This window comes from Crassostrea angulata, chromosome 5 (assembly GCF_025612915.1).
Source record: "Crassostrea angulata isolate pt1a10 chromosome 5, ASM2561291v2, whole genome shotgun sequence".
In the NCBI taxonomy this organism is placed as follows: Eukaryota; Metazoa; Mollusca; class Bivalvia; order Ostreida; family Ostreidae; genus Magallana; species Magallana angulata.
The window spans coordinates 57,272,628-57,394,523 of NC_069115.1; the positions used below are offsets into that span (position 1 = coordinate 57,272,628).

Sequence of the window (121,896 nt, forward strand, 5' to 3'; positions counted from 1 at the left end):
AAAAGGATGCATTGCTAAGCTGAAAATGTTTACGAAATAAAAATTTTAACATTAATATATAGTTACACAAATCTATATAAAAAGACATAATAAAAAAGGAAGAACGATAATTCTTTTATTTTATATCTTTTTAAAGGGGCATGATCTCGATTTTGGTCAAAATTTATTTTCCCGTTTTTAATGTTTACAATGTTTCAGTAAGGCATCTCTAATAATTACAATTTGAATTTCCCAGCTAAGACCAAAAATAGATGTAAAAAACGTCAGGGGGTGTTAATTTTTGTTCCAGACGAATCACCAGATAGAAAAATTAGCAATAACTTTAACTGGTATATTGAACCAATCTAAACAAAAACAAGACACGAGCCTTGTTTACATAACAAAGAACTTTAAGCTCGGTACCTTGCTTATAACTTTACGACTGACACCCAAATTTTGGTCGATCATTAGAAATGCATTACTCAAACATCGTAAACAATAAAATCGTGACCATGCCCTTATATAGGGATGTTAAATAATGTGTAATGGGTTGCGTATTATCAGTCTAAAAGTAGTGTAAATTTTAAGTACTGTATATAAGTGGTATGTGGTTGTAACGTCATCCCAAAAGCTATCATGTGGCTACTTATCTGCAGCTTTGTCAGACTTGATACCATAGTGTCAACTCTTTACATCAATGAGAATAATCAATCTCATGTGATTTCTGATTTTTTCATTAATTAATAAGAAATATTAATTTTTTTTTCAATTGCACACAAAAATGTCAATTATTTTGATAATCAAAAATACAATCAGCTGCCATGTGTAGTGTGAATTTGTTAAAAATTTTGTCAATTGACGAATAACAGAACTTTTAAATATCCATAGCAATTTTTTATCACAATTGTTTATTAAATATATACTTAGACCCTTATTAAGAATTGAATTTAGACAATTGTTAAAGGATTTGATGAATACAAAAATATTACTTTAAACGTGTTTTTACAATATGGACCCAAAGATGTCAAAATAGTGCTTTAAATGGACGTTTTCGGATGGGTGAACACTTGCTAAATATTAGACGATAGTTTAAAAAATATCTAAATAAGTGCAAAATAGAACTAATTAATATTTTGTAATATTATTAAACTTTATGCCAAAAATGTATATATATGTAGAAGAAAATAATCAAACCGTTGTATGTCACTACGTTGTCTGCAAGTGATTCGGGTGTTCTCACATTGATCGTAATGGAATCATACAAGATCGCATCTTTCACAGTGTACTGTGTATCATACACATGGGTCCGAGCATCTGTTATTCTGTCTCTGGTTATGAACACATAGTAATTTGAAGAATTGGATGACGGAGTCCATCTAAATACCACATTGCCAGACATGAACAAGGTTGATATATACAAGATTTGACCTGAAAAACCAAACATTGCATTAAAGTAATCTGAAAATGATCATAAGAGATAGTTTGACGAATGCATGTCTATTATAAATACAAAACGAAATGTGTCTTAAGTAAATTAACAAATAATCAATAAATTCCATTCATGATTCAGGTTGCCATTTTTACAGTTTTCACGATTTTGGTCTTGTCATTTGCAACTTATTTACTGCATGGTGATAGTTTGTTGTGTTTCACTCTAGCTGTGTTTTAGGCACATGTTACTTTTAGGAATTCGGATTGGTATGCTCTTATGTTAAAAGTTTATCACTCACCTTGAACAAAACACAGGATTCCACAATGTATGGTATACAGAGCGATGAACAGCTGCATACTCAAAATTATTTACATGCAATACTGAAAAATGTAGCAAAACTATTACAAACGTTTTCGTCAATGTTGAAATATGATTAGTGCTCTGACTAATAAATTAGAACTTCCTGGTATTTTTCCAGACCGTCTGCTACATACCCCCTTGCAAAATTCAAATTTCTCCAAAACATTATAAAATTACCAAACATTTGCCTCAGACCCCCCCCCCCCTCTCTCAGCAATCGTGCTCTCCCTTCTGTAAAAATTTTCTGGTTCCGCGCATGAAGTTGCTTTAAAAAACACAATAGGTCAAATCGCGATCGAGTTCATTAACTTTTCTAAAGACGATGGTGTTTGTGGTTTGCATAATCACATCATTTTTGTTTTCTCAGACAATAATATGACTGAAAGTTTCTTACACTAGTCAATGTACTTTTGCACAAGATACTCCGGGCCTTTTTGGACAGTAATATGACGATGGTTTGCAGTGTTGTACTTTCTCAATAAAACAAAATAATCAGTTTTAATTTTCAAGTAACAAGCTTCGATGGTTTAATTCAAGTTTAGTTGCTTACTTCGATTTTTTGGAGAAAAAAATATTTAGATTACTTTTTAGATCAGCAGCTCAGACAATACCAGCATAACAATAATGACAGGTTGTGCAGCTGCTGTTTTATAAGTCCCCTACCGGTTTGACTGAAAGGAACAATAGCTTTTCTCTGCGTCCGTCAGTCCGTCTGTCCGTCCGTCCGTCCGTCTGTCTGTCCCATTTTAGTTTTCCACACTTTTTTTCTTTATGCGTTTGAGGAATAATATGAAATTTGCTGAACAGCATCGAAATGTCAAACTAGAGATCAAGTTTAGACTTTTGTAGCGTTTTTTTTTTTCTAACAAACAAATAATTTGTGTAAGATAGTGTCAAGCATTGTGTTGTAAATTTAATCGACAGGGTTTTTTGTATTATTACAATCGGGTTCGTTATCGGGTTGGTCTGTTGATTCGGGGTCCAGGGGCCCGTTTCTCAAAAAGGCCTACGTCCAGGCGTAAGCTTAGTCCGGACTAAATCAGGGACTAAACCTCAAAACCAGACTAAGCTGCGTTTCACAAAAAGGCGGAAACTTAGTCGGGACTAAATTTGGGTTTAAATCTACGCCTGCTAATGGGTGGGCGTAAGTCCTTAGTCTGTGCACAAAAATGGCGAATGTTTTGTTTCTAAGGCAAAATATACAGAGAATTATATTTTTTGGTTTGTTGTATGTGTTATTAAAGAAAACATTCACATTCATTTAAATATTTGTACATGTACGTATAACTTAGAAAAAACCTATTGTTCGATAACTGTTTCTATTTCCAAATAAATTAAGATTAAATCAATTTGATAAAAAATGGGCTCACCTTATTCAACGTATGTAATATACATTACTACTCGTAATGAAATTTACCTAAAGTGTGAAGAATTGGTATACCCCGATAAATGATATAAACACAATAATTAAAGAGATGCTTTATTTTTGAATTAAATATGTATTCCCCAACAAGATAGATGTACATGTATATAAGTACGAATAGATTATTGATTTTTTAATCAATACTCAGTAAGCATGAACTAGAATTTAATGTTTCTAATCAAATTTGAACCTGTGAAACGAAACTGATTTCAAAATTATGAATAGGAGCAACTCAAAACGTTTACATTTGTAATTTCTCCTTGTGTGTGGTTGTTTGTTCTTTACCTATACATGTATTACTGAAAACTTTACAACACGTATGCATTCTCATTTTCATTTTTTTACCCCTAGTATCTTTACAAAACCGTATGAAAGCTACATGTATTTTGGAATGTTTATGAACTCGCATTTAGATACAATCAATTTTTGTTTGTTAAAAGATTACTTAAAAATATGTTTTAGAAGCGTGCAGAGTGTGCATCAATTTTAGATCTGTTGACAAGCGTTTGTCAAGGTTATCGATTATTATAAAATTTCACATGCACACCTTGAATTTTTGGAAATCAAATTCATTAATCTTATTAATTCTAGGAAGAAGTAATCAATTGCGTTCATATTTAACAACATTTGTGGCCGGGGTAATTCTTTTAAAATAGGTATGGGGCACATGTACTATCGATGATCTTCGTGCATATTCATATGCATTGTTTATTTGTACTCATTTAACTGAATTGATCTTTAATTACTTGAATTTATGATAGTTTTGTTTCATCATATTTAAGATGTACGTATATCAAGGGATTTTTGTTTATTTCGAAGTTGTCAGCTTGCAATACAAAAGCGTTGTTTTAGCAGTTTTACAACAGTGTGCATTATTTACAAAGTTAACTAACCTGCATTTGTCATACTTATTATATAAACAATTGTATACATCCCCTCCCATATAACCCAAAGCAAATAAGGAAAAAGTAAAACTCACATGCGCTTGTTAAAACTGCAAAGATGCAAAATGTCTTATCCGGAAGGGGATAGGGGATTTTTGTATGCCTTTTTAAGGGTGTTCTTAGATAACTGCTTTTATATCTTTATTTTAATCAAGATACTGTATACAGGGTTATTTTGGTCCCGTGTAATTTCCGTCCTTCTACGCTGCAAACAGTTTCACTCTGTCGTGACTTCGCCCAGTCACAGCTGTTACTTAAGTTACTTATTATTAGATATTGAAAATCAACATAAACTCGCCCGCTGACAACGAGGGTGAAATGATTGAAAATTAAAGAGAGCGATTTATTCCCTGTTTATGGTGTATATTACTTTCACCCCCCCCCCCCCCCCCCCAAAACCCCCCAAAACAGCAATCGATCGATTAAACCAAAAACAGGAAAGGGAGTTTGGGGAGACCCCGGCCTCAAATGTTGATAATTCCTGTTTTGTTAACTGTTGACTATTAATATTTCTCAAAACTATTTTCATCTGAATCGCAGAAAATCAAGAATAGTTTCCATGTCATTGTCTACTTTCTTTTAATATTGGAACAGAGGATGGAATGTTATTTATACAGTAGATATTTTCGATTTCAGTTGGTTGCTGTTATATTCAAGGTCATATTATTTTCTATAAATAATATAGTGAATTGGTAAAAAAGAATCAAGCCTTATCCCAGCATCTGAAAATGTCTAAAAATCTACGGTGTCTATGAAGCATACTTCTCATTCTGCAGACGTATTGGGGCATATCCACTGTACCTTGTCCCTGTATTCTATAAATATTTGAAGTTTACACGAACATTGAAGTTAATGTCTATGTTTTGTTTCGTTCAATTAATATGTAAGATTGTGCCTCAATATCATCTACAATGCATTTAATTGTCAAATATTTGGTTTCTGAAACCATTTATATATGCCGCTTTCAAATCAACTGTTTTTCTCTAAAATTTCATTATGTTAAGAAAAGTATCTATAGACATTTGTTCTACTTTTATTAATATAAAATGTCATGAACAGCTTGAACTATGCACATTCAGTGGTAAAGTATAACATGCGTACTTTCGGGTACTACATGTACTATGAATTGGAAAATTGATCCACCACATATAATCATAGCCTCAAAGCAAAACAAAATACGATATGCGCATGCTTAGTACTCAGCGGAGATGTCTAAGTCTTTCGACATTTAAACCCTAACTTACGCCTCTTTCAGAAACGCAACATAGACCCGACTAAATATTGGCGTAACTTTGTTAGTCGGACTAACTTAGGCCCAGATTTACGCCTTTTTGAGAAACGGGCCCCAGAAGACGTAGCGTTTTCAGTAGACGCCATTTATTCAAAGGACGATAACTCTAACAAACAGTACAATAGTGCAAAATCGGCCATCTTGACCACATCGGATGACTACGTCAGGTACTATTTGACTTTTTTTTTCATTTTTAGAAAGGATTTGATAATGACATTAATGTATTAATGAGCTCTGATAAGGAGATGAACGCTGTGGATTTTATACACATATTTCGCAGTAGTTTTTTCGTGTTTACAAAAAGAACGTAACTAATATATACACTGCAATGTTATATTTATTTTTTGTGAAGTTTAACATTTAGGGTACGCATTGGTTTCATCGATTTTCATTTAGTATTATATGTTATTCACAATCTGTAAAAATTCCATCTTTTTTGATTTGTTGATTTCTGTTGCTGAATTTTACAAAATTATGTAGCAAAGGATTACAAACCTAAAAAGTTGAAAGTCTCTTATTACATTAAAGATACAAGCTATTTTAAGTGAATTTTAGTATTATCTTTTTAATTTAATAATTATTCATAAGAATGTATTCAGTATTGAACACATCTATGCATGTTTCACATTTTTATTATAACACTGAAGTGGTAAAATTTGATAGACAGTTGTGGAATTTGAGTTATCTCCCTTTTCTCATAGTCTGTTTCAAATTGTTATTTCAGATTGTTGATATTGAATTTGTTCACTATTGTAACATAGTACAACATTGGATTTGATCATAGTATTTACGGTAATTTATCAATGTCATATCTGTAAACTTTAATTAACATTTGAAATAACGCTGTTACTTGTTTAAATTAACTTATGTCTGCCGGTTAACTGCATTAACTGGTCATTGTCTGATAGTCAAAATATTGAGTCTTAATACCTCAAATTGATTTGTTTATAAACATCATTTTCAGATACAGTTGTTTATCCTGTGGACTTTTTTGATGTTCATGTGCATGTGAACATATCTACATTTGTACAACTATATTAAGGTAAGTACATGTACTATTTAGATGAACTTTATCATGTGTCTTCATATGTTATGTGTATGTGTTATGTCTATGTTTTGGGCTGTGTGTGTCTTGTCTTATTGTCTCACTAACATGTGTTCAATCAAAAATTCTGTCAAATCAGCCAGCATTAACTTGGTAAATATAGTTTCATTATATTGTTAAAATGTTAACACACAAGTTGGTTTTTGAAGTTTTTGAGAAGAGAGGAGGAAATATGACATTCACAGCGACATATATCATATCCTGAAAATGAACAAGAAATTAGTGAATAAAAACGCCTTGTATATTAAGATCAAAAGAGTTTTATCAAAATTAAGAAAATTGAAAAAAAAAAACAAAAAACGAGCGAATATAAAGAATTTGAAAAATCATAATTCAAAATTCCTATGGAAGAAAAACCCAATTTAAAAATAGAGCCATCAACAGTGCATTCAACAATGGACTCAGACATTACAATCACAAACCTACAAAAGAAAATACTTTCATTAAAAGAACAGCTTAGAGCTATAAAAAAAAAACCCAGAGACTTAATGAGAAAATAAAAAAAAAGGAGGATATCATTAGAAACTTAAGAAATAAGTGAATATTAATGAAAAGAAACAGAGGAAGGAGACAAGGAAGGAGGAGAAGATTAAAAATCAACGAAATGTATTTTTAGATAAAAGTGTACAGTGTAATACTTTTAAAAATGTATTGAAAGATTTGGAGAAAGAGTTAGATGTTTTATATTGTGAGAAAGAGGTTGGAGAGAAAGAAAAAGAGGGTGTGAAAGTTTTGAATTTTAGAGTGAGTACTAGAGGGTAATCTTATGATTTTAATTTAAAAGAAGTTGTTTACACTTAAAGGCCAATTAATGTGGGAATTAATCACATTTTACCTGTTATTAAAGCTGTTTTATCTCTTGACAATTTTAAAATTTTAGATATTCCTTGTAAAAGTACAAATTCTGTTTTAACAACAGAAATGGGTGTTTTAGGTCATAATCAATTAAAAGAACCGTTATTGAATTCTGAAAATATTACCATGTTGCGTGATGCCACAATAAACAAGTGGCCCATGGGCCACATCGCTTCCTGATGAACAATGGGTATGATAAAATCAGCTTAATGGAGTCATAATACAAACTATCTGGACAATGTACAATAATACATGTAGATCCTGTATAAATAAAATCCATTTTTCCACTGGATATTCTTATGTTTATATTCATTAGTCCCTTTTCTAACAGGATGATTTCATAGTCATATCATATGTTGAGTATTGCAGTTCTCAAAAAGATCCTTAACAATAGTTTATATATGGGATATAAACCTACATCAAACTCTGAACCTTCTTGTGAGGCCAAAGAATTGTCCTGCGGCATAAGTCTTAACAATTATAAAGAATCATCTGGCTGATTAGTTTCTAAGAAGAAGATTTTAAAAGATTTGCCCTATATATCCATTTGTTAAACTTTGACCCCCCATTGTGGCCCCACCCTACCACTGGGGATCATGATTTTCACAACTTTGAATCTACACTACCTGAGGATGCTTTCACACAAGTTTCAGCTTTGCTGGCTCATTAGTTTCTGAGAAGAAGATTTTTAAAGATTTACTCTATATCTTCCTATGTTAAACTTTAACCCCCCATTGTGGCCCCACCCTATTCCCGGGGGTCATATTTTTCACAACTTTGAATCTACACTACCTGAGGATGCTTTCTTACAAGTTTCAGCTTTGCTTGCTGATTAGTTTCTGTCCCACCCTATCCGCGGGGGTCATGATTTTCACAATTTTGTATCTACACTACTTGAGAATGCTTTCACACAAGTTTCAGCTTTCCTGGTCTTATGGTTCATGAGAAGAAAATTTTTGAAATTTTCTCGAAAATGTTCATAAATTCCTATTTATCTCCCTTTGCAAATGAGGTAGGTCATCAATTTTCACAACTTTGAATCCCCTTAGGCTAAGGATGCTTTGTGCCAAGTTTGGTTGAAATTGGCCCAGTGGTTCCTGAGAAGATGTTGAAAATGTGAAAAGTTTACAGACAGACGGACGGACAGACAGACAACGACAGACAAAATGTGATCAGAATAGCTCACTTGAGCTTTCAGCTCAGGTGAGATAAAAAGGGGCAGACATTTTTATGGTGTAAAATTTTGTACAGATGCCAATATTTCTACTGCTGGATAAGAGAAGTGGGTGACGGCAAGGCAGATACATATGTTTCTATGACAAAAGAGATTCTTAATGAAATAAGTGATGGACATTCTAGTGAAATTTTAAATAATGTATCTTGTTTCATGACAGACAGAATTTTCACAGAAGAAAAAGTTAACAAAGTTTTAATGAATGAATGTACTGATTTTAATTGTAACAAAGATTTTTATTCTTTTAAGTGTTCTGTACACCCACTTTTATAGTTTTCAGATGAATGTCTTAAAGTAATTTTTAAAACTTGAAAAAGATTTTAATATCAATTTTCATAACTTGTTTTGTAAAGAATCCTATTCTTTTTATCTTTTTGAATGTGTGTCGAAATTATTTTTTAAAGATTGAACAGGTGACCCTCTTTTAACAGCAAATTTTATTAAAATCCAGGGTATTGGAAACACCCATCATCAATGTAAGAGGGTATCGTATTAATGTCCTGTTTTACAATGCTGCAGGTATTTATTTTTTAAGGAAGCATAATATATTTTATCTGTCTTCATCAAAAAATACTTTGAATGTTTCTCAGAACTTAATTTTATGTTCCCTTCAAAACAATTTTATTTTATGTATTTTAAAAGCTCTAGGTATTTTATGTAAAGCTTTTACAGAACCTTACTGGAGAAAAACAGATGAGGTTGAAAATGCTGCAACAATGGGTTCTGTGTCTAGAAGAATAGACAGATTTTTTAGATTCTTGTTCAGGAAATCCATATTTACTTTTAAAGAGAGAAATTTCATTGTTTTAAGGTCCATCCTTACAATGTTCTGATGTAGGGGACATTTTGTATGAAAGTTTTAATGATGATATCTCCTGTTCCATCATAAAGAAGTTTTGTTATGTTTCAAAATTTAAATACTTTTTAGTTCTTTTTTACAACCATCAGGCAAGTTTTTTTTTAATCCAAATGTTGTTTTAGAAAAATGTGGATCTTGTCCTACTGATGGGTCAGTTAGACAAGAAAATAAATGATGTACCAACTTACGATGTTTGTAAACTACAAAGTACTTTTTTATTTAATGACAACAAAACTGATGAATGGCTGAAAAGTAAATTATTGCAACAGAAAGAAAAAATTAATAATGTTAGAAAAAAAAAACCCCAAAAGATATTATTTCTGTGAACAAGACCAGGAAAACAGAATTGTTACAACAGCATTTAAAGATAGTTAAGGACAAAGAAGATTTTGTGAAGAAAACCAAAGAAAAACAACTGAACAAAATCAATGATGCCGTTGATATTTTGCACAACGATGGTATGTGGACAACAAGGGAGATATTGGACCTGGAAGTGGGGGAAATAAAGAAAAAAAAACAGAAAAATGAGGAAAATTAAAAAACAAATTACATTATATAAGAATGTGTTCGCACTTGATAAAACTCTTTAAAGTAAATCCACCCTCCTGTGACGTCATACATTTTTCATAAACCATGAATTCATTAAAATTCTTGCAAGTAGATTTGTAATTTCTATGTTATTATAGGTGCACATCAAAAACTCAAATCATTGTTTACTTAGAGATATTTAATAAGCGTTTTTTATCCTTATATTCTACGTAATTCAATAATGACAAAGGGAAATAACTCTTTTCTATTTTTCTCTAAGTGATATATCTAAATGCTATAATTTTTCTAATGTAAACAATTTTTTTCTTTTTTTATTAATTATTCTAGTTTTCTGGCATAGTAAGCAATAAAATTTAAATAGACAAACAAGTATCCAGCCACTTATATTTAATTTTTTAAACAAAAAAGTGTGATTTTCAGATGATATTTTCAGCCTTTGGTTTTTATTACGGTAACCTTATATCTTAAATAGTATGGATACATATATATTTTATTTATTTTTTGATGAAATTCAAGTCCAATAAGTTAAAAAAAAGTTAAGTTTTTTAACTTTGAACCCATAATTTTATAGGTACAGAGTTACCTTAAAAATTCACAAAATTCAGTGAAAAGGGACATCAGTTTAGTATAGACAAACTTTTAGACAATTTGAAATTTCTCATTGAAAACGTGAAGCAGGGCAAATCAGAGGATGAAAACTCTTTCAATCCCCAAAAATTGGTGTCCAAACTATTCTGCCATGTCTGGACCAACGACGAAGGGGAAAACATTGAGTGGAATGGGCAAATAATTGAGTACAAGAATGGGATATTTGAAGTAATTTATTGTTAAACTTCAAATGAATAATTATTTTAACTAAAACTAATATAAGATAAAAAAAAAAAAGGTATGGTACAAAGTTGCAGGGTATGGTACAAAACTTATATGTTTATAAACTACTTATTATCTAAAAAGCATTATATATGAAAACCATATTTGATATATTAAGGATTTATGCATCATAAAAACTTTATAATAATAACACATAATTATGATTGTAAAAAATTTACATCATTATAATATTTCGTTTTATAGTTACAATTATTAAGCAAATAATAACCAATATTGAATCATCCAAAAAATAACCTCTTTCGAAGTGTTTTGTGTTGTGTTGTCTGTGTTGATTTGTGTGTTTCGTTCTAACTATTATAAATGAGTATTTTTTTAAATTTCTTTTTACAAGAGAATGTACTACATTGATGATAATAATGACTTATTATTACAGGTCCAGTATTGGCAAGACGATTGTGAAAGAGACGAATATTTGTATGAATTGACAGAGCAAGAATTCAAATCAGACTTAAGAGAAGGGAATTTCTTCATAATAAGTAAGTGAAACAAACCAATAATGAACTGAATAAGTTTTTATTTGCAACTTTTCGAAATTGCTTCTATATATAAAATATTGTAATGTAATTCATATTTCTAAAATAATTTTAGATAACACATAACAAGACCACTGCTACGGCAAACCTTGATATAGACTATAAAGGTAGAGTGATCTTTTCCATAAATTGAGTTGTCCTTCCTTTTAACCAAAAGTTTCATATTTCTCTTTTGATTACTTCCGTTTGTGAAGAACTATTATTTATTACACTTATATAATAAAATTAATTTCTTATCATTTTATTTATGAAAATATTGTTTTTAACAAGTTTTTGCCTAATTATTGTTAAAAAAACCAGAGAAATATTTTTTATCTTCATATTTTTAAATTATAGATGGAATTGCTAGAAGACGGTAAGAAATGATATTTTGCATAACAGTGCATTGTTTTCACAAATTTCTACCAGCAAATACTGACTTGACTTGGCAGAATTACATGAGATAAAATAGAAAGTATCATTTTACCCATTGTTTATTTAATTTCTATATCAACTATGTAGTTTGAATTTCCTCTCTTTTTTTTTTTTTTATCTCTGATGAAAGCTTAACATCTCGTTTATAATAGTTTTGACATAGATGTATGCTTCGAAGCTTTCATAGAATAATACAAACTGGTAGGGGGCGTGTATTGCTTATGCAATACTCTCAGAATGCTTGTTAATTCAAGCATTAGAAGAAGGAACTTAGGCCTATCATTTTTAAAGATCTGGGGCCCGTTTCTGAAAAAGGCGTAAATCTGGGCTGAAGTTAGTCCGACAAACAAAGTTACGCCAATATTTAGTCGGGTCTAAGTTGCGTTTCTGAAAAAGGCGTAAGTTAGGGTTTAATTGTCGAAAAACTTAGACATCTCCGCTGAGTACTAAGCATGCGCATATCGTATTTTGTTTTGCTTTGAGGCTATGATTATATATGGTGGATCAATTTTCCAATTCATAATACATGTAGTACCCGAAAGTACGCATGTTATACTTTACCACTGAATGTGCATAGTTCAAGCTGTTCATGACATTTTATATTAATAAAAGTAGAACAAATGCCTATACACTTCTTAACATAATGAAATTTTAGAGAAAAACAGTTGATATGAAAGCGGCATATATAAGAGGTGTCAGAAACCAAATATGTGACGATTAAATGCATTGTAGATGATATTGAGGCACAATCTTACATATTGATTGAACGAAACAATACATAGAAATTAACTTTAATGTTCGTGTAAACTTCAAATATTTATAGAATACATGGACAAGGTACAGTGGATATGCCCCAATACGTCTGCAGAATGAGAGTATGCTTCATAGACACTGTAGATCTTTAGACATTTTCAGATGCTGGGATAAGGCTTGATTCTTTTTTATCAATTCACTATATTATTTATAGAAAATAATATGACCATGAGTATAACAGCAACCAACTGAAATCGAAAATATCTACTGTATAAATAATATTACATGAACCTTGTCCATCTTCTGTTCCAATATTGAAAGAATGTAGACAATGACATGGAAACGATTTTTGATTTTCTGCGATTCAAATGATAATAGTTTTGAAAGATATTAATATCAACAATTAACAAGACAGGAATTATCAACATTTGAGGCCGGGGTCTCCCCAACTCCCTTTCCTGTTTTTGGTTTAAATCGATCGATTGTTTTGTTTTTTTCGGGGGGGGGGGGTTGAAAGTAATATACACCATCCATATCTAATATTAAGTAACTTAGGTAACAGCTGTGACTTGGCGAAGTCACGACCGAGTGAAACTGTAAGTGTAGAAGGACGGAAATATAACCCTGTATACAGTATCTTGATTAAAATAAAGATATAGAAGCAGTAATCTAAGAACACCCTTCCTATTTAAAGAAAGGTTTATAAATAAAAGGTTTTTACAAGTTTAATGGAAAAGGCATCTAAAAATTCCCCTATCCCCTTCCGGATAAGACATTTTGCATCTTTGTGATTTTAACAAGTGCATGTAAGTTTTACTTTCTTCCTTTTTAAAGAAAGTTTTATACATAAAAAGTTTTTACAAGTTTAATGGAAAATGCAAAATGTCTTATCCGGAAGGGGATAGGGGATTTTTTAGATGCCTTATCTAAAAAGAATCCCCTATCCCCTTTCGGATAAGACATTTTGCATCTTTGCGGTTTGAATAAGTGCATGTGAGTTTTACTTTTTTCCCTATCTGCTTTGGGTTATTGTGATGGGGGTGTATACAATTGTTTATATAATAAGTATGACAAATGCAAGCTAGTTAAATTTGTAAATAATGCACACTGTTGTAAAACTGCTAAAACAACGCTTTTGTATTGCAAGTCGACAACTTCGGAATAAAGAAAAATCCCTTGATATACGTACATCTTAAATGTGATGAAACAAAACTATCATGAATTCAAGTAATTAACGATCAATTCAATTAAATGAGTACAAATAAACAATGCATATGAGTATGCACGGAGATCATTGATAGTTCATGTGTCCCATACCTATTTTAAAAGAATTACCATCGATGTTAAATATGAACGCAATTGATCACTTCATCCTAGAATTAATAAGATTAATGAATTTGATTTCCAAAAATTCAAGGTGTGCATGTGAAATTTTATAATATTCGATAACCTTGACAAACGCTTGTCAACAGATCTAAAATTGATGCACACTCTGCACGCTTCTTAAACATATTTTTAAGTAATATTTTAACAAACAAAAATTGGTTGTATCTAAATGCGAGTTCATAAACATTCCGAAATACATGTAGCTTTCATACGGTTTTGTAAAGATACTAGGAGCAAAAAAAAAAATGAAAATGATAATGCATACGTGTTGTAAAGTTTTCAGTAATGCATGTATATGTAAAGAACAAACAACCACACACAAGGACAAATTACAAATGTAAACGTTTTGAGTTGCTCCTATTCATAATTTTGAAATCAGTTTCGTTTCACGGGTTCAAATTTGATTAGAAACATTACATTCTAGTTCATGCTTACTGAGAATTGATAAAAAAAAATCAATAATCTATTCGTACTTATATACATCTATCTTCTTGGGGAATAAATGTTTAATTTAGAAATAAAGCATTTTTTTAATAATTGTGTTTATATCATTTATTGGGGTATACCCATTCTTCACACTTTAGGTAAATTTCATTACGAGTAGTAATGTATATTACATACGTTTAATAAGGTGAGCCCATTATTTATCAAATTGATTTAATTTTAATTTATTTAGAAATAGAGACAGTTATCGAACAATAGGTATTTTATAAAGTTATACGTACATGTACAAATAACACATAAAACAAACCAAAAAATAAAATTATCTGTATATTTTGCCTTAGAAACAAAACACTCGCCATTTTTGTGCACAGACTAAGGACTTACGCCTACCCATTAGCAGGCGTAGATTTAACCCCAAATTTAGTCCCGACTAAGTTTACGCCTTTTTGTGAAACGCAACTTAGTCTGGTTTTGAGGTTTAGTCCCTGATTTAGTCCGGACTAAGCTTACGCCTGGACGTAGGCCTTTTTGAGAAACGGGCCCCTGATGATTAATTTTTTGACCGCCTAGCATCCTTTAAATCAAACCAACGATTTCAAAAATATTCTGTTTTAATTAATTCATAAACAAAGCAAAAGAATATACTGAAATTGAGAACGTGAAAGTACAAAAACCCAAGATGTCAATCAAAGATGTGATAAATGACACTTTAAATATGAGTTACATTATATGCACCATTTTGTAGAACCGTAATTACTATACCCATATAAAAAGATGCCTGTTGTATGACTTACATTGTATATAAGAATAGACTAGAAAAGGAAAAAAAGATAGCGCACGCCTCTTTGTTTTTTGCCTGCTCCTGTTTTGTATTTATCCTTTGAACTTTTGATTTTGAACATTTTTGGTAATCGCCACATGTTATCTTGCTTATTTACAGTAATTATGGAACAAAACTACACTGGATTGGTAAGTATAGAATAATTTCAAACAAATCAGATTCAGATATATTTTTGTGACATTTAAAAATATCTTTATCAATTGGATGTACCAATTCGTATTTCATTTATCGCTCCAATAAGTTGACCGATTTAGATTTAGTAAATTTAAGATTTGTTAGAGCTGAGTAGTCTCTGACTAGTCGACACGAATAATGCTCCCTCCATAATATTCTCTTGAGATATAAGAAGGTGTTACGTTTTCACAGTAATGTTTAATGATCATCCGCAATGATCGATGTAGTCCTCGCTCATCAGTAAATCCTTATTTAAAGGTAATGGACTCTACTCAGACGATGGCTTCTCAGACAGATTACAATGTATAACATTTATTTGTAGAGCTACATTGTATTTTGTCATATATAATTAAAATGGACAGAAGTCTAATTTTCAAGAACTTCTTTATACATAGATATAAACAGTTAAAAACATGATTTTTCATTCAATGATCTTTGTCCTTTAATTATTTAGATATTTCAATCTAGAAATTTTTACGACTGATTGAAATAAACCGCTTGATGATGTATCTGTCCACAAAATATAGATCAGCGATGAGGTAGGGTGGTACTTTGATGGTTTTGTCACTTAAATACCACTTTCCTGTGTTTATTATTGTGCAACTATTGACACTTGCATTGGTTTTTTCATTTGAAGTGAACTAATTTTATTGTAATATTAGTACAATGGAATTAAACACTAGTTCTATGTGGTTTCCCTTTTCCTACAGTTATCTTTTTTAATTTAAAAGATCATGTTACAGATAATGTTACAAAGATCATCCTGTCTAACATTAAACATATTATGTCGCTTTGTAAGGAAGATAGTTAAACAAACCTAAGCATATCTTGATGTATACTATAGTGTTCAATTTTATTGTAGAACACTTGACTCATTCAGTCAAATAGTATACGTAATATGATTATACATATGCAGCTTTAGCTTACTAAACCCGGCAAAGATGGAGGTGGTGCTTTATGCGAGTGAATTTCACAAAAGGTTGGAAAGGTTAAATTGTAAAGCTTCTAAAAATTTTGAATGAAAGCATTCAAGCTTTACTTAATGTATTCGTGTTTTCTTTAGACTTAAATGAGTTCTTTTAATTCTTGTTATTTATTAATATTATAAAAAAAAATAAGTAAGTGATCTTATTTCACGTAATTAATAACATCATCAAAGTTTACTTTTCGTAATGCCATTGCAAATTTTCTAGAATTATTTGACAAACTTTTACTGTTTAACATTTTTAATCAAGGGACTTTGTTTTTCTACAGTTTAAAGCGGCAAAGGATTTTGTATTTAATGCCAAGTTAATGAGCATCAATAAGTTTATATATAAAGAAATTTGTCATTAATATTTGGCCGTTCCTCTCGTTCATTTTTATACATTCATAACATTCTTAAAGTGGTTTATACAACTTTATTTCCTATGCTTTGTTTAATGAGTTGAGAAAAAAATTATCATGGGTCAGTCATGTTTCTTTACAACAATATACAACACATACCCCTTCCTGTTTTGAAGGTGTATATTATTGAATATGTTCAAAGTCCTTTAGTAAAGTTTATTGCATGTTGTTAATTTCCTTTTGACAATGTTAAATTTATTATGGAATAATTTAGTAATCAAATTTTACAAATTTCCTTTAATGGAAACTAGCACATAGTTACTTGAAGTAGATTATTTCCGTCCTTGTGAATGTATCCCGCCTACTTTAATCCCATATGTATCTGAAAGATATTCTAACATTGCATTTTTAACTTCTTTAAAACTTTTGAACCAAATCTTCGCTAGATCTAGTTTCCTTCTGTCTGTGTCTCTGTCTGTTTATATCTCTGTATCTTGAAAGTTCAACTTCTTTAGAGTTACTGAACCTTTTTAAACTCACTGGGCCCAAAGCATCTTTTACAGAAGCCCTGGGAGGCTATTGACTTACTTCTTAATTGTTATGAGCCCTGGAAGAAGATATTGAATTACTTGTTAATTGTTTGACTTATTTATTATGACTTAATTATCATTTGATAAGACTATAATGAATAAATATAACACGTGGCGGTGGCGTACCGTTCGACATGGGCACTGACAATATTAGTTTTTAGCGTAGAAGATTGGTTTTTATAAATATCAAGAATATTATTTTTTGCACCCGAGATCGAATTTATTATATAGGGGACATATATTGGTTTTGAATATTGAACTTGTAATCCTGTCACTGCCATGTGCCAACAAACTTTCTTTTAGAATAACTATACAGTAAAATTTTGTATGAAAACTGAAATATTTTTACACCGGTCTTTATTCTTGCCCATTTTGAGGGAAAAAATATTCTCTACATGAATTTTAATGGATAAGATTACAAAAAAATTTTCATGTGTTAATCTCAAGATTGATATTCAAGTACATATGTGAATTTATCGTGTTGAAAACAAATTCATTTATAATTCTTTTAAATTTTTAAAAATCTAGGTTTGCTAACTTTCTCAGAATAAAAAAAGCAGTAACTATTGTGCTATATATCATGACAATTTCATTTACCTGTACATGTATGTATTTTCAAATCTGGAATAGTAATTTACACTGACTAACAGTTATTCATTTGAATATTTTGGAAAGTACTTAAACAAGGAAGAACAATATTAGAAGGGCAAAAGTTTATATAGTTATCATATATAAATCTTTTTTTTCCATTATTTCAGCACTTTGCATGCATGTATCTAGAGGGTTGTAGGTCCAGAAAACATTTTAAAATTATAAGCTCCCTTCCCTTTTGGAGAATTTATTTAAAAATATCAAATTCGCATAGTTTAACTGAGAAAAGACATTTGACCCCACGCCAGCCTCCAGAAAAAAAAATTCTTCCAAGCATAATTTTGGGTAAAATTGTAATAGGCTGTACTTTAGAAAATATATATATATATATATATATATTTTACTATGCTTACATGCACAAGTTGGCTTGTACAGGAGAGAGAGTTTTTTTCTGTATCCAAATGAGATGTATTGAAATGAAGAAGTCATAACAATTAAGAAGTATGTCAATATGTCCTTCCAGGGCTCATAACAATTAAAAAGTAAGTCAATGTCCTCCCAGGGCTTCCGTAATCTTTAGCAAATGGCATTAAATTTGGTTAAATAAAAACAATTATATAAGCTTTCTGATATCATCTAAGTAACAAACCAGGACAACCAAAGTTCCAAAAGAGAGTTATAAACAGGGTACAAAGGTACTCATTAAAATGAAAAAGGAAAACAAGTTTTTTCTAATAATACTAGTATCAGTGTAAATTTGTTTAAAGGTTTTGAATTATTAAACTGTTCGAAAATTAGCAAAATATTCATGCACACTCCCACATATGCGCACAATTGTTTGCACGCAAGAACACACGTGTTGTGTCCACAGAAAATGAAAATTTAGCTTATTTGATATTTTTTTAAGAAAAGGCACTAGAAGCCGAATATCCACCTTTATTGTTATCAATTTTAGTTTTAAGTGGAAGTCGAGCTAAAATATGACGAAATAATGCATATAATAAAAAAAATTATAAATCTACTGAATGGGTATCTTACATTGGAATTTATTGAATACTTAAGATATTATAAAGCAAAATTAAGATTTTGACATTTTTTTAAAGTAAAGCCAAAAGAAGCAGTCTAAAAACCATATAAGAAGACACATCACCTAATACTAGTATGGGTTTGTATATTTTTATAAGCAATTCAACGATCAGTTTCTAATGAACGATAAGCATTCGACGAGAAAAAATAGTCACTCTTTCCGGGAAACCATAGTCATGTTTAAATTTAGACTTTGATAAACAAACTTGACCACCGGCCTTCAGTCCATATCCTTGTGTGAAGTAAGTACATCCTTTCAATAAATAGATTTGAAGGTATGACGAGCGAAAATTCATATATAAAGGAAATAAATAATTCATAATGATCTAGATTTTAAGTTGGGCTAATAATTCGATATCAAGGAATTCAGTTGAAACGAATAGAAAATGTGAAACGTACTTTGATATAAAGGGCAATTGGAAACTTTGCACATCAGTGACACAAAATTACAGTAATAATTACAGTATATTGATACTTTCTATAATTTTTTCGTATGCATTTTGATCTATTTACCAAGAATGGTTTAACTGAAAACATTTTTGTCGTATGGATTTGCTTGTATAAAACAACTTTATAGACTGTATCAACCACTTTGATTTATACTTTGATTTTTAATTTGGTAATTCCCAGTCAAAGACTGTTCCTCCTGATCACTGGTAAACCTTTGATGATCACAAGAAAGAGTCACACCTGTTATTAGTCAATTTGCTTTCAAAATTTTAATAACTCATATAAAACAAATTAAAGGGAACTAAAATGTCATCGTATATCTCTAGCCGTGCCATGTAAAATGCGTGTCTGGGTGGGGTGGGGGCAACTATTCAGTGCAATTGGAAATGTCATATTTTGTATGTATTAGTTTTAGTACTTAAAATGATATATCTTACTTTGGTACACGGATGTTTATGAAATTTTCAGAGACCATTGTTTTAATTCAATCTTATAGAAAACAAAATGTGCAAATTAGTTCAGGTATTGCCAAATCTAAAACATATATTACAGAAACTTATTTTTATTTCAAAACCTATTTTATCCATAGAGTGATTAAAATTTAATCTGTAATGGTGTGAAATATATGTCCATTTAGTAAGTATACGCATGTTAAAGAAAACTACCAAGATTTGATTTAATACGGGTTAAATGTTAATGTTTAAAAATTTTACACGTGATTAGTGTTTTTGTCACTTAAAGAAATGTCGTCTTTTGTTATTATTAATTGATTAATGTTTTTTGTCACTTACAGAAATGTCGTCATTTTGTTATTTATAATTGAATTCAATTAACGAAACGATACTGCGTAGCTTTTAAATTTCTTATAACAATTGAATACATATCTTTTGATAAATGCACTTTTGTAAATGGGTCAAACTATTCAACAAAAAGTGCTCAATAAAATTTAGAAACATTAATCGTTTTTTCAAGACAAATTAATCAGAAAACTTCAAACACAGTCTTTCCCTGTATTTGGCTAACCTGTTTCACACATTCCTCGATCCTTTATTGCAATGCAAATTTTAAAACATGATATTTCCCTAAATTATTCAATATACTCGGGAATACCACGTAATTGAGGAACACAATGCCCCAAAACAGAAAAGCAGGTATGTTGTTAGACAGTTACATGATCTAACAAATTAAATTTAATTATCATAACTAGATATGGCGAAGCGTCATATTCATTGTAATTCAAGACTCTAACGTCCTTTTAAAAAATGATCACTTGGATATTTAAGGAAACAACATTTTAACATTTAACCAAAAATTGTCGAGATGAACAAAAATTCCCTACATATGGGCATCTAATGAGCAAATTAGGTACATTTGTATATGGAAATAATTAAAAAGGGGCGCTTCTTTAAAATTGAATTTAAAAAATCCCCTAGATAAAGAGTTATGATTTTAACCTGATCATTAAATTGCTTGTCTTTTTTTTTTTTTATAAATTACATATTGTCTTTAGTATTGTTCAAACCATTTTATTTAAGCGTCATTTAAAGGTATGTGAAGTGACTTGAGGTTATCATAACAACCCTTGTCTCTTGTGAAGCTAATCGAGTACATATTTAAAGACACAGAGATCTTCTTTTCATGGAAATCAATATAGTCTAAATATACCCACGACCATCAAGTCCTCCTAAAATTAATACTAATGCAAACACTTGTGATTTTTTAGGTGCAAATATTATTTTTGTAATGTTTAAAGTCAAAGTGTGAATAAATCATCCTGATCTGTTTCATCTTTATCATACACACGCTTTGGGTACGACCAATAAAGAGTCTCTTGTTAAGCTAATCGAGTACATGCTTACAGACACAAGTTTTGAAGGAGAAGTCATAAGGAACTATTTATTACACCCAAAATCATTAAAAGGAGGTGTTTCCGTGCCCGATATAGTCATTTACTCAACAGAGACAGACGACAGGTAATGATTTTTAATTCAAATAAAACTTAGAATTTGAATTTTCCGAAGAGTTACTGATTACATGTAATCCTAGATAAAACATATAAGAGATGTAGAGATTTAGATGAGTTCTTTTAATTCTTGTTAATCATTTACATTATAAAACAAAATAAGAAAGTGATCGATTTTCACGTAACTATAAAATAACATCATCAATGTTAATTTTCTTAATGTCCTTGCAATTTTTTTATAGCATTATTTGACAAACTTTTACTGTTTAACAGTTTAAACCAATCAAATTAAATTTGTTTTTCCACAGTTTAATGTGGCTCATGATTTTGTATTTAATGCAAATAAACGATATTTGGCCGTTTCTCTCGCGTCCATTCATATACATTTATAGCATTCTCGAAGTGGTATTTACAACTTACTTTCGTGTGTCTTGTTCAAAGTAATGAAGAAAATAATTATCATTGCTCACAGTCATATTTGCTTTGCAAATATTCACAACACATGTTTCTTCTTTTTTTAAGGTGTTTGTTGTTGAATATGTTCAAATTCTTTTAATAAAGTTTACTACATGATTAGGGAAAACCTAAATCCTTGAGGTATGTAAATTGTTGTTAATTTCCTTTTGACAATGTTAAATTTATTATTGCTGAAATTACCAAAATCCTCTCAAAATCTTGCAAAGCTAAGAAATGAGGACATTTCTTCAGATACAAGAAACAGTTGTAACTTGCACTCATTTGGATGAATGCTCACATGTGTTTTATTCACTATAATTACGATAATGTCCTGGAACGAACAAATATCATCGCCTTTTTTTAAAGGGTTTGGGTGGGTGGGTGGCAGCCTAATCCAAAAAATATTTCTTTACAAGCAAAACAAAAATTTCATGCAAATTCTAATCCTTCAGATTTTTAGCAGTTCAATGATTTCTTTATTTTCACTTCCATTTATTTATTACATGCTCCAAATCCCAAAGGGGGCGGGCAACTCCATGTATTTTCAATATTTTTAAGCGTAAATTTTAAAAAAAAAATACATTTTGTTTTAAAAAGTGGAGAATTGTGTAAATTGAAAAAAAAAATTTAACATGGAGGGATGGACGTTACAGTCACTTTAAAAGAGGAGATACGGTGCAATGAACATTTATGTTAAAATCTTTATTATTCAACAATATTGTATCTGAGATTAAACTAGATAAATTATAACAAATCTTATCAACTATGAATAATGAAAATTTACTGAAAAATTGGTATGTTTTAATCAAATTCATTTACATTGTTTATTTTATTTTTATTGATTTATCACAATTCATGGTTTGATCCCATGCTGGCTCGCCCAAACAGTTGCACCGTAAAACATATTATTATCTTAAGAAAATGCACTAGAAGCCAAATATGCACCTTTATTGTTATGACTTTTAATTTTAGGTGAATTTCAAGCTAAAATATGAAGAAATAATACATATAATGATAAGAATTATAAACCTACTAAATTGGTATCTCACATTGGCATTTATCGAAAACTTATGTTAATATAAAGCAAAAATTAGATTTAGATTTTTTTTAAAGTAAAGCCAAAAGAAACTGTCTAGTAACCATATAAAAAGACACATAACCTAATACTTGTGTAAGGTTGTATATTTTTATAAGCAATTCAACAATTAGTTTCTAATGAACGATAAGCATTCGACGAGAAAATATAGGCGCTCTTTTCGGGAAACCATAGTCATGTTTAAAGTTAGACTTTGATAAACAAACTTGACCACTGGCCTTAAGTTCATATCCGTGTGAGAAGTAAGTACATCCTTTCAATAAATAGATCTGTAGGCGTGACGAGCGAAAAATCATATATTAAGGAAACAAATAATATTTAATGATCCACATTTTCGCTATTCTAATGATTTGACATTAAAAACATTTATTGAAAAGAATACAAAATATTTTGAAACGCACTTTTATACAAAGGGCTACTGGAAACTTTGCACATCAGAGACACAAAATTACAGTAATTATAAATAATTACAGTATTTTGATACTTTCTCTAATGTGTTCGTATGAATTTTAATCTATTTTCCCAGTATGGTTTAACTGAAAACAGATTTGTCATATGGATATGCTTGTATAAAACAACTTAACAGACTGTATCAACCAGGTATCCACTTTGATTTAAACTTTGACTTTCAATTTGGTAAATCCCAGTCAAAGACTGTTCGTCCTGACCACTGGTGAACCCTTGATTATCACACGAAAGAGTCACAACTGCTATAAGTCAATTTGCTTTCAAAATGTTTCGTTCAAAAGCAATTTTAATAACTCATATACAACAAATTAAAGGGAACTAAAATGTCATCGTATATTTCTAGTCGTGCCATGTAAAATGCGTGTTTGGGTGGGGTTGTGGCAACCATTCAGTGCAATTGGAAATGTCATATTTTGTATGTATTAGTTTTAGTACTTAAAATGATATATCTTACTTTGGTACACGGATGTTTATGAAATTTTCAGAGAACATTTTTTGAATTCAATCTAATAGAAAACAGAATCTTCAAATTAGTTCAGGTATTTAAGAAATGAAGATAATAATTTTTCTATTGATCGACGTATCAAAGAAAAAATTGACCGGAAAACTTTTTCATCAATGCGCTACGCGCATTGATGAAGTTTTCCGGTCAATTTTTTCTTTGATACGTCGATCAATAGAAAAATTATTATCTTCATTTCTTATTATTTAATAAAACATTTTCAAATAAAAAAATGTGAAGTGTTATTGATCAAAAATGTAAATAATGTAAATGAAGCGGCGCGTATGAATACAAAACAACAACAGCAACAATATTCAAAATGGATACGCCTTCAGCTGATGCAGAGCTACTGGGCTGAATTTAATGGATTAAACACAAATAGTGAGTTAAAATCTCAACCGGCTGAATTGAAAACGAAAGGAAAATACATGCGATAGCTTGTGATATCATTCACTGGGCAGAAAAACTCGTATTAAACTAGTTTTCATGTGAGATCGCTGGAATATGCAACTGGACATAACCATCCAAGGAAAAGCGATCGTGGACGAAAATAGCTGATATGTCGACAAAGAATAGTATGTATAAGCGACTTTTGTAAACTTTGTGGTAACTAGATAGCCAGTGATGTACTTAAATGGCATATATCTGCCGCTTGGAATTCACCGAAGGAGTTGATGCATTACTCATAGCCTTTCTTTACGACGCTTATTTTGATGACCGATCATCTACGTGTGTAAATTTAAAAATTATCGTTACCAAATTTGAACAGCAGTGTTACCGTGAAAGTTTATATGCCTATATGTTTGTTATAATATTGAAATCCTTAAAAGGAACAGCCAGCCTCGCTGTAAATGTTGATTGATCTCAAGCAGACGAAATCGTGAGAAGACGCTTAATTTTCTATTTCGTGAATCAAACAAAGTGTTTTGTTTATTTTTGAAGGTTAAACTTTCAAGTTTTTATATTCACAAGTTTTCATTTTGTTTGCCGACAATAAAACAGACACAACTTTACATTTTGTTGACAGTGTTTATCTTGGAAATTAACGTTCCATAAATAGTGTTAGATCAGAGCAGTTGAGAAAAGTAGATCCGGCGAAAATTTTATTGATGCAGGTATCAAAGAAATTTTTCAACCAATCAGAAGCGCCGATATCTCATCAAACGAATAAATATTAAATGATTGCCAAATCTAAACCAAAAATCATAGAAAATTATTTTTTACTTCAAAACCTATTTTATACATTTAATCTGTAATGGTGTGAAATATATGTCCATTTAGTAAGTATAAGCATGTTATAGAAAACAACCAAGATTTGATTTAATATTGGTTAAATGTTAATGTTTCAAAATTTTACATGTGATTTTTGTCACTTACAGAAATGTCGTCATTTTGTTATTTATAATTGAAATCAATTTACGAAACGACACTGCGTAGCTCATAATCTACTTATAATCGATTGAATACATATCCATTGATAAATGGATATTTGTAAATGGGTCAACCTATTTAACAAAATGTGCTCTATAAAATTTAGAAACATTAAATAAGAAAACTTCAAGCACAGTCTTTCCCTGTATTTGGCTAACTTGTTTCACACATTCCTCGATCCTTTATTGCAATGCAAATTTTTAAACATGATATTTCCCTAAATTAATTAATATACTCGGGAATACCACGTAATTGAGGAACACAATGCCCCAAAACAGAAAAGCAGGTGTGTTTTCAGATAGCTACATGATCTAACAAATTAAATTATCATAAATAGATATGGCGAAGCGTCATATTCATTGTAATTGAAGACTCTAACGTCCTTTAAAAAATGACCACTTGGATATTTAAGGAAACAACTTTTGAACATTTAACAAAAAATTGTCGAGATAAACAAATCTTCCCTACAAATGGGCATCTAATAAGCAAATTAGGTACATTTATATATGGAAATAATAAAAAAAGGGTGCTTCTTCAAAATTGATTTAAAAAAATCCCCTAATAGAGTTTTAATTTTAACCTGATCATTAAATTGCTTGTCTTTTTTTCATAAATTACATATTGTCTTTAGTATTGTTTAAACGATTTTATTTAAGCGTCATTTAAAGGTATGATAAGTGACTTAAGGTTATCATAACAACCCTTGTCTCTTGTGAAGCTAATCGAGCACATGCTTAAAGACACAGAGATCTTCTTCTCATGGAAAATAGTATACCCACGACCATCGAGTCCTCTTAAAATTAATACTAATACAAACATTTGTGATTTTTTAGGTGCAAATATTATTTTTGTAATGTTCAAAGTCAAAGTGTGAATAATCTTCCTGATCTGTTTCATCTTTATCATACACACGCTTTGGGTACGACCAATAAAGAGTCTCTTGTTAAGCTAATCGAGTTCATGCTTACAGACACACGTTTTTGAAGGAGAAATCATAATTAAGGAACTATTTATTACACCCAAAATCATTAAAAGGAGGTATTTCCTTGCCCGATATAGTCATTTACTCAACAGAGACAGACGACAGGTAATGATTTTTAATTCAAATAAAAATTAGAATTTGAATTTTCCGAAGAGTTACTGATTACATGTAATCCTAGATAAAACATATAAGGTAAGACACATTTTACAATTTCAACTTAATCTTAATTCTAAAAACCAAACAAAAGTTGAAAATTGAAAATGTCCTGATTTGATATGAAATAATTGATTAAATGATTGATTATATTTTACGCTAGTATTTTCGTAAATTTTAGAACAATCTTGCTCTGTATATGTAACTGTGTTTCAAGATGACGATTTATGAAAAACTGCATTAAAAAGATTCTTCATGCTGTATTTTTAAAACCATCAGTTTATTTGGACGATTTATGGGAAAAGTTTTAGCAATTATTTGTCAAAATTAATTTGATTATTTTATATTTGGCAATAAAAGACACTTAACTGTAAGTGTGACAGTTGAGTTTGAGAGTGAAGTATATTGGTATATCGGGTTTAATATTCTGCTTCCTCCTTTTCCCGTGATACAAATGGAGAGAGAGATTGGGTACTGATTGCATATTAATTGACTCAGTTTTTCAAAAATTGCAAGGAAATGTTAAAAACCAATATTTGCTGGTGACTTTATTCCGGTTTAAGTTTGCATCATATCTTTATAGGACTCGGACTAGAAGATGAACGTTTTGTGGATCGTGAGTGTACTAGCTGTAGCGAGGGGAGCCACCGTACAGACGGGAAACGTCCAGTGGTTTGATTTGGAGGCCGCACAGAAACACCCAGAGCAGTTACATATCCTGAAGGCCAAGGCAGGGATCAACTACCAGCCATACGAACAAGCATGGAAGGAATTCAGAATATTATTTAGTACTGTGTTATTGGATTTCAGTTTCTATCTTCGAATTATTTTTTTATTAGGAAATTTATTTGTTAGCTATTTCTTATTTTTTTCTTAAGAAACAGAGAGAAAACCTGATGAATATCAGATTTAAAAAAATGTCGGACTCATTGAATCAATTTAGAACAAACTATGTTTAAAAGGTCAGTACTGTGATAATTTTGCTCAGGTTTTTTAACAAAAGTGTTTCGCCGTATTCTTTAGATAAAACCTACAAAACTTTGGAGGAAGAGAGTTGGCGCTTTGAGATTTTCAGAGAGAACGTTCAGAAGATTGAGGAACACAACAAACTGTACCATCTAGGCAAGAAATCATACTTCCTGGGAGTAAACCAATTCTCTGATCTGGTAAAGGACACATTCTTTCTGATTTAAACGAGTTCAGGCATTTCTCAACATCTTCCTATGTGTGAAATACTATGAGTTTTTATTCATTAATTTTTGTTAATTGTAGACTCTTTAATTTTTTTTATTTTGGTTACTACATGTAAAATTAATTATAAATTTAGTATATAATATTCTCATAACTTATATCTATTATAGTCATGGAAAAAATTTGAATTTTAACATGTACGGTATAATGATAAGCAACTTTACCTTCTTCACCGAGATTCAAAGCTTTTTGTTTTATGTTAATATTTATGGTTTATTTTCCACATATGTAGCGTATTAAAGATTATAGTCTGATTTGAAATAATTAAAAAAAAAATCTTTCACTTTTATTATCTACTTTTCAACTCAAAAGTTTGTTAAGATTCATAGTTGAAGTGAACAATTTTCAGTGCATTATGCATTTCCTTGTAACGTTGAATATTTCTTTGTGTTTCCTCATTCGTTAATTCGTTTAACATTTAACCTAAACGTACTTTTCATAGCCTTGTCATATTTAAGATCAGCAATTTCATTGCTAAAACTTGGAGTTTTTTTCATCCTTTGAAGCCTTTATAAATTTATGGGCATTTATGTAATTTAGAGCTAAAATCTGTTTGTTTGTAGAAACACGAAGAGTTCTTGAAATTCAATGGTCTGAAAAAGACCTCTTTCAAAAATGAGGGATGCTCAAGTTACCTTTCTGCCCACAACTTGGTGGTACCTGACTCTGTAGACTGGAGAACAAAGGGATACGTTACAGATGTCAAAGATCAAGTAATAATTGTGGTGCATTCAATAAATACCGCCAATTTCTAAACCTTTACGGATATTAAAACTTAATCAGTTGTTATGATTATATTGTAGAAAATGTCTACCCTCGCTATGACTAATTATTAGCTTTGTTTTTTTTTAATTTTATGTTGAATACTGAAATCTGATTGGGTTAGACGCAGTTTATTATCCGCTCTATTACCATCAGCGTAAGCAACACACTTGTAACGGGTAACAATTGTTACATGCGTGTAAATCATGCGCATACGGTTCTCTTTAGAATCCACGTCAATCCTAAAGAAGTTAGTTATGCGTTTTGAAATAAAGGGAATAAATAATAAGAATAAAAGCTGTAAAGTTCTTTTTAATTAAGACATTCAGTGTAATAAAATAAATTGTGCCTGTTTGGGAGGATAACAGTTGAAATTGACAACCCTCGAAAACCATTGTCAACCTCTGCTTCGCGTTGGTTAACAATGGTTTTTCTGGGATGTCAATTTCATTAACAGAATATTGGAGGATGAAAGCATCATTACTGTAAAAGTTTTTTCGTGTAAGGTTTACAAACATACTGTACAAGACAGAAAAACCTTGCCTTTTTCTTAAAACACATATCACTTATAAATGGATTTACAATTAACAGTGGCATTTTCTTTGTTTTCATTAGGGTCAGTGTGGTTCCTGTTGGTCCTTTAGTACGGTAAGTATATTCCATATCTCAACTGTGTCATTTTTAAATGATTGTTTTCCTCCACGTTGACATGTATTTCTTTTTTAACTCAAATATCTTCTCGTTTGGTGGTAGACTGGTTCTCTTGAGGGACAACATTATCGTAAAACTGGGAATCTAGTTTCCTTCAGCGAATCACAACTCGTGGATTGTTCCGGATCATTTGGCAATGAAGGTTGTAATGGAGGACTCGTGGACAGTGCATTCAAATACATCAAGTCTGTGGGAGGTATTGAGAGTGAAGACGACTACCCGTACAAGCCAAAGGTATTATAGAATTTATGCTTTATAAGCTGCAGAATAGATTTGTAAGTCCGGGTGACACCCATCATCAGAGGTCTATTCACAGTATTACAGTAAAACACGGTTATAGCGAACACGCTTATAATGAATTGACGCTTACAGCGAAGTGAATTTCATTCCCCAAGTCTCTATTTCATGTTGTAAACTTGAAGGATATAACGAATTACTTTTATAACGAAGTTAAATTGCCCGTCCCTGGGACTTCGTTATAAGCGTGTTTTACTGTATACCATTTATTTAATTTAAATTAATCAAAGATATATTTAAGGGTTGAATGATAACAGAACCATCGTGTATTGCAGGAAAGAACCTGTCAATTTGACGATACCAAAGTTGCTACCACAGTCAGTGGATGTGTGGATGTAGAGAGCGGAAGTGAGTCGTCCCTGAAGAAGGCCGTGTCAGAAGTCGGCCCTATATCCGTGGCGATCGATGCCAGCCACTCCTCATTCCAATCCTACTCCGGAGGTACTTTAGCCCATCGTTTGATAGATAAATCATATCTCATAGGTTCCGATGATATAAACTTTTGACCCAGCTGATTGGTTACCGGTATTTTATTGTCCAACATTAACGAGGGACAATGAAAAATAATTTACTAAACAAGTTGGATGAAAAGTATGTATCATCAAAATTAATGATAAATTTTCTACCTTTGTTTTAAACTCCTATGCATGTAAATTCCAACTAAATATTGAGATGCAAAAGAATATAACATCATTTAGATAAGATCCAGTGTGTCGTCATCGTTGAGTAATATCAAAAAATTACTGTGTAGGGGATATTCATCGCATTTTGAGGCAAACATGCGATTGAACTCAACCATCAGATTGATTTATATAGAATTGAATCAGCGTCAAATTTACCTTTGTGTTGGTTTGGTTTTAGGTGTGTATGATGAACCTGATTGCAGCTCAAGGCAGCTGGACCATGCCGTGCTGTGTGTTGGGTATGATACTGATGATGAGGGGCAAGATTATTGGATTGTCAAAAACAGGTCTGATTCTCCTTGATACATTGCATTTATTTCATTAAGGTTATCACTTCTTTATAAGTTTAGTAGCATATGTTGTGTATTCTTTGATTAAGGCGAGTCTAGGCTAAATGCCAACAAGTATTCTGCAGTATTACGTAAGATTCTTTCTCTGTTGTAGCTGGGGTGTCGAGTGGGGAGACGAGGGTTATATCAAAATGTCCAGGAACAAGGACAATCAGTGTGGAATCGCATCAGAGGCCAGCTACCCTCTAATGTAGGGAAAGAAGTCATTCACATACTTGTTCTCTCACAGATTATCAAGTGAAAGGAAATCAGGCAGGTTATGATGGATACACGTCCGTAATTTATTACGATGCTGAATTATTAACGAACAATTATCAAACAATTCTGAAATATCGTTATTAGAAAAAACTCCTATGTATACTGTGTGCCACTGTTCCTGAAAATCTCTAAAGATTGTTATTTTTACTGTGTATCATTGTATTGTTACAAAGGTGTATTGTTTAATAATTGTCCGATAAAATACTATTACTAGATTTTATATACGATAGTTTCATTTATTTGTTTGCTGATTGAATATAATTATCATATAACCATTAAAGATAAAGGAATGATATGGTTAAGCATGATGACCAGGCTTAATGTAAAGGAAATGACTGAAATTAAAAAGAAAAAAAATCAATTATACAATGGCTTCCATTGTAGAATTTATTTTTAATCTTTTTAATTTCTGTCATTTCCTTCACAAATTAATTGCTATATACTACGAGCTTAACCAACTTTCGTGCGTGCAAATTGGTGAATTGTAAAAAGTCAATTCTTCAGGTTATATCATGGTAGAAAGATATAATTTTGTAGTTTTCAAAACTCGTTTACCAAGCATAGCTGCCGATTTTCTATATAATTCATTATTTGTTAGGCTAGGTTTAAAGACAATTAAGGTTGCTATTGGAACTGGTTGCACTGTTAACAGAATCAAAAGAATGAAATGCCAATTTTACGCTAGTTTGAAGAAAACTGACAATTTGAGCAATACAGAATAAAATAATCATGTGTATTTTTAAACTATAGAAAAAGCGTCCATGGGCTTATGAATAGATTAAAAGAACATCCAACCAAAAAGCACTTTAAAAATAACATTTCTTTTCAGTTTATTCAAACACACATAAATTGTATTGGAAAACTATTAGTGTGTTAAAATGGATTGGCGATAAGAAAATATATACTGAAATTAAATCCATTGGTTAAAAAGGCTAAATAATGAAAATCAGCGATTTTGAGGCTCTTTTGAAGAAATTTTATTCATAAACTACCTGCTTCATGATACTTAAAAAATTGACCGAAATGACTAAAACATACCCCCCCCCCCCCTTACGTCTTGTATCAATTGAAGCCGTATTTTAGCTAAATGAATGGCTGCTGCTATGACTTTTTAACAAGTAAGAGTTTCTGATTGATTTCAAAAGTCCACATCATTCTCAATCAACGACAGTTGTATGTTGCTGAAAAATACATTTGATTTATATATCCAGCCTGTTTTCCACAAATATTTTTCAAAATTGGGTTTAAAACAAGTATTTTGCTTTTCAGAATCAATCAGCTTAGTTTGGTTAAATAAAAACTTTTGAATTATGTTAAAAAAAAAATACGAAAAATCATGTTTTGAAATTTATCATCGGTTTCCATTGCATCGTTCATTAGATTTTGATTTGCCAACCGATGTTTTTCTTTATATGACCATTGACTGTATAGTTAATTAAAGATTCTATATCTCATAATTTTTAAAAGCCTTAATTACTTTCTATTCTGATTTACTTTTACTTTAAAGTTGCTAAGATAATCTTTGTATCATGAGGAAAATTAGTCACAATGCGTACCGAAACCCTATGTAAAATTTTGGTTTTTACATATAATTGATCTTTAAACTTTGTTCAGTTTCTCTCTGCAATCCTCTTGAATTTTCCGACATAAAATTACTACATCGTCTTTATGTAGGAACATTTTGGATAATTAAAATAAAGTACATCATTTCCCTGTTACAAGGCCTTTCCAAATTCAGTATAAGGAGATGCACTTTGGATTATAAAATTTCACATGCATGAATAATTGTCTAAACTTTACATTTTAGACAAATCTCTGTTTAAATTGAACGCAAAAATATCATTTATGCATTGTATTACTCTTAACAAATTATAGAAAATAAAACTCAGAAACATTCATATTGGTGGTGTTTATTGTTATCTTCAAGCAATATGAGCTGCATTTTTCATGTTGAATTTTTTTTTACTAAAATGTTTTTTTTCTACGAAAATGACAAAATATCATGGTTTTTAAATTTCTGTTTGCCATATTTTTGTGGAAAAGGCCGTTAAGAAGCCTTATTAGGAGCAAAATTGAATTATTGTCGTCCTGTACCAAAATTGATTTGCTATATGTTCCTTAGTAGAAAAATCTTTCCTCTGACAAAAATTAATGATTTTTTCAAACCTTATTCATCATAAAAGTTTAAGTTATATGCAGACTTATCATACTAGCACATTTTTGCAGCAAAATAAAATTATAAAAAATACAGCTCATATTGCTTTAAAAAAAATCTTATAATACGTTTTTTTCCACACCAAAAAATCATTTCAAATAATAATAAAAAAAACACCTTATTAGGGTTAATATTCCTTAAAAACAGCTATATATGTATAAACATTATATGCATCTTATTACTGCATGCATAATAAAAATTACGCTATATAAAAAAGCTAAGCTGATTCATAACGTAAAATTGACAATAACAAAATTGTTTTTATATCTCTTCAACAATGATAAGAAATAGAGACCTCATTATCTATCTATCTATCTATCTATCTATCTATCTATCTATCTATCTACCTATCTATCTATCTATCTATATATCTATCTTTCTATCTATCTCAATTGCACTTAAACTAAGGAATTAGATTTCTTTTTTATAAAAGGAAAATAAAAAAGGTCAAAATTCTGTCAAATGTCGCAAATATCCGTAGGTGTGAATATAGTCGTGCTAAATAAATACTTGTAGGAAACCAAATTACATGAACAATATATATAGGTTATTTATGTGAAACTTCAAAAGGAATATAGAGTTTAAAACTAATTGAACTGTATTTTAAGTCAAACCGCTTTAGACCTTTCTGATTCATTCTTCTTTTTTTGTTTCAAAAACCTGCAAAAGTGAAAAAATAAATTAAAACTAAAACAAATAATAATACAATCAAAATGTATAATGTATCTCTTTAAAGATTCCCGTTTATCGATGGAAAACGATTAATGTTCTCTGAATTTTAATAATTGTAAATGAAATCAAGTCTACGATCAAAAAAAAAAAAAAGAAATGGTGTGGAAGTATTGAAATCTAGCCTGTCTCTATCTTATCTTAATTTGTTTAAGTGCATGAACATACTCGCGTGAATGTTTTAGGGCACCAGAGGGTAGCTGGCCTGTGAGGCGATACCACACTGGTTGTTCTTGTTTCTGGACATTTTAATATATCCTTCTACTCCCCACCGAACACCCCAACTACAACAGAATTATAAAACCTGGTATTTAAAAACAAATTACGATATCAAAATGAGATTGCAATTTCAAAGAAGTCAGTTATCCTAAATACAGTTTAGAAATTACAAATTCTTCAATTTTAAAGATCTTTGTGATCTTTATCAATAAACTTGCCTGTTTTTAACAATCCAGTAATCCTTTCCCTGCAAACTAGTTCCATAACCCACACACAAAACACCATGATTCAACCTGCTTGTGCTGCAGAGTGGTTCATCATACACACCTAAAAACCAAAAACATACACATCACCAACGACTTGTTAATTCAGTGTATACGTATCATATCCTACTGATTCGCCTAGAAGAAAGATACATTAAATGATGAAAGCCAGGCGAACCTCCAGCGTATAATTGGAACGACGAGTGGCCGGCATCGATCGCCACGGATACAGGACCAACCTCGGACACGACCTCCTTCAGAGACGATTCACTTCCGCTCTCTACATCCACACACCCACTCACAGTGGCAACAACTTTGGTTTTGTCAAATGCACAGGTTCGTTGCTGCAATAAAATAATGCTCTGATCTCGATTTGCCACGAATCATCTCATTTCATTGAATTCATATAAACCATGACCCCCCCCCCCCCCTAAAGAAAAATGTACAAAAATGTATCGTATAATGGTCACGTTTGTGATCACCTTCACATTGCAACTATTTCAAAACGCAAAAAAAATAAATATGCTATTATTGTCATCACAGAAAGACTGATATACGGTATTTCTGTTAATCATTAAATAAATCATGTATGAAATAGTCCAAATATTGATAATATATAGAAACTCTTCAGTTTTAAGAGCTAAATTCACATACCCTTGCTTTGTATGGATAATCACTTTCACTCTCAATGCCTCCAACCGACTTGACATATTTGAATGCATTCTCCATAAACCCTCCATTACAACCCTCATTGCCAAATGATCCAGAGCAGTCTACAAGTTGTGACTCACTGAGAGGAACTAGTTTTCCATTTTTTCGAAAGTATTGACCCTCAAGAGAACCAGTCTACAAACATAGATAATTGTTTATCAAACATATTGAGAAAGAAATGAATATGGATGACAAATTAGATATATAGAATGTCAAGGTTTATATTGAGACTTTTTTATATACTTACCGCGCTGAAGGCCCAACATGACCCGCATGCACCCTGCATAAAAGGATATATAAAATAAAAAAAAAATATATAACCGATTAATAATTAAAGTTTAATGAATTAGTTTAACTCATGTTTTAATCAATATTATGCCCCCCCCCCCCCAAAAAAAAAAAAATAAAAAAAAAAAAATAAGAACAAAAGAAAACAAAACAAAACCAAATAAAAAAGCAACACAGAAGCCAATATACATTTTTTTTAAATTGCTATTTTTAGCTGCCATTATTTGGTCTTTGATATTCCAAGTAGGGAAATCTAGCCTCTGGCTTCATTTAGACTCGATCCTAATCATACACTGTCCACCTGATTTTATCATTATCAGAAGGTACCAATAGTGATTTGGGTTCTTTATAGCATGACAATTACCTGGTCTTTTACTTTTGTGACGTATCCCTTTGATCTCCAGTCCACAGAGTCAGGAACAACTATGTTGTTGGCTGAAAGGTGGCTTGAACACTTAGTATTGTTAAGATTAGTCATTTTCAGACCATTGAAATTTTCAAACTCCGCATATTTCTATAAAAAAAATTACAAAAGTCATAAATAAAATTATAATAAGAATCAAAACACATGTTATACTAAAGATGATGACATACTTGACATACTTGATAATTTTCTCAACGATTTATATCAAATAATAATGTCTGGATTATACACCTGCAAAAATGCCTCAAAAATTTTTATTTTCCTCAATTTAAGCGTGTTACCACAGCAACGGTTGCAATTGTCAATTTTCGTTTTTAAGTTCTTTATTGCACAATTATATTTATGTGTAAAAAAAAAATTCACAATTTTTGAATTTAAATTAAAAGAAGGAAATCATATTTGAAAATTATGTTTAGTTACCATGGAAACACTTAAAAGTTTACGTTTTTCATAAATGTTTGCCTTTCTCATGATTTTTACGCATTAAATATATTGATTATTACAATGAAACATTGACGATCCATATTTGTTTAGGCATCCAACCATTTCAGTATACAATGGATTGATAGACATATACAAATGTAACAATATATTCAATATCATGTGCAGCATTCATTGTATCCATATCTATACCCCATTGAATTGCCTATAGTTACCATGTTACCATAAAACACACTAATTGTATGTACCAAGAATTGAAAAGCTTGCATTAAATATCACACGTTATGACAGAATTAGCAAAATAATAACCGAAACACGTTTCAATATTAATGAAAATATTTCTTTATTCTATATTGATCAGCATATTGTTTTCAAAAATGAAAAAAGTGAGATATTTCTTTGTGGTCAGTAGCCTAAAGACAAATAAAGATATTTAAACAATTGCAAAGATAAATGTTCGCGTCCGAGCTAACATTGAATTGTGAACAGAAGTGAAATTCTTATAATAAGTACATGAGCTAAGATAATCATGTGATGCTCATTTGTCTGATAAACTTTTATTTTTATTTAAATCAAATTAAAAATATCAACGTAGTCCCTTTCCATCTACCATACCTTAAAGCTATATCCAACAAAAAAACCCTTCTACGATACAAAACAAGAGATGATCGTTGTGAAAGAAGCGTGAACCCCTTAAATCTGGAGCTGTGTTTCTTACCAGATCAGTGAATTGGTTCACTCCCAGGTAGTAGGATTTCTTGCCCAAGTGGAACAGTTTGTTGTGTTTCTCAATCCTCAGGACGTTCTCTCTGAAAATTTCAAAGCGACGACTTTCCTCTTCATGATCCTCATAACTTTTATCTTTGAAGTAAGTGAAAAAATAATATTGAATGTGGAGACAATAACAAGATTTCTCTTTTTATTGACAGTTTTTCCTTTTATATTGTCACTATATCAAGCTGATTCTAAATTGTAGATTGACAGCTCAGAAGCAAAGGAGCCCATGAGCTACATTGCAATGTCAAACTTTACTAAAAACTAACTTAGATCCTTTTCAGTTGAAAAATCGTATTGACAAACATCTTGCTAGTTTGCTTTGATATTAAGTGTTGCTCACATTTTACAAAACTTTTGATAGGTTTAATATCTAGTGGTGTTTTAATGTGTTAATCACGATTACGTCTTTTTCCTAATATGTCATAATTGAAACTGACTACAATTTCTTTACACGGGTTTTCAAGTATACAGGTTTTTCGAGTTATTTCTATATTGGTTTCTAACTGACTTTCAGATGTAATTGTACAACAATATGTAACGTTTTTGGCTGGCTCTGTATAGGATAACCATCCAATGGGTGGTCCAGGCATGGCCTCTTGATTCATCTAGACCATATTTTAAAGGGAAAAAAACCCAAATATGTTCTTGTTAAAGAATGTAATATTACTGACTATTGTGTTTTGGGAAGGTGGAAATAAAAGACCAAACATATTTATTTTATTTCCTCTACCTGTTATCCAAATTAACCCTTAAGTTACTTAGGTGTTAAATTTCCTTTTCAAAACACTTGAAATTCAATTTCCTTACGGAAGCTTTTCGTCAAATTTAGCTTACATTAAAGTTTGCAATTTTTGATACAAAGAATAAAAATGTAAAAAAAAAAAAATAATGTTTCAAAGAATCAACTGATGTTTCTTTTGAAATAATCTTCTTAAGATTCTATCAAAATATAAAGTCTTCAATTGATAAATCATTTGATTTGTGGGATCAACAAATCATGTTCATCAGGTTTTAATGTGTATGCCAATACCATTTTTAACTGCCCCTACATTTAAATGATACAATGATGAGAAAAGATATAAATGGCAGATGACAGACACCGAAGGTCATATTAAAGGACAACTTTGGCTAACAAAGTGGTGTAATAAAATCGAATTAAAAATTACAGTTTTAACATTAATATACCTTAAATTGATTAAAACAATATATGTTACAGCTGGTTTAAAATATCAGACACTGCTTATTACGTTGAGCTGTTTTACCAAAAATATAATTATTATAACTATAAATGTGTTAAACGGAGTTGTAATCTTATATAAAACGTTATCTTTCTTCCATGTCAGGCAGAATTTCTTAGATGAAAATCATTTTTACTTTATGCACACACCAAAGTGATAGATTATACAGGTCCTTTAAAAATCCCTCTAAAATGTATGCAATTAATAAGTAATAGTGATTAAAAAAGCTTTTCATTATAAAATAGAATGCTTGTAAGCATGTCCTTTGAATCATAAACACAAAAATATCTAAATAAACAGTATTAAACGTTATGAATTAGTCGGTTTACTCCGTATATTTCGAGTGATCAGAAAGCGTAGGATGTATTTGGTTTTCTTCGAATGAAATTAAGGCAAACATGTAAATAGGACAAGAAAGTACCAAGAAAAAATGGAATTTCTTTTCAGGTTTGTTTATAAATCAAACATGTGTTAAAGATTACAGAGTACCAAACAAAAATTTGAATTCCACCCAGGTTTGTTTATGAGGCAAACAGCTAAATAAGATAAATACCATGAAGTATTTTGAATTCCTTCCAGGCTTGTTCATATGGCTGGTAGTTGATCCCTGCCTTGGCCTTCAGGATATGTAACTGCTCTGGGTGTTTCTGTGCGGACTCCAGATCAAACCACTGGACGTTTTCATTCTGTACGTTGGCGCCACTCACAACAGCTAGTACACTCACTATCCATAAAACGTTCATCTTATAGCTAAGTCCTAGAACCTGTAAATATGAGACGTAAAATGAAAATGGAGGGAAAACAATTTCAATAACCTAAAGGCATTTTCAAAGTTAATTTTATATTCCTATACTGCTGCAAAAAGCATTTTTGAGGGCAGTGAATGATAGAGTAAAATCTTTCCTTATGAATGTTTTAGATATGTAATTTCAGGGTACATTTTTGTAGAGGAGTTGTCATCAGAACATTTTTTTCTTAAAATTCATTTGATGTTTTATCTTACTCTTTTATTCAGAAATGACAATCTTTTTAAATTTTAGCAGACTGAGACAAACATGTTCATTTTCCAACGTTAACAGAGAGTGTGACTTTTCGGGACAAACTTAATTTTAACTCTTGGTTTATTGTTTGGAACATTTAACTCTTTTGATTTACACGTAATGTTTGTAAATGTTTCTTAAGACTTGTTAAGATAGTTTCCTGGGGTAAAATAGGCAATTAAATACAAAAATGAAACAAAGTCGTAACCTTACTCTACAATTACGAACCTCACATAATCATACATTTGTTTAAAAAAAATTCTAAATGTAAGATAGAGAGAAATATAAATTCAACGATCCATTTTTGTGTTTGAACATTTTACGTTCTTACCTTAGTCTCCTCTTTGTGAATGAATAAGTTATTCAGGGAAACATTCATCTGGAAATCCTATTTTTTTCTTTACATTTTCCTTATGACCCATCATGTGATTCCAATTATGATTTGTCATTTATCGTTGTTTATATAATACGGCTAATAGAGAAAACATAACCCTTGGAATTCTTATCATGGCTCTCTTCAAAAGTTTGAAAAAAATAACTGATAAACAGTAGGCAAACATACCAAGGATCGGTTTGATTCAAGAGTCATACTTAAAAAAGGATTCATATTCTATAATTCTAGATATTCTAATATATCTAAGTAAACATCATTCACTCTGTGTGTAATTGTCTTTAGAGAAGAGGTTCATGTGATTCATTTTGCTTTGAGATTTACCTTTTAACCTTTACATTTGTATAAGTTGCATTACATTAATTTCTAGCCACCCTAGTATAGGATGTTTTAATGCTAGAGTCAGTAAACTTGCATGTGTTACCTTGTTCAACAATCTCTGATTTCATATCATAAGTCATAATAAAAAAACCGCCCCAAGATTTAGTCAGTTTATCAAAAAATCTTTGTATGTAAAAATCATAGCTCTATCATAAGCAATTTTCGTCTGCAAGTCAATTATGAACTTCAAGGTAAATACTTTCTGATGTTTTTGCTTTAAACTAGAATGACGCTCTGTCTTTGAAGATACGAGTCTTGAAATTGCCGTCTACATTTTTGTAGACTACGAGTAACAGAATATAGACGGCAACATAGTACATATATGCATATACAAAAGTTTTTTTTTCCTACAAATAAAATACTAATTAGGTTTGTTACTCTTAACGAAAATCTTTCGGGGTCACAAACCCATCAACAATGTATGATATATTTCACCTTGATATATGAAATTTATGAATTTTCGTTTTAATTTAGAAATCATCAGTTTGTTAAAAATTACATCAAACTGATTGACATACTTTTATATATACATATATAATAAAGAATTGAGAGCTATCCTGTTTCTAGCATTTTATATCGTGACAACTTAATTTTGTTGGCCAGCGTGTTCAACAAACTACAACAATCGTTTCATTCTCAAGAAAGAATGTGGACAGAAAAGTTAATACCAACTTTTTTTTTATCTCATTCGAAAATTCAGAAACATTTCGGCGTCAACATTCGATAATTTTCAGCTTCTTCTGTTAAACTACTATAATCACCTACCGCCGGGGATAGAATTTTGAAGTAAAAATTGTAACAAAAAAAATTGATGTTAACTTTAAAAATCGTATTATTTTCTACTGGACTTTCAGCATATCTTGACAAACTAAGCACATAGAACCATTTTAACAAGAGCTTGGACTTTGCGTAGTTGTGTTAAACAGCAATGTGACGTGGGCCTGTCTATTTTATTGTCAGCCACTCAGCCAAGGCCCTCTGAAATCAACAAGATGTGTCTGACTTTTGAGCTAAGTCTACGCAATCTGTGCAGATTTCGGTTTAAACAGCGTCATTTTTAACTTGTTTTGACGCTAGAAATAGATAGTTCGTCCGCCTGAAAGTCCAAGGTCTTGTTAAAATTGTTCTAACTATGATGAGCAACGAGGCATATACCAAAATTGTGAACTTATGGCTACAAGGTCAGAAATCAGCTGTTCAAGAATGGCTCTTGAGTATTATAGTAAATATATATATGCATTATTTCGCCTGTATTAATGAACATTTAGCAGATAAAATAAGCACCCCAGGTTAAGGGGAACTGGAGATGGGGCAGTGTATTGCATTGTTTGGATAAGCAATGAGACGTCTACCAGAATTAATATTCATGGCACCGCCGGTTCCGGTCACGTTATGGAGTAGTACACGGTAGAATAAGCTCCGCAATATTTTTTGAATTATGTTCTAATTCTGACGTTTAAGCTGGTTTTGGTGATATTTGCAAATTGTGTGTAACCTTTGCCTTGCATTAGGTCTGTTTATTGTGATCAATTGTTGTTCTACGAGGATTTTCGTAATTTTTGGATTCAAGTTTGGTTACCTGTTCGTGAGTACTCGTTCAAATGGCGGACAAACAAAAGACCGATAAAAGGACTGAGAAAAAACAACCAGAAAATCCCAAGAAAACGCCAGATAAGAAACTTGTGCAATTAAGTCTTCATAAGGTTCCGGACTCTATTAGAAATGCGTTAGTTTCAGATAAAACAGCACCGAAAAAACAGAAGAGAGTGGACAGCTCGGACAACGATTCCCCGTCGGGGGCCTCGCCAGGTGTGTCAGGTATTTCTGTCGACTTGAAATCTATTCACGATAGTCTGTCTGATATCAGTGAAAACATGGTCAAAAAGTCAGAAATGAAAGTTATGATTACTTCGATCTTAGAAGAAATGAAAAATGATATTAAAGAAGAAATTATAACGGACGTTAAAAAATCATTGCTTCAAGAAATCAAAGAAAAAACTACATTAGAGATCAAAACAGCCGTTAAAGAAGAATTTGAACAAAAAATTGAAACCAAAACAAACGAATATGAAAGCCATGTCAAAGATATTTCCGACGGTTTCAATCTCGACTTCGAAACTCTTAGGGAAAAGTTCAGCAACCAGGCACGAGAGCTGAGAAGCATGATGGACAATCTGAAATACATTCAACATACATCAGAAAATGCACTAACTTTAGCTAACCAAAATCAACAATACTCACAAAAAAATAATATCAAATTTCTGAAATGGGAAGAAAAGCAGACCGAAAACCTGCGAGATGACTTATGTCACATACTGAAATCAACCATCAACATAGATCTCGCACCTGCCGACGTCATTGCGATTCATAGGGTCCCAGGAGGTGCCAGGGACGGTCCAAGGCCAGTGATAGCGAAATTCCGCGACACGGAAACAAAGGTCAAGGTGATAAAGAACCGTTCGCAGGACAAGCTCAAAAAACATTTTATAATGTTTGATCATTTAACCCCGATGAACGCTAAGCTTATGCGCGACCTCAAAGACGACCCCAGGATCCACTCAGCATGGCACTTCAATGGTAAAGTGTTCGCTCTCGATAATGACGGCAAGAGACATAAATTCGACATCCTAGATAATGTCAGTGAGAAACTTAAGCACCGGCGCTAACCATGCTAACTTTTCAGTTTTGAACGCGGAGTAACTGTAAGGTTTTGACCTCGGGATCGGGATTCAACGATTGACATTCGGGTTCAATGTTTTGTGTTGTTTGTTTACATGCGTGGAAGTTATGTGAGTGAGAGAGAGAGTGTTCGTCCTTTACAATTAAATTACGTGTTTTTTGGATGCATCTAGTATTGGTAAGTGGCTGCGTAGATTGTTTTCAATATTTTGATCATTGCACTTTAGTTTATATTTTTCTGTTCACCTTTGATAATGGTTGACTCAATTAAAATAGCTACCGTTAACTGTCAAGGGATGGCTACAGTATCAAAACGCCAAGATGTTCTAAATTTCTATAAATCAAAAGGTTATTCTATTATATGTTTTCAAGATACACACTTTATTCCCGAAATTGAAGCACTTGTTGAAGCAGTGTGGGGTTACAGATGTTTTTTTTAATTCATATAGATCAAATGCAAGAGGTGTCTCTATTTTTTTTAACAACAACTTTGAATATAAAGTTCATGAAATAAAAAGAGATGAAGGGGGAAACTTAATTGCATTGGATCTAACTATAGAAGACAATAGGGTTACTCTTATGAACATTTATGGTCCGAACACGGATAGTCCTGAGTTTTATGAGTATGTACGTGAAACATTTTTAGAATTAGATAACGATTATTATATACTTGCGGGAGATTTTAATCTTGCACTGAATCCTGTTATGGATACAATGAATTACAAGTCAGTTAATAACCCAAAAGCAAGGGAAAAAATATTAGAAGTTATGGATGACTTACATCTGCTGGATTATTTTAGAATTTTAAACCCTGATAAAAGGGCATATACTTGGCGTAAAAAAAACCCCTTAAAACAAGGGCGTTTAGACTATATTTTGATATCTGAAAGTCTATCAAATTCTGTGGAATCTTACTCAATTAAACCTGGTTATAGATCAGACCACTCCATTGTTACTACAGAATTGAAATTCAATACCTTTAAAAGGGGGCGTGGATTGTGGAAATTTAACAACAGTCTACTTTCAGACATGAATTATGTACAAAAGGTAAAAGAAACAATACAAGACATTTGCAAACAATATCTGGTAAGAGACACAGAGGATATAGATGATAGTTCATTTCTAGATGTTCTACTCATGGAAATTAGAGGTATTACTATTTCATATTCCACTTTTAAGAAAAAGGAAAGAGAAAATAAAGAAAAGTCATTACTCGAAGAAATAGATAAATTAGAGTCTGAGGAAAATATTAATTTACATGCAGTTGAAGAAAAGAGATTATTACTAGAAAACATTAGGAAAGAAAAGATGATAGGGCATATGATCAGAGGTAAAGCTAGATGGGTTGAGGAAGGAGAAAAGCCTACCAGATATTTTTGTAACTTGGAAAATCGTAATTATATTAATAAAACTATCAAAAAATTAGAATTAGAAGGAAGTGGTATGATCTATGACCAGGCAGAAATTCTTAATGAAGTTAAAACTTTTTACAAAAATCTCTATGCAAAAAGAGATTCTGAACTATTGGACCTAGACCTCGAAGATATTATTCAAATTCATATTCCAAAATTAGATACATGTCTCTCAGAATCATTGGACAGAAATATATCTGAAAACGAAATTTATGAAGTCTTAAAAAACATGAAAAACAATAAATCCCCAGGTAGCGATGGATATACTGTCGAGTTTTTTAAATTCTTTTGGGTTGACCTAAAGGAATTTATTCTGAAGTCAATAAATTGTATTTTCTCCAAAAAGGAACTTCCTATTTCTCAACGTTTGGGAATTATATCATGTTTGCCGAAGGGAGATAAACCTAGACAATTTTTAAAAAACTGGCGACCGATTACACTTTTGAATGTTATATATAAACTTATTTCAGGTTGTCTTAGTTCGAGAATTAAATCTACTTTAGATTATCTTATTTCTGACACTCAGTCAGGCTTTATCAAAGGAAGATACATTGGAGAAAATACCAGATTTATATATGACTTAATGCATTTTACTGAAGTTAAGAAAATACCAGGACTATTAGTGTTAATAGATTTTGAAAAAGCCTTCGATTCGATTTCTTGGTCTTTTATTTACAAAGTCTTAAAGTTTTTCGGATTTGGTGAATACATTATACAATGGGTTAAGATTCTTAACACTAATTTCAAGGCAGCTGTTTTACAAAGTGGTTTTTTATCAGACCAACTTTGTGTTGAGAGAGGATGTAGGCAAGGAGACCCTGTTGCACCTTATTTATTTCTTCTTTGTGCTGAGATTCTATCAGCCTTGATAAAGGAAAATAATGATATTAAGGGCATTCTGATACATGGTAAGGAACACAAAATAAGTCAATATGCTGATGATACATCTTTAATTCTTGATGGCTCACCAAATTCACTATTTACAGCTTTTGATACTTTAGAATTTTTTTCAAAACTATCTGGGTTGAAAGTAAATAGCTCTAAAACAAAAATAATTTGGATAGGATCAAAAAAATTTTCAAATCAGGTGTTTCATCACTCTAGATGGAAACTTGATTGGGGTTCAACAACATTTAACTTATTGGGTATCTGTTTTTCTGTTGATTTAGAACAAATTACTGACCTAAACTACTCTTTGCAGATTCCTAAAATAAAAAGTATGATACAACATTGGAATAGAAGAATTCTAACTCCAATTGGTCGTGTGACTGTAGTAAAGTCCTTAATCATTCCAAAAATCAACCACTTATTTATATCATTGCCGACACCCAGAAGGGAGACAATTTTATCTCTCAATAAAGACATTTTTGAATTTGTTTGGAATGCAAAGTGTGACAAAATAAAGCGTTCAGTTATAACTCAAGACTATCAACAAGGAGGGTTAAAAATGTTAGAAATGAACAAATTTATTATGTCATTGAAATGCTCATGGTTGAAAAGATTGATTAAAGGTAAAAAATCATGGATAGATATTTTTGAAGCTATTAATGGTGTACAAATTGTTAACAAATTACTTGATTTTGGTGATGCATTCATATCAGAATGTGTAATTCCAAAAAATAATGTTTTTTGGCAAGACGTTTTCAATTCTTTTCTCTGTGTTATAAAATCTTTTAATGGGAGTTTCGTCAAAGAAAACCTCCCTAGTATTCCTGTTTGGTATAACACAAACATTAAAGTGGGTATGAAAACACTATTTATAAAAAGCTGGTATGAAAAGGGTGTCAAAATAATCAGTGATTTTCTTGATGTGGATGGAAATCTTTTACCACATGATATTTTTCAACATAGATTCAATATGAATGTCTGCATTATGCAGTATAACAGTGTAGTAAGTGCCATATCAAGATATCTTAAATCTTTTCTTACAAAAAATTCATACCAAGGGTTTATTACTCCATACATTCCAATATATTATAAATCTTTGTTGTTGTATAATAAATGTACTAATGTAGTGTATAGACAATTAAACTCTTGTAATGTAATTCCTACTTCCATATCCAAGTGGGAATCAGAGTTAGTTCAATATGGAGCCAAAATATGTGTTAATGATGCTTTTAATGTATGCTTTAAAACAACCAAAGACACTCAGCTACAATGGTTACAATTTAGATTACTTCATAGAATTCTACCTGTGAATCATTACTTAAAAAAAATTAAGGTGGTGTCCTCTGACTGTTGCTCATTTTGTAAACATGAAGTTGAGACAATTCAGCATGTCTTCATAAACTGTGAAATAGTATCCACAATATGGAGCAACCTAAGCTTGCATATTTACCATGCAACTTCCTTAAGACTTGGTTTTAATGTAGTTAATATTTTGTTTGGTGAACTTCCAATGTCTAAAAACAACAAAGTTATTAATTTAATTATTCTATGTTCGAAACAATATTTGTTTACTTGTTTAAAAAAAGGCAAACTGCCATGCCTTTCTGGACTTTTATCTTATTTATTTAACAAATACAAGGTTGAAAAATATATAGCTTGTAAAAATTTTGAAATGCAAAAATTTGTCAATACCTGGCAACCCTGGTATTCTATCTTTGACACTATGATTCAATCTTAGTCATGTTATTTGGCTTAACTAACACTTTGTTCATTAATTACCAATTTATGTGCTTTCATCCGTTCTAATATTCTTACTCTTTATATTTACCATATGATTTTTTTGTTTTTGTTTTTGTTTTTTTTTTTTGGTTTAATTCTTTTGGTATTTTTTCAATTTAAGCAGCCTCTACCAATTAGATTGAGTGTGAGAGAGTGAGCATGCGTGAAAGAATATTTAAAAAACTGTATTGAATTTATTTATTATGTTTCTTGAGAGTAAAATAAAAAAAAAAAAAAAAAAAAAAAAAAAAAAAAAAAAAATATTCATGGCACCATTTTCAGAGGAACTGGTGTAAGGATGGAGGTCTATTGGTCGCATAGAGAACAAAGAACAGCTCTTTTAAATTTTTGTTCGCAAACTAAACATTATCATATGTGCCTTAGATGAATTTAACAAAGAAGAATCTTGTAGATTTTTAAAGTTAATTTTGCTGAGTTGGGAGGAAAGGTAATCGATCGATCATAGTGAATGTTTATTCTTTAAAAAATCGTCTTGCCTAAATAGACATCAAACAGAAAAACTAAGTGCATCATAATCATAACCAACAAGACCTTAATGAAATAATAGTGAAATCATCGGCATCACTACTGGGTTTGTGGCTCAGATGTTTGGAAGGATCTATTGGTTTTATTGTGAATACGAAGTTTATTGAAAATTAGTTTGCATAAGAAACTGAATAAATGTTTAGGCAAAGCGAGGGGATCAACTAAATTCTGAAATTCATAACGCGTTGATAAAAGGTTTCGGTTTTAGGGAGTGGCTTTACTGGTTATAAATGTAAGGGAAATCTTGTCAATTCATATGTTTTCTAGGACAATTTGATTAATATTTAAAAACTGATTTAAAAAGCTTCTTTAAATTTACTTTATGAAATTACCAAAAATATGTCTCAGACCCCCCCCCCCCCCCCTGGAATTTTTTTATGGAGCCCCGCATGATATTTAGCAAGAAAATGCATAGTTCTAAACTGTAAATGGCGTAAAATACAGACGTTTCATTGTGTTCTCTGTTCTCGATCAAATTCAGTCAGGTGATGTTTGTCTCAGAATCACCTGACTGAATCACGTTTTGTGTTAATGAATTCTACACCATTGTATTCTGCATCGTACGATTCGTTTATTGCACAGTAGATGTAATGGGACAGGTTTCTCGGTTAACAGTTTTATATAATTATGAAAAAGTCTCGCGTTTCTTCATTTATTTTTAACATTTGATAAAAAAAAAGTTGTTCCGTATTTGTTAGATCGCATTTTTTTGGCGATACATTAACCTTAAGGATATGGCTTTTTTCTTATCAGTTTGGATTTAAATCCTCAACGCTACATGGAAATGCATGTGTATCCATTTTTATGTCTATCTTGTTGTTAACTCATTGATATGATTATTCCTGATAGTAAACATGTACTACTTGATAAACATCGACTTGACACTTCTTTAGAAACGCATATACTTATATTATTATCTATCCTGTGTAGAGAATGCAAAATTAATATGCTTCGATTACTACTTATTAAGGATATTTTCTTTCGTTTTATTTCCAATATTTTCAACAAACAAACAAAGATGTTAAGTTTCAGAACAATACCAGTTGCGGGCTTTTGTAGCCATCAAGGTGGAATAAACACATCATCAAAAAATGGCTAACATCTGATCGATACTACATTTGTATCAATGGAAACAAGCCACTTACTCCATAGCCGAGTGGATCAAGTGTTGGGATAGTGATCCTTACATTCCGAGTTCGAGTTTTTGATGTTACTTTCTGAACTGGATTTTTTTTTTAGATATTTATTTGTTATCCCAAAACTGCAAATTTTTCGATTATTTAACATATGTACAGTTTATTTATCATCATATCCTTTTTAATGTTATAATTCAATTTCAATTATTGTGACTTCTTTTAGGTTGGTTATTCCACCTTAAACAAACATAATCCACGTTTCCATTTTTGTGATGTCCTGTCCGATCCTTGAAGAAAATTTATCTTGAACTTTCCTTTTCTCCAAGGACGAACCCATTCAATTTCACTTTAAAAATTGCGATTTTTTTTATTTGACTTACTAATATAATGGGGGTTGGTCCGAAATATCTGACGTTTTCCTTGCTTTTTTAAACGATTTTGATATTTTACTTGACAGGAAACATCAGAACCGGCGCCTACATAGAAATTTCCCGCCTCAATCTGGAGGCGATATTCACAATTTTCAAAGCGAAAATCAATTTTTGGAGGTTTTGGGGATTCACTACTACAGGAAATCTCGATTTGTTGGTGTCCAGAGAGCATTATATGCGTGTACTGTATATTGCCGAAGAATGTAAGAGGCATTCCGATATTGTACAACCATACCGATATTAAATCGTCTAATTGTTAAAAGGAGTTACGGTTAGTAAGATGGTAGTACCTTTCATTAAAGTGAAGATGTTTCGATCATGGAGAAAAGGATGGCTCAAGATGAAATTTTCTTTCGGGATAAGACTGGTCGCACCAAAATGGAAACGTGGCTTATGTTTGTTTAATGGTTTTCCTGGCATGTAAAATACCAAAAATTGTTTAAAAAAACAGGAAAACGTCAGACTATCGGACTACATGGGGGTAGGTGACATTTCCGTATTGTGATGTACAGCCTCTTTCAAACAAATCCAGCAATTCTTTAAAATTTGTTTTCACATTAATATTCTTCATATCTAACAAAACGGTCAAAGCAGCTGTTCTTCAAGTCTTCACCCATCGGAGCATTTACAATGTTTAACTTTCCAAAAGTTTTTAAAATGTATTGTCAAACATTGTACAATTTGATAATTTTAGAAATGCTCATAATACTTTGAATATCATGTTCTTTTACGTATAATCCATATTTAATATCTTATCCATTACGTCATCGTGTTATAATAATATAAAACAAATTTGTTTCACTCCGGCATAAGAACTCAAAGTAGTATCAAAATTTTATTGTAAAATTCGTCTCCAAAAAATGTATTCTTAAGCAAATTGTCCAAAATAATAATGCACCTAGCAAATTCTGTAAGTTAAAAACAGCTGTGAGAATCATAATATTATGAAAGAAAAACAATACAATCAGACAAACTATGTACACACAAAACACAGCAGATCTAATTACAGATTTAACAAGTTCCTCTAATCCAAAGCAACTTCACAAAACAAGGTCCATCCATACTTACTACAGCTAACCTGATTTCTTAACTTTTGTGTGAGCAGAATGACAAAAATATAGTTAACTCTCTTGGAAAATACTGAACACTAAAATATCACTAATTAAATCATTGTTTTTTTGCCCTAACTATCTTCATTCAAATCAATACAACAAAAGGTCATGTTGCACCGGACAACCTTTCATTCCTTAAACATTCACTTCATCGTTTCTTTCTCTCTCATTTGCTCAAACATAAAATATAATGAAGATTGCATATGTTCACAACATAAGACAAAAAGAACTTGTCCAATCAAATGCAATAGTTTTCATCACAGTTAATATGTATTATACATGTATATTTAGATGAAACTTATGCATATGTTTCAGAGTAAGGTTTGTTACAGAATAAAAATTTTAATGTCTGTTATTTATCTGGAAAAGTTTCTTCGGTTCCTCTGAGAGCTTTTGATTTTTGTGTTTCATTCTTCCTCGGGAATGTTTTTCGTTTCAAAAAATTCTGAAAAAGTAAAAAAAAGATGATATAATCAGCAAAAAAAAAAAACCCCTGTAATTTTCTATTTGTTTTGCAAAACCTGCTTCTTATCAGACGTACGCTACATGAATGAACTCAAGTACCTAATACTGATTAGTCAAAATGACATGTGACAATTATGAAACTGTACATCCTCTATTCAAGTGGCAGACTGATGACATCAAACACTTGGTAGTATTTCCTGATGTGGGCTTTAGTGGTTTGCTTACATATTGTTTTAAAGTGATATGTATGTAGTCTTTGTTCTGTCTACTTTATCAGTATCATGGAGGTGTCTACACTACAACCTAAGTGCATACAAGTCTTTTCACTGGAACTTGACAGTATAAGATACTACTAACAGTTCTAGTTCCCTACACCAGAGGGTAGCTGGCCTGGGTAACTTTACAGTATAAGACAATACTTACAGTTCTAGTTCTCTACACCAGAGGGTAGCTGGCCTGGGTAGCGATTCCACACTGGTTCTTCTTGTTGCGGGACATTTTGACATATCCATCCTCTCCCCACTCGGCACCCCAGCTACAACATCAAGTCACAGTTTGTTTATACAACTTCAAGATACAGTCAGTCAACTTGAACATGTACAGTAAAACATGTTTATAGAGAAAAGCCAGGGAGAAGCTTTATTCATTATCATTAACCTTATATCATTTATTTAGTGGCATTTTCTTATATCCTATTAATTCTATAGAAGTTTGAGATACAGTCAGTGAACATCAAAATGCATTAGGTCCATTTAAAAAATGAGAAATACAGGTTTCTATTCCAATTGTTAAAAATGTGGAATGGATTGACTATGTTACAAATTAATAAAGTGAAGACCTCTAGTAAGTGACTAGTTAGTTTCAAAGAGACTCTCACCTGTTCTTGACAATCCAGTAATCTTGTCCCTGGTCATCGGTTCCATATCCAACACACAACACACCATGGTCCAGCTGCTCAGAGCTGCATTCTGGTTCATCGTACACACCTAAGACCAAATCAAAAAGAATATTTTGAATTTCAACTCATGACAGGGAAATTTGGTTCTTTATCAATCACCTGGAACTTAGTAATGTTCCAATATCAAAGACTGGCGTACCTCCAGCGTAGGACTGGAATGAGGAGTGGCTGGCATCGATCGCCACGGACACAGGGCCGACCTCTGACACGGCCTTCTTCAGGGCTGACTCACTTCCGCTCTCTACATCAACGCAGCCAGTGTCAGTCGCAGCAACTTTGGATTTGTCAAATTTACAGGTTCTTTGCTACAACACATGATATTTCCAATATGGTCAAGTCTTCAATCATATCTTCGTATGCGAAAATGTCAATACTTGAATTCAACTTGATATACATATGCTGGTTGTTTGATAAGTACTTGCACCAGGAAACTTTACTTCAGCTTCTAAAAATATAATGTTATCTATCAACAGGCTTAAATTAGGTATTTAAGGTACTAAGCAGTATCTTTTTACCTTGGGTTTGTATGGGTAATCCTCTTCACTCTCTAGACCTCCCACAGACTTGATGTATTTGAATGCATTGTCCATAAGACCACCATTACAACCTTCATTGCCGAATGATTGGGAACAATCCACAAGCTGCGACTCGCTGAGGGAAACTAGTTTACCGGTTTTACGGAAGTGTTGACCCTCAAGGGCACCAGTCTACAAATATTCAAATAAGAAATTAATGCATCAAACAAAGTAGTCAGTAAGAAAATATGATTGACAACTTATCAGAAAATTAGACATGAAAGTAGCATGATAATGATTGTGAAGATGACAGAGCTTAGATGTGGATTATGTAACTTACTGTGCTGAAGGACCAACAGGAACCGCACTGACCCTGTCAAAAAGGAGGAAAATATCCATCAGAATTCAAAGTATTACAAACATTCCAAGGTAATATAAATACAAAACCAGCAAGTGGTGTGCAATGTGCATGTCTAACTTGTAGGGAGGAGAACAGGTGTCTAAAACTTTGACAATTCAAAACAACAATTCAAAACAACATGACAGCTTTTGTCTAACAGTGCTTGATTTTTGGTAATTCCAAATTGGGAATTTTACTTTCACTTCATATTACAATGCGAATAATTGCATCATCCTCTTTGCATTTACAGGTGACAATGGCCATGGGTTTTTTTATTTACCTGGTTTTTGACATCAGTAACATATCCCTTTTTCCTCCAGTCTACAGAGTCAGGTTCCACCAAGTTGTTGGCAGCAAGGTAGCTTGAACATCCTCCATCTTTTAAAGAGGTCTTCTTCAGGCCATTGTATTTCACAAACTCCTCATGTTTCTACAAGCAAAATGTCATATTTACGTCCAGTGCACACACTGATAAATGTCGAGCGTATTGTTACCTATTGTTACTTAAACTGTTGTTTTTGTACATCTTGTAATATGTAATTCTTCTGATGTTCACTGTCAAAAACGTATCAAAACTTATTCAATAAAAGAGTTGCTTTCGACAAAAGCTAACTTTACATTTAAAAAAAAAAATAAAAATTTCTGACACTCTTTTGGAAATTGAACTTAAAACAAAGTATGATGAATACTATACAGAAAGATGGAAGATAGAGTGACAAAAACTACCATATACATTAAATGACATGGCTGCAGGCATTGGGATTAAAATGTTGCTATAATAAAACAAATTTGGAATTCCTAAAACAATGAACAAACATTTTGCTAACCAATGTGATAATAATTAGGTTCAAAAGGGTACTTGCCCCATTACAAGTTAAGGAAATATTTACAAAAGTGATGCTAAATACAAGGATGTGAGAATCATTTTTCTCACAAATAAGGAAACAACTACACATTTCTCCCCTCTTATCTAAATTTTTATCAGTTAATGCAGTGTATGCTTAAAAATCTTCACTTATCTTTTAATTCAAACAACTATCTTTTTCAAGTAGAAATGTTAAGGTAGAAAGGTAAAGTAGAAATAAAATCTACAAGAGCGACACGGCGAGGTGGTACTATCAGATACATGTAATAAAACCTGTTGTGTTAAATCTGTAACATGCTGCACCAGTAACTTTTGGCTCATTACTTATTCTTTGCCAGTGACTAAATATCATATGACAATATACAAACAGGTCACCAGACACAGTCTTGTGATCAATAATCTATAAAACTTTAACAAAGGCACTGCACCTTGCTTGAGGAGGTAATTAGGTAGAGTATTCTATCATAGTATTATACAAATATGCCTTATATGGGAATAAAAAACAAAACTGATATTAAAGAAATCTTTAAGGTTCTTGAAGAATGCAGCTTCCTGAAAATCACCAATCTTCTATCCAAACAAACAATCCGAAAAAGAAATCTTAGTTACAAACCCTCCAATCATTTATATAAATTATCAACCTTTATTTCATCCTACAAAACTTTCATATCTAGCTTCTAGAGAATTGCGATAAGCTTTTACTCTTTAGGCTGCGTCCCTTACCAGATCAGAGAACTGGTTCACTCCCAGGTAGTAGGATTTCTTGCCCAGGTGGTACAGTTTGTTGTGTTCCTCAATCTTCTGGACGTTCTCTCTGAAAATCTCAAAGCGACGGCTTTCCTCTTCCAATGCATCGTAAGTTTTATCTAATGAAACAAATTCAAAAATTCAACAGGAGACAGAATATCAGCCATAATCTGGTTTCACTACAATGTATTTTAATGTATTTTATAATACCCTTTCAAGCAATATTAAAACTAATGAATTTCTAATGAAGTAGATTACATATCACAGTAATTTTATTTTTACTTTTTACCAAGTAGTTTTAGATTCAAATACCACGGCACATGTTAAAATTTTTAATTTGAATTAATAAACAAATATGGCAGGGGAGCAGTTTTGTTATTTAGATGATTTTATGTTCAAGAACATCTTGCTGTAGATAAATGCAAGTTATAACTACCGGTAACTCTGCAGTGTACATGTACTATGTGTGCTGTTTACTGGAGCCAAAGGAAATAAATGGCACCCGCTAGACAACAAGTTTGTCAAAGAGCACTCAGATGTCTGAGCACAGTACAAGCAATTAATGAAATCAAACATGTTAAAAATAAACTTTTTAAAATTTATTATGAAGTAGAATGTACCATGCATCCAATTACAATGGAATACCAGCAATATAACATTCTGAATCTACTAAGGGTGAACAATTAAACAACCTGTTGTTGCTTTAAGCTTGTATGGGAACCAATGATTTCATTCTGTCCACTTATACTTTAAGAGGTTGGTTGATCTCATTGATAAAATTCCCCAATTATTTTTATATTTAAGCCACTACATGTGTTTAAGGTCAAGTACAAATGAAAACTAAAAAAAATCATATCAATAGAGCACACTATTTGGTTGAAATCATAACAAGGCTTATAGACAGGTTACATAAAATAAAAAAATATTCTATCAGTTCTATGAGGAACTTCTACAAAAGATATTTACTCTGATAAAGCAACAACAGAAACAAGCAAATGAAATAAATAAATACCGTGTAGGATTTTGAATTCCTTCCAGGCTTGTTCATATGGCTGGTAGTTGATCCCTGCCTTGGCCTTCAGGATATGTAACTGTTCTGGGTGTTTCTGTGCAGCCTCCAGATCAAACCACTGGACGTTTCCCGTCTGAACGGTGGCTCCCCTAGCCACAGCTAGTACACTCACTAACCATAAAGCGTTCATCTTCTAGTCCAAGTCCTACAAAGATTTTAATGGAGTCAAATTTTTACTTCTGATTCAGTGCGGTGCAGTTCAAGTCTGAACAATTTTTTGAAAACTAGTTATCAGAATAAATTACTCACATCCTTTTTACCTGTATCATGGGATAAAGAGGAAGTAAAACGAAACTGAAACCCAATTTTCCTAAAATCATTCCATTAACATTTTTACATCACTTACTGTAACTAGAGAATTGATTTTTCAATTTTGAACAGATTACATTAACCAACGCTTTGTGTCTGCTAAAAAATAAACCAATGAAAAACTAGCAATCCTAGTCTGCGCAATAACTAATGAAATCTTTGCCTCTGGTCTAGGATGCATAAAAATAACCTACTGCTCTTGCAATATGAAAATTTATTTGGTATAAACAAAACCACATAAAAAAATCTTGTAAATTATTTACATTTTATCCTTACTTCCAGCTAAACAGATTTTTCATCAAAAAAATCTCCCAGTTCTTGTCAGGTGCAACATTGTGTGACGGTCCAACCAGGCTTGTCTCTAAGACCCAGGAGGCGGGGAATTCCCCCGCCGAAAGTGACGTAATTACCCCGCTATTATTGCATTTCAAACACAATCTAGCTATAAGCTAGACCTTCAGATCCCCTTCTACTTTTTTATTTCTCCCATCTACTTCAATTTTTAGAGACAACCCTGGGTCCAACATAAGAACATGCTTTGATACACTGTTACAGGGTAGCATTGCGTATTATATATTACCTACATAAAATATCTCAATATCTTACTGTCCTCCAACTTTCATTCAAACTTAGTCTTACAGATTTTTTTTTCCACAAAAGGAATCTTAGTCCTACATTACTGAATATCAAGCATCAGATGGATGCTTTAAAAATATGTAAAACGGTATGTAACACTTTTTTCTGTTATCTAAATACTTATTTGAATTCTTAATTCCTAATTAATACAAAAACTGTTATTCATATCCAATATAATGCTGCAATAAACTCGAATTTATCACTAAATCTATTAATCATTAAACGTTAAACTATTTTAGTCTTTACCTGGGTCCTCTGTGTCTATCAAGAAAATGACTAGTTTACTTGGGGAATCCCCTATTTATAAGAAAAGCAGATTGCTTGTGACTGCCCATGTGACTACATTTATGATTTGTCACGCTCCAGTGCTCAGGTGACCTGGTACTAGAGTCAACACGCTCCTCTGAACTCTTGTCATGAGCAATGCTCACACACTTGAACAACTTGTATCAGCCTGTCCCCGATTAGCAGAAACATGATAAGCTAAACCAAGGACTTGGTCTCATTCATGCACTTGCATAATAATACGCAATAAGGATATATCCAAATACTTCATGTTTTGTGTTTTGGTTTCCTCTCTCTCTCTCTTTCCTCTAATTTCCCTACCTATAAGTTATCAATATCATAAAATAATCAAATAACCATATTCGGAACATATAATAAGTGCATACTTTATTAATTTTCGAATTAAATCAAATTACCAGGTACTATTAACTGTGGTAATAAGATATTGTGCAGATCTTGAAACATTTTTAGTAAATCTGAAAAATGTTAGCTTATATAGTTATATTTATCAGGAACAAGTAATTTCACTTTTATAATGTTTATATATAAGATGTTAAAAAATCAAACCATTGGTTAACAGTCAGTATGTATACTATATGACACAGATAAATCAGAATCCATTTGTGAAGGGCCTTTGTCATCTGAGTAAGATCTGCACACTTGAACAGAATGTTGAATTTACACTTAACTTTTGGGGTTTTCCTTATGAGACCTCATTATTCCCTTTCTACATGTACGTACTTATTGCATTCAAAGATTTGCTCCTAACATAACCACCTTCCTTTGGAATACACGATGCCGTAGATTTAATGCAGCATATTTTAAGTTTACATTGACTGGCACAACTAGTCAAACAAATATGTAGCATAATTCTCATCAATCTTATGTACAGTCTGTAGCAATGTACAGGAACTGACCAGGGATCTAGTTTAATTAGATTGAATACTCATTGAATTTAATGAAGTTGTGTAATGTTACATCATTTTTTCACAAATTAGTTCTAAGCTGTAAACAAAATGAAACAAGTTCTAAGCAGAAATAACAGTGGTCAAGAAATAACAATGGTCATGGGTCACTGATCGACATTCACAAATTCAGGACAACAAAGAAGTCATCTGATTGAGTTGCATAATTTTTTTTATTATACAATTTCCCGACTTTTTCCCATGGAACAAAATATTAGGAGATTTAGTACACAAACACCTTTGTTTATAAGTGAAGTTTTCATGGACAAAAAGTAGTGTTAACGCAACATATCCACGGTATGAATTTTCAGACAAAGATTATCATGATTTAATTTATAAAATCAAATTGTGAAAAAAGAATTCTTTAGAAAGAATTTTTTTCTACAAGTATCTATAAAGTTGAAATTTTGGTATCTGCGAAATACGTTAAATATGGAATCTACCAGACACAAGTCATATGATCTGATGACCCTTCAGTCAACAGGCGCATTGTTACTAAACAGGAGGTGTTCATCAACTGGAACATATCAGATTTCTGTTTACAGATCAATAAAAATAAATTTGTTTATGATACAGAAGTTCTTACTTTGATAAACTGTATATTTGCCGAGGATCGCTGGAGTAATCTAAACTGTTCTCACCTGTTATCGCAGATATGTCTGAGTTTGTTGTTTCCGTTGTTTTCCTTTTGTAATAGTCATGTGAGAGTCAGTCACGTGATAAAACTAAAATTAAAACCACGTCGTGACGGGAAACCCGGTTGGAAGTTTTTTTTGTTTGGGGGGGGGGGGGGGGGGGGCAAAGTTTTAGGGGTCTCACATTTCCATTCTTAATCAGGTTTCAGTTGTGGTTGACTTAACCATTTTTTGGCTTGAACTTTTTGCTTAAGTTTTGTTAACGTTGAAAGTCTGTTACGATTTAATGTCTCGCAAAAATTAATACCGGGCGGTAACGTTATGCTTTATAAGACTTAATTAAAGCTTTCTGAAGTTTTTAATTTGAAATGAATGAACAAGGGAAAATATAAAATTCATATAACAATAAATCGATGTCAAACATAGGATCTGATCATGTTATATTCTTTTGGTACGTAAAAATAATTGAAAGTACTATAGATCTTGAATTATTGCGCAGAAAACTAGTCATCCCCGGATTATGCGTATGCAAGCTAGATGGCTCGTGTGAAAAAAAAAATCACGGACCTCTAAGGTGAATCCAGGGAAAACTGTAATGGAACTGAAATGTGATTTTGCTATTCTTGATCAAGATATGTACTTTTTTAATGCTTAAAATAGTAATAAGTATGATGTCAAAAAATTAGTGCCTTGGAACACTTTGCCAGTCAATGTGTTTTAGAAGGCATATTATAATACTGATTTACAAATTCTGCATTTTTTCTTTACCATTTTTAAAATGAATATTGTAAAAATATCACTAACTAGTTTCGATTCACAGATCAAACCTAAAGTTTACAGGATGTTAAACAAGTTTTTTTTTAAACTCAAGATTCTTTTTATGAATGGAATGATTTCTGGATTTTTTTTTCAAATAAATGCAAATCTATCGATTCTTATGCTAACAGGAGTAGCAAAAAGGCTTATTTTACGGTTTCGTATTACTCTTCAAATCGTTAATTAATATTCAGGAGCTTACGCTAATTTCATTTGTCAAGTGGTCATGCATAACCTTTGTCAATGACAGCTATAGGTATGTGTGTGACCTGTCCAATTCTTTTTAAGGAGAATCATCCCACGCATGACGTGTAATGATACAGATAATATGTAACTCCCCGTGGCTGTTGTCTACAATCGTTGTATATAATTGATAAGATATGAAATCCTGTCCAAGTGTCAGCTTGATATACATAAGGATGTAGTTAACATGTAATACCAAACTCTGATGCTGAAGTTAGAGCTATCGGAGACAAGTTAGAAATCGAAGCGGAACTAAGATTTTATTTTTATTTCCTAAATTGTTGTAACGGGAGGGATAGGTCCATACCGAACAGTTCCAGGGGCAAAGATCAAAACATTAATCGAGCTCAGCACGTTTGACCTAAGCCATTCTTATTTCATCCATTTAATTTGTTAAAAAGGAAACTAGGATATAATTAAAGAATTTGTCAAACTTTAATTGTCAAAGATATCTTCATTTTGTGCACTTTGTTCTTGCAGATATATCCTGAACTCTCTGTAGAAATGTTTTTGTTAAAAAAGTGGCATCTTAGGTGGAAAATTAAGAATGAAGAGGTAATGCACGACCAAAATTACGTGTGTAATATTTCGACTTCAAATACTGTCGACATCTGTTCAACAGAGCGAGCGCTCGCGATCGCTCGCCAAAATTTGTGTTGCGGGTATAGGGAATTTTGGCGAGCGCTCGCGAGCGCTTGCTCTGTTGAACTCGCCTCTGATGACGTAAATGAAATGTTATGTAATACCTAATGAACATTTTCTTTCTCGAAATTTATAATTTTTGAATAATATCCAATATACAAACGCAACTAATAGTGGATGAAATTAAGTGTTTTGCTTGCTAAACTAAAGCTAGAATTGAAAAAAAAGAAAACCATAGTATAATTTCAATGAATTAATTTAATCAATGAATTCTTCTATTCATATCATGATGCAATTTAATCTAAAAAAAAGAATTTGTCCCGACATGTATTCCGATTCATTAACAATAAAACTGCGGTTTTCTTCTTTTGGATAGGAACAGGAGAGAAATAACCATTAAAAAAGCACGAGTGTATTTCCGACAGAGTAGAAAATTAGATCAAGTTCACTGGCGCAAGACTTACTACATGTAGTATATATGACTAATAAAAAAAGTTATAAATCATTTTGACTTTTTCTGACAATTACGGTTTGCTAGAGTTGCTTGAAAGTTGTATAACGATTTGGATTTCGTATGGATCGTCACAGCATGTACACTGCCAAAATATGAAGTGTACACAACTATCTATAAGTTGTACGTGTATGTTTGGAATAAGGTGGACACATCATTATGTCCAAAATAATTGAGTATAATCCAATGGAAGATTAATCATCTCTTAATCAACCATTTTTTTTTTCATTTTAACGTACCTTGTAACTAAATGAACCAATAGCTCGCTCACAATAGTTAATCATTAAAGCATACTAAAGTTTTATTTTAATGGTAGAATCATTTCTGTAGACTAAAGTAACCAAGATCTGACAAGACTAACGATTAGTGTAAACAGTATAGAAACTTAATTGCTAATCCATGATGTATAAACAGATTTATTGATGCAGTTTCACAATATGGTTTAGTATATATACAGAATATTTCATACTGTGGACATTATAGGTAAAACAAATGGTTATCTGAGAATTTCCTTGTATGAATGATGAGAGTTCAATTAGCCAGTCTCACTGAGTGATAAACACTTATTCTGGAGATATCACAGACCATCATCATCACACAACATCCCAGACCAACGGACGGATCACAAACTATGTACACAATATTTCTTAGTTACTAATACCAGTCTTAATTTTTTTGCACTGACTACATTTGAAGAAAATAAAAACAAGTGATCACAGTAAATATTTTCACTCCATATTCATTTGGCTTAGTTAATCGTAGCAGAAGTTCATTACCAACAAATAATAACATTACTTTAAACCAGTTCTTAAGCATTGGTGGTCAATATAAACCATTCTGTGCTGAAATGTATTATGACAATATATCCTCTGTGTGGAAGAAAAGCTTTAATATATAATTGTTGATTTTTCACGTTCACTCCTTTGTTATTTTTAAAGTCTGCTGCTCAGGGTGAATCAATTCCTTAACCCCCACCCTCCCTTCTTTTTTCCTTTAGGAAAATTTTACATTTTTAAATAAAATCCTTTTTTAAAACATGATTCACATTCACAAAAATAATTTTTAGAAGTTAGTTAAGCATACATGACTCGTATGTGGGAATCATGTATTTGATGTTAATAAATGCATCCTCTCCCCCGTGGCGTTCGAATGCTTCTAATGTTTCCTGTATTAGATCTCCAATATTTTCCCTTTTCTGTTGGCTGTAGTCAATTCCATCTCCTGAATTCACTGAAATGACAAAAACAAATATCTTTGCTATTTCCATCTTGACTCCTTTCTGAACAAACACTTGGAAAATTGTAATGCTGAGCATGATAGCAATATCCTGTTAAATGTTAAATACTTACAATTCCTGTTTTTGAAAATGTTAAGGATTGGCAGAATTTGTCTGTAGTAAGGCACTAAGGCTTCACCAACCATGTCTGCTGACACAACCAAATGTTGCAGAACCTTGAGGGTTGTGCACATAACCTGTGGGTTCCTCATGTTTAATGCATCTGTAACAAATAGCAAAGAACAATAATTAAATTCAATCTTATAGAATAGCATGATCACTTTAAAAAAAATATATACATTTATACATCAAAGTTCACTTACTTTTAATTGGGATGATTAACTGAGGTATAACAGGTAAGATTTTGGAACCGCCATGCTCTAGCATATCATGAACACCCTGTCTGGCAAAGAATTCATAGGGGTGTGCTGTTTCACACAGACCATCAAAAAACAGTGGAAGATAGTGATGGTAATCTAGTTTTTCAATCTCAACCTACATTGTAAATAAAATAAAAATTAAAATCTCTCTTCTCCAAACATAAAAAAATGAAGCACAACTTTTGTTCACAGTCGCTACTGTAAAGTGTTACTAACCTTCCATGCAATTTTGTTTCCTTTTGTGTCATGTTCCAATGCAATTGGAAAATCCCCACGTTCATAGAATTTTCTAAATGCTGTTGGTGGAGCATCTTTCTTTACAAAAGCACCAGCAGCTGGAGGTGCACCAACTTTCTACAATTATTAATTAATTTACTCGTTTATACTTCAACCATAGTTTTAACATTCTGCACTAAGTATAATTGTATATGTCATTAGTAACCAACAACAATTTGAGCTGTTAAGTCGAAATTAATCATATATTCTTAACATTTGTTAAAATATCATAAACATTTACATCATTTATTCAGATGCCGTAGCGTGTTGAAAGAATATTATCCAATTTTTAAAGATACAACTTACATCGACCTTATTTTTCATGTACGATTTCGTTGTGAATGCATCATCTGCCTTCTTAGGGGCTCCAAAATTCTTTTTCTCGTTCACTCGAGTCTCAAAGAGTGTCTTCGACATCTTGTTTTCACTGTATGAGCAGAAAATCTAATGTGAATCACGAACTATCTCCAACAGTAAATAATCATGGAGGCTACAACAACCTCGTAGTCAGGCAACAAGACAATGAAAGTCCCGGATCAGACGGTTTACTCGGTCGTAGTCATGGATGCAAATGCAACTTCCGTTTCCGATATTGAAACGCATGCGTTGAAATTCATAACATGCAAGAGCATCCGGTCATGCTGTTTCTGTAGACCGATTAAAGTTAATGCAATGTTTTCTTTCTCAAAAGCGTGTATTTTTGTTGTACAAGAACAATGCATCGCCGGAAGATTTGCTTTATATTCATCAAAACAATTCTTATGGACAAGTTCATGCTATAGTGCATCAAAAGTAACTTATCTGAAAACAACAGAAAAGGTCAAATTAGGCCTTCAATATAATGGTATGTTCAATGATTTTTTATATTTGTTTGTTAACCTTTTGCTAGAGAGGTAGCATTTCACGAGTAGTATTTATCGTACTAAATGGCATTTAATAGATCTTGTTGACACAGTTATGATGCCAATTTCCCGAATTATCTCTATTATTAAGGTTTTCCGCTCCCAGCGGAAAACCTTACTATTATTCTGAAAAATTTTCAAATTTCTTATTAGGGTTTTCCGTTTTTCAACGGAAAACCCTTCTGTTATTCTACTGTTTCTTATTATTATTTTTTTTTTTTATCCGCAAATTTTGTGTAGGCCATTTCTCGTACATTTGTTGTCTGATTGTTATGAAACTTTCAGGGTATGTAGACAATGTTAATATCTCGAGACGTTTTTTTCAAATTTTTAAAATTCACTTCCGGTTATAAGTTATTGCCCTTTAATTGAAAATTGGGGGGTCTTTTGTCCAGAGTTGATCTCGGGAACTACAAAAGATAGTTGCATGAAATTTAGCAGAATTGTTGGTAACATTTTATAGTTTTGCTGGCATGAAAAGTTTGGCAAAATGTTTTTTAGTTTTTAAGCTATTTGCCGGTAAAGTATAAGGTTTTGGGAGGGTCTGAAATTTTGTTGTTCTTTGTATAATAACCTTTAAACTAAAAATATTTTGTTAATACATATAGAGCAAAAGTTGTTTAGAATAACGAGAGCTTTCATTTAAAATTAAGAAAAAAGGGCTGGCCCCTATAATTAGGGGTCAGCAGCTCATACACGTATTTTTCTGATAGCAAAAATCGTTATCATTTTATGAAAAAAAATTAATTCAGTTATTGTTAATATATTAGATAATGTCATTTGGTGTCAAATTTAAAAAGTTCTGTGCCCTATTTTTTTCAAATTTCATAAAACAAATATGTGTGAATCGTACATGAACGAGTTAATTTGTCTACATAGACACACAAGCGAACAAATGCCGTTTTAAGGCCCAGGCATTTACTGCATTACATTGTGTTGCGTCTTAGATAAATTGTTGTGATTCAATTTCATTTTTTTTCATCTAGGCTATATCATTTATGAATTCAACTACTTATTTAACACGTTCTAATCGGCCACGCAGAACAAATGTTTGCAAATGTTTGTCGCGGACCCGCGAATGTAAACAGTAACGAACGGCATTGTAGAAAAGAGAGAGCGTAATGCAGAAGATAAGTTGTGCATTTTTCGGTGTACACATGCATTTTCAAGTTACTGTGAAACATATGAACATGCACAGGGAACAATACTACATATTTGTATAAGGAGGGATATATTCTCGTGTGAATCGTTTACGAGGAAATTCTGACAGCCACACTTCTGTCGACCATGTCGACGGATGTGTATGTTTCCATTGATCAGCCGTTGATAAGCTACGAGTAATAAAGGGGAAAAGATGGACATTAAAGTGTGTGATCTATTTGGATGTTACTGAAGAAGGTGAGGCTTTTTATTCCTTTTAAAGTTTCTTGTCTATAGTGGTTAAAATGTCAGCATGTTAACTGGTTAACATTTAGTCTATAGATGTACATGTAAGTACGTGCACACTGTCACTGATGTATGTTATTTTTCTAGTCCAGACAATATAAATCCTTTTAACAGAATTGAATCCCAAATGTTGTACCTTTCACTTGTTTTTTTCTCCTTTTTACCAGAATTTTGTGTAAATTACAATTCAATTTATTGACAAAATCCACATGTGGCGAAAGTCATACATACAGTATACAAATATACATGTAGTTGGTACTGTACATAGATTTTCTTATGATATGTCCATCGCGTATGAATTTACAAATATATCTTGATGATTTAACATCTGCTGGGTTAAGAATTTTATAAGAATTACAGAGTTAGATGTTTTGTTATGGTGTGGGTGTTTGTTTACTAACGTGTACTTTTTACATTGTTTACTGGATGTTTAGACTTGCTCGAGGTTCATTGGTGACTGGAAAGGATGACCGAATTTATCTATTTAAAAAAAAATCAGATTGTGAATTTTCAACTCAAAATTCAAAGCAGGGTCTAATTAGAAACATATGTCATTGATCATATTCTTGTGCGGAAGACTCCAAATGTAGACATAAATACCCTGTAGACATACATGTAACATCAAGTAAATAAAATTGTATACTTCAGACTTCAGAGTTAAAACATGACTAAAAAGTCTTTAATATTTTTATGATGCCGATCAATGTATCATTAGAGAGGTTTAGCAGACCAACGGGTACCCGGTACATGTACTTGTACATGTAGTTTACAAGTTAGAACTATGCGTACCACTCTACCAGTTCACATAATTTTTCTTGTTTAGCAGTTTTGATGTGTACTTGAATTGTCCTTGTTAATGTTTAAAATGTAATTTTTCATTTATATTCTCTTTTTTTAATCTGACTACTGGCAGTACTGGCATGCCAGCAGTTCTTGTCGAGGACCATTTCTCGCTGGTGCAATGTTACATCATATTTTCGTATATAATTTTATGTGTTGATAAAATGACGTAACAATGCACTGATGAAAAATGGTACTCAACGATAACTGATCGCATGCCAATATTGATTAATTACAGACAAAAATTGAAGGTTGCAAGTGTTATTTTTTATTGAACACCATTGTTTAAAATAACTTTTTATATATGTGACGGTCAGACCGGTTTAAATACCAGTGTTCAGTTGGTAGAGCACCTGACTAGAGATTCAGGGGGCCCAGGTTTAATTCCTGGTTTGGTCCTTCATTATTTCTCCCATCCTGTTACAATATTAAGGCTTGGACGTTTCTGTACTTAGCCGATTCGGTACATATCACTATACATGAGATGCGATACGATACATATCACGATACATTGCAACTAAATGAAAACATGAATAAGGGTTAAAAATTTATTCAATCTGTCGATGTATTACCGCATGTCCAAAGTTATTTTGATATATTTAAAATGAGCGTTGCACAATTTACAAATTACTTAAGTCTCATATACACTACTTTTTCATTAACAAGTAATCCAAAAGTTGTCCACACTCCAGATTTAGCTTCCTACAGGTTTGACAACTTTACGAGGTTTTCCGCCATCTTTGTACTTTCATATTAGGCGCGCAGACTAAAAAATAGCCGATATATGAAGCTCAGATATTTTTGGAAAATAAAACAAAGTCCGCATAAATGTAACAATCCAAATATCGTCAAAATAAATACCGTGATGCACCGGTGCATCGGTGGATCGTTCCATCCCCATACAATATTGGTGTTGTAACCAACCCCCTGGAACTGACAGGTTAACTCCTGCCAGGGGAAGAGCCAGGGGTGATCTTTGAGGGTGAAGATCATTTAAGGGGGGGGGGGGATGTGATGGTCAGACTGGTTTGAATACCGGTGCCAGATACATGTAGCTCAGTTGGTAGAGCACTTGACTAGAGATTCAGAGGGCAAGGTTCGAATCCCAGTCTGTTCTGTCATTATTTCTCCCATCTTGTACATATATATCAGATCTATTCAAGTCAGTGTCAGCTACATTATGCATAAACAATTTTACCCGCTCCTAAACCACAAACTTTCTTATTAGTGGATTCAGCTTACTGCTGATTGGCTGCTGTTGCAGCAGACTTATAATATATGCACGCACAAAACACAATGAACTTATCAGAGAATGAAAAATTCATCGAGTTACTTTCAACTGTTGGAATTTGGGTATTTTTTAAAAATGTATACTTGTGACAAAACATATGATTATGTGGTACATACAGCTGTAGCTTTATGAAGAAAATTTTGGTTAGACCATATATACCTATCATGCAAGTAAATGATATTTACAAAAAACTTGCAATTTATGGCGCACGAAATATACGCTAGTTTTATAAAGATTGACATACATGTAATGTAACACATTCTGTGAAAAATAATCTATTAAAAATTCTTCATTAAGTTTACTCATACATGTTTTATGCTTATTACACATAGTATTGTTTTTAAAAAATGTAATTTAAAAGAAAAGAAACCAAAACCCTCGCCAAATTTATTTGCAAAAAAAAAAAACCGGTAGAATTGATAAAACATGGTATACCAGAAGGAAATACATGTACTTTGAGCTAATTATTTCTTTTTTTTTATTTCAGCTCAAAACAGCCTCTTGTTACCACATGGCTTTTACCGGTACCTGTTGATTCTTGTGGGTCAGCTCCTGAGATTAACCTGTCACCTCTATCCACATGCATATTCCTTGTGTTCTACAGACTATTTACCGGTAATTCAAATTAAATCCGATAATGCATGAACAATAATGGAACTTGAAGAAAGCATCATGCCATGTTGTGGTTTGTGTTTGATAAGAAATTATGAAAACAAAATTAAGGCTGTTTAAAGAAATTCATAATTGCTGTGAAAATTTGTTTTTCAATAAAAGTATGCAATTATGTTTCCTTTATTTTTTATTTCATAAAGATATTTAGATGTGTTTACATAATTGAAAAATCCCCCCCTCCCCTCTATTTAATTGTCTGCATTAAGATTACATGTAGGATATGTAAATGTACATTTGACTTTGAAATAACATCTGCTATGATAATTACTTTTGAAATGAACAAGAAACAACCTATTTCTACCTTTCTAAGGTATATATGCAAAAAAAAAGTAGAAAAACATGTCAAATTTGAACATTTTTCATGGAAATCAACTCTGTCTCCAGCTACCTGGGTGTTTGAAGTTTATTTTAATTTAAGGCAGATGTCTAACTTGTAGGTTGTATCTTACTATTTTAGCATGGTTAGAAGGAGACTAGAAATCAAAATAGATTAGATATTCACTAAATATGATTGTTAGCTTACTTTTTTTCATAAAAACAAGAAATCACAAGCAGGACAGCTGTCTATTTGTTAATTAAAATGGTGTAAATCATAAAATAAACAAATAATTAGGATCAAATTTTAGAATCATTGATGATTGTTTTCAAATATGTGTGAGAAATGACTCAAGGAAATTGCCATAAGTTTCATAAAATTAGGTTAAACATTTTTAACCATGACTTTTTATGAAAATCAAAAGATGGGGGGGGGGTATACATGTAAGGATATTTCTAAGTGATGTGAAGCTTTTATCATGATTATATAATGTAGATGCATGTTGTATTGAATAAGGTTTCTTTTCAAAGGTGGTTGAACAACAATTGACCTCTAAAAGGTCAGGTAAAGATGTTTTACTATGGAGAACCCTGTAGATCTGTGTTTATTAATGGAAATTGGAAATGGGGGGTTCACTTAAATGGCCATATTTTTATTAAACCTCAATGGAATTTGCAATATGTAGTATTCTTTTTCTCAGAATTGCATTAGCTTTCTTATTCTAAGACAAACCGTCTTTTCATTAAATGTTAGTGTACTAATTGCAGTTAAAGGTACATGTACAAGGAATAGTTTCGGATAAAGAACCGTCAATATTTTTGTAAAATTGATAGTGACTGTACGTGAAGATTTACCAGTGTTGCGTAGATTCATGAAATGAATTTTAATGTTTATCAATAGTTAATGGGATGTCTCTTGTTGGAATTGGTAAGGCCTAAAAAAAAATAGTGTGTTTAGGGTAACACTGATGAAAAAATTAGGTTAGGTAGGTGGGGATTTTTTTTTATTTTATCTATTTTTTTTTGGCCTGAATCCTAAGAATGTTTGTTTGTTTCATATTTAAAAACGTATTTTTTATTGGAAATAAGATGAAATTCACAGTCGGATAAAATCAGGCATCTAAAAATGGTAGGATCGGGCCATTTTTGTAGGTTAGGTCGGGTTACCCGAAACCCACAACTTTTTTTTTTTAGGCCTAAGCAATATTAAGGCCCCTAATTTTAAGTACATGAGAAGCAGTAATAAATTGTGAAACTTGCGGCTTTGACTGTTGTGTTGCCTTTACACAGTGAAATTGAAGGTTACAAACTGGAGGTTATATAACATGAAATGGAGGTGGATGGGATATTATATGCCTATTTAGTATGTACTGGGTATGAGGACAATAGCAAGTTTATTGTCCCCCAAGACAGCAACTATTTCATGAGGCAAAGCCAAGGGAAATAGTTGCTGAGGGGTGGGACAATAAACTTGCTATTGTCCAGATAGTCAGTTAATTGGTATATTATTGTACCGAAAAAAACTTTATTTGTCAGCGATGCAGAATTTCTTGATGATAAACAAATTAGAGTTATCAAACTTTGTATTTAATGCGGTGATCTAATTAGGTCAGAGGTGTTCCGAGTTTAAAAAGGAGGGAAATCAAATTCTGCTGATGAATGGTTTTGATGACTATTCACCATGGGCAGATAGCATGGATACTATTTCAAATTAGATAGAAAGCAAGTTTGTGTGGGCTTCTAGTGATCAGTTTGTCCGTCTGTCCATCCGAGATCGCTTGACCGGAGCATAGCTTCTCTCCCCTTGGCCCAATCTGGCTCATACCTCATCCACAGGGTTCCTTTGGGTTAAGGATGTGCTGTGACCTTGAACCATGTTGTTAGGTATAAGGTTAAGGTCATAGTAGAATTACATATATAACATCCTTGTCTGGGGCATATCTTCTCTCCCTTTGGTCCAATCTGGCTAATACTCACAGACTGTCTCTATCGTTAATCGATGTGCAGTGACCTTGCATGGAATTTCTAGGTAAAGGGTGAAATATCATATCGGATCATGCAAAAATCCTTTTTTCAGAGCATATATACTTTCTACTAACCCCTATAGGGCTCAGACTTCACATAAGCAGAGCTTTTGAGTAAAGGGTGTGTAGTGACCTTGAACCTATTTTCAAGGTAAACTGTGAAGGTCATAGCAGAATTATATTTAAAAAATCCTTGTCTGGAGTACATCTTCTCTCCCTTTGCTCCAATCAGGCTCATACTTCACCCACATGATGCCTTTGATCAAAGGATATGCAATGACCTCGAATGATATTTGTAGATCAAGTGTCAAGGTCATATCAGATCACACAAAAATCCATATTTTAAGAGCATATATATACTCTCCTTTTAGCCCCTAATTGGCTAATATTTTGCCTAAACAGAGCTTATTGGTTAATGGCGTGCAGTGACCTTGAACCATGTCAATGTGAAGGTCATAGCAGATCTTACTGAAATTAGTTTTAGACAGTAGATTATTTCCCGGATATGCTTAATCTTGGTCAGATTCAACAAAAATGCCTATATGTTAGGGGCAATGAAACAGCTAAATGCCAGCTGGAAAAATTTCAAGTTATAGGTCAAGGTCAAAGCAAAATTCTCTAAAATAACATCAGCGGGGCCCTTTGAAATGTTCACCATCAATAGTAATTTTAAATAAAAATATTCACAGAGGAATAATAAAATTAAGTAAACTATACATCGATAAGTTTCTGACAATTGATGATGCAACAAGCACATAGTACGAAAGGTTAACCCTTTGAAAAGCAGTGTAGAGGAAATGTTGCTCAGAATTATGTTTTAAACAAAATTGATTTTTTACGGACATTTTAATTTTGCATTCTGGGTTAAGAAATTAGATGTTAGTTCCAGGTAAAGTTAACTTTTACCTAAAATGAAGTCAAATTTGGTAAGTCGTACTTAAAACCATTCGGATTTTGTTAAGTCATACCAAGAATCATTCGATTTTTAAAATCTTTTTTGTACCTAAGTTACTTTTGTCATTAGATTAAGAACACTGCTTCTTAGAGGTACTTCTAGCATTACTTTCGACATTAGCGGAAAACCCACTCGTTGCTTTGCAACGAGCTTTGCTCTAGTTATTTTTTTTTTCTTCTAGACGCCAACTTTGATCCTTAATATCTCGCTCGCTTGTTAAACGATTGTTTTGAAATTTTCAGGACTGATAACATGCCGCGTGATGTTGTCGTTGCATATTTTAGTTGAGGAAAATCCCTATCCGGTTTTGAGTTATTCCCCTTTTAGTAAAATTTAACGACTTCTTTTGTCCAGGGGGTTTTGCTTTAACGATGACTGGCAGAGTCTTAAAGATGGGCTGCTTTGAAAGCTAATACATTGAATTTGTGCAAGATATATTTTATTTATTATTTAAATGCAAATGAAAGGGGTGGTATAGATGTTGAAACAAAAGTAAGAAAAAAAAATCAGAAAAATTCGCGTATTTTTCGTGTTAGTATTCTACCTGATAAAAATTTGTTATAACATATATTTTAAAAGTTCTTGGTCTTACCCAGACCTTTCATTCGGTATACAGAAAAAGGGGCTGGCCCCTATAATTAGGGAGTTAGAGGCGTCCAAAGTTTCTTGTCAATAACTTAAAAAGGAATAAAAATTTCTAATGCATTATTTAAGCAAAGTTGTAAAGAAATTAATTTTGAATCCTTCCATAGTATTCAATTTAATGTTTTCGTAATTTATAGTCAGTATTTGAAGAAACAATTGTTGTCAGTTCGGTCCATTTTTGTGGGGGTGTGCACGTTTATGAGGTTATGAAAGGGCTTCTTGTAATGCACTAACTGATACATGTAGCGCGCAAAAATAATTCCACATAAAATTCCCAAATGTTTTTATTCATATGTACATTTTCATTTCATAAAGATGAACCTCTTTGACCTTATTTTTGTTGTTTGTTTCATAACTGTGCCCCTGTCTATATTTAGATGCATTGCGATACTCAGGTAACCGATCGATAGGAGAGTCGCTAGCTGTATTCAGGCTGTCGCCTAGACGACAGTGCATGTGCTTGTAGAGCTGGACGTACACGTTTAACGCCCCACTGTGTTACTGTAACAGAGACATTTTGAATTGTTTCAGTACTGGGAGATGTGTTAATAAAATGGTTCCAATTAATGTGTGGTAATTAAACTCAACTTTTCTACAATACGTATACACAGCCGTCTTTTAAAACACAATGTGTATTACTGACATGACAAATGTACGCTGGCAATTTAAACGAACGCGGGATTGCTCCCGATAGAACATTTTTTTTAAAGCAAAAAAAAAAATAAATACTGATTTGCGATGGATATAATATAATTATTATCGTGGAGATGATTTTAAAAAGTGAACTTAATATTCGTATACGATAATATTTGAATCCAAAGCCGCAAGTTTTAAGTTACGGTTATTATGGATATTAATTATTACTTGCCCCGCGTTTCATGTTTTTTACTTGCAAAACATCTACAAACGAAAATACCAAACAACCTTCAGCAGCAACGTATAAATTATTTATTCCATACACAATTCTAAAGAGGTAATTAAATAAATTTTATAAATGCTTTATACTTGTACTCGCTATCTTCCATGGAAAAAGTGGCATGGAAAAAATGTTGTTCAATGTTCATCAAATACGCTGTAGCCTTAGCAATCGAAAATAATTAACAAACTGTATATTGATAGATTGACATATTAACAAACATTCAGACCCGCAATGTGTTTTTTACAAGTTCTATAAAATGTAGACTCAATGACTGAATTCTTTACCGTTTTCCGTCTGGGTTATTTTGAATCACGTGTGTACGTTATGTGTAGCCATATAGATGAACACTTTAAGTGTTTAATTTTTAAAAGAAATTGTGTACATGCAGAGCAATGCAATGCTAGGACAATTAAATTCCAACAATGTATATGGTGAGGCCGGTCGGACTGATACTTGTTCTGCTTGTTCTAGAAATAGTGAATGTAAGACGAAGTATTGGGGTGTTATATTTTAAACAAATATAAGTATTGCTTTCTTAAAAGCTTGCATTACTCAACTTATTGGAAGCATTCTTAGTTACCTTAGCTGCATATATGTACCGCTCGGTCTGTATCCCGGAAAAATTGACTACCATCCGAAATTTTTCATACAATGTCTACAGACTTGCAGCTAACATTAGAGAGGTTTAGCAGACCAACGTGTACGTGTACTTGTACGTGTAGGTTACAAGTTAGAACTACGCGTACCAGCTCAATTACTTTTCTTGTTTAGCAGTTGTAACGTGTACTTGTACGTGTAAATATTTTAATGTAATTATGGATATCCTCTCCTACTAAGCTGAGAATGTGGGTTATAAACGAAAAGTAGGAATTCTGCATGTGTTAATTTTATTAAACATCATTTATTATATATGCACATTTTCATTTATCGCAAATTAATAAGATAATGGAGCCACTGCATGTTTTGGAGGAAGAGATGCGTGAAATAAAACTCCAATAACATATTAAACACTAATGAAAATTTATGTTGGTAGATATCAGTATTCGCACTGAATATTCAGGCTTAAGAAAAGTTAACATTCTTATTAAAATTAATAGACAACAGGGAAACAGAGGCTACAAGTTCGACCTTACGGGTACTTTGCAATTTACACGTATGTTCATTCGGGTACATACGTGTAGAAATTCGTCATTACACAAACTGATGACGTAATGCACATATTTTCCGTTCTACACGTACACGTACGCGTACACGTTGGTTTGCTAAACCTCTCTATTACCTTTAAAAATACATTTTAGAATTTGCCGCTGTTTATAAATTCATTAAAAGACGCGCAGAATCAAGTGGTAATATGTCGTTTGATATGGGATTTATGACGTCTATTTATATTGTTTTCGTTAAAATTATTTCATTATTTAGAATTCAAGCTTGTGGGTGGAATGAAATCAGTTTCACATGTTATATTACATAAAGAAGTCCTCTCCCCACTTTTTCTCGCAGCAACTATTTTTTTAAAATTTACATTAAAAAAAATTGAATTATCATGGAGTTGCCCCCCCCCCCCCCCATTTTGGTAGCATGTAAAAAAAATGGCATGAAAATCATGAAATAATGAGTGAAATTTTGAAAATTTTGGAAAATTCAAAATTCTTTTTTTTTTTCTTTTGCTTGTCAAGATTTGTTGGGTGAGTTTGCCCCCCCCTTTCAAAAACGATGCTACGAGCCTGGAAATTACTCATTTCTTTATTCCCCTCTTTAATAAACAAAACAAACCAACAAACATAACTGATCCAGATAAATATAATTACATGTATCAAAACTAAACTTAAAAAACAAACTTCACATTCATCCTTCACCCACAATATTGCATTTTCGATATTTGTCATCGTTGTAGACCTGTGTAACAATCTATTAAGTAGGTGCTTGCACGACAAAGAACCCCTTGCTGATCTACATTTTCATTAACGCATACAAAGAAAAAATATATTTTGATTTTTTTTTTTTTTGTAAAAAAAGAGAAGAAATTGGTTCTCAGTCTCTCTTTCTGCCTGTTTGTAAGCGGTTAATCCAAGTTCATTTTGAATATCCTTTTGCAATTTAAAAAATGCGATGTAAATTTTTTTTCATGCAATTTTCGGATTAAGCAATGAAGAGTTGTTTCTTGAAATTTTATTAGACCAGAAAATTGTAAAATGCTAGCATTGAAAATTGTGCCCGATTTCATTCTTTTTTTTAAGGTAAAACTTTATTGATTTAAAAAATGATTCTTTGAGACAAACAAATTGACATAATCAATAAGAGTTTGACAATCTCTAACTGCAGGTCTGTAGCTTTTAGTCTGAAAAAGAATCGGAGGGACGACCTACATGTAGGACACAGATCATCCATCCGAATTTCTTGAAAATTATCATTTCTTTCGTACGCGGACGCAGTACTCACCGAGACTAAATGGTTCGTATCTTAAGTTTTAAGTTTTAACTGCTTTGAAAGGTAATATTGGTTTTCTGATAATTATGAACTTGAATAATTAAATAAAAATGGTTAAAATTACAGTAAAATTACCGGCATCGGTCTTCTCCATGCGCGGATCTAGAATGGGAAGGGTTCAAGCGCCCCCGCCCCCCCCCCCCCCCCCCCCCCCAGCGAAAATTTCTTTCAATAACGTGTACATTATAAACTTACCAAATATGCCTCGGAGACATCCCTTGGCAAACTCAAATAATCGTCTGACTTTTCAACCCCCACTCCGGAAAAATTTTCTGATCCGCGCATGTTCCCCCTCCTCGAAATACAAAATTATTCTTCAAAACCCCCTGTAAAATTTCCAGGATCACCGCATATATACTAAGAGATTCATTGGCGCTTGCGTTCGATAAAAATGCGTGTAAAACGTTTGCCAATGGTCTTTTTACCTTCGTACCGGGCATAACCACAGTCCCACTCTGCGAATCAAATTAGAGACAACGTGTTAAGATCTGTATGTGTTTATAAACATGTAGTATCATTGTGCAAAATGCACTGTTCAATTATAATTTTTTTTTTTGGACTTTACTTGTAAAATTCAACATCTGTTTCGTAATTTTTTCTCACAGTTTATTTCTTACAAAGTTTCTCTTTTATTTAGTGATTGACACTTTTCAGACTTTATATGTGATTTCAAAGAGACATAGTGTCATGTATCAAGGACTGTTAATCTCTTAAAACAAAATTGTGCAATTATCAGATTTTCATTTCTTGGACATCAAAGATTCAATGAGTTTAGTAGTCCTATACTCGGCACTAAATGGGCTCAATCATTAAAAGCTTAGCTTTAAATGATAGATATACATTCTAGCAATACATATACAAAAGAAAATATGCATGTTTACATGCTAGTTTGTTTGTTATCACCTCTCAGACGGGTGTACCCCCTTGCGAAAATTATGAAATTTTCCAGACGTCCGTTTTTCTTAAAAATAATTACCAATTTTGGGAAAATTAGAACTGAACATACAAAATAGAGTATAAATATTTATTTAAACCATATCTCATCAATAATTTTGCGCAAATTGTTGTAAGTAAGTACGCTTTATGGACCTGATGTATCAAAATAGAATACAAAAATGCAATGCAAGTATCGCGTTTGGTAATTTTTTTTACTATTTTATGGACTCAAACTTAAACTAATGGTGTTTATTCTATAGATTGTCATCTTAGAAAAAAAGATTTGGTAAAATAAATTATATGTTGACGGATTACTTTTCACGCTATAAGCTCTAAACCAAGTAGACCCTGACGAAAAAATCCGTAAAAATCACGTTTTGCTACAGTTTCCTGCCTAGATCTGTCAACAATGTTAGATATCATTTAAACATTAATTAATTGACGATTGTATAAATTCGAAATAGCTTCTGTCTCTAAATTTAAACCGGTTTTAGTAAAAGAAAAATAAAATTTCGGGGGGGGGGGGGGGGGGGGGGGGGCATCAAAACAAAGAAGATATAAGTATACCTGAGATCCTGGTTAATCAGACACTTCGTTTTTCATTTTACTTTAACAGAATCGAGTTTCTCAACATTAATCATTTCTATCTCTCAAAGAATACATATATTACCGTTCTAATTGCTTATTATTGCCATTGTTTACAACAGCGATGTAGAGCAATATCAATACCGGGTATCTAAAACGCTTTGTAAAAGTCGAACCAATATTGTAAAATCCGTATTATGACGTAGTGCGATACTCGGACTACTTTAATTATTTTATATCTGTGAACCTTTCACTCAGCGTACTTATATCATTACCTGTCAATTTATACTCATTGTTAAGATTCTTATAAATAGTTATGTACAATTGTCAATGCGCAGTCTGGAATATGGCAGCCAGCCCCGGCCACGTCCGACTCTCCCAGAGTCTTGAGTCCGGAGGCCTCTACCGGCCATATCCGACTTCTTTGTATCATGTCTGTCTGTTAAATTGTTATAATGTTGCCATCGTTATGTCTCGTCCAATTTATGTGGAATCCTGCATCAAATGCCTGTTTATTTCTCTGGTACTGTATACTGGTGGACCTTCGGGAATACGGCAAACCTACCCTTCGTTTTAGCTTACGGCCCACAGCGCGCCACAACCTTATACACTTTACGCCAACATTCCCTCACCCGGTTCGTACTGCACACGACCGATGCAGATCCAGACAAATTCTCTAGCACCGTAAAACCTACGCGGTCACAGAAATATAATAATTTGTTTCTCAGTGTTTATACATCTAATATTGTACTATGGTCAGCTATCGATTCTTTGTAATACGTCACAAGTATGACGCAGCTACGACGGAAAACCTAATCGTTGCTTGCAATGAGCTCGTCTCTAGTTACAGCTATTATTTAACAAAATTAACTTCAAATTATTTAGCAAAAAACTGCATATTAAGAAGAAAAAATGAAAGAAATAATACACAAATTCTGTACAAATATTTAATTCCAAAAAACTCCTCGGATATTTGACTACAGATTAGGTCACATTTAATTGCCTCTGATTCTCTTAATCATAATTACCAGCCCAGTAAAGTGAAGTTGTGCAGTTTGTTTTATGCTGATGCATAACCGTTACATGATGTAAAATTGGTGACTCTCAATCTGCACATGAATTTAACAAACTTAATTTTTCGAGGTCGGTTAGAGTGTGTAAGAGAATTAAGGTCTGAGGCAAGTAAAGCACAGGCACTTGTTTCTGAGAAAAAAATTTACCCTATAGTATAATAATAACATATATATATAGTGTTATTATTATACTATAGGGTAATTTTTTTTCTCAGAAACAAGTGTTTGTGAAGTAAAGTGAGAATAATATGATTTACAGTGCAACCTTTGTGGAAATCGCAGCATCAATTAAATTGTTAGTATACATGATAAAGAATGAAAGTATGGTTTACCGAATGCTTGCATCAACATAAATAAAAATGAAACATTCAGGTTTAACGATGTGGTGGTTTGTAGGGCAAAGCCTCGGTTTTAAGGGCAAAGCCAGTAATGATCACAATTTCACTACCACATTCATAAGAAACATGTGGTTCACCATTGGATCCACCTATATATTTATTTATTCATTTACGCTAGAGGTTGTGCAATCAGTGGCGACATTGTGACGTCATGTTATTAGAGTAGACATCACTCGACAGTTTCCGTCAAGGTAACAATGCTCTGAAGAATTTGAAAAGAAAATAGTTGCGAAACAAGTTTTAAGAGTCAGCAGAATGTTTTATTAATCTTTGAAATGCATGACATTCTTAAAAAATACATTTTTTATTTTAGTTTCTGTTCTCTTGAGATCATGACATTGTTAGCCATTTTCAATTTACATGCAATAGTGGGTACGAAGATAACGACAGAATTTTCAGTATGTCAAAGGTAGCAATAGTCCGCATTTTTTGTTTCGCCCAGGCGTTGTCTTTAGAGCTCACACTGCTTGCTGGAGCTTCGGCTGGTGAGCTGGGCTAACTATCTGTAGTCAATGGCCTGAAGAATTTAATGGTTTCTTAGAGTTTGTGTGGAAATAGGATTAATCAGTCTAAAACTAGGGCAATGTAAATTGCAATTGTTTAACACACAAGCTGACAGTAAACAAAGGCTTTGAAATGAATGTCCGTATTCGATTTACTATACAAAAACAAGATTGTCCGCTGACCCTTACTATGTTGTAAAACTTCGTGCTTTTTATATACAGTAAATTCAGCGCTAAAACTTGCTGATTCTTATGGATTAGATATCAATAGGTGATGTAAGGTAAAAAATTCTGCTTTGAATAATTTGAATCATGAAAATAGGGTTTCTGAGATGCTCAAAAATGTATCAAATCAACAAATAATAAATGTTTTTAAATTCCTAGAAGCTGCATGGAGCACAACACAGATTCGAAGCATTAGTTATGAAGAGAAACAGAAAAAGCAGAGAACTCATGCCCAGAAGATGATCGATATGTTTGACCTACCAACAAAGAAAAAGAAATTTGAAACAAGAAAGCCATTTGATTATTCAGGTAAATTTTCTTAGTAAATAACTTTGTGTTTTGATTTTAGGTATAATTGTATTTGGTAACACCTCAGAAGGCCCAGGCGCTAGTTTCATTCAGGAGGTCTGTTAACTAAACATAATAACATAGTGTTGTGTTGTGTATAGTTAACAGACCTCGTGAATGAAACAAGCGCCTGTGTCAGAAGTTCAGACTCTTAATTTTGTCTGCATCAAGATATCACTTGAAGCCTTGCAATGATTCTGTATACAGGGATATTTTTGCCCCCTGTTATTTTTGCCCTTCAACACTTGCAAACAGTTTTGCCTCATCTTGAATACACCCAGACACGGTCAGTTTGTCATATAGTAAAGTACTCATTCAAATTATTTTTTTGTGTTTTAGGAGATTTTGGAGAATTGGAACCTTTAAAGGATGATGAAACCATGTTTGTGTACAGGGGATTGGAAGACAAGTTTAAAGAGTAAGATTCCTGTGTCCAGGCAACAGCATCAGTCTCCAACAAATCCCAATGCTCTGATTTGTTAATGTCAGACATTCAGAATGTTTTAAGGGTGCTCCACACACCTAGGAAAAGTTCTGCATACAAGCCCATTCTTCTAAATTACCTAACCATAGGGATTTTTAGCATGTTTTTGACTTGAAAATGACCAAAAAAATCAGTTTTGGGGGGAAAATAAACTTTTTGAATTTTACCGCTCTTCATGAAAATTAAAGTCCCTGTCCTTGTAAGTTACTGTATTGGAACTTGGGACCTGTGGGTTGGTATACTGGATTTAAACCCATTGCGCCACAGAGCATGACACCATAATATGGCGATATAAAACTGTTTCACAATGTGTAAAATTGCCATTTTGTGATGTAATTTCATAAAAAGTAGATCCTTAATACATGTATCATTTTAATCAAGCAACATGCCATTTCCTCTAGACATGAAATATGTTGAATGTCTTGTGCTTGTGCATGTATTTGTTGTTTAGGACTGATCAAGCTTTCATGAAGTTGGATCTGCTGTTTTTTATGACATTAAAATGATTTGATGTACTGATTTGTAGATTTCCACAAAACTATAGTAAAGTGACCAGCCTTGAGTATGCTGATGGGGTAAGATTTATCTGTTGATGTTAAACTGTTCAGTATAACCTTCTTGATGTGTTGTTAGTTGAAGTTTACATGGTCAATGAATAGGTCTTATCAGCTAATAAACTTCCAGAAATGTCAATTTTGTGGTTTAAGTGATTTTCTAAGGGATGGACTTTTTTGCATGTAGTCAAATTCAACTTTTCAAAGATATGTAAATCCATGGATAATGCATCTGCCTTAAAGAAATTTTGTCATGCATCTTAATACTGATAAACATTAAATTCTTTGTCACCTCAAAAAAAAAAAATCTCTGAAAATGGTTCTTAAGAATTGTTGATAAAACTCCAGTGTACAAATAATATATACCTTTATACAAATATTGCAGCAAGAGAAAATGGCTCACAGAATATGGACTATGCAAGAAAAGTTTCTCAACATCTGCAAATATGGAGAAAGAAGTGAAATGATAAGTAAGTACCAGTTAAATAAGTATAGATTGTTTAGATAGATGTTTATAAGCCTAGGACCAGTTCTCACTACGGACTGCTGTCAGCTCTTGCCATAGCAATGTAAATGTCACTATTTAATGCTTAATAATAAGGGGTTGTGAGATTAAGAACTTGGTGAGAATTGATCTTTGGTCAGTACACCTGAGCTGTAATAATATCAGTTATAATCTATGCCTAATGATGACATTAAATTTGAAACACCAGCATTGCTTAGAGATTATGTACAAATGACTCTAAATATGCAATATTGGGAGTTAATAATGGCTCCTGAGTCATACATGTATTTATTCACTTGAGTGTCTGTCAGTGTTTTTGGCTTATTAAATGCACTGTTAAGGGAAATAACCAATGTGAAGTCTGAGCAATTTGTACCACACAAGGAATGGGGGCAAATTCTTAACAAATCATTAGGTCATCTTCACTTATGTATACTAAAATAAAATTTCAATGATTACTTTTTCTAGTTGCACAGAAAACAATCCAGATCAGAAATTTAAAGGAACATTGCCAGAAAAACAAAAAGGTAAAAAAATATACATGTATATATCCCACAGGTAAAAATATTAAGAGCAAAAAAATTGAATGTGCCAGGAAAACAAAAAGAACATGATCCGGAATGGTTTTTAATATACGTTTAGCATCATTGACTTGGCACCCATCTCTGATATCGGTTGCCAAGTTGCCCTGTTCCTTTCTCGGGCAATCCTTTTCTTCACAGAATCTGTTAAAAACCTCTGTCTACCAACTTTTCGTTTTTTGTGGCTAGACACCATGATTGTTTAGGTCATTTGTAGAATGAGGAGCGAACAATATTTAATTATGTGTTGGGCCAACAAGTTATTATATTTTTATCTGTAACAATTGAATTTTCACTTTATAAAACTTGTAATTTTGTGAAACTTCGTATATTCAAGAACTGAACAAAACTTACAAAAGCCACCTAAAAATTCAATTTTATCAAATTCACTCGTTTTTGCGTCACCATTTCTCTTTAATTTTTAAAGCATTGTCAAGTTAAATGAGCGGCAATTTTTTTTCTACTGAAATGACATAAATGAATTTGTGCTCATATAGTAAATGTTCATTAGTCACATTTCAGTGGAAAAAGCTATTTAGAGGCTAACTTAAGATGGAAATAAATTTTGAATTGTCTTATTTCAATAAATTGGTTTGCTATAATGTTCGAATAACAAAATTTTTTTCTGATATAATATAAGTTAGTTTAAATCTTATTTATTTTGAAGGTTTCAGTTACAATAGAATAATCTTCTTAAAGTAAATCCACCCTCCTGTGACGTCATACATTTTACATAAACCATGAATTCATTAAAATTCTTGCAAGTAGATTTGTAATTTCTATGTTATCATAGGTGCACATCAAAAACTCAAATCATTGTTTACTTGGAGATATTTAATAAGCATTTTTCATCCTTATATTCGACATAATTCAATAATTACAAAGGGAAATAACTCTTTTCTACTTTTCTCTAAGTGATATATCTAAATGCTATAATTTTTCTAATGTAAACAATTTTTTCTTTTTTTTTTTTTAATTAATTTTAGTTTTCTGGCAAAGTAAGCAATAAAATTTAAATAGACAAACAAGTATCCATCGACTTATATTTAATTTTTAAACAAAAAAAGTGTGATTTTCAGATGATAATTTCAGCCTTTGGTTTTTATTACCTTACATCTTAAATAGTATGGAATATACCGTATTTCACGGAATTTAGGTCGATACTTTTTTCCCCTGACATTTGGACCTCGCCCTATTCATCGCTTCGCCCAATTTATGTTTTTTTTTTTGGTTGGAATTTTGCAAAAATTTATGCAACCCTCTAATAAAATCATGAGTGTTTACTATAATACTGCTTGAATTTCTGTGTAAAAATCGTATGGATTTTAATCAATATACTGTAGTAATTTATCATTTAAACAAAATTAAATGTAAATAGATTTATTTCTTCTTACATTTCTTACTTAGAACACTGACTGAATCATTAAATGCTGTCATGCATTTTGATCGTGTGCTTACGATAAACAGGAAATCGATTTCGCGTGGTAAAAGTAAAATGAGAACCGTACAAAGGGTAATTACGGGGGGAAATATCGTCGGGTAGAAATAAAAAAAAAACAATTTGTTTTCATAATAGAATACATGAACAAGTTTTTTTCTGTATATTCAACATAAAACTTTCGATGAAATTTTAGCCAGGTGTCTCTGAAATCAGTCTGGGTAGCGCTGACTTTGTTTATACACAGTTGAACTCTCGGCACGTGCTACTCATGCCTGCAGGCTTCAATAAGATCAGAGGTTGACTCGTGTGTATATACACAGTAAAAAGTCACATAGAGACACAGGGTGGCATGTGCTACCGTAGTCATGCCTCCAGGCTAGGTAACAATCCCCCGGTTAACACCAGTTTGTACACATGGCAGGGAAGTAATAAAAAACGATCTTAAATTAAAACCGGCTGTACTGAATTATTTGGTTTGAAAATTTTGACGCAATTTCAGACATTTTCTTACGATGTTTTAAAGAAATACATTTTATTTCCCTTTTGTTTAAAACTGTGAAATAAGATTAAAAGCTACTATATGATAACGTTATTGGTTTAAACCATTTATTCATTAGAACTAGCGGTAATTTTTCGCCCAATTCTTCGAAGTCGACCTATTCATACTTTTTTAGCTCACCTGAGCTGAAAGCTCAAGTGAGCTATTCTGATCACATTTTGTCTGTCGTCCGTCTGTCCGTCTGTCCGTCCGTCTGTCCGTCCGTCCGTCTGTCCGTAAACTTTTCACATTTTCAACATCTTCTCAAGAACTACTAGGCCAATTTCAACCAAACTTGGCACAAATCATCCTTAGGCAAAGGGGATTCAAAGTTGTGAACATTAAGGGTCACACCCGTTTTCAAGGGGAGATAATTAGAAATTAATGAAAAATTTCGAGAAATTTTCAAAAATCTTCTTCTCAAGAACCAGAAAGCCAGGAAAGCTGAAACTTGTGTGGAAGCATCCTCAGGTAGTGTAGATTCAAAGTTGTGAAAATCATGACCCCCGGGGGTAGGGTGGGGCCACAATGGGGGTCGAAGTTTTACATAGGAATATATAGAGTAAATCTTTAAAAATCTTCTTCTCAGAAACTAAACAGCCAGGAAAGCTGAAACTTGTGTGGAAGCATCCTCAGGTAGTGTAGATTCAAAGTTGTGAAAATCATGACCCCCGGTGGTAGGGTGGGGCCACAATGGGGGGTCGAAGTTTTACATAGGAATATATAGAGTAAATCTTTAAAAAATCTTCTTCTTAGAAACTAATCAGCCAGGAAAGCTGAAACTTGTGTGGAAGCATCCTCAGGTAGTGTAGATTCAAATTTGTGAAAATCATGACCCCCAGGGGTAGGGTGGGGCCACAGTGGGGGGTCGAAGTTTCACATAGGAATATATAGAGTAAATCTTTAAAAATCTTCTTCTCAGAAACTAATCAGCCAGGAAAGCTGAAACTTGTGTGGAAGCATCCTCAGGTAGTGTAGATTCAAAGTTGTGAAAATCATGATCCCTAGGGGTAGGGTGAGGCCACGTTGGGGGGGGGTGTTAAAATTTTACATAGGAATATATAGAGTAAATCTTTAAAAATCTTCTTCTCAGAAACTAATCAGCCAGGAAAGCTGAAACTTGTGGGAAGTATCTTCAGGTAGTGTAGATTCAAAGTTGTGAAAATCATGACCCCTGGGGGTAGGGTGAGGCCACATGGGGGGGGGGGGTGTTTAAGTTTTACATAGGAATAAAGAGTAAATCTTTAAAAAGAAATTAATCAGCAAGATGATTCTTTATAATTGTTAAGACTTTGGCTCCAGGACAATTCTTCGGCCTCACAAGAAGGTTCAGAGTTTGATGTAGCAAAATATCCCATATATAAACAATTGTAAAGGATCTTTTTGAGAACTGCAATACTCAACATGTGATATGACTATAAAATTGAAGCAGGCAGCTATTTTTTCATTAGAATCTTTTTGTATTACTGTTTTGGGTTATTGCCCTTGATTTATTGATTCTTGATTATTTTAATTAATGCATCCACTGTTAACCAATTATTGTGATGATTATTTTTATACAATAATAAATATTCAATGTATATAAGTTGTTTTGCATAAGTAGTTTTGGGTTAGGCTGGATTAGTTTGTTTATTTTTGATTTCCAATTTTTGGATACTATGAATTATTTTAGGCCGGCACATATATAGGGACAGTGTCTATTGCTTTGTAGCGAGCGACTGTTTGGGGTTAAACTTGAACAGGTACGGAGAGATTGAGGGTGTTAACATCCCTGGTCTATCTAATCTTCGTGTTTTTCTAACCAACGATACAGAATGTGTGGTCATTTCTGCCCTGTATCGCATTAATACAAGTGTGCGGTCATACCTGCTTGTATTGGTGGTGATTGCGGCGCCTGCGTTAGGTTGAGCTGTTGGCGCAAGTGTGCGGTCATCCCTGCTTGCGTTATCTCTGCTTGCGTTAACGTTTGTACCTGTTGAGTTGCGTAGGTGTGCGGTCATCCCTGCCTGCGTAACGTTGAGTCCCTATATATGTGCAGGAGCGGTGATTAAAGTCTGCTCTTGTAAATATTGGCAGCAATCAGGGCTATCCGAGTTCCAAGGGGGAAAAATGGATTTTATTTATACAGGATCTACAGTACAGGCAACGCGGATCCCGTATTGGCCCGCGTTACCGTCACGGTATTTTTATCGTTCCCGCGATACACCATCGCGGTTTTTGATCGCGGTATGGATTGCGACCGTGATGACACCGCGACGGTGTGATTTACCGTTATTCCTGCTGCTGCTTGTTGTTGTTACTTTACCTGTACTGTACATTACAGGCAATGTAGGTCGCGTAAATCCACGTCAAATATGCGACTTCAGATTTAAGCATAACAGCTGCATTGTAAATATATTGTGGTCCATATTATTATAAAATTAATAAATTATATTTATGAAATAGAATTTCATGACATCGGAAACTACATTCGAAATACAACATAACATGATTATTATGCTGTTTAATTTTGTGATGTGTAAATAAGAACACATATCTTTGTATTTGACGTGCTTATTTCAGTTATTATTTCTATTAGTTGATAATCCTGTTTTTATAACAATCTTAAAATTAAATATTTTCATTAGATGAACTCGTATCAATGCAGAGCAATTTCATCTTCTCATTTTATAAGTTTACACGCATAGCGCCGTAAACTGTCAATACATGACTTGTGTATGTTTTAAATTGAGAAATGAACAAATGTTGGGAATCAACTAAGAGATCTATTTTTCCATTCAATAATAAAATTATCATTCATATATAAAGTTGGTGCTGCGTTAAAGCACATGGAATCATAACGTGTATCAGTATGCGTTTCCTGTGTATACATAAAAAGTTTAAGTCACGATCATTTTCTGTGTATACATGTAGTGATTAACAAACTCAGGGTAGAAAACGACATGCCCTTGAGGGTTTTCACACCTATTCACGACAAAAGAAAAAGTCTATATCGCGTACGGCTTCGTCTAATCGCACAACACCTTACGAGAGAGAGAGAGAGAGAGAGAGAGAGAGAGACGTTTAGGCGTAATTTAACGTACACTTATGTGAAATATACTAATATCCAATACTAAATATTCATAAAATTAGTATTCATAAAAGAATATGGTACACTGTGATTGAATCCATCATGCAATTTCAGATTTGAGTCCACGTGCTGCACCTGTCAATCAAATCAACCCGCTAGCTCTACCACGTGTTTCCTCCATGATAACGTTTCGTTCTATTAGTTTTATTTTTAATAAAGAAAATAAGAAGTATATTTAATTAACAGTTAAGTTTTTTTTACAATGTTCGTGATGCATGATATACTGTGTTTGGAAAGTTTAATTCGTTGTGTTTTTTCTCTATCTCTCGTTTAATTTATAATGGAGGTTTTTTGCGGGAAGGAACATCTTCAACACGTTTAGCGGTTAAAGAACGCAGTAAAATAAATCAATTATTTGATATAACTATTAGTAAAATTGTTTGATATGCATGTAGAATTCTTCTTGGTCAATCATTACACAGATTATCTACCTGCCTCATTCCTTTGTATTCTGTGCGTTCAAGCGTAGAGTGATTTCCTGTCAGTGCGACGGTTTCACACCTTTGTGTAAAACAATTGGGACTGAAGTCAAATAATGTTAACTTCGACAGTCTTAAAGCGGTTGGGGGGGGGGGGGGGGATAAGGTTACGATTACAGGATACGGGTTTACATATTTGTAGTAGCTTTATATTCAATAAGATTACATGTACATGCCCACATAAAATGATATCAATACATTTACTGAAATGTTTAAATGTTTTTTTATCGGCATGAAATGCAAAACTTTCAAAACATGTTCTTAATTTCTTTGAAATGTGTAAGAACATAAGAACAGTTTAAAAACATTTCCTTCTCAAAATTTTTTATCTAGTTATTCTGTTAAGAGAGAGAGAGAGGGGGGGGGGGGGGGGCTCGGTTGCGAGCGAACGCTAACCTCCGTAACGGCGGGTATCTGGTACACCATCACGACACCATGACATGGGATACCCACACTATCTTTCGATTACATAATTTTATGCAACTCTGGGTATCTCTAAGGCTCCTTACTCTCTCAGTCAGACTGACTCTATAAGAACACACGTCTTCGCACTCAAAGATTGTCGTCGCAAACGTAACGCACTTGAAAGTGGGAATCCTCGCGCAATTACAAACGACAAGCCATACATGTACCTAAAGTAACGCAACACAAATTCAATAAAACGTGAATTCACAAAAATTGTTCTTTACACGTAAAAGACCTTGTAAGAAATGAACGGAACATGCTAAAAATACCGGGTTGGTAATTTTATAGGAAGCCCTAATTTTTAATCACTTGCTCATCATTAGTTGACACGCATGGACTTCAAAACAAACAATACAAATGTAGGCGGACTAATTAATTGTTAAGAAAACACAATCACACTGCGTACACATTTATAATTTTATTGGCAATTAAAATCATTTCATGATAATTTTTCATTTAACGACCTTCTTAAAATATGATAATGGATTCAAAAATATTTTATTTGCAATTGCTGCACAAGTATTAAATTAAATACTTTTATAATTTATTTAATAGCTATGAAATAAAAAAAAATAGTAAAAAAGACTCCAAGTATTTCGATTATAATCTCTGTCAAAATCGGGTTAAATATCGTCATTAAATATAAAGAAACATTCAATTTATTTGTCATTCGGGGAGATAACTCCCGCTTGTATACGATACTTTCCATCGATAATTTTACCGTGGCGGGGACAGGTAGATGATGAGTTTACCGTGATGGGAACGCGGTATACCTGTCTCACCTGGCCGATCACCTCGATGTGTTTATACCGTGACGGGGCGCGGGAAACACGGGATCCGCGTTGCCTGTACTGTACATGTATTAATGTACATTGTCCAGATTGTATTATGACTCCATTAAGCTGACTTTATCATACCTGTTGTTCCTCAGGTGAGCGATGTGGCCCATGGGCCTCTTGTTTTATATTATGGCTAAAAACGGCCTCCTTCGCCCAATAAACCGTATAGACCTAAATTCCGTGAAATACGGTACATATATATTTTATTTATTTTGTGATGTAATTGAAGTCCAATAAGTTAAATAAAAGTTTTTAACTTTGAACCCATGATTTTATAGGTACGGAGTTACCTTAAATCACTCATTTTTGCAGCAAAAATAAAATAAAACTTAAAAAAAAAAAATAGCTATGATGGCTTATAAAAGCATAGTTTTATAGAAATATTTGTCTTATTATCAAATCATCAGGCCTTTATTATGAATGTAGAATTGTATAGTTTGTTCTAATTTCAAATTACACATCACTTACTTATACTGTCATTTCTTAAACAGGATACTTTAGCAAGAGTGATATTGTTGGAACAAATACAAGGACGTAAAAAAGAATTGAAAAAGTTACGAAAGAGAGACTACAAGAGATTTATTTGGTTACTGAAGGAGCTAGATCTCCTCTACAGACCACATCCTCTGTATGTCGACTTGAATACCAGACGTGCAAGAATGCGACAATACTTGCGAGATGAAACGTGTCGAATAATCCGAGAGAAAATCAACGCAGTATACACCAGACTGGACAGTGAGAAAGAAAACTTCTACACCGAGAAGGAAAAAGTTTTATCAGAGATTCGTAAGGACCTGTCTGATCATAACATTAGTGCTTACGACGTCCTACAAAACGTCAGAAAGCTCCGACAGGAGAGGGTGGTGGAGAGACAGAACAGAGCCCCGCCCACCCCCAACACGTACAGGTGGATACAGTCCGATAAGGACCGCAAAAAGGCGGAGCGCAGGGAGAGGGACCTACACAGGAACGCCCTGGTTAAGAAGGGCATGCAGAAGCTAGCCCAATCAGAGGAGGCTTCATGAAAAAAAATTCTTAAATAAAAAATATAACATCATTTGTATTTGTAAATTGCATTTTCTCACGTTCAACAAAATGCAAAAATCCTTTATTTTGTCCTATTTCTGGAGAAATTGAAGTTATAGGTATTTGGACTTGGTCAATTTTCATGAAACATTATTTATCCTTTTAATATTCTTTGAACTATGGTAAACCTATTCTGAAAGTTGGTGATATGAGAGAAAAATTTTATTGATGAGGTACTTTAATCCCATCTTTAAGATTAAAGATAATACAAAGTTGATCTGCTTTATGCTTTATTAAAAGTTGCAAACAGTTTATTCACATATGAATTTAAATTATGATACTAAAAGTTCAGTACCATTTATAAAGTGGTCTTTAGCTGTGTGGATTTTACATAGTTCCTAGGGACATACCCATACTGGCTGGTCTGAGGGTAATATACCCACAGCCAGTCTGTACCTTGCTGATCCATGCCATCAGCATAGACCAGGTCACCTCGACTGACCGTCAGTCCCCCGCGATTCTCATCATTAAAGTCGTACATCATTATGAGTTCTGATCCCTGCCTGGTGCGATCTGGGCGAGACTCATTGGATGAAAGTCTAGAATTAGGTACAAAGAGCCCCTCTGGACCTGAGTCATTCGGTAATGAGACATTTGATTGGTTAGTTGCCATATCTGTGTATAATCTAGAACTCCCATTCTGAACCAGGCTGAAATTCCCCGAAGACAGATTTTGGTAGGAACTGTACTTGTTTGTGACGCCATCACTCTGCTTCTTGTAGAGGTTTTGATCCGACAATGACAGGGGTGTCTTTTTTACAGTACTCATATTTACAATATTATCACAAGTGGATTTAATGTTAACGTTTTCATAACTAGCGGACGCTCTGGACGAGGCTGGGGAGGCCGAGCGTGTCCGCTGTCTAGCGCTCTGATCGGATAGATCAGAGTAACTTGGCGGTAGCCTTGGGGACGGGGAACGACTAGTTACTCTTTGTGAATATGGTTTGTCATAAACGATAAGGGGTGGGCTGTTCAGGGAATCGTCTCCATGGCGATTCGTTTCCAAATTCTGAGGTACTCGGCAGGGAGAATTTGACCTCTTTGCTCCGACTGACGTCACAAGCGGTGACCTCACAACCGAGTACTTCTCGCCATTTTGCATCGATGCCGAGTTTGATCGATGCTGCTCTTTCTGTGTGTCCGAGTAATTGGACTCTTGGTCGAGTTCATTGTAGCGAGTTCGGAGTGCCGATGTCCGTAGAGGATTTCTCTGAGGAGGGGTCGGGGGTTCGCTTGACTGGGAGTATCGTCTTGGGGAAAAGTTTGATAGAAGTGGCTGACGTATTGTCGGGGTGCTTGATCGTTTCTGCTTGTGTTGAAGCGCCAACATTTTCTCTAAAATATACAGAAAATATACAGATGAATTTATAGAATCAGAATATTAAGAAAATCAAATGAAAGTGATGTCTTGAATCTTCAATTTTTAACTTTATTACCCCATTTACCATGGGCTTTAAGTGGTTCCACTGGGCATATGTAGGACTTGGGTACGAATCCCTCCTCTCCATTGCCTCGGCGGACCCACGACCAGTCAGGGTCCTCGATGTTCAGCACATCCAGAAGTTCGGCTCGCTCAACCGTCACATCGTTCTCATCCTGCGCAGTGAAGTCAAAAAGCACAATGAAATGCCCATGTGACGTCTTCCGGAAAGGCCTAACTTCCGGTACCACTGCGATATTTTGGTAGTCGACTACGTTCAACTGGCTAAGGGGGACGGGGGATTTAGGTCCATTGTCGGTGACGTCATTAACGTAATCCTCATTGCAAGAAAAAAAGGAATCCGAATCGAAAGTGTCGAAAGATCTGTATTCTCCCGAATTCCTTGGGGAGTCTTTGGACTTCGATTTTACACTGGGTGAGTTAGTAACTCCTAGACAGAAGGATTCCGGTATAAAGCCCTCTCGGCCGTCCACGGTAATGACGTAACACCAATCGTTCTCCTTGTACAGCTGAAACACCTCCTGGCCCCTCTTAACTTCCAGCTCTTTTTCCGCCCCCGGGCTGAAGTCTTGCAGTACCACCATCTTTGCGTTGGCAGGAAGCCCATGTTGCTTCTCCAGGCCGACTCTGACCAGGGTATCCACGCTGTCACTTCCCGTAATCCTACCAAAAATCGCAGACGAGGCGACTGGAACGAGAAATCGTGTAAATGTCAGAAAATCAAGGTGCACATGTACATACCTCACACAGGTACCCGGTAACGGAGGGGTTTAAATCTTTCAGGATTTCCTATTAAATGTGCAACATTTGGGTATTTCAATAGAGGGAAGATAAAATAGTAAATGGTCCATTAGTTACACCTTGTTAACGCGAGTAGTAACAGGGGGCTGTTTGCTCATACCTTGTCTACCTCTTGTAATCAAACCACTCCAATCATATTATGGAGCAATGTATTCAATTTATAAATAGCAATGCTTTCATCGAAACTGCATAACTGCAAATTAGCATTACCGTTTTAAAAGTAGCTCCGATATTGCAAACCCTGTTATTAAGACACAAAATAACTTAATATTCAGGTGCAATGTCCTATTTCTGCACATATATAAAAGGAGCTTTACCTTTTCTCTTTTTCTCTTTGGTTCCACGTCCAACTCGACTTGGACAGAGGAAAGCCATTATTTCAGTAGACTACTTCTGCAGCGCCTTCTAACGATGGCTACATGTTCGGCAAATATTTCTTGTTAGACAATCAAGTCTCACATATCTATCAGGTTTTCTGCGACGATTACAGGTCCTAAGAACGTCTATGGCCATTAACATGATGAATTAACGGAATTTTAAAAGATTTTCCCATTAGAGACATTCACGTGTATCAAATCAGTTCAATACCATCCACTCAATCAAATGGCAATATTTCTATCTTCTCGACTGTAAACACACACACAATGTAAGAATTCTCAAATAATTCCAAATAAAATAAACAAACCGGTGCTATTGGATTGAAACAGCGTTTTCAATAAGACAAAGCCATTTAAACGCCCCTCTTAGCGTTGAATAGTTCGAAATATCTGTAATCTATTATTCGGAAACAATGGGTTGGTCCAGTAAAGCACATGATCTGATTACCGGGGGGACTGGTCTCTGGTACATGTAAGTCCCTCGGTCTACCTGTACCACGAGGGACAGGTGAAATACTTATGTCACCTTGACAAACCATCCCCAAATCTGGTTATAAAGTAGCAGTTCGTTTGTTACATTTAATAGTCGAATATCAGGATTTGAAATGTAAATGAATGCAATTTTATGTGAATTTGTTGGAATCGGATTACACAGTGTAACATTTGACAGGATATCTTTGTCACGCCTTCTTATTACCTGCAAAATATTTGTTATATTGTGTAGACATGTTACCATTGTGTATCTAGTCATACGGAATACAGTGTACCGGAATGCGTGACAATTAAATGCCATTAATTTCGATGGAACTATCTCTTCAAGAACAAACTTAGATTTTACACGTCAGAAATGCTTTTGGTTAAAGATGATTAGATCACGGTAGATCAAAAAGCTTAGTACCGTACGTGTACATGATGTTATAAATTTATTTAATTCAATCCCGACTGCTTGTTGCATGCTTCAAATACTGTATATATATTTTGTCCGTTCAAATTGACCGTTGCCCTAGCCCTACATGTACTACATGTAGTAGTTTAGTACTTGCATTTCCACTTCATTTCTTAATTGTCAATTATACTATTTATATTACTGGATTTTTTCTAAGGACGTGTAGTCCTTGCCAGGTGATATATTTTTTTTTACTATTCAGGCACGTGTAGCATCGTTTTTTAAAAAAGGGGGGGGGGGGCGGGCGGGCAGACTCATCCAAAAAAACTTGACAAGAAAAAAAACAACTTTCCAAAATCTTCAAAATCCTAATCCGGGGGGGGGGGGGGGGAGCAACTCCATGATAATTCAATTTTTTACATGTAAATTTAAGAAAAATGGTTGCTGGGAGAAAAAGTTCACCCCTTGTTGCTACTTGGCTGCTGCATCACAGTTCATACATCAAAGTCTTACAAGGCCTCACAGTGTTTATATTAAGAGGGTTGTATGGTCGTGACTATTGTACAATACCAATCTCCTTTAGAAGACCTATGTATGAAAATACAGGAAATATTTTAGAAATCTAAAATTGTTCGATTTTTTCTTCATTTAAAGGTAGTTAAAGCTGATGGTTGATTTATTGACCGCCATGCCTCCTTAACATATTCGACGCTAAATGTACTATTATATGGTTCCTTGAGTAACATGCTGTCTTCGACTTTCACTTAGACCCATCTCTGCATGAAAGTTCATTCTAGTCATATACCGAACATATCAAATCAATTTGAATCTTTTATTCACCTTTCCAAGACTTGTATTTGTTTCAAATATATCCAACTTGTCTAAGATTTTTATTGTGTATCCTCATCACATGTACATTTAGACTTTATTTAACTTTTATCAATATCAGCTAGGGTTGCGTTAAAACATGACACTTCTAACAGAATGATCAGTTTGTAGAAAAAAACTGTCACTAATAAATGTTGCTTGCTATATAATCTAATGAATACATCACTTCATATAAATATCACGTAACAAGTTCTATTCCAGACCGAAATGGCGCCTGTGTCTCTCAGCGGCCTCTGGATTCACGTGGGTATTGAATGGCGGGCGCATGGCGCGATGCTTGACGATGTCACGGTCCACGGTAGGGGCGCGGGGAAGCCGGGGCACTACCTTGTAGGCGGAGAACTTGGAGCTGGTCCTCTTCTTGGCGGGGCCGTGGAGCACCATGACCTTGATGTTGACATTGTTAGGACAGCTGTTTCGTTCGTCCTTCACTACCACCTCTAGTTCGCCGTTCTGAAGCACCGCCTCCGCTCTCAGAAACACGGGGACACGGTTTCTGCCGGATTCCTGCTGCGGATGGTCAATCACCAAAATGTCTGGCCTCGCTTTCGGTCTTGGGACTCGCCCTCTGGAATTTCCCGACCCGATATCATATGTGTTAGTGGAGATCGACAGCCCAGGGTCAAGGACGGTGTAGACGGACTCATCTGAGTACGGAGCAGACGACACAGTACCCTCAGTGGTGGTCCCTATGGTAGAGTAGAGACTGGAGAGACCTAAATCAGAGCTACACGGCTCCTTGTCGCTCTGGATCTTGGCAATGGAGACGACTGACTCGTCTGAATCTTCATACGAGGTGGAACCACTGAACCTCTTTGGGTTTTTGGAGCGCTTGGCTGTCTGTAGTACGTGTGCCTTGAGTCCGCTCTCGGTACAGATGTCGCCCTCGCTCTTGTTTTCCCTCGACTTCTTTTGGGGATTATTATTTCTGGGTGACGACGGACACGTACTGTTGCGGGATTCCGACACCGAAGGACATGTTTCAATGCTCTTGACTCTGGTAGCCTCTTTGCTAGATCTTCCACTAGCAGGACTTTCCCTTTCATGGGTTTCCCCCTCGATGACAGGACTCGTGTTTCCTGATTTCAATTCCGATATAATCAGGGATCGCCGCTCATTTTCATCAAAGCGGACCTCAAGTTGTTCGGCTCGTTGCGCATAATTTGATTTGCATGACAGATCAACAGATTTTCTGTTCATGAGTCCGTCCCCGAGCAACTCTATTGGTGGGTCTGATTTGTTCTCAGATTTTCTTTCTTCAAGCAGTTTATCACAATTTTCCGAGAATTGTTCCAGATTTTCTTTGGTTACTTCTATCTCATCCAAGGGGTTTTCTGCATGCAGAGACTCTCTGCTATCATTGAAAATCACTAGACAGTCGACCTTCTCCTCCAGCTCTGCCTTATTGTCATCGAAAACAATGTTGAAGTACTTTTTACCCTCAACACACTTCATATTTTCTGACTTTTCAACCAACGATTCCTCCTGCGTGTTCATCTTTGTTGGTATGAAGACTTTTATTGTGACGTCATAGTGTTACTTCACGTCATGTGATTCATTGGGTTTGATTCATCTGCTACGACGTCATAATTGATATATATTTCGTTGGGCTTTAGTTAGCATACTTGATGTGTTAGCTAAAGCCGTGACCATAACAGTTCGCGCTTTTGATCGTTTTTTTTTTTTATTTTACATGTGGAAAACAGTAATATAGAGATTGCATTAATTTCTATTTTCATGGCGCTCACCAAACAACAGACAATGCTCGGATACACCTAATTTGACCAATCAAATCATTAGAAACATGTAGACTAAGGCTTCGTTTATTTTTTACTTTAGAGGGTAACTCATTCTCACAGCTCAATTATAGAACTCTTCAGTGTTACATTTAATATGTTTTGACCTTTGACCTTAAACTATCCGAGGATTTTTCTGAGTAGCTTTTGCCCCCTTCCAAAGAAGACATTCTTTGAAAATTGTACACGTGTATTTCTCTAAAAAGGTTTAATATAATTTGGGTCCCTTCTGTTGTATGTTTTGATGTTTTATGTCGAATGTTTGAATGGTGTCATAACAACTTGTTATTTATGCTTCTTATTTTTTTTTTATTCCATGGCCAAAACCAATTCTACTTTCTCATAAAAAAGAAACACAAAGTCCAGAATATTCTCAAAATATTTTTATTTGAAAATTAATAAAACAAACAATTATAGAGGTATTTAGGTAGAGATTGATTTAAATAATAATACAAATGTCAACATACTCAACAGGTACACAATAATCCACAGAGAAACGCCATCTACCTTCAATAATAAGTGATTCTTTTCCTTATATTAATATTTTCTCTCCACTCTGTAAAAGTATATTGTAAAATTTGTTTTTTGGTACTGCTATTCTCTGTGTAGATCTTTTATAATAATTATGATCTGCATTTACTGTCTTAGTTGGTCAATTACATTTTTCACTATGAATCACGGAAGGGTTTTTTTTTTAATGAAAAGTACCAGTACCACAAAATGAGCACGATGCATTCTTGAACTGTTTAAAACACATGATAGCAGTGTATGAATATCATTACAAAGGATTCTGATTATATCTATAATGTTTTTCTTTCTGGTTTGGATATTGTTCAACGTTTGACATTTTGACGTCCTTTACGGAAGTCAACCGTTTTAAATTTTTAAACAAGACTATTAAAATTCAGGCCATGATACAAAAAAACAATATAAATACATCTCAAAATGTAATAATGTGTATAAAAAAGTTTCTAAGATAAAACCAACATAGTGCCGCAATGACGAGACTGTAATAAGGTCACTTGGTGAGGCTATGTGGAGGTCTACTTACACTGCATGTCCACACTTCACAGAAAAAATATATCTAAACCATTGTTAATTAGACCCATCCTTAAAATACACACAACTTATAAGTGTAGTACATATGTACTTTTACAGACAAAATAATTTGATATGCAGAATAAATTAAACAGTTTATCATAGAGTTCTCTAAAGATAAACAGATTAAATTAGTATGATTTGTCAAGGAAGTCTGCACAAAGGATAGACAGATTGAATTAGTGAACATATGCCCAATTCTACATGGTAGAATAGACAGATTGAATTGGTAAGACTGAGTACACGTACCATGGTACTGACAGATTAAAATAGTGTTTATTCCAACAATCTAAATAAAATGGGATTGAGAGATAGAATGAGTGAATAAAATAAGAATTAAGACAGATTAAATTAGTGTATGTCTGTCCTGACAGTACTTGGGAGTCGAATTGAGGTCAATCCCCCAAACACTAGTAAACCTGAAACTAGAATCATGGGAATGGAACAATGTACGTCCACCAACTCTCCAAAGATGACATTTCCAAAAATAGCAGCTATTCTACCTACTCCTGTTTGAATACCCATAGATGTTGACCTGAAAAAGAAACAAAGCTATTCAGTCATCTATAGCTGTGGTTCATGTTGTTGATATTTATATTTCATGTTAACCTAAAAAACTCTTGTGTACTAAAAATCATTCAATGTTTTTCATAGATTTAACCACATAATTCAATACTTTTTTTTTTTTTAAATTGTGAATCAACTTTTATCTGGGCATCAATTTCTTTCACAGTTATCAGTGGCAACTTGAAAAGGCTTTAAAGAAAGGATTTGTGAGAAGAAATATTCAGGATAACTTCCTTCTGAAATAAATGTTGGTTAACAGTAAATCGGCAAATTTTCAAAAATTCAACATTTTAAAATTCAATAGAATGAGTGGTATACCCTTCAGTGATGACGTATCAGGTAGAGTAATGTACAATCATGTTAAGGACACTCGAGACATTACTCAATTTTATATAATTTTCCTTGATATATTATTCCTTATTTATCAACATTTAAACCTGTTAATTCCCCAAAATTCAGGGTACATTACCAGGCTTTTTTTGAAGCTAGACTACTTAGAGTTTTCCATAAAATTGCATGCAAAATGCATTTGAATGTTTATAGATAAAGTTATAGTATATATCTTCAATTGAACACTTAATATCTGAATAAAAAATGTATCATATATATATAACATGAAAATATAATGATGGAATCAATGGAAATCTTCATATTGTGGAGATAGAAAAAAATAAAAAATAATGGAAGATAGATCTCATCTAACCTTAATGTTTCTGTACCTGACATTGGTGGGGAACAGTTCAGTGGACAGGACGTCCAGGGCGTTCCAGCCCACAGTAGACACCGCCCCAAACAGACAGGACACCCCCAGGTTCTGCCATTTGTCCCGTACCAGCGGGATGAAGAACACACAGACACCTGACGCCACCATGCTACTGGCTGTCAATCAAAAGTGTTACTGATAAGTTGAACGAAATGTATTAAGCTAATTTTGAAGACACATACAATTTTTTGTATAATCATTGACAATTAAGGAATACATTATTAAAGTTGGTGTGGACAATGCATAATCAAGTTTTTTTCTTGTTTTAAATTCTATAACATCTTGCCAAACTCACCCAAATACCAACACTTCAAAACAATTAATTTAAATCAGGTCTTAACAAATGAGAAGAAGTCAAAAATGTGAAGAAAAGTTTACAGACGGACAACAAGTGATCAGAAAAGCTCACTTAAACCTTTGGTTCAAATGAGCTAACAAGTAATTTAAATCTGCAGGGCTCACTAAATGACCTACAGTTTTAGCTAGCATGTCACAAACACAGCTGGTAACTATGAGCAATTTTTAGTTTCTTACACAGCAGTAGCTTCCTTCCCAGTTGATCCATAAGGTATATTGTCAACAGGTTCCCCGGGAGATTGGACAAAGCTGTCAGGAAGCCAGAGAAGTAGATCCAGTCCTTGTCCATGGCACCTGTGGAGTTGGTTGTCCTGTTAGGTGGCCCCACATGATGATCACAGGGGGAGCCACCGTACTTCTCCACCCGACTGAAAAGTTCTGGGAACCACATCCACAACCCGTAGTAACTAGAATCAAGTCATTAACCATCAATCATGCATAGAATTAAACCAAACATAATTGTATCTAGAATGGTAACATATCATTCAATGTCTAAATTGAAGGCATGCCTTTTAATGCCTTATATCATTTTTACATTATGAATAAAGTGAGAATTAAAATAAAATAAAAGAGACTGAGTGGACAATAGGCACCTAACCATGGTAAGCTTTAAGGTAAGATCTGACAGAGACATTCCTCATTTTCTGAAAGAAGCACACATACTTACCCAAAGCTGAGCGTGAAGTTGATGATGAGCATGATGACTGATGATCTGAGCAGTGGAGGCCTAAACAGCTCACCCGATATAGAGGCCAGCTAAAAAGTTAAGTAAAAATGAACCATCACATACATCATTTAAACACTGTATATCTTATAAAGGTAGGAAAGAACCATACTTTGGTATATGATATCAAAAGCCTACATATCAGAGGACTCTAAAACTGGTACATTTTACTTTAATTCAGAGTGAAACATACACTTTTGAGATTTCTGGATATGCTGGACACACAACCTGTGTCCTGGTGAGTGAGATGTATTGGTCTGTGATCTGGATCTAGTACTAAGGAAGTCACCTAAAAATATATACAGAACACAAAGAAATAACACGTAGAAATCCATACAAATGACGCAAATATTTAACAAAATTTCAAGCAATACCCATTGAATAGGATTTGACAGCAAGTGGAACCTGTCTGTTATATTTCATTACAATGAAAATCGACATTTATGAAATATCATTAAAAAACAACATCTAAAAAAACCCAAAGTATCCATTTAAGTGTGCTTACTTTATAACTTGAGGGCTGGTTGTTTTTCTTGTGAATGAACTTCAGTACAGATAAAGCTTTCCTATTTTGCCCAATCTGAAAAAATACATACCCCAGTATGCTTTAAATCGATGTGTGTGTAATTGAACTACATGTATATATAATAAAATACTAGTCAAATATACAGAATAAAAGTCCTTTTTCTTGAAAATATTTCTCAAGGAAATCAATGACAGATTTTTAAAAATGATTATTGCTGATTGCTTATCAGTAGGTTAGTTGATCTTTAATAATTCATTGTTTAATTCTCTAGAACCTTACAGTAAGAAGGAACTTTGGGCTCTCTGGCATGAATACAAAGAAGACAGCAGAGGTAAGACTAGGGATGGTGCACAGAGCCACAAAGATCCTCCAACTGTTGTACTTAAAACTGGCACTGTGGTAACCTATATCTCTGGGAATTACTGACCAGGCCAAACCTGAAAAAAATCTCAGGAGATGAAATCTTGAAATACAATACATGACAATGATATGTCGGTTACATTGAAAGAAGGACAGTTGTAACAGTGTGTACTTGGAGCGATATACTCTTATTTTTTCAACACAGTAATCAACTAATAAATTACAAAATTTGGCTCATAATTAATATGTCTAAAATGATTAAATTCTAGTATTTTTTTCTACACGGGAAGAAATTAATTTAACACTTACTAGAATCAATATTGAAAAAAAATTACATATTTGTAATAAGTTTTTGTAGTACATAACAGAAATTAAATTGCACTGCAAATATGTACAGCTCTAGCCATGGTGAATACAGAGTAAATACGAGGCATCGTAATATTCAGTGTTTTTACCAGCTGCTATGATATTGCCAAACATCCAGAAAGTGGCGAGAGCACTGATCATTTTGCCACGTCTGTCTTTTGGTTGGAATTCAGTGAAATATGAGAATATCACAGGTATGCTCCCTCCTACCCTATTGTCAAATATGTTAATCATAAGAAAATAACTCAAAGAAATATCTTTATAACTATATTCTTGTACAAAAGTAATGTATTAGTTACATGTAAATAATATAAACATGTTGTATCTGCACTTGCACAAAAATTATGCAATAGATACATGTAAATCAAATAAACTTAGATGCTTGAAGAAATACATATACAAGGGTTGTCCCAAAATAATGTAGACAGGACACATAATTTATAATCTGTTCACTGCAATTTCATTAGACTTCTATGTTTTCTTCAATGACCCTTTGGCAAACTATACTGAAAATATCAAATCTGTACTTTATTTATTTCTTGAGAAAATGAATAATAAGTAACAACAAGTTTTGCCAGGCGGCGCAATGTGCGACGTCAAAATTTCTAGTCTTTACGTTGTTGCTAAACCCTCCACATCGTTTACAATAACATTTACGTTTTATTTCCGGAAATGTCTTAGAAAAAATATTATCTTTGAACATGTACCCTGAGTGCACATTCAACCTTTATTTCTAATTTTGTTTTGTTTTTTGATTTTCTAAGTACAAACGATCTGTCGGCTCCAAACTTGCCCTGTATTACTTGTTGTCTAACCTACGTCTTGCCGAAATGTGTCGTTCAGCATTTTGACGTTCATTAATATCGTTCGGGGTTTCTTTTTTCCACTTATTGTCATCATACTTGTTCAAATATTTTCAATGTTGTTTAACTACTTATTCAAAAAACGCATTTCTAATCAATTTTATTAATTTTATTTATTTCAAAAGCCGCTTAGGATTTATTTCATGGTCTTTACAAAATTGTATCAGTTACTGCTGCGCCGCCTGACATCGTCATTTTATTACAAGTTAACTTTTCAACTTGTCCAAAAACACGCTATAGAGTATTTAAAAGTTTTGTTATAGCCAAAACATTTTCTGAGTAAATAGTAGAATTATCATCAAATATCAATGTATGTTTTATTTGAATTTTTTCATTCGAAAAGTGCTTTTCCTCTCAATTTTCATTTCATTATGTTGATTTTAACTTTTTGTTTTTGACATTGCGACGCATGTCGAATTTCTGATCTAACATGCTTTCATTTCACTAATTTAATCTCAAACAATATTTGATTTTAAAACATTTATTTTATTTGAATGCAAATTTCTTGAACCCTTTGTGTCACAAATTTCATTTTCCTTTGTCTTTGATTAACTGAATAACGCCACTTGTCTACGCTATTTTGGGACAACCCTCGTAGACCAATTAAAATTTTTTCAACAATGGTTAAAATACTGAAAGTGTAAAAAATGGAAATATGTTAGCTTTCCTCTGATGAGCATTTTAACTCTATGTGATTTGAATGGCTTGTGGAACTACTGTATACTTCTCATACACATAAAAAAAAGCATGTAAAAAGCTGTATTACCCTATGCCACTAATAAACCTGGCCAACAGGAACAGCCAGAACACTTGTGATGTACTGGAGACTAGGCCTCCCAGTCCATTCACCGTCAGAGAGCCCAGTAAAACAGTACGTCGGCCGTGACGATCCGCCAGCGAGCCCCAAAAGTAGCCCCCAATCATCATTCCTGAAGATAAAAAAAAAGAAAAAACAAGAGTGAAAGTAGAATAAAAGAGCTGTTCACCCCATTCATGTAAAGTTAAGAAAACTGTCACATCCTAATGTACTGACCAACGAAAATAATGGCATTGAGCCAGCCCTTGTCCACCGAGGACATGTCAAGGTCTTTTTGTGCAGAGGGCAACATGAAGGATACAGAGAGAACCTCAATGGCATCACTGGACACGGCCCAACCACAGAGAAACAGGACCAGCCAATGAAATCGCCCGTACCCTGTAGACAGAACATCATATCAGCTATGTGTGGACAGGAGGTTATCAATACATTGTTAACATCATGCAAAACCAACATATGGAAAACACAAAAAGAGAACAATTTCTATATTTTTCACATGCCACAATTAAATCAAAGTAAATTTTTAGAAATAAAATTATACTGTACTTGATTGTTTACTATACAGTATTGATTATTCACATGTAGCAACAGAATGTACATATACAGTGAAGACCTATTTGTTAGGATTTTTTTTTTTAAAGGAGTCGCCTCAGTTGGCATCAAATCAAGCCTTCCTGTTATAAGTGAAGCATTACACCTGCCTCAGACAAATCATGCTTTACCTGTCTTAGATAAAAAGATCTGTTCAGTTTGTGACAAATCTAGACCTACCTGTCTTAGACAAATCAAACCTTACCTACATAATAAAAATCAAATCTTACCTGTCTGTTTTAAAGCATCCTCATACAATGTCTCTGAACCAGTCTCCTCTACATCTGTCAATGAACAAATCTTTGTATAAGAGATATAAAACTGATTACTGATTTTGTTACTTTGTGTTAACAGTACAATCTTAATTGAATATATCAACATGATAAAACACAGAGAGTGGGAGACACTACATTTCTACACTGCTTGAATCTGGACTTCGAAAATATGACTCCTTCTAAGAAAAATACCCATGAGAGAGAGAGAGAGAGAGAGAGAGAGAGAGAGAGAGAGAGAGAGAGAGAGAGAGAGAGAGAGAGAGAGAGATTTACACCAATTAAATCTTTAATATAAAATTATATAATGGGTACACATTTATTTTTATAAAAAGGTTTGGAAATCTTAATGTTTGATCTTTCAAAAACTAACACAAGATTTTGTGAAAATGTGTTACATTCTCATTTGCATGGGATCAAAGTATGAAAGTAGATCACTTTGAAATCAGATGTGGACTTTGTACAATCACTAGATATATGATGACTGTGAAATGATTTTGTAATTGCTTTATGTAATTTAAAAAGCAACTTGATTGTAGGTCAGATGAAATTTGAGAACTTCACCATTTACTGGAGTTATATATCATCACGAGGCTCATTTATAGACTAGTGCAGTATCTGATCATGTAGAGGTATATGCATTGCACACATGCACCAATTCATAACAACATGCAATGCATCAGACAGTTATGCTATGTTATTGAATGGTTCCAAGTTCTACTATAGGTCATGAATTTTTTAGGATATAATTTGAATAAATATATGTATTAAAAAAATGAATAATAACATTCTGCATGTTCTGGATGAAAGTTCTATTATATGAACTCTTTGGTAAAATTAAGAACCAGTTACCTATATGACAGGCATACGTTATGATTACATTAGAACTGACATACAGTTTACAATTCCTGGGTTTTAGAAATATCACGAAAGTAAATATTAACAAATATTGGATATGTATCAGATCAGCTGTTATCATGATATGTTAACGTTATATCATCACGATATTTTGCAACAAATGAATAATGTGATACACAAAATGAATACCTCTGTCGTCCTGATTATCAATCAACCTTTGGTATTCCATTTCCTGGTCAATCTGTTTCCTGAAATATACCTTTCTTCAGACTGAGTATTTACTACATCTTGTCGTGACAAAAATAAACAAATCAGTAATAAATTTATACAGTTTTCAGTGCGAATAAACGTTTCCTTGACCTGCTAGATAACTCGTACCAAAACAACGTCGGACTAAAGCAAATCGGACGAAAACCAACTCGGGTAATATTGCAAATTTTCGTGGTTTATATATTTTAACAGGTTTATACATACATTGACATCATGTTATAAAGAGAAAAAAATGACAGAAGAACACAAGCTCTTTTTTTTTTCATTGTAAGCTTAAAATATTCAATATTCAATGTGAGTTTTGTATTTCACGAGTCAAAATGTCTTAACCTTTTTTCCGCATCTTTTTTCATTACTTATTCATAATTAAATGTGTTTTTTATCATTTGGTATTTAAACAACGAAACTATTCACAAATTGAAAATTTTAACACATTTTTAATTTCATTCCAATACTTATATATATGCACACGCAACTTACTCATAATGTGAATTTCTGTTATTTTAAAGGCAAGCGTTTTTAATAAAAATACATTTGTGTTATTTTAAAAAATAAGGGAAATTGGGAAAAAAAATTCAAAAATTTTGATTAAAGCTACAACAGGCCGATGCCATCTCGTGTTTCACTGCCCCCCCCCCCCCCCTTTGAGTTTTGAAAACAATCTCTGTGAGATCATTTTAATAACAACAGGGACGACATATACCTTACATGCATGTTTATACACGTTAAGAAGTTTGAGTGATACAGAATATAAGTCAGTTTCATAAAATTCATTTTAATGCAAACAATATAAATGTAATAGTTTTGCTGCATGGTTTCATAATCATCGTTGATTTTAAAAATTGTAACTAAAATCTAGTTTTCAGATGAAGAAAAAGTTTTCATTTCCGAAATTTTGCCAGCTCTTTTTTTCCTTTTTATAAAACAACTCTGAAAGGGAGCGGTTGAATCTGATGCTATTTTTCAATATGGTGTACAGTATAACTGTGATACTTAATTCTCCATATAGACTTTCTTTGATTTAACAGTGTAACAAGAGCAAATACACCGAAGGTCAAACTTGACCGTCGATATAAATAGGAAATGCTTCATGGACAACAAATTACCCACCAGATATATACCTTAAAATTTTAATTATGATTTCTTTATCAGTAAAGCATTATTTAGTAAAAAAAAAAAATCCAAGTAAATCAATAAAAATCGATTTTTTCGTATATCTTTATGTAAAGATCTTTTTCTCAAGGAGATTAATATAGACGAAAAAATGGCCATCCAGTTCTCTAAAACAAAATGAGTTTTCCTTTCTCATTTACTTTGCCGATGGCGTGTGCTATTTACTCTAAAGTAATTCCATCTTAAAAGACTTCATACAATGTAACTCCCCAAGTAAAATCAACATTAAAATGAAGGCGCCTGTTCGTGAATTGTAATGAATTTTAAAGTAAAAAACGCGCACCATTCAATTTAATTTAAATTGACCACTTTTAAAATAGGTAAAGAATTGATTTACTAAAGAATTGGTTTACTGAATAGTACCAACAATTGAAAGGAAGTTTAAATCTTTATTGATATGATTTTGGACTAAAAGGAAATTTTTTATTTAAATTGAAATATTTCAGTTGTATGAAAATGTATCGTTATTGGTTCCAGTTCAAGATTTTTAATCATATATTTACTTTCCTTATAATAAATTCTAATTCATTTGTTGCCAGCAGTATTTTGCACGTATAAACTTGACTTTAAGGAATTTGACTAGCAAGCTTTCAGTATTATATAGGGAATCACAAAATCTAAAGAAAACGTTTACTGGATATCTTTCTAACCTAAATCGCTGTCTTTTACCAAACAGGAAAGATTGGGGGTTTTTTTTTTATTTGAAATTCCGATAATTCTTTGCAGTGATCAGCATCATTTGTGATTTATTTACACGGAATGATACGTTTAAAATAATATATATATTTTTTTTTAAAGTAAGACATTTAAAAAAAACCACCCCACATTTCTTTTTTAGTTAACGTTTAGATAATTCTTTCATTGAAATTCCCTGCTTCAATTTTGATTAAAATAGGAATAGTACTTTTTAAAGTGCATATTTTATACTAAAATGTTTTACTTAAAATTCGTAGAATTCTTTTTATTATTATTATTATTATTAAACACTTATAGAGCGCCCTATATATAAAACTCTAAGGCGCTGTACAACATAAAAAGTAAAACAAAATAGATCACAGTCTATTTAAAGGTCATGAGCTTTTTTTAAAAGAAAGGTTTTCAGTTTTTTCTTAAAAATTCCTAACGAATCACATTTTCTTACTAACGGAGGAAGAGAGTTCCAAAGGGTAGACGCTGCTTTGTCAAATTGTCTTTTACCATAGAAAACTGTTCTTGTTGATGGTACAGCTAAAAGATTAGACGATTCTGAGCATAGGCTGCGCGGTGGTACGTACGGCCGAACTAGATCTCTAATGTAAGTTGGTGATTCACCGTGGAGCGCCTTGTATGTATAAACAAGGGTCTTAAATTTACACCGGAATTCAACAGGCAGCCAATGCAGTTGGATTAAAACAGGACTTATATGGTCAAATTTTGAATTTGATAATGTTATGAGCCTTGCTGCAGTGTTGTGCACGCGTTGAAGCTTGTTCGTGAGTTGTTTGTTGGTCCCGACAAGCAAGGCATTCCCATAATCCAAGCGAGATGTCACAAGCGCATTAACAAGCGTTTTGCATGCATCTTCGGTTATGTAATTTCTAATGCGTCCGATGTTTCTTAGATGGAAGTAACATGACTTAGATAGTTCATTGCAATGTTTTTCCATTGTTAATGACGTATCAAAGTATGTTCCAAGATTCCTAACAAAGGGGGTACTATGGATGGTGTTGTTTCCAAATGAAAGACTAAGACCTTCAATATCAGCTTATCTGTTCTTAGGTGCGAATACCATGAGTTCCGTTTTTTCCTGGTTCAATTTCAGCAAGTTTGCGTTCATCCAGTTTTGAATATCGTTGAGGCATGTAGTTAGACGATTGGAGATGTCGTTCCAATTATCACGGGGTTCGACCATGATGTAGAATTGTGTGTCGTCTGCATATCAATGATAGTTCATGTTGTTTCTGTGACAAATTTCACCGAATGGTTTCGCATACATACAGTAGATCTTGGGGCCGAGTACCGAACCCTGGGGTACACCAATCCTGAGAAACTTTGGTTCCGACAAAGTTGATCCAATCGAGACGCGTTGTGACCTATCACCCAGATACGACTGTAGCCACCGGAGGGCCGAGCCAGCTATTCCGTAAGAGTACTCGAGTCGACGAAAAAGTATATCATGGTCAATGACATCGAATGCCGCAGATAAATCAAGCATCAGTAGCACAGCACAACATCCTTTGTCAAGGGAAACCGCAATGTCGTGATGGACTCTTAGAAGGGCTGTCTTTGTGGAATGAGCCGCGCGATAAGCAGATTGCAAATCCCTGCATTAATTTTGATTGATTTTCACGGAATGGTACATTACAACATAAATATTTTATACAGAAAAACATATTGTGTTTAATTTAAAATTTAGAGACTTCTTGTATCACAATTCCCTGCACCATGTTATATATATGTACAATGTAAATTTTATTATCGTAAATGTATGTGTTTAAGATTCCAAGATATAAGAATACATCCTCCGATTCATATTTATAACATTTTGTTTTGTTATACTTTCATGTTAAATACTGAAATCTGATTGGTTAAGACGCAGTTAATAATATTTACTATTACCCTCAGCGTTAGCAACGCACTTGGCAACGGGTAACAATAAAAAATGTTACATGCGCGAAAATGTACGGTTCGCTGTAGAATTCACGTTATTCCTATATAAAAGCAGTACAATTTTCTTAAAAATTTTAAAAAAGACATTCAGTATAACAAAATAAATAGTGCCTGTTTGGGAGGATAACAGTTGAAATTGACACCCCTCGAAAACCATTGTCAACCTCCGCTTCGCGTCGGTTGACAATGGTTTTCTCGGGGTGTCAATTTCAACTGTTACCCTCCCAAACAGGCAATATTTATATAATATTACATTTTGCGTTGATCTCAACGAAGATATCATAACACAAAATGTAATCATAACTTTTGATCACTCAAAACCTGTCAAAATGTATCATGATAGAAACGAATAATACACCAGTTGAAATAGCTTCTCTAAAAACAAAAAAACGAAGAAACACTCAACTTAGAACTGGTTTATAGTTCAATGCATATAAACCTTGATCATTAAAACCTGCAGTGAATCGATTACTCCGCGGGAACGATCACAGAAAATACAGTCGTGGCAGGGGTAAATATACTTTGGAGGTGTTTTAAGATATCTAATATAGATTTTTTCGAGGTTGTAAAAAAATGCATTGTTCATTGTGGAAAAAGGTAGGAAATGGGAATTGTTGAGTTCACTGTTGAAACTTGTTTCGACAGCCTTATCAAACTTATCAAGCGCCTTCAAACCATTTACGGGTTGGTTTCAACAAATGTCGTCTTTTTCGTTGTTGCTTTTTTCCAATAATCTTAACTTATTTCAAAAACTTCTTTCTATATATCCTTTAAAAAAAATTGCAGAACAATGTCCATCAGCCAATACGTGTAGAAGGCTATTTTGGTGTGAGAGTATGTGTTTAGTCCCGTACGATTGTCCGTCATGGGAAACTTTTCTACAACAGCCGATTTCCAAGTTCTTTTTATCTGTTTATGTGTCGTTTACTTTGCTTTTTATTATTTTTTTAATTATCTGTTCCTAGATTTTCGATTTTATGATGACAAAAGAAAGAAAAAAGACAAAGTTTTTAAAAAATCATTGCTGGTTGGTTCCTTTATCAAATCTTGAGTTTTTTCTGTAAGAACAGTTACAATTGTTACAGTAAGGACTGCGACAATATACTATATATTGTCGTAATTGACAAATGTGTTCATTTCTGGCGGCTGCCAACCGCCCCCCCCCCCCCCCGCCCCTAATTCCCACTACTTACAATTATTTTGTCCGTTAGGCCTAGTTACGCCACTATAATTAGTTAGTTAGTAAGTGAGAAAAGAAACATAGGTCGCTTCTTATTCACAATCCGGTTGTTGCATTATATATAGCCTATAAAATTTCGAAACGACATATTGACTTTAAGCAACGATATATTGGATTTCAGAACCCATGAATTCCTTTTTAAGTGTGCTCATGTAGTAATTATGAATTTGAACAGTGGCACTAGATCACACAGTGCGCGACTGCACATGTCATTGATCCGCTACCTCTGCTTCAGTGAACAGGTTCCCGTGATTCTGTGGGGTCATGCCGTGTAGACGGGCCACCAACTTCCGTCGGTGTTCCCCCGGTAGCATCATTATCTTGGTGCTGCTAGCGATACCTTTCATGTACTATGGGAGGATTTTGTTCCCTGATGGTAAGTTTATATAAGAAAGCTATTATAGGGTCACTTTAGTTTGTCTAAAAAGTTTACTTTACCACCTTCAATTCTATTAAGAAGAATATTGGTATGTTAAACTTATATAGCCGAAATCATGCATGTTCGTAATTTAGTTCCTTTTGAGGAAAAGCTCATTTGATATAATAGTTAACGTTCGAAACTTGTTTCATAAAGATTTTACAGGCTTTTACGTATTTTAATGTCGACATCCGATATTGTATTTCAAACACCTCTAAATTTCTACCCTAAAATGCCGAAACACATACATGTATATAGAAGGTAGTTAATCAGGTTTTCGTCGAATACATATATAAATTAATTTATGCGACATTAATAATATTATTATGTAAACCATATTTTCCTATCCAAATGAGAAATAAACAAATGGTTTATCGATTTTACAGCCAAACAAACATTTTATTTCCATGGTTTTCCTTCGATCTAGCCAAATAATCAATAGTTTATTAAATAGAATTAATCAGTACTTAAAAAATAATTGGTGTTTGCGTCGCTCTTTGTGATCTTTATTTTTTTTTTTTTTGAAGAACAAATATTATTACGCTGTATAACAAAATTGAATTAAGTGCATGGAATTTGTGCTTTGTTTTGGCTCCAAAGAAAGGAATATTCAATACTCTTTCCGACTCACAATGAAAATCATAACCAATTCTTTTCAAGCAACTAAGTGCACACTTTCTTCAAGAATTAAATCCTGTCTTTCTTTGACTAAAACTGTGTATTTTACTCTCCGTAGTTCCCGATACGTACGGGACACAGCTCTCAGAGACTGGAGAGGGGAATGGTCGGAATAGATTTCAAAATGCTGGTAAGTTTACTTTGATTGAAAGTAAATACTTTTGTACCGACTGTCAGTTTTTGTTTAAAGGCTTGATTTAAAATACGCAAATAATTTCATAGTAAAGTGTGTTTTATTGTTTAGTAATCTGTATTCCGATATGTGCGGGAGAATGTTGAAGTCATTGGAAGTACAGAACGAAGTAAAGAATTAATAGAACACTGAAATATACTAAAATGTGTTGAAAACCATCAATCACTTATCAACAAAGTAATCAATAAAAATAGGAATTCCTGATTGGTAAAGCTCATCAATTGTGTTAGTCAGCTATAGCAACGCACTTCATGTTTTATTGTTTATGACAAAGTTTGACGGAGAGGAGAAAAAAATAAATCCTCATCTTTAACTGAAGTTGACGCATTAGACAAATTAATCAAATAAAATGTCCCATTTCAAAATCATTCATCCCTTGGCGTTAATTGCCTTCTGGTTTTTAAACGTAGCTTCGCATTAGTTGTTATATGATATGAATTCTGTCCGAAATAGGCTCCATATCAAATATTATTTCAACAGAGCTATGGAATTTGAAAATGTATCGCAGCCTCTGTCTCTGCCACGGGTACCTGACGTTATATATTTTTCTCGTAATACCCCTAGTAGACCTAATATTAGGAACTGTATTTTTTTTTCCATTTCAAGAAAACAGTATGACGTCAGGTGCTCGGGTTTCAAAGTACCTGTTCACGCTTTCATCCATTCGGTATCGATTTCATTTTAAGTTTGTATAAGATATTGAAGTACAGCTATTTCTGATGGGAAGAAGATATATATTGCGCCGGGTAATGACTTGCTGCTTCATTCATACATGCATTGACTTTGATGGCAGAAAAGTGACAAAGAATCAATATTTACGTATACAAGTGTGTGAAAACAAATGGTATATAATTAGAAGGTATCATACGAGGAAGACAATAATAAAACACACGGGGAAACGTTATTCATCGTCTTTATGATCTACTTCATCACCATTATATCATTAAACAATAACGATTTTAGTTGATTCAACTCATGTAGATATTGGCAACGTCCAACAAATATAGCTAGCTACCTCTATACAAGCACCTAATAACTATTTCAAACACAGTCAATTAAACATTGTTTGGATGCATATCAATGTCATGGACACCTACCATTTCAATTAATACTTCTTGCTTTCGATTTAAAATAAAATTTGCAGAGAACTTTTTTAAAAAAATCTCTCCGAGTAGAATTATATTTTCAATCTTAAACTATATCGAAATTAATTGTCCAGAGGTGAGGTGAAACAATAAGTACATGTAGATAATAAGCATTTACTTGTATAAAGAAGATAGCGCAAATTCCCACAATTTCTAACTATATTCAGTTTTGAATATTTTAACAAACGATAAGAAAAAAAAATGAATTTTAAAGTTTTGGTGGTTTCGAACCCACAACTTATAAACCCTAGCGCCTATAATATTATATAAATAGTGCCTGTTTGGGAGGGTAACAGTTGAAATTGACACCCCGAGGAAACCATTGTCAACCGACGCGAAGCGGAAAGTAGAATGGATTATCAACTGCGTCACCAATCAGATTTCAGTATTTAACATGAAAGTATAATAATATCTATTGTGTTGTGCTCTTTTTTTATCTTCTTGTGCTCTAACCACTGAGCCATTTCAGTCACAACAAACTTCATTGTTAAATGCTATATGCAACTTCAACCACGAATTTAGGGGCTTGTAGTATTTCTCTAAAACGTTCAATTGTTGGGATACAAAATGACATTTTAAAGTTTTGGTGGTTTCGAACCCACAACTTAAAAACCCTAGCGCCTATGATATTATCTATAATATATTGTCTTGTACTCTTTTTTATCTTCTTGTGCTCTAACCATTGAGCCATTTCAGTCACAACAAACTTCATTGTTAAATGTTATATGCAACTTCAACCACGAATTTAGGGACTTGTAGTATTTCTCTAAAACGTTCAATTGTTGGGATACAAAATGACATTTTTAAAGTATAGTAGGTCATTTCTCCACGTTTTTGTTGATTGAAATCTGTTTGATTTCCTTTAAATCTTATTTAGACTATGACAAAAATATGGAGCCCAGACCCACTCTTTAAAAGAAAAGGCATTGAAGTTCTAAAAATGACACTATTTGAAGGTTTTGACACGCATACGCCGGTTTAAATAAATCTATTCCAAATATTTAACATATATAAAAGTTATAAATCGATGTTATGGTAAATATACATTGTTTTCAATAATTTGGAAAGAAATAATGAGATTTGTTCATATTTTAATTTTAAAGTATCTTATCTATCCTCATATAGGCAGTTTACACGCCTTAATCACCCATCTTCTTTGTTAAAAATCTCATGCATGTTCTGTTATGTAACCCAACACGGGAAGCTAGAATCCGTGACGATGGCATACTTTAAAATGAACCAAAGGTGACAACTTTATCTCACTTTATCCATCTTATTCTCTCTCTCTTCTGAAAACAAAAATACTCGATCAAATTACATGTAGACAAAGACATTAATTCTAGCCCCCCCCCCCCCCCAAGAAAAAAATGACTAAAACCTTTTAATCAAATCTTACAAAAATTGAAAAAAAACCCGAAATTTTCTTTTCAAAATCATACTAATTTATTTTTCAATTTTTTTGACATTTCATTCATGATTTACAAATGTTATAGATAAAAATTTTTTTTATCCAGATATAAAAATCAAGTCTCTTTTCCTCTCTCTAACAGAACCACATATAGATAGGACGCTACTGTGGTCGATAAAAAGTATCACGGTTCGTTTCAGAATGATCCATGTTTGAATAGTAGTGCGAAACATTCTCTCTCTCTCTCTCTCTCTCTCTCTCTCTCTCTCTCTCTCTCTCTCTCTCTCTCTCTCACGTAAAAGCATCAACGCTACCTTCAAGCTTATTTTACTGTTTTGAAATTGATTATAGATAATCGGAGCAGGTCCTTATCCCAAGGAGAGAGTCAAGTTCACCTTGATAGAAAGCACATAGACCAAGAGAACAATCGTGGCAAAGGTAGGTACAAGGGGGGCAGTAATTACACGTATCACTCAAAGAACCATTCTGTAGCATATACGTTGTTTACATCACATGGAATGCGACGATTTAAAAGCAAATAATCATCATAATGCACATCGTTGCACTCTTCAAAACATGATTTAAAACATGTATCACATCATATGAAACACGCAGTTTATTTAGTAAACATGTATATTACATATTACATCAGGCAGCAAATACCCCCGTTAATATTCAGGCCGACAAATTCTCTGTAGTGATTCATGCTTCTGTTGAGCTAACATTGGTTTCACAAATGATGTCCCGTCTCTTGGTCTTTATTAATTGATGAGTTTTACTCAGACAGAGTCCGGACCATTCCCCTGATACTCATTGTATCCATGATGTTTTACTCAGAGTTCGGACCATTCCCCTGATACTCATTGTATCCATGATGTTTTACTCAGAGTTCGGACCATTCCCCTGATACTCATTGTATCCATGATGTTTTACTCAGAGTTCGGACTATTCCCCTGATACTCATTGTATCCATGATGTTTTACTCAGAGTCCGGACCATTCCCCGGATACTCATTGTATCCATGATGTTTTACTCAGAGTTCGGACTATTCCCCTGATACTCATTGTATCCATGATGTTTTACTCAGAGTCCGCGGACCATTCCCCTGATACTCATTGTATCCATGATGTTTTACTCAGAGTCCGGACTATTCCCCTGATACTCATTGTATCCATGATGTTTTACTCAGAGTTCGGACTATTCCCCTGATACTCATTGTATCCATGATGTTTTACTCAGACAGAGTCCGGACCATTCCCCTGATACTCATTGTATCCATGATGTTTTACTCAGAGTCCGGACCATTCCCCGGATACTCATTGTATCCATGATGTTTTACTCAGAGTTCGGACCATTCCCCTGATACTCATTGTATCCATGATGTTTTACTCAGAGTTCGGACTATTCCCCTGATACTCATTGTATCCATGATGTTTTACTCAGAGTTCGGACTATTCCACTGATACTCATTGTATCCATGATGTTTTACTCAGACAGAGTCCGGACCATTCCCCTGATACTCATTGTATCCATGATGTTTTACTCAGAGTTCGGATTATTCCCCTGATACTCATTGTATCCATGATGTTTTACTCAGAGTCCGGACCATTCCCCGGATACTCATTGTATCCATGATGTTTTACTCAGAGTCCCCCTGATACTCATTGTATCCATGATGTTTTACTCAGAGTCCAGACCATTCCCCGGATACTCATTGTATCCATGATGTTTTACTCAGAGTTCGGACCATTCCCCTGATACTCATTGTATCCATGATGTTTTACTCAGAGTCCGCGGACCATTCCCCTGATACTCATTGTATCCATGATGTTTTACTCAGAGTCCGCGGACCATTCCCCGGATACTCATTGTATCCATGATGTTTTACTCAGAGTCCGCGGACCATTCCCCTGATACTCATTGTATCCATGATGTTTTACTCAGAGTTCGGACTATTCCCCTGATACTCATTGTATCGATGATGTTTTACTCAGAGTCCGCGGACCATTCCCCTGATACTCATTGTATCCATGATGTTTTACTCAGACAGAGTCCGGACCATTCCCTTGATACTCATTGTATCCATGATGCGGAGCGGTACTACATTTACAGGAGAGGTTTTCCGTTCCTATCCGGATTCTCTGTACCTGTTTGAGCCCATGCAGTACCTGTCTGGTGACGTAGGACATAACAACATCACGTACATGAACGGAACACAAAGGTATATATTCTCCACCAACAGTTTATCTTCTAGATTCAGACAGGGGTATACTCCTACACAACAGTTTATCTTTTAGATTCACGCATATTTTCTCTAGCATCGATCACTTTGATGTAAATTATAGCAATAGAGATACGTTTTGCGTAAGAAATAAAAATTCAGATTTTTACACATGTAACAAGTAAAAGCCACACATGGAAATTCCACGATATTTTTCAAAAAGGCCATTTTATTGTCCAAAGCAGATAGTTTAATAAATTAACAAAGAACAAAGTTTCTTCACGAGTCGAACTTAATTTTCTTTAGAAATTGGCTCAAAGTGAATTGTCAAGTGCATATATTCGAATGTTTATGATTACAAAAGATTGTTTATGTTTTTATCTGCTAGGTTCTACGATAGAACCAGCTTACACGATCTACACGCTTTGGCCATCAGAAACCTGCTGCTGTGTAGATTCCACGACGTGCCTGCTGGCGTTTTCAAAAGCAGTCACTTCCTTTACCATAATCATTTAAAAAACTTCTACAACTGTGTACTGGGGGTTCGCGGGAACGACACTTTGCTAGGGAAAAAGTGTATACCTATGCTTACACAGAAATGTGAACGCGCAACTTCCTTTGCGATCAAGTTGATTACCGTACGAATGGAGGCCATTGCGCAAGTAATGAAACTGTTACCAGAAATGTATGTCATACATTTGGTGAGGGACCCCAGACCAGCTTTATTTTCACAGATGAAAGTTGGTCAAGTGGCTGAGAGTAATTTAGCAAATGCGAGTGAATTGCATTGTTCGGACCTACTCAGTGACTTAGCAGTGACGAAACAAGAAAGTTGTTTCCGACAAAATTTCCATCGCCAAAGATACGAGGACCTTGTACGTGACCCTCTGGACCAATTCGAGGGATTGTTTGAATTCGTAAATTTGAAATTCCACCCAAATGTTCAGGGCAAAATAAAGCAAATCGCAATGAGGAAGGGAGTGGTGAGGAAATGCCTGTACTGTTCTGACAAAGGGGACGCAATGGCGGCGTCTCTAGTTTGGAGGAAATCAGCACACTTTTCACATGTCACCGAAATACAAAAACATTGTGATAAGGTTATGAATGAATTGGGTTATATTTCTGCAAATTCATCGGCAGACCTGAAAAACATTAATTTTTCTTTAACAAAATTTTAACAGAGAGAGAGAGAGAGAGAGAGAGAGAGAGAGAGAGAGATTAGAAAATAGCAATCTTATAAGCTCCAAAAAAATTTCATTGTCGTTAAATCAATGATATATATTACAATCACTATGCTTGTAAATTAGAAATCATTAAAATGACTTTTTTCTGACTTGTTTTGTCAACTGACAACTTTCATTGACTACAAATGTAGTTGTTGTAAGATATCGTGTCGACTGCTATATATTACATGTATTATTGTAATAATATTAGATCAAACTGACATCGTCCAAAATATTCGCTTATCATGGACTGAACTGAGGCACAAAGCCGCTTTAACGATTTGATAATATCACACATGTAAAACACCAAATACATAATGTCTAAACAGCATATTGCATGATGTAACACGAACACAATAACCTTGAGGATCAACCTCCATGTACGTTTGTTTACGTTCAATTCAATTCAATTCTTTATTCACTCAAGACCAGTTCACTGGTATTTGAGGTTCAAAATCAGTATATACAAATGTACACGAATACAGTCAAGGATCACATGTACAGTAGGAGTAATAATGACAAAAAAAGGTTAAAATCACAATACAATAGGTTGTTAAAGTTGGTTTCTGGAAGAACAGACTTAGAAGATTTTCTTAATAAATATTGACAACTTTTTAGTTTTTCTACATTAAAAGTATTCATGAGCTCGTTAAATTTTATAATATTTGGGTTTTCATAATATCTCTTGGGTAACAACCTTTTTCTGTCGTTTACAAAATGTGTACATTCTAAAATATGATGAAATTCATCCCCAATACTATTAGAATCACACATTGTACATTTTCTTAAATGTTTTTCAATATTATGCCATCTACCTGTTTCAATGGGGAATCGATGATTACATGTTCGTAATTTTGTGAACGTGATCCGTAGATCTGTAGGTAAAATCAACAAGTACTTTCCTAAATTGAGATTTGTTTTAAAAATTCTATAATTAATACATTTTGGTGAGTTATCTACTACACTTCTCCAATCTTGTACAAATTGATTTTGTAATATTTCCGTAACTATTGACTTAAGCCAGTTATAACTACATATTGTTTGATTTTCCCATATATAAGACAACCCGCACGAGTTGAGTATATCATGTATACATTTTATCCATGGATGTATAAAAGATCCATTTTTGTAACATCTATAAAAATAACAATAAATTACATTAGTGAGTTAACAATCGTGGGCTGTCAAAACTTTTGCCCAGTACATTAGATAATGATTTTTTTTCGTGAAAGTTAATCATTCAACCATTTGTGTTGAAAGTAAAACCCCAACTCTTTTTTTTTAACAACACCTACCGGCACTGATAACTTCATGTTATAATTCTCTCTCTGTCTCTCTCTCTCTCTCTCTCTCTCTCTCTCTCTCTCTCTCTCTTATTAATGAAGTGTTTAAGTGAAATGAGTGGTTTGTGTGTATACCTTTATCCAAATACAATAAGCGAGATACTTATATTAATTAAGTGCGAATAGAATGCAAATAAAGCACGCGGTTAAAGAAAATAGAGAATTCATTGAGTTCTATAAATACAGACATTTCAAATATTCTTCAGAAATGAAAGATTTAAGGAGCTGCTGTGAATAGATACAATTTAAAAAACACCACATATGCAATTACTTATAAACTCTTAATATTACATTCTGTAAAAGAAAACTCTACAGAATTTATTGATTTGTTAAAAGAAAGATGTAAATATAAAGAGAAAAATCTTTGTTTGATGATTCGTGCGAGTCGATCATTGAAGAAAAATTTCAAGAAAACTCACCGAATACTCTCTTATATATATACCTGAATTATATTCATTAACTTTAGCCTATACAAACTACAGAAACTAGACTTACTTAGCTAACCAGAGAACAGGTAACTTTATAATTAACTAAAACACCTTTCTCAATTGCTGCACGAGCAGAAGCGACAAGATATTCATGCGACCGAAAAAATATACATGTATATGGTTCGTAAATGGTTGCAAAAATAATCGCATATGAAAAAGTACTCCTACGAGACTCTCGCGATTTAGAGCGACCGTTGTACGATGTAAACACGTTGAATCTTGCAATATATTTTGCTTTTATATGCGACTGTTGTACAATAAAAGCGAGTCATTTAATATAATGCGATAGGATTACACAACAGACCAGATGATCGGACGATTGAACGTGCGCCAATGCGACGGGACAAGCGGCGCTCGTCCGATCATGCGTTTCATCGTACAAGTCAGAGGGGGTATATATACCGCCCGTTTCCGACCCTCTTCAGTAGAAATAGTTGAATGCAAGAGTAGATACGCCCAAGAAGATGACAAAAGCACGGCCAAAATCAAGGTCAATTGTGTCCTAAAACAGACAGTGTCGCCGGAAGCAATATATATAATATCTAAACACGACCTTCAAATTAAACTTAATACTCAGTAATACATGTACAAATGTATACAGATTTGTGCAAGATCATAATGACGATTTTTTTTATTTGATATCTACGACTGCGACTAATTAACATAAATAAATAGGTTAGCTCTCTCTCCCCTTTTTTGTCTGTCTGCCAGTCTATCTATTTGCCTGTCTGTCTGTCTGTCTGTCTGTCTGTCTCTCTTTCCAGTGACTGAAGTATTTATGATATCAAAAAAAGAAACGTTTTAACAAGAGCTCGGACTTCGGGAGGTATATGTCAAACTCCATTTTGGTTAACTGTCAAGTCATTGGCTAATAGATATGAATACATTGATCACATCGAAACTTGTCCGACATTATCCAAGGATGTGTATTACAGTTGAAACAGCGTCAATTTCACACAATAGAGCAGACTTTTGAGGGGAAAAAACTTTGCGTATATATAGGATCTCTCATGATTTGCGATGGTATATGATTTTTATCCAACGAGTTGTGTGTTTTCTATCCCCCAGCCTTGGCGAGGGGATAGAAAACACACAACGAGTTGGATAAAAATCATATACCATCGCAAATCATGAGAGATTCTTTTTATCACATGTTTTACCAAGTATTTTGTTAATCCCTACTTTTTCTGTAAAAATTGTGATTGTGAGCCGCACAACACATTATTTACAACACGTCAACAACGTTACGCATGGAAAAAAAGTTCCTTGAAGTTTAACAAACAGACATTCATTTTCGAACATTTTTTTTATGAATTCTTGACAAATAACTGAAGCAACATTAAATGTTTCAAATTTATATCTCAACACCCCTCAACTGAATTAATTATTTACTTTTTCATTCTACGTCAATCAACCGTCTAAACCTACGTAATGATTAACTATGACGTCACGTGGCGTAAGAACACACAGTGGAATATCAAAAATTTATCCCATGAGTGATATCCACCGTATATTGGGATAAACATGTGATAAATAGACTATAGACAATCTATGAATATTGGTGAGCTTCTGTCAGAAACTCGGGTGCTAATATTTGAGGACTTGTTTTATAAACAAACTATACTCTGTCCAAAATTTATATTTTGCTGAATTATTCGTTATGATAATACCACTGGATTTAAACATTTAGAAATATGAAAAAAAATTCTCCTCCCCCCCCTCGCTTATCAGGGTTGAATATAGGAGTCTACAGGGATTTGCATTGAATAGTACCCGGACGAATAATGATAAAAATTATGCAAGGTATTCTGAGTGACTTCTGAATAAAAAAAATATCAACATTTCCCATTATAAATCTCCGTAAAATATCGTCTCTGTTTTCGTTCCTGTTATTTTTTTTTCCGAGTGAAAAATGTTCATGTCTTGGATATTTTCTTTTCATCCATTTCAATTTTTTCTTTTAATTCTTTCATATATACGTGTATCTTTATTGAAATAGTCCAAACCCTCCGGAAACAATAACTTGGAACCGACTATAGATACTTACATGTACATCCTAAGCTTTTGTTTTAATGACTCTAAATTCTCTAGTTTTGTAGTTTTTAACCTTAACCAATTGTTGATCCTATTTCATCATTGGAATATCAAATACCAATGTCAGAAATTCACCTCATGGCCGCTGGAATTATCAATGTTATCGATGTCAAACAGAAATCAATCCTATTATAACCTAACAATTAAATCATCATTATCATTAGCAAAATAACGGCCATATTATTACTGGCGATATAGAATTGGTGTACCGTTTTAATCGATCTCTTCTTGTCAATTTAAAAATGAACGATGGCAGACTATAATTATAACGCCACCTCAAAATTAGTTTCAATTAGCAAAACAGTCATTAGCAGACTAACGGTCAGGGAAGCCCTGACACAGGTGTGACACCGTCCACAGGTAACGGTATAATGGCCGTCGTCTCTGACTCAATGTCAGCAGTCTGAGACTGACAATTAGTGAAGATTTGGACACGTCGGGGGTATAAGATGGGGTGTAACCGTCACACACACCAACTTCTATAAGTCTCTGTTGTACTACACATCAACATTTATACCTGATCAACACCTGAACATGGATATGTGCAGCTCCCAGTTACCTTTGGTGGACAATGAGGTCCTGAATCTGTCTGACTTTGGTTATGACAATGAATGTACGTAAAGGATTTCATTTTTTAAAAGTTTTGCTAAGATTACTATTTTATTCCTTGGTCAATATACGCAGCTTTTTTTGTTCAAAAAGTACACTTGCTATACAGCCTTTGCAAAAGTGAATATTAATTTATGTGATAAATAACTGTTGAATGCTTTACTTTTCTCAGGCTGTTCCTCCGGTTATGACTCGGCGACTGAACAATCGGGCTCTGACAGGGAGCTGGATACATCCAACTCAGACAACAGGTCATCTACTGCTGAACCGGAAGAGATGAAATACAGAAGCACGCAAGAACTCTGTAACACCCTCCAATACATCATCTCACTTCCGCACCTCTGTGACGTCAAGTTTCTCGTCGGAGAAAAACGAGTTCCGGTTTACGGAATGAAGGCAGTTCTGGCCACAAGAAGTCGAATCTTCTACAGCCTTATTCTTGAAGCTCAGCGACAGTCTCCAATGTCAAAGAAGTCGAAAAAGGAGAACAAACAGAACCCATCCGCAAGCAACCACATTGTCATCGAAATAAACAAGTATAAGCTCGAGGATTTCCGGGAGATCGTGACCTTTGTGCACTGTGGGAAAGTCAACATTAACGCTTCAAACGTCACCGGACTTTATTGTGGAGCCACTGAGTTTAGTCTTTCTGACCTGAAGATAGCTTGTCGAGACTTTACAACCAAGTCAATTAGGAAAGGCCACACGTCAGCAATCTTGAAATCAGCGAAATTCTACCTCGGTTTCCATGGTGCTGCAACCAAGTTTGTGGAGAAGATTCACGGATATCAAAAGTCCGTCAAAGGCTGAAACAGAATAAAGCTCCGCCCAAGAGCTTTTTATACAGTTGAAGATGGAGATCCGTGAATCATCAAATGAATCCTGATGGACATCATCACAGAGGCCCAATCTACGCCACGTTTACGCCAGACCACGAGAAACAGAAGAATTGAAGCAGAAGACAACAGCACATCATGTCAGAATCAAAAAACCCATGAAGATGTCACTTAACCACGTGTATGATAAACTCATTATACCGTCCATGATGTTTGTGGCACAAGTCTTAATATCAAATCAATATTTTGTGAAACCAAGATAGATGTAATATATAGGGATGCATACATGTTTATAATTATGAACACATTAAATTTCAGTGTTTGTAGAAATTAAAAATGAATTTAACGAATAAATACGCAAAAATTTCTATTCGGGCTTTTACGTTCAATTTTAATAGGGTTGAATAGTAAAAAATAATAAATTTTGAGACGACCCTTTAGGAAATTCGGATGGAAAAGTATATTTTTTTAAATCTCAGAATAATTGATGTTGTAGCTAGCTTCTTGCAACTTTTTTTGTCAAAATATCTAGAGTAGAAATAATTATATAGACTCGGCTCGTGAAATAAAATATTTTGTGTTTAGAGGGGTATTATAGCATCTACATGCATGAGAAGCAAAACAACACATGAGCAACATTTACTTCTCAAGTGAGAGGGATATAATTATGTGTGTATATTGACAAAATGAATAATCACAATATTCATGTACATGGTTGAAATAAAATAAAATATTTACATTCTACTGTGTTTTTCCATTAAATTCTGTGATCTTCAAATGCCTCTAAATGCAACAAGTAGTCAAAGGTCAAATTTACGAGTTTTATGACGTCACAAACGTTGAGCGCTGTAAACGGCAACGTCACAAACGAAAATCAAAGTTCACGCTTGTGGCTGTTACTGTGGCTCTTCCATTAATA

General features: G+C 33.4%; 10 protein-coding genes across 18 annotated transcripts in view; 4 read left to right on the top strand and 6 right to left on the bottom strand.

The window, feature by feature from the left end:
- Nucleotides 1-1,885, bottom strand: part of LOC128184936 (hemicentin-1-like) — a 20,660-nt gene extending 18,775 nt beyond the window's left edge. Inside the window, exons 1-2 of the mRNA XM_052854579.1 lie at nt 1,710-1,885; nt 1,174-1,407 (exon numbers count right to left, since the gene is read on the bottom strand). Of these exons, the coding sequence (XP_052710539.1) occupies nt 1,174-1,407; nt 1,710-1,767 (292 nt within the window). The 5' untranslated portion in view covers nt 1,768-1,885. The remainder of the gene's footprint in view (nt 1-1,173; nt 1,408-1,709) is intronic.
- A 13,506-nt stretch (nt 1,886-15,391) lies between these two features.
- On the top strand, nt 15,392-32,769 carry LOC128184121 (procathepsin L-like). 5 transcript variants are annotated; one of them, XM_052853465.1, is made up of 9 exons: nt 15,392-15,421; nt 27,145-27,349; nt 27,585-27,727; nt 28,376-28,525; nt 29,190-29,222; nt 29,328-29,519; nt 29,858-30,023; nt 30,444-30,552; nt 30,710-32,769. In XM_052853465.1, the coding sequence occupies exons 2-9, from the start codon at nt 27,160-27,162 to the stop codon at nt 30,807-30,809; spliced, it is 1,083 nt and encodes a 360-aa protein (XP_052709425.1). In that variant the 5' UTR covers nt 15,392-15,421; nt 27,145-27,159; the 3' UTR covers nt 30,810-32,769. The 5 variants fall into 5 exon arrangements, with proteins under 5 accessions (XP_052709425.1, XP_052709428.1, XP_052709426.1 ...); XM_052853468.1 differs by lacking the exon at nt 15,392-15,421 and adding an exon at nt 22,013-22,070; XM_052853466.1 differs by lacking the exon at nt 15,392-15,421 and adding an exon at nt 26,365-26,513.
- On the bottom strand, nt 32,764-39,639 carry LOC128184119 (procathepsin L-like). The gene is made up of 10 exons (XM_052853464.1): nt 39,550-39,639; nt 38,732-38,942; nt 36,882-37,024; nt 35,663-35,812; nt 35,258-35,290; nt 34,954-35,145; nt 34,478-34,643; nt 34,255-34,363; nt 33,986-34,101; nt 32,764-33,748 (listed from the first exon to the last, which is right to left on the bottom strand). The coding sequence occupies exons 1-9, from the start codon at nt 39,595-39,597 to the stop codon at nt 33,999-34,001; spliced, it is 1,155 nt and encodes a 384-aa protein (XP_052709424.1). The 5' UTR covers nt 39,598-39,639; the 3' UTR covers nt 32,764-33,748; nt 33,986-33,998.
- Nucleotides 39,640-49,683: 10,044 nt separating this feature from the next.
- LOC128184439 (procathepsin L-like) lies at nt 49,684-57,917 on the bottom strand. 3 transcript variants are annotated; one of them, XM_052853892.1, is made up of 10 exons: nt 57,832-57,917; nt 54,936-55,140; nt 53,900-54,042; nt 52,592-52,741; nt 52,252-52,284; nt 51,912-52,103; nt 51,536-51,701; nt 51,316-51,424; nt 50,862-50,973; nt 49,684-50,418 (listed from the first exon to the last, which is right to left on the bottom strand). In XM_052853892.1, the coding sequence occupies exons 2-9, from the start codon at nt 55,123-55,125 to the stop codon at nt 50,874-50,876; spliced, it is 1,083 nt and encodes a 360-aa protein (XP_052709852.1). In that variant the 5' UTR covers nt 55,126-55,140; nt 57,832-57,917; the 3' UTR covers nt 49,684-50,418; nt 50,862-50,873. The 3 variants fall into 3 exon arrangements, with proteins under 3 accessions (XP_052709852.1, XP_052709853.1, XP_052709851.1); XM_052853893.1 differs by having other exon boundaries at nt 57,777-57,900; XM_052853891.1 differs by lacking the exon at nt 57,832-57,917 and adding an exon at nt 56,187-56,209.
- A 2,518-nt stretch (nt 57,918-60,435) lies between these two features.
- On the bottom strand, nt 60,436-62,498 carry LOC128183487 (parkin coregulated gene protein-like). Of its 2 annotated transcripts, none has more exons than XM_052852496.1 (5): nt 62,282-62,498; nt 61,910-62,047; nt 61,637-61,808; nt 61,387-61,536; nt 60,436-61,267 (listed from the first exon to the last, which is right to left on the bottom strand). In XM_052852496.1, exons 1-5 carry the CDS (start codon nt 62,384-62,386, stop codon nt 61,107-61,109), a joined length of 726 nt encoding a protein of 241 aa, XP_052708456.1. In that variant the 5' UTR covers nt 62,387-62,498; the 3' UTR covers nt 60,436-61,106. The 2 variants fall into 2 exon arrangements, with proteins under 2 accessions (XP_052708456.1, XP_052708455.1); XM_052852495.1 differs by having other exon boundaries at nt 62,276-62,498.
- A 67-nt stretch (nt 62,499-62,565) lies between these two features.
- Nucleotides 62,566-88,850, top strand: LOC128183485 (28S ribosomal protein S15, mitochondrial-like). The gene is made up of 7 exons (XM_052852494.1): nt 62,566-62,813; nt 78,345-78,494; nt 78,873-78,951; nt 79,544-79,592; nt 79,957-80,041; nt 80,545-80,603; nt 88,041-88,850. The coding sequence occupies exons 1-7, from the start codon at nt 62,642-62,644 to the stop codon at nt 88,572-88,574; spliced, it is 1,128 nt and encodes a 375-aa protein (XP_052708454.1). The 5' UTR covers nt 62,566-62,641; the 3' UTR covers nt 88,575-88,850.
- Nucleotides 88,851-88,852: 2 nt separating this feature from the next.
- On the bottom strand, nt 88,853-91,751 carry LOC128183484 (SH3 domain-containing protein Dlish-like). 2 transcript variants are annotated; one of them, XM_052852492.1, is made up of 3 exons: nt 91,198-91,751; nt 90,075-90,767; nt 88,853-89,973 (listed from the first exon to the last, which is right to left on the bottom strand). In XM_052852492.1, exons 1-3 carry the CDS (start codon nt 91,253-91,255, stop codon nt 88,934-88,936), a joined length of 1,791 nt encoding a protein of 596 aa, XP_052708452.1. In that variant the 5' UTR covers nt 91,256-91,751; the 3' UTR covers nt 88,853-88,933. The 2 variants fall into 2 exon arrangements, with proteins under 2 accessions (XP_052708452.1, XP_052708453.1); XM_052852493.1 differs by having other exon boundaries at nt 90,084-90,767; nt 91,198-91,732.
- Nucleotides 91,752-95,195: 3,444 nt separating this feature from the next.
- Nucleotides 95,196-103,316, bottom strand: LOC128184964 (synaptic vesicle glycoprotein 2C-like). Its single transcript, XM_052854619.1, has 12 exons — nt 103,179-103,316; nt 102,090-102,143; nt 101,485-101,646; nt 101,218-101,380; nt 99,678-99,799; nt 99,142-99,299; nt 98,842-98,916; nt 98,530-98,625; nt 98,280-98,368; nt 97,790-98,019; nt 97,212-97,371; nt 95,196-96,460 (listed from the first exon to the last, which is right to left on the bottom strand). The coding sequence occupies exons 1-12, from the start codon at nt 103,216-103,218 to the stop codon at nt 96,277-96,279; spliced, it is 1,533 nt and encodes a 510-aa protein (XP_052710579.1). The 5' UTR covers nt 103,219-103,316; the 3' UTR covers nt 95,196-96,276.
- Nucleotides 103,317-108,507: 5,191 nt separating this feature from the next.
- On the top strand, nt 108,508-115,707 carry LOC128185738 (carbohydrate sulfotransferase 4-like). Its single transcript, XM_052855381.1, has 5 exons — nt 108,508-108,697; nt 109,476-109,547; nt 112,515-112,601; nt 114,210-114,384; nt 114,773-115,707. The coding sequence occupies exons 1-5, from the start codon at nt 108,586-108,588 to the stop codon at nt 115,560-115,562; spliced, it is 1,236 nt and encodes a 411-aa protein (XP_052711341.1). The 5' UTR covers nt 108,508-108,585; the 3' UTR covers nt 115,563-115,707.
- A 4,147-nt stretch (nt 115,708-119,854) lies between these two features.
- Nucleotides 119,855-121,041, top strand: LOC128182860 (serine-enriched protein-like). Its single transcript, XM_052851621.1, has 2 exons — nt 119,855-120,145; nt 120,314-121,041. Exons 1-2 carry the CDS (start codon nt 120,067-120,069, stop codon nt 120,949-120,951), a joined length of 717 nt encoding a protein of 238 aa, XP_052707581.1. The 5' UTR covers nt 119,855-120,066; the 3' UTR covers nt 120,952-121,041.
- The last annotated feature ends 855 nt before the right edge of the window (nt 121,042-121,896 follow it).

Excerpts from the sequence above, each read along its gene's own strand:
- LOC128183487 (XM_052852495.1), bottom strand. The coding sequence starts at position 62,386 with ATGTCGAAGACACTCTTTGAGACTCGAGTGAACGAGAAAAAGAATTTT. Across the intron at positions 61,537-61,636 it reads GTTAATCATCCCAATTAAAA|ATGCATTAAACATGAGGAAC; the intron begins GTAAGTGAACTT and ends TATTTGTTACAG. Across the intron at positions 61,268-61,386 it reads CATTTTCAAAAACAGGAATT|TGAATTCAGGAGATGGAATT; the intron begins GTAAGTATTTAA and ends TTGTCATTTCAG.
- LOC128183484 (XM_052852492.1), bottom strand. The coding sequence starts at position 91,255 with ATGGCTTTCCTCTGTCCAAGTCGAGTTGGACGTGGAACCAAAGAGAAA. Across the intron at positions 90,768-91,197 it reads CAAAGAGAAAAAGAGAAAAG|TCGCCTCGTCTGCGATTTTT; the intron begins GTAAAGCTCCTT and ends TTCTCGTTCCAG. Across the intron at positions 89,974-90,074 it reads TAAAGCCCATGGTAAATGGG|AGAAAATGTTGGCGCTTCAA; the intron begins GTAATAAAGTTA and ends TGTATATTTTAG.
- LOC128184964 (XM_052854619.1), bottom strand. The coding sequence starts at position 103,218 with ATGGAATACCAAAGGTTGATTGATAATCAGGACGACAGAG. Across the intron at positions 101,647-102,089 it reads GGATGCTTTAAAACAGACAG|GGTACGGGCGATTTCATTGG; the intron begins GTAAGATTTGAT and ends TTCTGTCTACAG. Across the intron at positions 98,917-99,141 it reads GCCCAAAGTTCCTTCTTACT|ATTGGGCAAAATAGGAAAGC; the intron begins GTAAGGTTCTAG and ends GTATTTTTTCAG.
- LOC128183485 (XM_052852494.1), top strand. The coding sequence starts at position 62,642 with ATGTTTTCTTTCTCAAAAGCGTGTATTTTTGTTGTACAAGAACAATGC. Across the intron at positions 62,814-78,344 it reads ATTAGGCCTTCAATATAATG|AAGCTGCATGGAGCACAACA; the intron begins GTATGTTCAATG and ends TTAAATTCCTAG. Across the intron at positions 78,952-79,543 it reads TTGGAAGACAAGTTTAAAGA|ATTTCCACAAAACTATAGTA; the intron begins GTAAGATTCCTG and ends ACTGATTTGTAG.
- LOC128184121 (XM_052853465.1), top strand. The coding sequence starts at position 27,160 with ATGAACGTTTTGTGGATCGTGAGTGTACTAGCTGTAGCGAGGGGAGCC. Across the intron at positions 28,526-29,189 it reads TTACAGATGTCAAAGATCAA|GGTCAGTGTGGTTCCTGTTG; the intron begins GTAATAATTGTG and ends TGTTTTCATTAG. Across the intron at positions 30,553-30,709 it reads TATTGGATTGTCAAAAACAG|CTGGGGTGTCGAGTGGGGAG; the intron begins GTCTGATTCTCC and ends TCTCTGTTGTAG.
- LOC128184119 (XM_052853464.1), bottom strand. The coding sequence starts at position 39,597 with ATGAATGTTTCCCTGAATAACTTATTCATTCACAAAGAGGAGACTAAG. Across the intron at positions 37,025-38,731 it reads GGAATTCAAAATACTTCATG|ATAAAAGTTATGAGGATCAT; the intron begins GTATTTATCTTA and ends CTTACTTCAAAG. Across the intron at positions 34,364-34,477 it reads GTTCCAATTATACGCTGGAG|GTGTGTATGATGAACCACTC; the intron begins GTTCGCCTGGCT and ends TTTGGTTTTTAG.
- LOC128182860 (XM_052851621.1), top strand. The coding sequence starts at position 120,067 with ATGGATATGTGCAGCTCCCAGTTACCTTTGGTGGACAATGAGGTCCTG. Across the intron at positions 120,146-120,313 it reads CTTTGGTTATGACAATGAAT|GCTGTTCCTCCGGTTATGAC; the intron begins GTACGTAAAGGA and ends TACTTTTCTCAG.
- LOC128184439 (XM_052853892.1), bottom strand. The coding sequence starts at position 55,125 with ATGAACGCTTTATGGTTAGTGAGTGTACTAGCTGTGGCTAGGGGAGCC. Across the intron at positions 52,285-52,591 it reads TTACTGATGTCAAAAACCAG|GGTCAGTGCGGTTCCTGTTG; the intron begins GTAAATAAAAAA and ends CCTTTTTGACAG. Across the intron at positions 50,974-51,315 it reads TACTGGATTGTCAAGAACAG|CTGGGGTGCCGAGTGGGGAG; the intron begins GTGAGAGTCTCT and ends TTGATGTTGTAG.
- LOC128185738 (XM_052855381.1), top strand. The coding sequence starts at position 108,586 with ATGCCGTGTAGACGGGCCACCAACTTCCGTCGGTGTTCCCCCGGTAGC. Across the intron at positions 109,548-112,514 it reads GAATAGATTTCAAAATGCTG|ATAATCGGAGCAGGTCCTTA; the intron begins GTAAGTTTACTT and ends AATTGATTATAG. Across the intron at positions 112,602-114,209 it reads AGAGAACAATCGTGGCAAAG|ACAGAGTCCGGACCATTCCC; the intron begins GTAGGTACAAGG and ends TGTTTTACTCAG.